The sequence below is a fragment of the Vitis riparia genome, chromosome 6 (genome assembly GCF_004353265.1).
Source record: "Vitis riparia cultivar Riparia Gloire de Montpellier isolate 1030 chromosome 6, EGFV_Vit.rip_1.0, whole genome shotgun sequence".
In the NCBI taxonomy this organism is placed as follows: domain Eukaryota; kingdom Viridiplantae; phylum Streptophyta; class Magnoliopsida; order Vitales; family Vitaceae; genus Vitis; species Vitis riparia.
The window spans coordinates 1,929,658-2,053,659 of NC_048436.1; the positions used below are offsets into that span (position 1 = coordinate 1,929,658).

At 33.3% G+C, this 124,002-nt stretch overlaps 7 protein-coding genes across 8 annotated transcripts; 6 read left to right on the forward strand and 1 right to left on the reverse strand.

Moving 5' to 3' along the window:
* The first annotated feature begins 13,404 nt into the window (after positions 1–13,404).
* On the forward strand, positions 13,405–31,579 carry LOC117916042 (protein SUPPRESSOR OF K(+) TRANSPORT GROWTH DEFECT 1). The gene is made up of 8 exons (XM_034831845.1): positions 13,405–14,104; positions 17,398–17,503; positions 19,373–19,571; positions 29,959–30,027; positions 30,096–30,170; positions 30,305–30,403; positions 30,536–30,691; positions 31,190–31,579. The coding sequence occupies exons 1-8, from the start codon at positions 13,633–13,635 to the stop codon at positions 31,313–31,315; spliced, it is 1,302 nt and encodes a 433-aa protein (XP_034687736.1). The 5' UTR covers positions 13,405–13,632; the 3' UTR covers positions 31,316–31,579.
* Positions 21,065–25,218, forward strand: LOC117916043. The gene is made up of 2 exons (XM_034831846.1): positions 21,065–22,662; positions 22,886–25,218. The coding sequence occupies exons 1-2, from the start codon at positions 22,327–22,329 to the stop codon at positions 23,132–23,134; spliced, it is 585 nt and encodes a 194-aa protein (XP_034687737.1). The 5' UTR covers positions 21,065–22,326; the 3' UTR covers positions 23,135–25,218.
* Positions 31,580–39,671: 8,092 nt separating the features above from the next.
* LOC117915526 (subtilisin-like protease SBT5.3) lies at positions 39,672–43,826 on the forward strand. The gene is made up of 11 exons (XM_034831091.1): positions 39,672–40,000; positions 40,096–40,187; positions 40,318–40,415; positions 40,503–40,655; positions 40,787–40,898; positions 41,066–41,603; positions 41,682–41,776; positions 42,065–42,304; positions 42,470–42,584; positions 42,732–42,936; positions 43,055–43,826. Exons 1-11 carry the CDS (start codon positions 39,923–39,925, stop codon positions 43,597–43,599), a joined length of 2,271 nt encoding a protein of 756 aa, XP_034686982.1. The 5' UTR covers positions 39,672–39,922; the 3' UTR covers positions 43,600–43,826.
* A 2,452-nt stretch (positions 43,827–46,278) lies between these two features.
* On the reverse strand, positions 46,279–49,189 carry LOC117916288 (pentatricopeptide repeat-containing protein At2g27610). The gene has a single exon (XM_034832242.1). It carries the CDS (start codon positions 49,187–49,189, stop codon positions 46,589–46,591), a length of 2,601 nt encoding a protein of 866 aa, XP_034688133.1. The 3' UTR covers positions 46,279–46,588.
* A 5,891-nt stretch (positions 49,190–55,080) lies between these two features.
* LOC117916092 (protein HIRA) lies at positions 55,081–72,190 on the forward strand. 2 transcript variants are annotated; one of them, XM_034831923.1, is made up of 11 exons: positions 55,081–55,204; positions 55,384–55,547; positions 56,544–56,819; positions 57,158–57,409; positions 57,499–57,896; positions 58,045–59,062; positions 60,490–60,700; positions 60,954–61,194; positions 62,326–62,448; positions 70,052–70,169; positions 71,453–72,190. In XM_034831923.1, exons 2-11 carry the CDS (start codon positions 55,440–55,442, stop codon positions 71,819–71,821), a joined length of 3,114 nt encoding a protein of 1,037 aa, XP_034687814.1. In that variant the 5' UTR covers positions 55,081–55,204; positions 55,384–55,439; the 3' UTR covers positions 71,822–72,190. The 2 variants fall into 2 exon arrangements, with proteins under 2 accessions (XP_034687814.1, XP_034687815.1); XM_034831924.1 differs by lacking the exons at positions 55,081–55,204; positions 55,384–55,547 and having other exon boundaries at positions 56,729–56,819; positions 57,155–57,409.
* A 6,412-nt stretch (positions 72,191–78,602) lies between these two features.
* LOC117915787 (fatty acyl-CoA reductase 3-like) lies at positions 78,603–83,765 on the forward strand. Its single transcript, XM_034831474.1, has 10 exons — positions 78,603–78,738; positions 78,840–78,943; positions 79,153–79,355; positions 79,460–79,560; positions 79,677–79,876; positions 82,106–82,260; positions 82,458–82,539; positions 82,622–82,888; positions 83,057–83,184; positions 83,280–83,765. Exons 1-10 carry the CDS (start codon positions 78,660–78,662, stop codon positions 83,431–83,433), a joined length of 1,473 nt encoding a protein of 490 aa, XP_034687365.1. The 5' UTR covers positions 78,603–78,659; the 3' UTR covers positions 83,434–83,765.
* An 18,097-nt stretch (positions 83,766–101,862) lies between these two features.
* Positions 101,863–110,461, forward strand: LOC117916622 (alcohol-forming fatty acyl-CoA reductase-like). The gene is made up of 10 exons (XM_034832746.1): positions 101,863–102,002; positions 102,101–102,204; positions 106,703–106,905; positions 106,984–107,084; positions 107,235–107,427; positions 107,688–107,849; positions 109,297–109,378; positions 109,544–109,810; positions 109,969–110,096; positions 110,203–110,461. The coding sequence occupies exons 1-10, from the start codon at positions 101,924–101,926 to the stop codon at positions 110,354–110,356; spliced, it is 1,473 nt and encodes a 490-aa protein (XP_034688637.1). The 5' UTR covers positions 101,863–101,923; the 3' UTR covers positions 110,357–110,461.
* Positions 110,462–124,002: the final 13,541 nt, after the last annotated feature.

A 124,002-nucleotide genomic window follows, 5' to 3' on the forward strand; every position in this document is an offset into this window, starting at 1 on the left:
TATAACAAAGCAAATATATGGCTTGTACATAACATCGCATACATAAGGCTACTCATTGCTGAAACATAAGGTACTACTTCCATCTCTCTTTTTCCTCAAGGCATAAGGTCATAGGATACTGATCTTATGAAAGAGAAACTCCATGCTTGAAGGGTAACAAACTCTTCTTGAAGTTTAGCATCACTATTGGAATCTTAGATCTAAGAAACAAAAGTAATACCAATTTTTCAAAAAATTAATCTTTAATGTTAAAGTACTAACCTTTAGGTTTGGATGTTTCCAAACTTTAAATCTAAGTGTTGAATAATCAAATCGATGTCGTCAGAAGTCTAATAGATTCAAGATTTTTCATTCGATGACTCTTTCTTGATTTTGGCACACTTCTGGTGGAATGAAAAAATAGAAGAGGGGTGGAGGGGTGGAAGTTATGTCTTTCTTTCTCTCTAGAAGTGGAAAACAACTGTAGACCTTTTATTTTTTCATTTTGGTACATTTCATCCAAGATTGCCTTCCTACATCCTCTGTTGACTTATGTGCACTTAGTATTCTTTTTTGAGCTATTTTGAGCTCTCATTGGTGATCTACTGTAACTATTTCGATCACTATTTTTTGGATTTTCTATGAGACATTTTGGAGGGATTAAGTAAATCTCAACCTTGATTTTGGTAACCCTTGATTCTTAGTTTTAGAATTAGGTGAGTTTAGATCGATTTTGATTTTTTAATTGTGTGTAGGCCATTTTTTGATATAGGATAGCTTGTAATGGATAATTTGATTTTTGTATCCACAATATGAAAATTATGATATTTAATTATGTTGGTTGATATTTTAATCATTAATCACATAATTTTGATTTATTTTATTTTTTTTGTTACGTCAATGTTTTTTTTAATTTTTTTAGAATTGCATATAAATGCATTTACATTTTATTTTGCATGTTTAATTACTAATACATGGTTTTGTTTCTTTTTTACCACAACCATTTTGGGGTTCTAGAGAGTTTGGAGAGTTTCAGGAGAATCATCGCAGTATCGCAACATCACAGACTGATAGGAGAGATCTCCATTGAGCAGTAGAGAGAAGGATCCGTTCTCCACTATCCATCTGATCACTTCCATCATACATTGGTTTTAACTAGATTATCTTCCCATCCCCGTAGGAGAATTATGATTATTTTGATCGCACATTCTTCTTTTCTACAACCAGAGATTTTGGAATTCTGGAGGTTTTCAAATCTGGAAGAGGGTGTCATCTTCATTGGCAGCTCATTTTGGAATATGACACGATTCACTTGAAGCTAGGTTGATCTTGCTGAAGGTGAGCACTCTCAGGTATGACTGTCATGGACCCCCTATTATTGTTCATTATCATATGTTTTCCCTATTCTCTTACTATATCTGGGGATTATTTGGCTAGGTATGGATGTTAGAATAAACGATTTGTCTATGTTGATTTTCGGATTGCTTGTAAGCTTATTATTTGTTGGCTCATTCATTTTCTTGTGAGATTGCTTTGAGAGCATTGTAGTTTTGTTTCAGCTTTACTGTGTCACCTAGACATCTTGCTATTGTCCTTACTTCCATGGATCATATTCTGGTGATCTCATGTGTGTCTAGCCCATCAACACACATGAATGGTAGGTTTAGTGGTTTTGATTCATTTATTTATGTTCTGTCTTTTTTTTTTTTTTTTTTTTTTTTTGCTCTTTTTCATACTCCCCTGTTTCTGATTTGTTTGAGGTGTTTCTGGGGATAGCAATTCTTATAGTGTATATTGTAAGCTTTATGCCCTAATGTTTGAGTATATGAAGATTACAACAGTCAAATATATATTTCTTGATTTTGGGTTGCATGGTTTTGCTTAAGAATGGATGTACGATATTGCAAAGCAATTTGGTGGTGCAATTAGAAAGCTTACATGATTGTGATCTTATTGTAGACCCTCATTTTTGTTTTTTGATAGGCAAATAAGATATTGTATTAGAAAAGTCTAGTAGAGGTGAAAAGAATACACACGAAGTATACAAGCAACGCCCAAGAAGCTAGGCTAAAAGAAAGAAAAACATTTCTCCTATCTAGACAAAAACCACTCTATAAAATCAATCAAGGAAATAAAGATCCTTTAAATACACTCTACCCCAATTCGCAACCTTAGATGTTTTTTTAGTACTTCATAGTAGTTTCCTGGTAGCTCATTGCTACTCATGCAACCTGCCTTCTTTGAGCCACCTTGGAGACTTGGTTGAGAGATTTATCTGGCTCCTCATTGTGACCCTTGTCAGCCCTGAATTAGACTTAGGATTTCGGTTTTTTATTCATTTTTAGGATAGCTCATTTAGGGACACTTTTAGGATACTTGGACACATCCTAGGACACTTAGGCACTTTTTTTATCACCTTAGGTCACTTAGGTACACTTGGTCCATTAAGAACCAACTTAGGCCACCTAGGTCACTTAGGCCCACTTGGCCTATTAGACATTCTTAGTGTGACTTATATGACTCACATGGTTGCATGGCTTGCATGACCCATTTTTCTTATTTACTTGTATAATATTTATTTTTATTTTTATTTTTATTATCAATCACTTTTATTTATTCATTTATTATATTTATTTATTTATTTTTATTATAAATCACTTTTATTTTTTAGTTATTTTTTATTTTTTATTTATTTAGTTATTTATTATCTTGCTGTTTATTCATTTATTGATTAATATTATTATTTTTTTCATTTTCTAATTTTTTATTCATTTATTTGATTTAATAATTCAATTTTTTTTAGGGAAATCTACCAACGGATAAGAAAAGTTGATTTTTGTAAGACTTTGAGAAGGAAGGAAACTCTTTTGGGTATTATTGAAGATCAAGAGTTAAAATAAGGGTGAAGAAGTTTTTGAAAAATGTGGGACTCTTCGGTGACATGCACAAATTTATTTATTTTTAATTCAAAAATGGATTTTTTTTTTTTTTTTTTTTTTTTTTTTTTTTTTGTGGAGGAAACAATTAATTTGGAGAAAGAATGAGTCCTCCACGCATGGGACGGCTGCCAAGGGCCAATGAAAATGGGGCTGGTGTTTTGGATAATAGGAAGGTTTCAAAAAAGAGGAAGTTCACGTCTTTGAGGAAAAAAAAAAACAGAAGGTTGAGAAGAGATGTCAGGGAGTGGTTTTAGAAATAAGGGACTTTCAACACGCATTGGGAAAGGGCAGTAGGTTTAAAACCAAATATAACAGCAACACGCATGTGTACGAGGGAGAAGTTCCAGATTCTGGGGATCAGCATGTGTATGGGGGGTTAGAGATTTTTTGTGGGAGACAACCATAACGAACACCCACAGAACGCACCAGCATCATACATTGGCATAACTTGGAATCACAATCATCAAGAAGGATCAGTTCTGAATAACCATCAGAGGGCATCAAGATCATGAGGCATTGCTTCCAATTGGACCATTCTTCCATCCTTACACCAGAATCCTCACCCTGACTCTGGTTTTCCAAATCAAATCTGTGCAGAACAGCCTATTGTGCTTACCTTTGATTTCGGATCATCTAACTTTGTTTCAAAGTGATAATTGATATTCGAAACAAATGTGAAAAGGTGAGTGGAAATATTTTGAAGTTGTTTTATGGATAGTAGCAACCATGAGTTTTGTACGTGGATCATAGAGGATGCTTCATGGAGGCAAGCATTTGCATGAAGAATCAATGGATATTAAAATTGGTGGATGAATAATAAAAAAGACTTAGAACTTTTAATGGTGGAAAATGGCTCATGCATTATTGAAAAAGGTAAGTTAGAGTTTTTTATTTAATTTTTTATGCATGAATATTAATTTTGTAGTGGTTTTAGAATTTTAGTTTTTTTAATTTAATTAATTTTATGTAGATATATTCGTGTTCTCGAGTTGTTAATTTTTTTTAAAAGAATTTTAGTTAATTTACTTTAATTGATCCATGTTATTATCTTCATATGTTAAATTTGTTAGTTTTAATCCTTGATTGGTTTTTATCTTAGTTCATGCGCTTCTTGAATTCTAGATGTTAGAATTGGTTAATGTTTTTGTTAGTTTGTTTGATTTGGAAGTCATTAGTTTGTTGCCTTAGTGATTGATGGTCAAATCCCTTTTTTGAAGGCCATTGGAAACCCCTGAAGGTTGGCCCTACTCTCACCACTTTAGTCAGCTTGGTTATCAAAAATTTTATTTTGTGATTTTATTTTCCTTTGGGCTGCTTATGTTTGATCCTTGAGTATTGTCGTTTTTAAATTATTTCTTTCCTTTTAAAATAAAACATTTTCTTAAAATGTTCCTCATTAAAATGCATTTCAAAAATTCATTTAGAGTCCTTAAAATCGAAATCTCATTTTCTTAAATAACATGCAATCATGTCTTGATCGATTTGCATCTTTCTCAGTTTTCAATAAAAATTCTGGCTTTGAGTGGAATACGAATCCAAGCTTGTAGTCCCAAATAAATGGGATAATTCTAGGTTAGATTTGTGTATCGCAATTGGGGAATTGGTGGAACCCCTACATAAAATCATTTTTTCAAAACTTTTCCTTGTTGCTAGTTTTCACTCAACCACTAACACTTTTAGTTTTAAAATTCGTTTGAGCAACTTTAGAATATTTTTTAAAAAACATTCCAAAACTTGTATGATTTTACTTACTTATTGAACTTGATTCTAGAATGTTATTTGAGTTGGAAATCTTCTCTTAAAGTCGAGTTATGATTATCTCTTTCAGTATTCTCTGTTTAGGTGTACTTCTGCACACTCAAGAGAACTTTGCAAAATTAAATTATTTTCAAATCTTTTTAATTTAAATAAATATTTTTTCCAGATTCTTGAATTCTTGAAATTAAATTTTGAAAAATAAAATACAAAAAAATATGCTTTCTTGAGGGAGATATGATTTTTCAAATTTGTACCTACTGCACATGCTGGATTCTAGACATCTGATTAGCTTGACTGTTTTGAAAATACTTTTGAGTACTACCTAACCATGGATTCATTTTTTCCTGTGATATAGACACTTTGAGAGATATGTGTGAGCTTTTTTATAATTTTATGTGATCTCTTATGATTTTTAAAAAATTCGGTTTATTCATATCACCATTTTTTACATAATCTAGACCTTCTAGAACTTTTGAGTGTCTTTGCTACAATTTGTCACTTGAATGAGTGTTTGGTTTTTTGTATGTTATTCTAGACATGTAGGAGTTGTTTCCTAAAAAAATTTGTAATTAAATTCCGCTCCAAGGTATTTTTTAGAAATTGTTTTATCATGCTTTCTTTTCTAACTACATGCTGATGATCTTGTACTTTGCTTGAATTAGTTATTTGTTTTGGAGTCATTTGACTTATCTTGGCTTGACTTTGGGTCTAGTACTATATATTAGAAATAATGAGGATGTTGTGTAATTTATATTTGTCCTAATCACTCTAGCATTTTTTTGAAGAACCTTATAAATTATGCATGCTATCCAAGTGCGTCTCTCCTCTTCTTATCTTTTAAAGTTATGTAAATAGACATGTTTTGTGTGTGAAGGACCTTCATGCTTGATTGTGTTTCGGATTGCTTTGACTAGTGTCTAGTTCTTTGAATAGATAAAACGCATGTTGTATGTTATATATCTTGTTGCTTAAACTAACCTTGATGTCTTATGATAGCGTTTAAGTTGCAGTTTAGGTACGCAAATTGTCATTTCTTTATGATGTTGTTTTGAATTCTTATTTGGCATGCTAGTGATAATAGAGTCTTTGAAATCTCATTATCCTACCTAGGTATCCTCAATCGATTGACTAATTTTCATACTTCCCTCAACCTATCTAGTAGAGACCTTTTTAGGGCTTAGAGGGGTGCTACCTCTTTGAGGTACCTTCCCAATAAGTAACCTGATCACCGGACCTAGACTTGGGTTTTCAAAGACACACTTTTCCAAAACCATGGAGTCACATCTTTAGGGTTTTCTTTCTTATTGTATTTTTCCTTTTAAAATAAAATAAAATAAGTGGCAACTCCAACTTTTCCAAAACTATTTTTTCACTAAACGAAAGCAAGTCTTGCCATTGAGTGGGGACGCACATGAAAAACATGGGTCCACACTTATTCTTAATGGTTTTCCCATATCAAGCATGTTGATACAAAGTGGTGCTAATCAATTGGTCTTCAATTATTTTGGATTAAGCTTCATGTCAACCTTTCCAGTAGATAAAGTTGATGTCTTACATGTGCTAAAGTGGTCCTTACTCTTAGTGCATTCTTCATATGAGGATGTTTGAATTTAGGTCCAAAAAGTCATTGATAAGCTAGTCATAGGAACAATTTAGTTATCCAGAAAATCATCATCAACCAATCTACTCTCAGATATCGGTATTGAAGCTAGTTGATCAACAACGATACTCCCTTTAATTGATTGTTGAGAAACATATTAAATATCCAACTCTGTCAAAAATACAAGTCATCTCATTAGTTTACCACTCAATGCAAACTTCTCAAACAAATACCTCAATGAGTTTAGATAAGAAATCAAATGCACTAAGTACTCTATCATGTAGTGTCTCAATCTCTTGGTGACCCAAACCAATGCAAAGTAGAGGCGCTCAATAATAATATATCTCATCTCATACTCCAACATCCTCTTACTCAGATAGTAAATAGCTTGCTCCTTGCCTAAGTCATCAAGCTGGGCTAACATTCATCTCAAGGTCATATTTGAAATTTACAAGTACAAAAACAATGGGCATCCTAGCGTAGGAAGCACTAAACTTGGAAAAGAAAGCAGATACTCCTTAATTCTCTTGAAAGCATTCTAACAATCATCATTCTAGTTTGTAGGTTGAATCTTCCTCAAAAGATGGAAGATAAACTCATATATGTTTGTCATTATGCTAATGAAACAATCGATATGTTGTAATCCACCTAGGAAACCCTTAATTTCTCTCTTAATCCTTGGTACAAGCAAGTCAAGTATGGCTCTAATATTATCTAGATCAACCTCTATACCTCACTCACTGACCATATATCCTAGTAATTTTCCAGAAGTCACTCCAAAGGTGCACTTTTTAGGATTCAACCTTAATATGAACTTCCTAATCCTCTTAAAGAACCTCTCTAAAGCTTCTAGGTGATCTACTCTATCTCAGGATTTTACAATCATATCGTCAACGTATACCTCAATATCCCTACGCATCATGTCATGAAACAAAGTAGTAGCAACCTCTAATAAGTGGCTCATATATTCTTCATCCCAAAAGACATAATTGTATAACAATAGGTACCTCACTCAATGATAAAAGTAGTATTCTCCATATTCTCTAGAGCCATCAAAATCCAATTATACCTAGAAAGCCCATCCATGAAAGACAACATTGAATGGCCTGCAATTATATTAACTAATATGTCAATGTGTGGAAAGGGAAAGTCATCCTTATGATTAGCTTTCTTAAGATCTTTAAAATCAACACAAACTCTAACCTTGTCATTCTTTTTGGGAATAGGGACAACATTATCTAGCCACTCAGGATACTCCACCACTAATAAAAAACCAGCATTGAGTTGTTTCTAAATCTCCTCTTTCACCTACAAACTTCAACATGGGTGCAACTATCTCAACTTCTACTTAATCAATTTAACATATGGCAAAATAGACAAGTGGTGTTGAACATGGATGGATCAAGACTTGGCATGTCCTCATAAAACCATGCAAAGACATCCAAATATGACCTGAGTAAGTGAATAAATCTATCCATCATATGTGGATAAGGGTGAATCAACTTTCAGCTCTCTAGGCTGATCCTTTGTACCAAAATCAACAGTCTCAACATCTTCTAAAGTTGGTGAAACCCTCTAATCTATAGGGACTGAATCATGGTAAAAAGAATCCTTATTGAAATCATGTTGTACAATCTCATTATCTTTATCAAATGTCAGTGATGTAAGTGAATGGGATGCAGATAAAGAGATATCATCATAAAAGACAAACGAATACTTGAAAATACTCAAATCCATAAATGAAGCAACAAAAACATCATCATGATGGAAGGCAAATCTCAATAAAATATCAAATGAAAGAGGTGGGCCACAAAGTTAGACGTTCCCTCAATTGAGCTAATAGTGCCCTTAAATATATCACTAACAACTACAATATCATTTGAAAGCTTTGGAGTAGGAACAATCTGAATCACCTTGGAAACATCAATAGCAAACAACCCAAATAGATTGAATGGCGAAACAATCTTTGGTTGAACTACATTGGTAATCTGACTGATACCCATCATCTTCATCTCATCATGGTACTTTTCATGGGAAACAACTTCATCAATCACCTCGACGAGCTCAATAACCACTCCATCATCATTAATCTCACGCAGGAAGCATAAAAACAATAAGTTGGCTCGATCTGAAGATGGGAAAGCAATCATCACAGTAACTGATGCATCAGGAATCCCTTCACCTAATTGTAATTGATTGAACAAATGCTAAAGCTCAATCTTCCTATTTGTACCAACTTCATTGCTAATCTCCTTTGAAAGAGGCTGAATCTCTAATCCTCTAACAAAATAATCAGTTAAACTCATTTTGTAAAGGCGGACAAGATAATCAAATGGGATGTGAGATGATAATCAAGTCCTCACCCCCTCTTTGCGCAAATACGCCATATCACAGTAATCAGTCTCGATAGAAGTGAATCCAAGCCCACTAGTATGAACTCACAAAGCCCATGCTAACGTCATCCTAACCTCATGCCAAGTAGAAAATGCATGTCTCTCATCATGTTAAGAACCATTATACTATTGTGTTGGTCGAATGACATAGCTACAAAGTTTCTATAGAAGTCCTCAATTTCAAGAGTCTATACCTTATCAAATGTAAACCTAGTTAGAAATAGATCATCATCACTATGATTGATCTATGAAGCACTGACTCAAAAGAGAGAATAATGTCTTTGGTGAATTGCATTGTGATAACCTGACCATCATGAATAAACTTCACCTTTGATGAAGGGAAGAATGAATTGCCCCGACCATATGAATCCAAGGTTGGCCCAATATGTTAAAGATAGTAGGAATCCTCTAAACCTGAAATAGAGTGAGGAATGTGGTCAAACCAATCAATAAATCAATCATCAGAGTGCACATAACTTCCCTCTTAGTGTTGTCATATGCTCTAACCGTCTAAGTAGAGGGGCCAAAGTCTGAAGGTGTGAATCCAAGGGCTATTGTAGTGGCTAGGGAGCAAGCACTCAAGGTTGAGCCATTGTCTAATAAAACAGATGAGACTCTATAGCTTGAACAACTAATTGAAATGTAAATAGGGCGTGTATGGTGTGAAACTCTTGAGTAGTAAATCATCCTCTAAGAACACAATACAAGTAGCTCTATTAGCCGTCATCATATGGATAAACCCCTTAAGAGTAATGGTAGTCTTAACCCCGATTTGACTCAAGGCTCGAATCAACACATCTCTGTGTGTATTGGAAAATGCTAATATGCTTCAAATGGATATATGGGCCTAAGTACTCTTTAACTATCTCAAAACCTCGTTATACTCATTCTTAACCTCTTCACGAGAGGTCTTACCCTCAAAAACTTGCAAGTCATTCTAGGGTGTTTTTGCCAAAACCACCATAATTCATTTTCTTGAAAATAGTTATCCCATTTGCTATATATGTTAAAAGTACCAAACTATCCTATGTGTGTACTCATTAACTATATTATAACCTATTTGTATATGCATGGTTTATCAATAAAATCTACCATATTACCATGTCAAAAAGAATACATCAAACCTCATCTAGCTTCTTCAACACTTAGCTATAGAAATACTAGTATATCACACTAAATTATGCAATTATCAAATAGGAGTCTAAGAAGAAGGAGAATTAGGAATGCATCAATGGAAATTCAAGTAGTCTTCTATCTAGGATGTCAAAAGAAATCTATTCAAAAAGTAGGATTGGTACATTTATGGAAAAACCAATCAATCTGATTCAAGAAATATAGAAGAACATAATAGGGCACTACAAAATAGACTAGAATTAGTTAGCAATAACACGTTTAGGAAATGAGCCAAAAGTAATATATTCACTAGTTGTGGAATATAATAAGATTTGAATGAATAAACTAGAATTAGTTAGTCACAACATTCCAGAAGGTCATCATCATCCATAATTTGATATTCAAATAAAATCAAATGTAGAAGTCATCAATTATTCCATTAAGAGGCCTACTTATAAAAGACGACAAACATAAGACAAAGGAACAGAATCAGAGTTTCCAACTATAAAAGCATATTTTTTTTTCTTTAAATATGTAAGTGTTAACCACCTTGATATATATTTATTATTTTTAGCCTAAAAAATTGATCTAAATTCAACAAAAACCAATATAAGGCACCATAATAACCCAAAGAAATATGAAAAAATACAAAAGAAAAAAAATAGTTTCAAATTATTAGTCTAGACTCCTACCATGCCAAGGGTTCTACCCATTAGAATGCCCAACCTTTTTATCCTAGAAAATGATCACATAAATGTTGATTTCTAAACACCATGCTCTAATGCCTGTAAGCCCTGTTTTTGATTTTGCAAACAAAAAAACTTAACCCTAGCTATTACAATAACCTCAATTCTAATTTAGCACGAATACATACTCTAAAAACTAGGGCTCGCCATCAAAGATCCAAAATCAAGAAGATGTCGGAAGACAACAATTAAGAATACAAAAACATTAATTTCTTAAAAGTAAACAAGAAAGAGGATTCTAATAGAGTGTAGTCATTCATGACATTCAAATTTAAATCTAATTACCTTACTTTCTGAAACTAGAAACACAACTAATAAAATAGATCCAAAATTCAATGGTTAACCTAAAGGCTAAGAGTCCAACAAGGTTGTCGAGTCAATTCTCTCCAAAGTGGTTTTCTCAACAACCAATCCCAAATTGTTGCACCTTGTATAAAAATCAAAGGAGTCAGATCTCTACAAAACAAATCAAAATGATCTGGGTAAAATTGTAAAATGAACCAACATATAGAAGCTAAAAAGGACTATAATAAGGACTCTTTCTTTAAAGATTAAAAATTTGAGGAAAAAGGTTTGGGGAAAAAGACTCAATTCCTAGTGTTATCCTCATTAGTCTTTGACATCAATAAATTGACTTAGTTCCTAGGGCTCTTCTTTCTCACTAATTTCTGACCTAGATGAGTCAACTCAATTCCTATAACTCTTCCTCAAGGACATGCAATTGTAATCTAAGTATGGCAATGAGTTTGGTGAGCAAATTGGTTGTTGATCTAGGCCTTGTTAGTGATGGCAACAATCTAGTCAGAGAAACAATTATTTTTTATGCCTTTGAAAAAATAACAATCATTAGACATATAGAAGGGTTTTATGGCCTTGAGAGTTGGATTGTTAGAGATGATGGCTCAAAAGAGTGAATGAAAGAGAGATGCTAAAAAATTAGTGAGAATAATGATGATTAAAGAAATGTCTCAATGAATGTAGAGAAGCAATATCTATGAGTGGGAGAGGCAATGCTTATATAATGGCTTTATGGTCACAAGCAAACCCATGTGCATGTGTCTATTAGGCCATATATGGTAACAACTCATTTCTTTCCCCATCTATAAGAGCTTTTTTCAACAGCAACCCATTCATTCCTCCAATTATAACAACTTCTATAACAGTGACCTATTAATCCTACAACTATAATGTTGGCGAGAATCTTTCAATAGTTGTGACTCAAATAAGTATGATGCTATATATATTTTTGTTGGCCTTGGTTGTGGATTTTATTGACCCTAACTAAAACTACGTCATTATATATAAATTTTCTTGTAGTGATTCATTAGAATTTTTTGAAGATGAATAATGTTGGAACAATTTCCATGTTAATGATTTCATTACACTCTACTTATGTGCTAAAAACTTTTTCCTTTTTATTCTCCCATGTTTTTTTTTTCAATGTATCTAACAAATACTACTCATTTTATTCAAAAATTTTATGTACATGTTCAACACAAGTTAGAATCTTCTATTGACTTTCTTATTATAAGTTTCAAATACATCTTTTCCCAATTGAATATAAATTAGGGTTGCTTATGTATATCTCATATGGTTGATATTTTTTGAAAATTTCAATTATTGTTAAATGCTCATTAGTATTAATTCACTGACCACTATTACTTAATGTTAATAATCGAATATCATTTTCATTATTTTTATCTCCAATAATTCTGCTATAGGGACTTGGGAGGATTTTTTTTTTTTCCTTTTTTTACTATCCTTTTGGAGAACTCACCAAAATAACTCACCCTTTAGCCTCTTTATCATTTCTAGTACATCCAATTTGATAATTTTCCCTCAATAAAAAGGAAAGGAAAGCTGCAAATCATTAAAAAGAGAAGAGGGGCTTGATTGGTTCTACAGAACCGGGTGGTCCAAACAGCTCATTAATTCGCTAGCTTGAGTAATCGGATTTTGAACAATTCAATATTAAAAAGGTTCAAAACAGCTAACGAACGGAGAAAAGGACCCACATCGTCACTTTTCAAAACATTAAAAGCCGTTAATAGCATGATAAAAAATAAAATTTGGAAAATACATCTTAATGTAATATATATATATAATTTACCTAAAACTTATTAAAATAGCGTAATATACACAAGCTATGATCAATTATTGGATTGATCTCTTGTTTGAATAACGCCAAAAGTTGCATTTACATCTTCCATTTCTTAATAATAATTATGGATTTGTTAAAATTTAACTAAAAATGGATATAAATTTTTATATAGTACCATTTTCAAATAGTACTTACAAAAATTAAATTTATTTATAAGTGAATAATAAAACAAAATAAATTGTCCATTTTTTTTTTCATAGATTAGGAATGAGAATAACAAAACACCAAAATGAATGTTAATTACAAATATTCCCAATTATAAGGGGACCTTTTACTCAAGAAAATTTAAATTTTAAAATTTACATGTAATAAAAATGACAACTTAATGATATTTGTAAAGAAGAAATTTATTCATACAATAACATCTCACAAACCAAGCTTTTTTTTTCTTTTTTAAAAAAAAGCCAATTACCTTTTTGATACATATCTATAAGTATATTTGTGTATTATTATTTTTTTTATAATAATAGAAAATATGATTTTTTTTTTTTAAGTAAAAAATATAGTAATAAATTCTATATAAAAATAGATTTTTTTGTGAAAAATTTATAAATTTATTTTATATCTTTAAAAATCACTTTTAAATATTTTAAAATTTGATATGGTAAATTTTTTTAATTTTTTTTAAATAAAGGGAAAAAAATTATTTGAAAGCCATTTTCACTAATAATTTTTTGCAAATGGACTTAAAAATAAGGTCGTCCAATGAGAAACAAAAACAACGTAGTCCTCACGCGTTCTTTGACGATCCACCAAGACATTCAGTTTCCTTATTTCTGACCTTTCTTCATCCTTTCCCCGAACCCTAGCTCCAAATTCCCCCAATTCTCTCTTTCATCTCCATTTCCCTCGAAATAATGAATTTCCCACATCTTTGAGGTGGGATTCTCCGTGTTTCCTTTCCCCGATTTGATTTTCGATTCCCGATTCTTGGAACCCAAACATGTATAGTAATTTCAAGGAACAGGCGATAGAGTACGTGAAACAGGCCGTTCAAGAAGACAATGCTGGGAATTACAGTAAGGCGTTTCCTCTGTACATGAACGCTTTGGAGTACTTCAAAACCCACCTCAAGTACGAGAAAAACCCTAAGATCAAGGAAGCGATTACGCAGAAATTTACCGAGTATTTGCGCCGAGCGGAGGAGATTCGCGCCGTGCTCGATGACGGTGGCGCAGGGCCAGCGTCTAACGGGGACGCGGCTGTAGCCACCAGACCGAAGACGAAGCCCAAGGATGGGGAGGGCGGGGATGGGGAGGATCCGGAGCAGGCTAAGCTGCGATCGGGGCTCAATTCGGCGATCATCCGGGAGAAGCCTAATGTGAAGTGGAGCGATGTGGCTGGGCTGGAGAGTGCGAAACAGTCTTTGCAGGAGGCAGTGATTTTGCCGGTGAAGTTTCCGCAGTTTTTTACTGGTAATTTGTTGATTATTTGGGACTTTGATTTGATGTTTTTTAATATTGATTTTGTGGTGGAATTGTGGTTAGATTGGTGAGAAAGTGTAGGAAAGAGAAGAAAATGAATTTTGAATTTATTTGTTTGAGCATAATAGAACTGTTTTGCTTTATTGAATTAAAAAAAAATGGTAGGAGTTGAGTCTTGAAATGTTCGATTGTTAATTAGATCTCTTGTTCTTTTGTTGAATTGTTTGTGTTTTTAAGTTTCTTGTTAATGAAGTTAATCCTATAAAGAACCTAAAAACACGAATATATATACACAATCTGAACAGGGGTCGGAGTTACAGATTGTCTGTTCTTTTCTTTGCTCCATTTGGTTAGCAAATAGAAGTACTTAATTTCCTGTGGGAATGAAAAGGTAATCTGTTGGGTTTCAAGGCGCTAAATTCAGAGGAAAAAGTACAATAATGCTCTTAATTAAAGCAGAAACATCTTTTTCTCAAGTATTACTACCATCGGCATCACCAATGCTCAGAATCCATGCAAAGGGAATGGGGTCCATCCCAGGGAAGTATGGGTGGGGTTTATAGGGCCCTGTTGCATTTGTGGGACAAGGAGCTGCTCAGAAAATTAGGGGATAGTTGTAGTGGTTTTGTTGTTGTGAGCAATGTTTGAAAAGGTTAAAGGTAGTCTTGAGGTTTTTTTCTCAAATGAGGTGAGGCGTAAGCCTTGAGGTGAAACGAAGTGTAAGCCTCGATGTGGAACGAAGTGTAAGCCCGAATTAAATAAATATCAAAAAATTAGAATAATACTCATAAAATCCCAAGAAAATTGAAAAGTAAGAAAAAAAAAAAGCATAAACTTCATAATGATAAAAATAATTATTTGTCATTGTTAATATTTTTTAATTTAGTTCCTTTTTTGTCTCTTCTAACATTTGATCCTCTCATAGTTTCATTAAATAATTTACAACATTACTATCACTAATAACTATCAATAATAAAACCCTTCAAGGGATATAATCATATCTAATTGTTATATTATCCTCCATATCAATGTTATTATCCACTCAGTCTTCTTCTTCATTATTTTGTTAATAGTTTCTAATCAAGTTCTTTTTTTCTCTCTTCTAACATTTGACCTTCTCTCATAGCTTCATCAAATAATTTTCAACATTATTATCACTATCACTAGTAGGATCTTCCAAGTGATATAATCATATCTAATTGCTATATTATCCTACCTATCAGTATTAATATCCATCTAGACTTCTTCTTTGTTATTTTTTCTTACTTATATATATATATATATTTTATCAGCAACAATTTCTTTATTCTTTCTTCTCAAACTCTCTTTTTCCCTTCCATTTAAAAGGTTGATTGGAAGTCAACTAAGTTATTATTTTGTAAAAGGTTTAACCGAGTCGGTACCCAATACAAAACTCAATAAATCTACACATCAAAAGCCTACAAAATCATAGCTGATAATGTAACTCATTAGAACTTATTGGATATTGAGGCTTTAGCCTATTATAAAATATAAATCAAAAGCCCATAACGACCGAAAGCTCTTTGGATATTTGAGGCTTAGGCCTCAATAGCCTCGAAGCTATGGCCCTTGAGGCTTAAGCCTCAATTATCTTAGCTGAGGCTATAGCTTCAAGGCTAATTCCTAGAGCCTTGCCTTGAGGCGAGCCTTAGGGCGTATGCCTCAATAGCCTTTTAAAACACTGATACTCCGTATGTACTTTGATGCACTGTTTTGAAGTGCTTTTAATATAACTGTTTATTTTACCTATCACAAAAAAATAAAAGCATCATCTGTGCACTGCAAACCCCTTATCAAGAAGAATCCAAATATACTACAATTTTAAACTCTTTCTTTTTTTTATAGGTAAATAAGAGATTGTATTAGAAATGCTTAAAAGCAGCGAAAAAAGTACACACGAAGTATACAAGCAACGCCCAAGAAGTTAGACTAAAAGAAAGACGAAAACCTTCTCCTAACTAGACAAAAGCCACTCTATATAAACACAAAGTATACTGCAATTTTAAACACTAACAGAGACATTATGTAGCCACCACAACTTCTCTGTTATCTCCTTGTCAGCCTTTTCTCTGAACTATGAGTTCCACCATTGATTCACACCTCTTCACCTGTACTACCCTATTGCATTTTCACCAGCACAGCCACTTCAATTACCTCTGCTGCCATTTGTGATCAGTTGACCAACTCTGTTGCCATCCTAACAAGTAACACACTCCAAAGCCATCCTAACAAATAACACCAAATTTCCTGCAATTTTGAGATCTATTGGAAAACATTTTAAGTCTTCGGCTATTTGTTAGTTATAGTTCCCGCCAAATCCTTCATACCGTAACTTGTATTAGGCAATGCTTCAGGAACCTATACCCATGTCATTATTGATTTTGTATTGATGTCTTCTTCTTAGATATTGGATCTGTGTTAGTTTCCTGGTTACATTGGCTTACTGGTTGTTTCACTTCCCTATGTGGAAAATGTTAGATGTTGAAGTCTTTGAATATCTTCTATTATTGTCCTCCACAGAAAGAAAGGAAAGAAAAGTTTTCAGTATGGAAATTTTAAATTAAAATTGATCAACTATATGATTTTTGAATTTGATGTGCACACAACCTGCAGATTGTTGTTTCAAATTTGGTTTTTTGTCATTCAAAGTTTTGGTTGTTGAGAAGATGTAAAGAAAAGGGAAGTTAAAATTTTGTGTTGTTATATCAGTTTCTTTCTAAATTTGTGTCGAGGCTTTTACTTCTCCATACCAATGGAAGTTGTATTGGATTGTTGTATTAATTCATAATGATTGGATAGACGCTTGAAGTGAATTATTTGGGTAATTCTAGAGATCATGTTAGGGGATGCCAAATTAGCTTTTTTGAAGCCTGGGAAGTACCCATTGCTATAAAGGTGGAGGCCCTTGCTTTTAGCTGGATGAGGATTCTTTTTCTATTATTATATGGGTGTCTCCTAAAATCTACCAGGAGCATCTTACTTAGGCAATGTTTTAATACATTACTCTTGTTTGCTTCTTAAAAGAATTGGAAGCTTGATTGTTTTTCCAAAAATAAGGGGTTTCTAATGTGCTATATTTTGCTTATTGATGCTAAAAGGAAACTTGATAACTTGTATACTTCTGTTTCATGTAAGTATGAATCCCAAAAAAAAGAAAAAAGAAAGAAAGAAAAAAAAGAAATGATTTTAATGTTGAGAAGTCGTGGATGCTGGATTTTAGTTTTGATTCTATCTGTTCTCATGCTCCTCCCACTCCCCTTCAGGAAAGAGACGACCATGGAGGGCTTTTCTGTTATATGGTCCACCAGGAACAGGAAAATCATACCTAGCCAAGGCTGTTGCAACCGAAGCAGATTCTACATTTTTCAGGTAATTTATGCATCCTCAGTCATTTGACCAGTTACTTCTGTTGTAGAAAATATCCTCTTTACTTTTTATATATCTAGATTGACATCTAGCTGCTTACATTTTATTTATATTTGCAGTTTGAACTCTATCAATAGTAATATTTCATGTTGTTTTATGTAATTAAAGAATCACGATAAAACTTCATTAATAGCTTATAATAAGGTAGACCTAGTCATCCATGAATTGACTATATTACAATTTGTTTACCTTTTTCTGTGTTGTATTTTTGCATGCCTGGAATTTCATGTCCCAAAGTTGTCCAAAGGGTTGATTGCCTGATTAACCTCCTTGCATGTGAGCTTGTAACAGATGCAGTCATCCCTCTCTTTGATGTTGGCCTGGAAATCAGTAATAGTCATATCCCTGACAGAATGTTGATTTTTCCCTTTAATTGATGATTGCAGGCATTTCCTTCACTCTTGTGATATTATATATTGTATGCAGTTAACTGAAGATCGTGTCATGGGGCAGTTGCCCCTGGCAGTTTTAACTGAACCAGTTCAATGAAGCTACTTTTGACTCTCTAAAAGTCAATCTGAACTGCATCTTAGATGTGAAGATAAGCTTTTAGTGATATGAGTTGATTATGGTTTGAGGTGTAGTGCAATGATCAATAATCACTGTTCTGGAAGGTTGCTCCTTTATTTTTTTTTTGGTAGTGTATCAAAGAAATCAAGCAACCTTTTTACGGCTCCAGGCCCTCCATCTTGTGTTTTGTTCTTTGGACTTTCTTTGTGGGTCTTGCATCACTGAGATTTACAGGTGGTTCCCTTTCTATTTTTTCTAGGTTCATTATCTTGTTATTCATAAAAGGCATTTTGTGACAAAATATTATAAAAGCTTCATCATTGTTCTATTTAAAATGAAAATTTTACAAATTTAAAATAGGCTGGTAGAAGATAATATCACCTTAAGTAGGAATTTTTTTTTTTTTTTTGTGCGTGAGAAGCCTCGTGGGGTAAAGTCTTAACGTTGGATCAGCTAAAGAGGAGGGGGTGGTTCCTAGCTAACATATGCTTCCTTTGTCTTGTTGAAGAAGAGTCTATTAATCACATTTTAATCCATTGCACAAAGACTAGGGTTTTGTGGGAGTTATTATTTGTTCTTTTTGGTGTGACATGGGTTCTTCCATTCTTGGTTAGAGAGACTCTCCTTGGTTGGTTCCTTCATGGGCAAGAAGCGTAAAAAGGCTTAGATGTTGGCTCCTTTATGCCTTTTTTGGACGGTGTGGAAGGAAAGAAATAGGATAGCCTTCGACAATGAGGAGCTTTCGATTCATAGGATGAAGAATTCTTTTGTTTGTAATTTTTGGTCTTGGACTAAGTTGTATATGGATGGATCTTTACCTTTAATCAACTTTTTTGATTGGGTTCTAGGTGAGGGTGGGTGAGGTTTTTTGTATCCCCTCTTCTTTTTTGTTTCTGCCATTTGGCACCTACTGTATATTTCATGTATCCTTTGGGTTGGCCTTTGGCCTTTTTTCTCCATTTATGAAATTTACTTGTGCTTTTACCAATAAAAAATAAAAAGAAGATAACATTACCATCATTGGATATACATGACAAGATAATATTGATGTCTATGCCTGCTCTATTTATTTAAAATGCTTTAACTGTGTGCTGTCATATACCAACTTTCACATAATTATATCTATAATGCTTCAACATAATTAGTGTTACATATGTTTTATTTGTTTCTGTACCTGTGTTTCTATTTGTCTGTCTGTGCAAAAGTCTGTTTCTGTTTCTGGTTATCGTATTTTTCTCCTCCTTTTATGTTCATGAGCTTAGGCCAATAAGTTGGCAAGTGCCAACCGCTGTTCTTTTGCAGTGTCTCTTCTTCAGACCTGGTTTCAAAGTGGATGGGTGAAAGTGAAAAGTTAGTTTCAAATCTTTTTCAAATGGCTCGGGAGAGTGCTCCTTCCATCATCTTCATTGATGAAATAGACTCCTTATGTGGCCAGCGAGGAGAGTCAAATGAGAGTGAAGCTTCTCGACGTATCAAAACAGAACTACTTGTGCAGATGCAGGTATTTGTTGTGTGGTGTGGACTGGTGGAGTCTTAAACTTTTTTATTATATATTATTTATTATTTTATTATATTTATTTTATCTTTATTTTTTGCCTGCATTTGAGAACTGCACTAACCTCACAAATCAACGTTTTCTATTTACTATACCTTCTTATATCTACCAAAGTTTTCTACTTACACATCAAATTGAGCACATGCATGAAGGGATTTATCACAATAGTTTGAGTTTATTGAAGGTAAAACAAGTCTAATCAGTCTTCAAGAAAGTTAGTCATTTTAAAGACGAGGCAAAACTAATGAGATTTTTTTCTTTTCCTTTTTCTTTTCTGAATGGGGAATGCATGCTATATTTCGGAAATCTCATTAAAAATTTTAGACAAAGTGAATTCATGAGAATTGCATTTTCTTCATTTATGCAATATTTATGGTGCCTTCCCTATAAAATTGGCATTTCTCGTTAGTTACTTAAATTGGTTAGGATAAGAGTGCGGGAGATTGAAGTAACAACTTTCATACAATGTGACAGTTTCCAAAGTCATGAATTATAGCAAGAAAAATATCCTTTCTAGAGGAAGCGAAGACCATATTTAAGATAGAACCTAAGGGATTTTTTCTTTTAAAAAAAAAAAAAAAATTCTTTTCTCCAAGTACAGTTTTCAAAACTGTTTCTGAGATAGTGTATAGAACAGTTGTTACTTGTTAGAGTTTTTGCTCTTGAAACACAACTAGTAAGGTAAGTTGAAAGGTCTTAAAAAGAAATATAGTGCTATTGATGTAGGACAACCCTAGGATGGTTGCCTACACTCAAGGGTAGATGGGCTAGGATTTTATTTTTAGGGTGTAAGGAGAGGAACAAAGAATAAATTTTATGATAGAGAAAATTATAAGATAAGAAATAGAGAGAAAGAAGAAACAATGAAGAAAATATGGAAAACCTTAGAGTCTCACTAAGGCCTTCTAGGAGTCTCACCTAGAAGAAAATCAATGGAGTCTCACCATTGAGGGTTACAACCTTGCAATGAAAGAAAGTATAATATTATTCATCAAATTCATCCCTTTAATTTACATTGATTAGCCTATTTATAGGCTTCTCTAAGAAATCCAAAGTCTACTAGGAATCTAATAACCCACCATGACTCAAATTCTAATTATATTATAATTCAACTAGCTAATCCTAATTGGACTCCCAACAAATACCAATCCCAATTCAATCCTAATTAATATTAATCCTACTTAAAGTTTACTTAGGTCTTCACTTTCTTCCTTGAATAAACTTTAAAAGGCTTTCCCCCATCAGCTATCCAGCTTTGTGTGGTTGTACAAATTGAAAACAGTTACAAATAAAGAAATAAAGGACCTAGGAAGTATTCTTGAAATGAATTTTCTAATTCTTTAGAAAAGAAAACGATTTTCTAATTTAAAAAACATGTTCAGCAAATCTTTGATTGAAAATAGTTTGTTGGGATTTTGTTTTGAAAACCGATTATTTTTTAGAACAAGTTTGTATTGTTTTAAGGTGTTTTTTTATAGAATATTTTGAGAAAAAATTGAAAATATGTAGAATACTTAAGAACTTTTGGATTGTATATAAGTGCACATTAAAAAGAGGAGGCCTTGTTCCAGTCGGGAGATGGGCGAGAGCTGTGGTGTGCGAATGTCATGCTAGTTCTGTTAATTGGACTGAGGTCGGCCGAGCTTTGGTGAAAAGATTAGGGCATAAAGGTGTGGTGACTATCGTCCCCTTCTCCGATGGAAAAGGATTATTTTTTGTGGAAACCATAGAGGAAGCTTTATCACTCCATGATTTAAGGTTTATCAAGATCAAGGGTGGGTTTACAGTCTTGTTAAGAAAATGGTCGCCAAAGGAAAATTCAATAATAAAGGGGAAATTCAGAGAAGGTTGGATAAAATTATGGGGTTTGCCATTTCATTTACGGTATGAGGTACATCTGAAGAAAATTATGGAGCAGTGGGGGATGGTGACAGAGATCGATTGGAGAACGATGAAACTGTTTAATCTTAGCAAGGCAAGGGTGAGAGTTGTAATGAAGGAACGATCAATTCTCCCAGCTTTAATCGAGGTATTAGATGGGGGATGGGAGTTCACAGTTTCAGTTGCAATGACTGGAGAGGAAGACGTTAGGTGAGGAAGAGAAATGGGTGAGTCAACTCGGCAGAAGCTTGGACCTCACTCGTGGACAGGTGGCAGAAAGAGGGCTGAGGAGGCTAAATCAACGGCTGTAGGTAGGGCTTCTGATGGGGCAGTTGGCAGAATGAAGGAGGGAAAAGTTTGTCAAAAGGTTGAATTTGCTCTTGTGGGGACACGTGACAAGAGAAGACCGACAGTGGGGAACAATTGGTCCCAACCATCCCAATCTTTCAGTTTGAATTCAAATATTCTGAGAACAGGGTATGTCGGGCCAAGGCAGGATGGAGATGTTTGGGCTGGAAGGGACAAAGCCCAATCAACTGTTAAGGATAGGCTTTGGGCCTCCAAACAAGGGAGAAGAGCCCAATCTTCTCTTAAGCCCAGTCCACGTTTGAAACTAACTTGGGCTGGAAGAGGGGAGTTTCTTTAATTGGCCCGCTTTCGTTGTTGGGCCAAGAATGGGGAGGCAAACAACCCATCTCTGCGAAGGGCTCTTTACGTAGAGATGACCCCTTTGCAAAGGGAAAGGGGAAGGTAGGCTATGAGGCTTCTGAAGCTCAATTGAGGGGTTCCGTGTTGAAGTGTGGTTCAAAGAAGCTGTGGAATGCCCTGTTCCCTCCAAGTTCTGGTTGCTAACAAGGGAGTCGAAGTCGAAGCGAGCCTCTTAACGCTTGAGAGACCGTCGTTAGCTAGCAATGATCTTCCAAAGGAAGATTCTTTCGAAGTGGGAACACAGTTGGAACGGAGCTTCAATGCGAGTCCAAGTCATTTGTCAGGGAGTCGAAAAAGGTGTTTCGGGGATTGGGAAGGAACGTCGCCGCCGAGTGGAGACGCGGATCGAAGGTCTATTCTTAAGGCTCCTTTTCTTTCAAAAGGGAAGGAGAAATTGCGCAACTTCTCTAAAGGTGAAGATAGAGCAGGTTTTAAGGGTTTTGCGGGTTTTCCTCATCGTGGCTCATCAGTCGCGGTTTTTCCTTCTTATCCAGTAACCAGAGAAAGGGTTCAACTCTGTGGGGTCTTGTGGAATGATGGTAGTGGAAAACCTCGAGGTATCTTCTTATCAACATTCTCAGTCATCTCTGTCTCTTCTTCCCCCTTCCTCTGGCTTGGCTCTTCCACACCTGAGTCCTTCTATTCCTGTTCTTCCCAATTCAGCCATTCAGTTTCCTCATCGTGGCTCATCAGTCGCGGTTTTTCCTTCTTATCCAGTAACCAGAGAAAAAGGGTTCAACTTTGTGGGGTCTTGTGGAATGATGGTAGTGGAAAACCTCGAGGTATCTTCTTATCAACATTCTCAGTCATCTCTGTCTCTTCTTCCCCCTCCCTCTGGCTTGGCTCTTCCACACCTGAGTCCTTCTGTTCCCGTTCTTCCCAATTCAGCCATTCAGTCTCAGTTTCCTACGAAACCTTAAGTTATATATGAAATTTTTTCCAAAAAAGATGACGATGGGGCTTTTTGTCTTGGGTCTGTTGGCAATCCTAACTGAGATGTTGTGGTGTCCCAGTTAGCTAGTCTAAACCATTTGTCCGAGAGTTTTAAATCCTTTAAGTCCAATCCCAACTCGCCTCTTGGGGCCCCCAACTTGGTTATAGTTTGCCAGGGTGATGTGGAACCCCCCCCCCGATGGGTGGGTTCCAAATTGAAGGCCTTTCCCCAGCAAAATGACCAAAGTCTGTGAGGTCTTAAGTTCTCTGGACATTAAGGTGTATTCAAGGCAGAAGAACAGATTTTACACAGATAGTTGAGATCTGTTGGCGTTGGTTTGGAGGTTTAGGGTCAGTGAGGTGTATTTATGAAAATCATCAGTTGGAATACTAGGGGTTTGAGTTCTAGGAAAAAACGAAGGGTGGTTACGGATTTTTTTAGGCTCGAGAATCCGGATGTAGTGATATTTCATGAAACAAAAAGAGAGGTGTGCGACATAAGGTTTGTAGGTAGTGTCTGGTCGGTTAGGAATAAGGAATGGGATGCTCTTCCGGCGTGCGGGGCTTCGGGAGGGATTTTGATCATTTGGGACTCAAAGAAATTGAGCAGTGAGGAGGTGGTAATTGGATCTTTTTCTGTTTTAATCAAGTTTTTGTTGGATGGATGTGGACCCTTATGGTTGTCCGCAGTTTATGGCCCAAACAATCCCTTAATTAGGAAGGATTTTTGGATGGAGCTGTTTGACATTTTTGGCCTTTCTTTTCCATTATGGTGTGTGGGCAGTGATTTTAATGTTATAAGGAGAAGTTTAGAAAAATTAGGTGGCTCTAGTTTCACTTCTAGCATGAGGGATTTTGATGGTTTTATAAGAGATTGTTAATTACTTGATCCCCTCATACGGAATGCCCCTTTCACTTGGTCAAACATGCAAGAGTCACCGATGTGCAAGAGATTGGATCGGTTTCTTTATTCAAATGAATGGGAGCTTTTCTTCCCTCAAAGCCTTCAAGAAGTTCTTCCTAGATGGACATCCGATCATTGGCTGATTGTTTTGGATACCAATCCTTTCAAATGGGGCCCAACACCTTTTAGGTTTGAGAATATGTGGTTGCAACATCCAAGTTTCAAAGAGTGCTTTAGTAGTTGGTGGAGAGAATTTGAAGGCAATGGTTGGGAAAGTCACAGGTTCATGAGGAAGTTACAATTTGTTAAGGCAAAATTGAAAGATTGGAATAAGAATACTTTTGGAATGCTAAAGGAAAGGAAAAAAAGCATCTTGGATGAAATATCTAACATTGATGCCATTGAGCAAGAAGGGGTTCTCTCTTCTGATCTTTCTGCTCAAAGAGTTTTAAGAAAAGGGGAGCTAGAGGAATTAATATTGAGGGAAGAAATTAATTGGATACAAAAAGCTAAGGTGAAATGGGTTAAAGACGGGGATTGCAATTCAAAGTTTTTTCATAAAGTGGCTAATGGCAGACGAAACAGGAATTTCATCAAGTTTTTGGAGAATGAAAGAGGTTTGGTGTTGGATAATTCCGAGAGCATCACAGAGGAGATCTTACTATATTTTAAAAAGCTCTACTCGAGTCTTCCCCGAGAGTCTTGGAGAGTCGAAGGCATAGATTGGTCCCTAATCTTAGAAGAGAGTACGTCTAGGCTGGATTCCCCTTTTTTCGAAGAAGAGATCTTTAATGTCGTTTTTTAGTTAGATAGGGATAAGGCATCAGGGCCTAATGGTTTTACCATAGTAGTGTTTTAGGATTGTTGGGAGGTGATCAAGGAAGACTTAGTGAGGGTGTTTGCAGATTTTCACAGTAACGGGATTATTAATCAAAGCACTAATGCCTCCTTCATAGTTCTTTTGCCCAAAAAAAGTCAGACAAAGAAGATTTCAAATTTTAGACCTATTAGCTTGATCACTTGCCTATATAAGGTAATAGCCAAAGTTCTATCAGGGCGATTAAGAGGAGTACTACACGAAACTATCCACTCTACTCAAGGTGCTTTTGTTCAAGGGAGACAAATTTTTGATGCGGTTCTTATAGCCAATGAGATAGTGGATGAGAAAAGGCTATCAAGGGAGGAAGGAGTTGTCTTCAAAATTGACTTTGAAAAGGCTTATGACCATGTGAATTGGGATTTTTTGGATCACGTGTTGGAGAAGAAGGGGTTTAGTCCTAAATGGAGGAATTGGATGAGAGGTTGTCTATCTTGGGTCTCTTAGGCTATTCTAGTGAATGGAAATGCTAAAGGGTGGGTCAAGGCATCTAGAGGATTAAGGCAAGGTGACCCTTTATCTCCTTTTCTGTTCACTATTGTCGTAGATGTGTTGAGCAGAATGATGTTGAGAGCTAAGGAAAGAAGTTTGTTGGAGGGTTTCAAGGTAGGTAGGAATAGAACTAAGGTGCCCCATCTGCAATTTGCAGATGACACCATCTTCTTTTCTAACTCTTGCGCGGAAGAACTGCAAACTCTTAAGAGTTTATTATTAGTGTTTAGGCAAATTTCTGGGCTTAAGGTCAATCTTGACAAGAGTAATCTTTTTGGCATCAACCTTGATCAAAATCATCTCTCCAGGCTAGCCTTGTTGCTTGATTGCAAGGCTTCTGATTGACCCATACTCTACCTGGGTCTTCCTTTGGGAGGGAACCCAATTGCTTGCGGATTTTGGGATCTAGTGATTGAGAGAATCTCAAGGAGATTAGACGGGTGGCAAAAGGCTTACTTATCTTTCGGAGGTAGGATAACTCTTATCCACTCTTGCCTTTCCCACATTCCTAGCTACTTTCTCTCTCTGTTTAAGATTCCCGCTTTAGTGGCTGCAAAAATTGAGAGATTGCAAAGGGATTTCCTTTGGTTAGGGGTTGGGGAAGGTAAAAGAAATCATCTTGTTAGTTGGGATGTAGTGTGTAAGCCTAGGGTAAAAGGGGGTTTGGGAAGATTTCTTTAAGGAATTTCGCTCTTTTAGGGAAGTAGTTGTGGAGGTATCCTAGGGAGAGTACAGCTCTGTGGCATCAGGTCATTCTAAGCATTTATGGGACACATACAAATAGTTGGAATGCCAACACTTTAGTCAGATGGTCACATATTTGTCCTTGGAAGGCTATTCCACAAGTCTTTCAGGATTTTTTCAAGTATACTCAGTTTGTGGTAGGAGATGGGGAAAGAATTCGTTTTTGGGAGGATTTGTGGTGGGGGGACCAGCCTTTGAAATCCCAATATCCAAGACTATTTAAAGTAGTCGCGGATAAAAATAGTCCTATTTCTTCAATTCTCGATTCTGCTTGCCCTTTCTCTTGGAACTTTAATTTCTGTCGTAATCTTTTCGATTCTGATATAGAAGATCTATAATGCCTCATGCGATTTCTTGATTGTATGCATTTATCCACCTCGGCTTTAGATGCGAGATCCTGGTCTTTATCTTCTTAAGGATTGTTTACAGTCAAGTCTTTCTTTATAGCCTTGTCCCAAGTGCCCGATTTATCTCCTTGTTTTCCTACTAAGTTTGTATGGAATTCTCAAATCTCTTTCAAAGTCAAGTCATTTGTCTAGTTAGTGGCACACAAGAAGGTAAACACTAATGACTTGCTACAATTGAGAATACTCTACAAAGCTCTTAGTCCTGACATTTGTAAGTTGTGCATGAAGCAAGGAGAATCAGCAGATCATCTTTTCCTACATTGTTCCTTGTCCATGGGGTTGTGCCACAGATTATTTCAGCTAGCCAAGATGAATTGGGTTCCTCCGAGAAGTATTTCAAACATGATGTCTATCAATTATAAAGGTTTTGGCACTTCCAAAAGAGGGATAGTTTTGTGGCAAAATGCGTGCATTGTTTTAATTTGGGTTGTGTGGCGGGAAAGAAATGTTAGGATATTTGAGGACAAAGTTAGGAATTCAGAGAATCCATAGGATTCCATTCACTTCCTAGCTTCTCTTTGGGCTTATTGTTCCGTGGTTTTTAAGGGCATTCCCCTTAACGTGTTACAAATAGATTGGCTAGCAATGTGTAGTTCCAATGGGATGGTCTAGCCAAGAGAGCTTGTTCGTAGTTTTCACAGTGTAGTTTCTTCTTTTATTGTGTTGTTAAGTTTTATCTTTGGTGGGAGGATTCCCCATCCTTCTTTTGTACTTCTTATTCTTTCAATATATATATTTGTTGTTTCCTATCAAAAAAAAAAAAAAAAAAGAGTTAAGAAAACAAATTTTCATGTTTGAGCAAACAAAATTTTGTTCTTGAAACAATTGAGGACTAGTTTTATGACTTATTCTTAAAACTGTTATTTTTTTTTTTATCAGAATTAAAAACTGTTATTTGATAACTGTTTTTGAAAATGCTGCCAAAAAGGCCCAAAGGTGCTTCCCACTTGTTAACCCTTGTGCTTACTACTGTTTCTAGGATATAAGGTCATGTGTGGTTGGTTGGATGTAGCCTTGAATAGGATAGGAGATAAAATAATGTATCCTATCCCATGTTTGGTTGGTGATCAGATATGGTAAATTTATGCATATCCTAAGTGCATATCCCATGAATAAATTTATTCTTCATATCAATTTTTTTTCCATTTTTTATTTTTTTATATCACTCATTTTGCAAAACAGAAAATTTTGATTAAAGAAATTAAGTTTATAGTTAAAAAAAGGAACTAAAAAATATCTATAAATATATTGTAAAATAATACTAATATATGTATTATTTAATTTATACATTTTTTTTATATATTGAATAACATAATGTAAAAATATTTTATCTATGCATTTTAAATATTTTAATCAGGAATATTGTTTATAAATAAATAAATATTCACTAAATTACAAATTGTAGAACAGTTTTAAAAAAAAATTAAATATAAGAGAAATTTCATACTTTTTTAACAAAAAATATTAAGACGCAATATGATTTTTATTTTAAACAAATGTAGAACATTAAAATGCAATGTGTTTTCCATTCCATTTTTTATAAACTAAATATACAAGTATTAGAGATATCTCATTGGATATAATATCTTAGGATATCTTTTCCATGGGATATAATATTCAAAAATATCATATCCTATTGGAAATGATTTTCTATAATATACATATCTTATCAAGTGGGATATGATATCTTAGGATTTACATATCCCATCTTATACGGCCAACCAATGTAGCTTGAACTTATTATTGTTTCTGAAATCCTTCCCTCTCTTAAACTCTCAAGTTTTTAATTGTTTCATGGATCCTTCTGTATCTGAAACTTTCACTACTAATTGGAATGCAAGATGCAGAAGAGCATAAATCCAGTTTACCTACTTTGTTGGCCTTTATACCCTGTTGCTTCAGGATTTTGTGTTGTGGAGGCGTATCTATGATAGGAATTGCCTTAACCCCACCCTTATGCAGCTTTCACGACTGTACTGTATAGGCTTTAAGTTGCCACAATGCTTCCAAAAGTTGGAATTTATAATTCTCATTCTGGATCAGCTTTTTATTGGAAGTTTGCCATGTCAATGTGTAGTTTATGACATATGCTGTAGCCTGTAGGGACTGTTTCATGATTAATGTCGTTTTATAGGCAATCAGTAGCAGTTTGACACAAAATTTCCTCCCCAGATATTATGAAGTTCATACAGAAATTTATATGCTTTTCTTGATAAATAGATGTTGATATCAAAATGATTTCATCTGCTTGTATTATCATATGTAATTTACCACTTCTTTCATGAGTTTGTGTTCCATTCTCTTGTCCACTTTGAATATCTGTTGCTGGAGCTGCGAACTTGGAACTGTTGGGTGCGAAACATGTATTTGGTGTGCCCCTGAGTTGTACATACGTTGTCATGAACCAAGCCTGAGTTATGCCATGGGTCTCATGCTTGAAGCTTAACCCCACTAGGATGCCCATGAGCCAAGTCTAAGCCTAGGTGGAAATAGTTTGGCTGGAAAAGTGTGAAAGGAGGAGAATGGAATACCGACCTAATCCAACCATCCCCAATCTGAACCTCCAGATCTAGTCTGAACTTCTAAATAGCCAAAAGATGTAAACAATTATTTATTTATTTTTTATTTTTTATTTTGTTTTATTTTTTTATAATAGAGGTGAGATACAAATTTGTCAAAAAAATGATTTCATTGGAACTTATGGAGTTGAAATAGAAAAGCTGTGACTTGAAAAACTTTGGTCGTAAGGTGAGGTTCTAAAGGCCACTACAAAATTAGTTTTACAACATTTGGTGAGTGGATTAAGAAAATCAAAGGAAATAAAAATGCTGAAAGTGAAGACAGAAAACTGTAATTACTTTAAGGCATATGATAATGTTTACAATGAACTGGATTGATATGCATGGCCCTGAATTCTTATATCTCTATGGTGTAGGTTATCAGTGCACTTAATGCATGTAAATTTTGTTTAATGAATTTTTTCTATTTATGAAAACTTAAAAACATTTAGTTCCCTAAGTTTGTAAGGAAAGATAATTGAGAGTTCTGCTGTATTTTATTAGACTTGGCAGTTTAATTAAATGGAATCACTTTGGAAACTCTGATTTTTGTAGAGGTACTTCTGTTAGAGACCTTGAGCATGATAATTTTGTTTCATATTTTATTTTAAAGAGTAAGTATTGAATGTTATCTTTAGTTTCTTTTTCATTCTTTCTTGAAGAATAAAAATAATAGTTGCTTATAAATAATATTCCGTGATACTTCATATTACACTATCATATTCTGGTTTGAGAAGGGAAAATTTTGAAACTTTTGATAGTTAGATTCTTCAGTTCTTTCCCTGTCCCAGTCTTAATGTTGAGCTGGTGGACCTTATCCTTTTTCCAGGGTGTAGGACACAATGATCAGAAGGTCCTTGTTCTTGCCGCCACAAATACTCCTTATGCCCTGGATCAGGTAAAGGGTTTGTGATTTCCAATAACAGTACAACTGTATCTCTCTGGCTAACAGATTAGTACTTTCAGGCCATTCGACGGAGATTTGACAAGCGTATATATATTCCTCTTCCAGATCTGAAGGCTCGACAGCACATGTTCAAAGTACTGGAACTTGTTCTTGATTTTTTCCTTACAAATAATTCAATAAATAAATAATAGGTGATGCAACTCTGCTTTACAGTGCCAGTGTCTCTTTTTAATGTCCAATTTTGTTGTGACTTGGTAAACTTGCAAAGGTGCATCTTGGAGATACTCCTCACAACTTGACTGAAAGTGATTTTGAAAGCTTAGCTCAGAAGACAGAAGGGTTTTCTGGTTCAGATATTGCTGTTTGTGTAAGTGCGAGTGCTATATCAGATGCTCAACTAAATTCTCCCTTTGAGCTTTCCTCAGTAGTATGGTTTAAGGTGGGACAGAATAGTAGAAAATAGCTTATCATCTTGCTGTTTTTGGTGTACCCTTTGCAGGTTAAAGATGTACTGTTTGAACCTGTTCGGAAAACCCAAGATGCAATGTTTTTCATTAATACTCCAAATGATATGTGGGTACCATGTGGACCAAAGCAACCAGGGGCAGTACAAATCTCCATGCAGGATCTTGCTGGAAAAGGACTTGCTTCAAAGGTATGGATAGATCCCCAAACACTAGTGCATGTGGAGAATATCGTATGTGCCTCCCTTGATTTTGATCTTTCTAGATGTTGCTGCTCGTTTGCTTTATCCATGTTACTTTTTTCTGGGGCAATTGGACACCTCATGAAAATGAAATAACGTTGTGTTTGATTCTATATTGGAAGTTTCATTCCTGCTTTATATACCTGATTGATGTGGAATGTAATTAAAATTTCTTTTCACCCCAATCTGCAAAGAAGCTTCCAAGATAAAGTTGTGAATTTTGAATCCCACAGAGCTTTCAAATTCCTAATTAAACACACTTTGTTGAACCACATGCAGCCCCTGATTCAGTTTTAAAACCTAGGTTATTTGGATATACAGATTGGAGTTCTTGACTGAGATGGTGATTGTAACATAATGATGAGAACTGTTTGTTTATATATATAATGTGATTAGTCCACCTGCAAGCTAATAAATATTTGTTGCTGATTTTTAACACCCATGCAGATCCTTCCACCCCCCATCACAAAGAATGATTTTGATAAGGTACTGGCAAGACAAAGGCCGACTGTGAGCAAATCTGACCTTGAGGTGCACGAGAGATTCACACAGGAGTTTGGAGAGGAAGGCTGATGGAGTCCACAAGAGAAGGAACCGCATAAACACACAGCTGGGTGTGAGTGCAGTTATTATAATTTGTATTGTGATTGTTACTGCTGGGTCCAGTGGAATTTATCCCTTCTATTTAGTTTCTTCCAGTGGGTAAGGTGACATCTGTATTGATACGAAAACACTGGTTTGTTACCTTGAAAACTGCTTGTTTTTTATTTGGGTAAAGAAGAGTTTTATCAGAATATTTTCTCAAATAATGATCTTGAATATGGTATGCTTATGTTATGCTATTGTAACCTTTCCCTACCAAACACTACACTCTGTTTTCTTGGCTTAGCCAGTAGCCAGTAGCCAGTAGCCAGTAGCAAATCTGTGTGCTTAAAGGTCTATGCCTCTTTTCCACAAATAGAACAACCATAACGCCCAATCGTCATGGCGGTTTCATCAAATAAATAACTTTGAAAATATTCTTAGAAAGGGATGGGCTATGGCGCAGGCCGACAGCTATGGTTGTGCACAACAGCTTGTTGCCATAAAAAGCCAAAAAGATTATGTGAAAAATAAAATAAAAATAAAACAAAACGAGAGGCATGGCGGCTCTAGCTAACAACAGTGCCCATGGGTTTCAATGGTTCTGCTCAGTCATGGTCCACTCATTTACGCAGCGGCCCCCACACCAACAATGATAAGAAGAGAATTCCGATTTGAAGACGATAGGGGGAAAATGCGGATTTTTGGGATGAAGTTGGTGGGTTTGAATTATGGTTTGTCTTAGAGTACCAAGGGTAAATCATTTTATAACAAACCAGTTGAGTTTCATATCGGTAAGTCAAGGTTTAGTAGTTCAGCTTATATGCACTTAGACACACTCCCCTTAATAACTGATTTTCAAGGGCAAGTTTTATCCAATGTGTACGTAATAATGATTGGTATTAAAGTAGACACCGCATAAGAAGGGCCCTCATCCCAGAGAGGGGGTAGATTAAGGGAGGGCTACTACCAAGCCATCTACCAAATTTGCAAAGTCACTTAGCCTTTCATATAAGGAAAATTCTACAATACCGACTAGGGTACTGTACTGAAACTTTTTTCATCCGTTGGATGTCCAAGATTAGATCTTGGCCATCCATTTTAATTTTTTTTTAAAAAAAACAAGATAACTTGTTAAGGGAGTAACTGGTTCTCCCATTCTCTCTTCTTCATTTGCCTTTCTTCCTTCGTTCTTTCTCCCTCATGACTTCATTTTGTCCACTTTCTTCCATTTTTTCTCATCAGATTCATCGTCATAACTGTCATGGAAGATATCAAAAACCTTCGAGCACATCTCACCATGTCGGAGTCGTTTGATCCATTCTTTGGCAAGAAAGAGTTGTTCCAATAGTTCACGCTCGCCTCGCTCTCAACCCAAATCCTTGTCGTCTTCAACCACTTTCATCATCCAACTCCAGAGTTGATCAAACAAGAAAAATAATTATTTTTTTATGTTTTGTTTTGATTTGTTTATGAATGAATTTTTTTTTCATACTTTTAAACAATTTAGAATTCGTTGTGTTCGGAGATTATTGGGCTCTATTTTTATGGTTATTGGTTTTTTCGGTCTTGATTTTATGGTTATGGTGGGGCAACAGTTTAATGCATAGAGTCTATAAAAAAAAATATAGTTCAATGTATAGAAGACCAACATGATATTCATTTTTCAAGATGAAATGATGATATGAGAAAAATGGGTTTCAAGATGGGTATTTTTGGTTGCAGAGATGATACGATGACCCAAAAAACTAGCAGTGTGTATCAGTTGATTGCATGCACTCAACCACTTCATTACCAGTTGACCTATATGAAATGAATCCTATCTTTTTGCAAACTTGCAGTGCCTAATGGTTGAGAAATTTTGTCTACCAGTTGAGGAAATTCCTCTATTGGTTGAGAAAATTCCTCTACCGGATAAGGAAATTCCTTTACCGGCAAACACTAGTGGTTCTGCACTTACATAGATAGGAAATTAAGGGAATAAAGGGAAATCATGAGTCCAAATTAAAATTTTCCTATTAAGAACTGTAATTCAAAATTCACATAATTGAATAAATTTTACGGTATCTTCCATTAATTATATCCACATGCGCAACTATAGTTTGAAATTAAATGAATCAATTAATCATTTTATATGAATTAAATAGAAAATAGGGAATATTGAACAAAATTTAGATTCCCCATTAAATAGTTATAACTAATTATTTATATTCAAATATGAGACTATAGTTTGAAATTCAGATAAATCAATCAATTTACCACTTTTAAATAATTAAATTCAAACTAGGGGATATTGAATTACATTTCAATTTCTCATTTACCATCTATACCTTTTAAATTATACTCAAATGTGTCACTATGGTTCCGAATTCAGACTAATAAATCAATTTACCACTTTTAATCCATTAAATTCAAACTAGGGGATATTGAATTACATTTCAATTTCTCATTTACCACTTATAGATTTTTAATTATATTCAAATGTGTTACTATCGTTTCGAATTCAGATTAATAAATCAATTTACCACTTTTAATCCATTAAATTCAAATTAGGGGATATTGAATTATATTTCAATTTCTCATTTACCACCTATAGATTTTTAATTATATTCAAATGTGTGACTATGGTTCCTAATTCAAACTAATAAATCAATTTACCACTTTTAATCCATTAAATTCAAACTAGGGGATATTGAATTACATTTTAATTTCTCATTTACCACTTATAGATTTTTAATTATATTCAAATGTGTTACTATCGTTTCGAATTCAGATTAATAAATCAATTTACCACTTTTAATCCATTAAATTCAAATTAGGGGATATTGAATTATATTTCAATTTCCCATTTACCACCTATAGATTTTTAATTATATTCAAATGTGTGACTATGGTTCCTAATTCAAACTAATAAATCAATTTACCACTTTTAATCCATTAAATTCAAACTACGAGATATTGAATTACATTTCAATTTCTCATTTACCACTTATAGATTTTTAATTATATTCAAATGTGTTACTATCGTTTTGAATTCAGATTAATAAATCAATTTACCACTTTTAATCCATTAAATTCAAATTAGGGGATATTGAATTATATTTCAATTTCCCATTTACCACCTATAAATTTTTAATTATATTCAAATGTGTGACTATGGTTCCTAATTCAAACTAATAAATCAATTTACCACTTTTAATCCATTAAATTCAAACTAGTGGATATTGAATTACATTTTAATTTCTCATTTACCACTTATAGATTTTTAATTATATTCAAATGTGTTACTATCGTTTCGAATTCAGATTAATAAATCAATTAACCACTTTTAATCCATTAAATTCAAATTAGGGGATATTGAATTATATTTCAATTTCCCATTTACCACCTATAGATTTTTAATTATATTCAAATGTGTGACTATGGTTCCTAATTCAAACTAATAAATCAATTTACCACTTTTAATCCATTAAATTCAAACTAGGGGATATTGAATTACATTTTAATTTCTCATTTACCACTTATAGATTTTTAATTATATTCAAATGTGTTACTATCATTCCAAATTCATACTAACTAGAGCACAAACCCAAATGACATCAAAAGGAAAATGGTGTACCGATCGACCACCATATCAAGCGGTCGTATTTTTTTGGAACCGGTAGACATTGGCCATTTTGGTGCTTACTCATAAAAAATGGCAGTGTCTGCCGGTTGAGAAAATTGGTAAACCGGTTGTAGTTACCTAGTTGACTATTTCATAAATAATCAAGTAAGATGTGAAATTGTTAGCTTAATGCTTAGATTGTTCTCCACTTGTTAGAAAGTAGCTTTTTTGGCCATGTAGAACTAAGTTTAGTAATGGATACTGGCCATGATGATGGGCGTTGCTGTAATTTTGTGGTTTTAACTTATGGATTAAAAGTAATTTTTTTTTATTGATCTTTTTTATGTTGTGAAATTGGTTCTCTCAACCTTGAATTTTGAGCCAATGTAGGTTCTCTCTACAAGATGTATTTAGGAAGAAGGACACATGGTCATGTAAGCCTTTATCTACCTTTTTTTTTTGCTTTCCTTATTTATCTATTCAATTATTTGCTTTCTATTGCTAGTTCATTGGCCAGCTATGTAGCAATCGGGTGCGTATAGGATGTTTCAGAATGGTAGAATTTTCAATACAGATACAACTAAAACAACACTCATTTAGTGTTGCATAACAAGGTTACAGTTACTTGCTCGGCTGTGGAAGCCATATATTTCCTAACCATTCATTTGTAAGCATAAATAATTTTGTGTAAGCTATATCTTCTTGCTTTTTAATATATTACTTATATACCGATCAAAAATAAAATGAAAAATTGTGTATGATGCAATTTGTAATAGGAAAGAAAGAATTTATTTTTCTCTACTCTATTGAGCATTATTTACTTTTTTTTCCCCTCATTTATGTGCTGATAAAGTTTGAAGTCATAGTCTCATCATCTCATAAGAGGTGTTCAAATGAGGCTCGAAAAAATCGAACTTAAAAAGTACATGAAAATTAGGAATCCTCACATTCTTCGTACCCTTTCCATTCTCCACTTTTTTGAACTTTTTAAAAATTTTGGGGACTTCATATGGCTTGGATATTGTTTAAATAGGTTCATTACACTTAGGAAGTGGTCAAATGATTTCTGGAAAAATCGAAATCTAAAAATACTAAAAAATTAGTAAGGGTACGAAAAATGTGAGGAACTTCGTACCCTTCCATTTCTCCACTTCTTTGATGCTTAAATTTTTTTTTTTTTTTTTGGACTTCATATGGCTTGGATATTGTTTGAATGAGCTCATTACACTCAAGGGTGTTCAAATGATGCCCGGAAAAATCATACTTCAAAAATACTAAAAAATTAACAAGGGTACGAAGGATGTGAGTCCTCAGATTCTTCGTGCCCTCCCCATTCTCCATTTTTTTGAACTTTTTAAAATTTTTTGTGACTTCATATGACTTGGATATTGTTTAAATAGGTTCATTACACTTAAGAGATGTTCAAATGATGCCCGTAAAAATCATACTTCAAAAATACTAAAAAATTAGCAAGGGTGCGAAGAATGTAAAGAATCTTCACATTCTTCATACCCTCCCCATTCTCCACTTCTTTGAACTTTTTAAAAATTTTGGGGACTTCATATGACTTGAATATTGTTTAAATAAGTTCATTACACTTAGGAGGTGATCGAATGATTTTCAAAAAAATCAAAATCCAAAAATACTAAAAAATTAACATGGATACGAAGAATATGATAAATCCTTACATTCTTCGTACCCTCTCCATTCTCCACTTCTTTGAACTTTTCAAAAATTTTTGTGACTTCATATGACTTGGATATTGTTTAAATAAGTTCATTATACTTAGGAGTTGTTTAAATTATACCCGAAAAAAATCAAAATCCAAAAATACTATAAAATTAGCAAGGGTACGAAGAATGTGAGAAATCGTCACATTCTTCGTACCCTTCCAATTCTTCACTTCTTTGAATTTAAAAAAAAAAAAAATTGGGGATTTCATATGGCTTTAATATTGTTTAAATAGATTAATTACACTTAGAGGATATTTAATGGATGAAAAAAAATAATCATAATCCAAAAATACTAAATAATTAGTATGAGGATATGAATTTGAGGATTCTCTATTCTCTACTTTTTTAAACTTTTAAAAGTTTTTGAAAAATCAAAATGATAAAAATATTAGCGATGAGTGTGAAATTCCATATTGTTACTAATTATATTTATTTTTTGTATTTTCAATATTTTGAACCAATATTTTATGTAATTAAATCTAAATTATAATAATTATTTTATTAATACAATTTCAATTGAGTACATAACTATCTTAATGTTTGAGTAATGTATACTTATTTAAATTTATTTCATTTTTTTTTTATAGAAGTCTAATTACACTTGCAATTCATTGAAATTATTCAATTATTTTATTTTTTTACTTCTTAAACCAATTATATTGTTTTTTGCATTTTCAATATTCATCCAATTTTTTCCACAAATAATTTCAATTCAAAATTAAATAAATTAACTAACTCTCAATTTATACATTTTCTTATCAATTTATTTTTTTACAATATTTAGTTTTTTTTTTTTTCCTTCACCTCCTCGGTTTATCACTTTATATTACAAAATAAAATAAATTTTAATTTCTTTTTGTAGAAAATTTGTATTTTTTAAAATTATTCAATATTTTTCGATTTTTATAAAAGAATTCATCATATTATATAATTGGATGTTGTAAAGAATTAAAATGTTTATGTTGCAATGGATTTTTTTTTTTTTTTGTATGGGAGTTGACCGGTTAATAACCCACATAGCAAGTTTTTTTTTTTTTCATTCACAAACCTAACATGTGGCAAAATGCCATTGGTGGAAGATTGGAGGTATGGTACCGAAAAGGATATATGGTTACCCAAGCATGATCCTTGGTACTCATATATCCTTTTCGGTACCATACCTCCAATCTTCCACCAATGACATTTTGCCACATGTTAGGTTTGGGAATAAAAAAATAACTTGCTTAACAAGTTATCTTGTTTTTTTAAAAAAATTAAAATGGATGGTCAAGATCTAATCTTGGACATCCAACGGATGAAAAAAGTTTCGATACAGTATCCCAATCGGTATTGTAGAATTTTCCAGGTACCAAAGCATGACCCTTCATATAAAACTGTCTAGGATGTTGGTTTCAAGAGCACGGTGGATTGTATCAACGAGTTCCACATTGCTAAGTTAAGGCTTAGTAGTTGAACTAGCACCCTCCCGTGATAGCCGGTTTTCAAGTATGAGTTCTACCTATGTAACACATTTCCACCTAACAAATCCATCTTGGGAGCTTAATCTTTGGGATATTGTGGTCCAACGTGAAAATAATGTGGCAAACTTTTTCAATCTTCTTTCCAAAAGGATACATTGAAAGAGATTTATCCTTTATTAAATTTATAACCTTTTATTAGATAATAAAAAATTATTTTAGACATATGTTAAAATGAACTTTAACAAAAAGCAAATAAGAAGGTTGTAGGAAAGAAAAATAAAATATAGTTTCAATCTTTTACAACATTATTAGCTTGTTTGATAAAAAATAAATTATTTAATATAAATTTTTATCTACTAACTGGTCTATTTATATAACTGAAAGGTCATATGAAATATTGTTTAAATTGTCATTTTGATGAGATATGTTCTTATGATTATTCAAAACGTGAGCACCATGAAATAAAAAATCTGTTATGATAATTTGTTAGGATATGAAAACTTGTAGATGATCATAAACATCTAGTTTTTTAATGTAAATGATTAACTTAAATGTCGATATAAATATCTTCTTAACTTTCTATAAAAAAAGGAGACCTACTAATGAAATAAATACAGTATTTTCCAAAATCAACTTTAATAAAAGTAGATAAAAAATTTACAAGAAAGAAAAATAAATTATAATTTTCAATCTCGTACAACACTATTAGCTTGTTAAATGAAAAATAAAGTTTAAAAAAAATATGAATTTTAAAAATATTTTATTATATTTCATTTTTTGTATCTTTTTCATTACAACCAAAAAAATAAAATAATTAATAATTTTTAAATTTTAAACTATAAAAAATGTGTCTCATGAGTTAATTTTTTTATAAAAAAAATTATAAAATATTAAATTATAGTACTTTACTCATTATATTATTTAAATAATTAGTTTTCTTATATGAAATAATATAATTTTAATCTTTTTGAGTTAAAAATGATGAATTTTCAAATATTTTCATCTTATTATTACACCTTATTTCTATTTTAACTTATTAACTTACTTATTCATTCTTATTATATTAGGCTAATTTCATTAAAACCCTGGACATTGGTTTTAAATTTCGTAAATTAGTATCCCTATAAATTTATTTTTTTTTATCAAATTTATTTTTTAGAGATACTTTAAGTGAAAATATTTTAAATATGTGTTTAACAATTATCTAAAAACTAAATTTTATTCTTTAAAAATTTAAATTTATATATAAAATACATTTATTGGGTGTTACCTAGAGAAATTTGAAATCATTGATGATTTTGTGTATTTATACTAAACTTCAAAGGTCTCAATGAAATTAACGCTATTATATATAGACCCTATTTTAATTAAGGAGTTATCTGATGGCAACATTTGAGAATGACAGCGCAACGAAGCTCCAAGTCATCATAAAAAATCATCCATGATCCAACCACAATGGTCCACCAAATAGAATAAGTATATCCAATAAGACAAACACAAAAACTCATCTTCAACACCCTCCAATCATGTCCATGGCTTAAGCATACCAATTCTGACACGCTGAAACCAACAGAAGGGCCGGCTTAGACGACTTCCAAATGACTAGAAACAGTCTGTTTTAACACTTCTAGATTTACACAGAATCTCTTCACCATATGTGCCTCTTCATGCAATTGAAACCAGGACATATATGAAGCCGGCCTTTCTTTGTAGTGACAGTTTATATAAGGCCATCACCCAACTCAAAACTCTCCAAAGTTACTCTTTCTCCTAATTGGGTAGCTTTGCTTCATTCATCATGATGGTTTCCTTAGTCTTCAATCTTCTCTTCTTGTTTAGTTTTGCTTTCTTGCAGGGAGCCATTGCTGATAGAAAGGTATAAAAAGAGTGATTGCTGTTATGTAGAGAAGTATGAGGATAATGGGGGGCTAATTTGAGTATAATCTCGTTTTTTTTTTGTGATTTTTGCAGCATTACATTGTTTATATGGGGGATCACTCGTACCCGGATTCGGAATCTGTGGTTGCAGCTAACCATGAGATGCTTGCTTCAGTTACTGGAAGGTAAGGGACCATGATCCCTAAAAAGAATAGGCTACTGGTTTTCTATGTCCTGACCTGATTTTGACAGTGTGGATTGTTACATTTGATCTGTTTTTCTACGATTCTAAATGTTGTGGTGGATTGTTTTCAGTGTTCATAGGGCACAGGCAGTGGCACTTCACCATTACAGTAAAAGCTTTAGAGGGTTCTCAGCCATGCTTACACCAGAGCAAGCTCAAAAACTTGCAGGTGTGCCTTTTTCCATATTATAAAACATTGTGCATCATTCAAAACATTCTGACTTGCTGAATTCCTTTTGATTTTCTTGTGTTGCAGAGAGCGATTCAGTAATTTCAGTGTTCAGGAGCAGGATGAACCGAGTCCATACAACTCATTCTTGGGATTTTCTGGGAATAGACTCTATTCCCCAGTATAACCAACTGCCAACGGACTCAAACTCTAACGTTATTATTGGTGTCATTGACACAGGTAACTACCACCATTACAGCATTTGGACCAGAATGAATAAAAAGAAAAGGGGGAAAACAAAAAAGCGGCAGTACCTCCATCCCCGCCACCGCACCATAATCCTATCGTTTTCTTTCATATTTATCTTACAGGAGTTTGGCCAGAGTCAGAGAGCTTCAATGATGAAGGATTAGGCCATGTGCCAAAGAAATTCAAGGGAGAATGTGCCAATGGTGAAAATTTTACATCAGCCAACTGCAACAGGTGTTTCTTTAAAGCATGTAAAAACCATTTTCTTTCCAATCATAATCAGTTATTAGGTCTTTCTTCTGTTGAACCATTCAGTAGTAATGGTGTGAATGTATGAAGCTAATCTATGGTATTGTATTGTAAAGGCAAACTTAAATTTAATTCAAGAATGGCATTTGCAGGAAAATTGTAGGTGCTCGATTCTACCTGAAAGGCTTTGAAGCTGAGAATGGCCCCCTTGAATCCATTGGCGGTGTTTTCTTCCGATCACCACGAGACAGCGATGGCCATGGCACCCACACAGCCTCAACGATTGCAGGATCAGAGGTAGCTAATGCCAGCTTATTTGGGATGGCCAGAGGCACTGCAAGAGGCGGTGCACCAGGTGCTAGACTTGCCATCTACAAGGCTTGTTGGTTTAACCTCTGCAGTGATGCTGACATTCTTTCTGCTGTGGATGATGCTATTCATGATGGTGTTGATATTCTCTCACTTTCCCTTGGCCCTGACCCTCCCCAGCCTATTTACTTCGAAGATGCAGTCTCTGTTGGATCTTTCCATGCATTCCAAAATGGAATCCTTGTTTCTGCTTCAGCAGGAAACTCTGCTTTCCCAAAAACTGCCAGCAATGTTGCTCCTTGGATCTTGACTGTTGCTGCAAGCACTATAGACAGAGATTTCAACACATACATACATCTTGGAAATTCAAAAATATTAAAGGTAATATCTGCAAATATGCTTTTGCACACACCTCTGGAGAAACCAGAGAGTAACTAAGATGGGGATTCTTATTTTCAGGGTTTCTCCTTAAACCCTCTTGAGATGAAAACCTTTTATGGTTTAATAGCTGGGAGTGCAGCCGCTGCCCCTGGAGTTCCTTCAAAGAATGCCAGGTATCTTTTACTTTTCATGGGAAAACTCCAAATGATGCATCACCAAGTAGTTTTCTTATTTCTAAATTCATTTCCAAATCCAAGCTAATGAATTACATCCAAGAGGAAAATTTCAAGAATCCCATACCAGAAATGACTTGCAATTTGGTGTCCATGATCAGACATAAGGGCATTGGCTTTGGGTATACCATCTGTTTGAGTCCATAATGAACAATTAGACCTAGCACCTGCACCTAATGCCACCAGTTCTAAAAGTTTTTGTTTCTTTCCTTTTCTCTTCTCTTCTAGTTTTTGCAAGAACAATACTCTAGATCCAACGATGATAAAAGGAAAGATTGTGGTGTGCATGATCGAGGTAATAAATGAAAACCGGAGAGGGAAAAGTGAGTTTGTGAAGCAAGGTGGTGGTGTGGGGATGATACTGATTGATCAATTTGCCAAAGGTGTTGGTTTTCAATTTGCAATCCCAGGTGCCCTCATGGTTCCAGAAGAGGCAAAAGAGCTTCAAGCATACATGGCAACAGAAAAGTAAGTTCCAAAGCTCAATTTACTCTCAAATTTGTTACTTGAGCAAATGCTCTGAGAAACATAATATGAATGAAACCAAAGATGAAGATGAAAAGAAATTCGTACTTTCATATTTAAAAAAACAATATAGTTCTAACGTAGTTGCCAATTCTTCTTTTATTACAGGAATCCTGTTGCTACAATCTCCTTAACAATAACTGTTCTAAATATTAAACCTGCACCAAGGATGGCTGTATTCTCTTCCATGGGTCCAAACATTATAACTCCAGAGATTCTTAAAGTAGGTTCGATTAGAAAATCATAAATTTGCAACTACTTCTTTCCACAAATGCATCCAAAATACTCAAAAGAAATCCTATGCTACTGGCATATTTCTACTACAATTTTGTGATAAATTGTCTACCTCACAATGCAAATATCTATGCAGCCGGATATAACAGGACCTGGAGTGAATATTCTGGCAGCATGGTCTCCGGTAGCAACTGCAAGCACTGGGGATCGGTCAGTCGACTATAATATAGTCTCTGGAACGTCCATGTCTTGCCCACACATATCAGCAGTGGCAGCAATTTTGAAATCCTACAACCCTTCTTGGAGTTCAGCTGCAATAAAATCTGCAATGATGACAACAGGTTAGCTGTTTCTTGCAGGAAGATTTGAATTCTGATCATTATATTACATTCAACCATAATTCAACAGAATATCATTATTTTTCTGATCTTTTCTAACATCTATAACTTTACTGATCAGCTACTGTCCTAGATAACATGGAAAGCACCATCAGAAAAGATCCAGATGGCACCCCGACCACGCCTTTTGACTATGGATCTGGACACATAAACCTTGTTGCTGCATTGAATCCTGGACTAATATATGATTTTGGTTTCAATGATGTTATCAATTTTCTCTGCAGTACTGGTGCAAGCCCTGCACAACTCAAAAACCTCACAGAGAAGCATGTTTACTGCAAGAACCCTCCACCCTCTTACAACTTCAATTACCCTTCAATTGGTGTTTCCAACTTGAATGGAAGTTTATCTGTGCACCGAGTGGTTACCTATTGTGGTCATGGCCCCACAGTCTACTATGCATATGTAGATTACCCAGCTGGTGTTAAAGTTATAGTAACACCTAACAAGCTAAAATTTACAAAGGCTGGAGAGAAGATGTCTTTTAGGGTGGATCTCATGCCTTTCAAGAATAGTAATGGAAGCTTTGTTTTTGGGGCTTTGACATGGAGCAATGGCATCCATAAGGTCAGAAGTCCTATCGGTCTCAATGTCCTCTCTACGTAGGAATGAGTGTTCTACAGCATATGTATTTCAGAATGAGACCCTGAGGTCACTCTGGTGATAAGGAATTGAGGTGTGGGGACCAGCAGTTAATTCCAAGTGCGATTTCATGTTCAAACGGAAAAATGAATTTCAGATTTTGAGATGAATTCAAGTTTGCTTTTAACTTCTGGTCTATCTTCCTCCATAAAAATAAAACATTGTTCATTTGAATCAGAAACTCCACATCATCAACACAATCAGACATCTCTCATATCTTCCTTACAGATGCTAAAAACATCAGGATGAAACTATGGTCTCAAAGCCTCTCATATCCAAAATTAAGTTTAATATCCTAAATTAACATGCAAATACAACAGTGTGGTCATAATACTATTTAACTACATGAATAATAATCTGCAAATCACCCTTAATCTCCTACTTTAAAATGCCATTTCACAAGGCAACTAAAAGCCTATATCCCACAGTGCTGTATATTCAGCCACCAAAATAGAAATAGTTCCAAGAAAGTTAGTAAATGCAACTTTAATAACATCATTAATATCATGAATAACCCAACCAGAAGCACTACCATATGAATCCCTGGAACCATCAAAATTAAATTTGTAAGTAAACATGGATTAAGAAGTCCAGGCTATCCAATTATCAATCAATAAACCTGGATTAGTGCCAATAACAACCTCAAAAATAGAGGGATCAATCCTTTTACAACCGACCTGCTAACTTAAGCTTTATCTAATGATACTATTGTGTATACAGAACTGCAACAGGGTTAAGAGGAAAAATTAATTCAACCAATTATACCATGATCTTTTCATTAATCTAAACCTTTCGTTTGCTTCAAACACCTTCCATATGGGTTATGACTGGGACCATATCATTTTGCCTCTATTTGCTTACAATGCCTTGAGAAATTCCCAGAAGAGTATACATGTGCTGGGGGATGAAGAGAGACAAAAATAGCCAGCAGATCATGGGCTCTCTGTTAATATTGACTTTTTTTCCTTCTTTTTTTTTTTCTCAGCTAAAGGGTCATTGCCTGTGTCGGAAAGCTAGCCTGGGATGAAGGCCTCCAGAGAAGGATAGATGAATCAGACATCCTGTCAGCTGTGGAGCATGTTAGGAAAGGTCCAAAGGAAGATGAGGCCGACTTGAGTGCTGGGGACCTCATGAATGGATCTACCAAATTGTGAGATGAAGCACATTTACTGCCAGGTGAATGAGTATGCTGAATGGCTCACCCTATTCCTGAGTTGTCTGATTCTCGGACCCATCGTCCCCTCTTCAGGCCTGAGGCAGATTCTCAGGGAGACAGTGAGGGGCCTCCTCTTCTCATAAAATTCTATGGTAAGAACAAATGATGGTAAGTAATAAAACCTAACTACAGAATTTTATGATAGTTTTGATATTGTTTCCATATTTGTTTTGAACACAGATGTAAATATATGGTTTTGACATAATATGAAGTTGTCTTTTTTAGTTATATACCAAAACTTTGCCATTGTTAAGGTGAACTTGAAGTAGGTTAAATTTATGTATAATTATTTATGGTAACATTATATTATCGTTATTATTATTATTATTTTTAGTTATACTCAACTCTGAATCATTTGCAAATTACCCATAACATTAAATGAATTACAGTGTAACCAATCTTTTAGTGAATGAATATATATTTTTTTTGTTAAAAATAGTCGAGAGTTATAATACCAGAAATTATTTAACAATACCTTTCTTATTTGATTGAAGGGGGAAAAATCTTTTCATATCCATATTGGGCACAAAAAGACACCATGTTTTCTTATTATGTAGTATATATGTGATTTCAGGTTACAAGGTAAAACAAGCCGCCATTAGCCACACATAATACACAATTTCTACAATCAAGTACAAAGGGAAAAGATATTGGTGTGGACTATGATTCAATATATGACAAGTTTAAGGGTGTTATGGATGACAAGGAGGAAGTGAACCATGTCCCTATGGATGTGGACACTAGTAGAGAAGATATAACAAATATTGTGACTATAAAAAAACACATAATAGGGAAAAAGAAAGATTATGATTGCAACCTTGATTAGATTGTTGATACTGCCAAATTATATGGGAACCCAACAACTTTTCAATTTATGTATTTTCACACCAACTATCCTAGGTGAAGACGTGACTTGAAAAGGACTATGTTTCGTAGCATCCTTTCATGGATCCTACAAAGAGAAAGAAAATGGGAAAGGAGGAAAAAAACACAATCTCAATTTGATCTTTTGCATTCCATTCTCGAGGAAACAAGGGAGGTCATTCAAAAATGGATGAGTCGTGACTACAATTATAATTCATGATATACTAATCGAAATAGAAATTGAACTATGCATACAAATGAAATCGAACATACAAATGATCACTAATATGCAACAAAAATTAAAACTAAACTACTAATTTAAATTATTTAAATTTATTCAAATAATATTATTAAATAATATCAATTGAACTACAATTGTAATTTATAAGTAATTGAAACTGAACTATGTATGCAAATGAAATTAAACATTCAATTACTATAATTTAACTAAAATTAAACTAATAATTCAATTATTTAAATTTATCGAAATTGTATTAATTAAATAATTCAAATTGAACTACAATTATAATGTATAATATTAGTAATTTAGTCTCATACATCAAGTTCATATTTATGCAGAAACTCAACTCAAAAAGAATATTCAATGCCTTTCTAGTGATTAAATTATCCTCTAAAATTTTCAAAATCTTGGTGAAGTTTTTTCTTCTATGTCAACAACCATCAGGTTCATACTCACTGCAGTAATTCAGCCAAAATTGATACATCACAAGAGCTGCTTGGTGATCTAGACATGACTCCTCCATATATAGGATTTGCAACTCTAGTGATAACCCCTGCAGTTTGTCATTCTGAATGAAAATTTAACCATGAAAATCATAGGGATCCTTGCCATTTCTCACTGATATACTGGAGTCACCAGTAGTCCCCACACGAACAAGAACCTCCCTTGAAATGGTGGAAACGATTTGAATCCCTGACAACAATATCCCGCCCTTCAATCTTTGATATTAACTTGATAACGGTATGGCAATCACCACATACTCTAAGGTTCTTCACAATCTGAATAGGAGTTCCTGGAGGTGTAGCAATCAATCCAAAAGCAATAGCCAGTCGCTCACTATGCTGGGAAAGAATAACTTCCTTGTGTTCCTCCTCAACATCATGAAGTACATACTTTGTATCTGGGTAATATCCTGCATCCTTTAACCGGATACTCAATTCTTCAAGCTTCAAATAAATGCGATCTGATTGTGGGTGTGAAAGATCACCAGCCATGAATGAGAAGGTTTTGTTCTTGACTTCAATCCAGCTATACCCAGCTTCTTTCTTTACCTTTTTCATATCCATTAACTTTCGGACTTTAGCTCTCTCTTGCCAATTTCCTGCTGTTGCATATATATTCGATAGCAGGACATATGCAGCTGAGTCTTGAGGCTGAAGTGAAATTAGCTTTTCTGCTGCAAGTTCCCCTAGCTGTACATTTAGGTGAACACGGCAAGCTGCCAAAAGTGTACGCCATATAGTTGCACCTGCAGGGAATGGCATCTTGTTTATGAGATCCATGGCTTTTTCAAGCATTCCAGCTCGGCTATACAGGTCAACCATGCAAGAATAGTGCTCCATTGTTGGAACAATGTGATAATCTTTTACCATCAGATCAAAGTATCTTTGGCCTTCATTCACTAGCCCAGCATGAGTACAGGCAGAAATCACTCCTATGAATGTTATTCCATCCAGTTCCAAGTTCTTGCTTCGCATTTCCTCAAATATCTTAAGGGACTTCTTACCGCAACCATGTTGTGCGTAGCCTGAGATCATTGAGTTCCAAGAAACTAAATCTCTATCCACTTGCCTCTTGAAAACTTCATTTGCACTCTCGATATTGCCTCTTTTTGCATACATGGTAACAAGAGCACTGCTTACACATAAAGCATTGCTAAACCCAGATTTAATTGAACATGCATGAAACTGTTTCCCCTGCTCTACCGATGCTGTAGGAGCAGCACACGCATTCAGTACACTAGAAAAGGTAAATTCATTTGGCTCAACCCCCTCTTTTGCCAACTGGAGAAAAATCTTAACAGCTCCTTCAATGTCTCCCATTTGGGCATATCCAGAAAGCATTGCTGACCATGCCACAATGTCCTTCTCATCAATTAGTTCAAAAATTTTTGCAGCTTCATCGGCATTTCCTATCTTGCTGTATGAGTCTGAAAGTGCAGTTCCTACAGAAGGTGAGTTCTCATAATTAGTCTTAACAACAAGTGCATGTATTTGTGAGGGAGAAACAGCAGCATTAGCTGTTAGGATGGTAGAATATGTGAAATGGTTAGGTCTAACACCTTCTCTCCTCATTTGGCAAAAGAGATTCATGGCTCGATCAGTTCTGCCATTCTGCACATACCCACTAATAATGGCTGTCCATGAAACCACATTTTGAACCCCATGCATCATACAGAACAACTTGAAGGCATCATCTATTTCACTGCACTTACTGTAAGCTACCATAAGTGCCGTTTTGATGTTAAGATCAAAATCAGACCCGTTCTTTATAACCTGACAATGGAGCTGTTTAGCAAAACTCATTTCTTTAATGTTTGCACATAACTTAATTACAGTAGCAAATATCGTTTGAGTCAACTTAACACCCTCAAGCCTCATCCTATAAAATAGTTCAAAAGCTTCCAGATCAAGACCATTTGTCACAAACCCGGCAATCATACTGTTCCAAGAAACTGCATTCCTATTCTCCATACTATCAAACACAGCTTTGGCGTCACTAACCATCAGGGACTTTGAATACATATTTACCATTGAATTACCCACAAAGATAGTGGAATCTAAACCACTTTTAATGACCATGGTATGAACTTGAACTCCCTTCTCAACTGCACCATCAGCGGCCAAACCTCCAAGAACAGCCGCAAATGTAAATGGGTTAGGCTTAATTCCCTCCAGTTGCATTTGGGAAAACAATTTTAATGCCTGCTCATTCAGCCCATTTTGCCTATAACCCGCAAGCAATGAAGTCCAAGACACCACATTTTTCACCCTCATTTCATCAAAAACTCTCTCCCCATCCTCAACACTCTCAGTTTTCATATACATGTCAACCAAAGAAGTCCCCACACTAACATCCTCCACAAACCCACATTTGATACATTGACAATGCACTTGTTTTCCCACAATTCGGTCAAATAAGCATCCACATACCTTCAAAACACAAGAAAGGCTCGACCCGTCAGTGGGAGAACCCGACCGCCGAAGACCCAAGAAAAGATTGAGAGCCTCCTTGTTTTGATCGTTGCGAGAGAATTCGAAAAGCAAGTGGTTGTTTCGGGACAGGCCTTGTTGGGGTGTTTCATCGAACAGTTGGTGTGAGTGGGAGAGAGTAGAGAGTTTCGAACTTGAGAGAGAAGTTTTTGGATTGAAAACGACGTCGTATGGTCCAGAAAAAGATTGGGTGAATCGCTTTTGCCGTTTGCTTCTTCTGAGTTGCCTGACGCCGAACATTGCACAGAAACAGCGGGAAGATGCAGGAAGGGGTGTTTAGTGTTTACATATGCTAACGGCTAGGAAGCGAGGATCAAAACGCACCGTTTTGGGCTCCTATTAAACGACGCCGTTCTAGATTTTACAGTTGCGCAAACTGCCGCAGTGAATATATGTTGAAAAAATAAAACCCACTTTTTAAAAATATATTTGGTTATAAGAGATAAAATAATCTTTAAATTATAATCTAAAGTTTTTTCATGTTCTTAATTCATTTTTGATATAAATATCCTTTACCATTTTAAGTATTTACACATAAATTTTTTTTAAAAAAGTTTTTTATAAAAAAAATAATAACATTTTTATCAAACTAAGACAAAAAATGATAAAAAGTTAGATTTCAAATTTTGGATTTTCATCGATCCTCTTAATCAAATAACCACTTTTTTAATTTACTTTGTGCGGCAAATAGAGGGTTCATTATAAAACTATTATTATTTTATTTTAATTATTTAATAAAAATTAATTTACTTAAGAATAAAGTAATATTTTTTAAATAGTTTACAAAATTATTATGAAAACAATGTAAGTTTAAGTAAATAAGAAAATATCAATTTGCATCTACAAAGACTTTTAAGTTTTTGTATTTAAAGAAATATTGTAGGATTGGGACCACTTTAGCATGTATGCCCTTGGAAATATTGGTTTGATACAAATAAATTGAACTTTTATAAAAAGAAAAAAAAATGTTGGTATAAATACAATTATAAAAAAACAAAAGATTATGAATCAAATTAACTATTTTTAAAAACAAAAATAAAATATTATAAATGTCAAATAATGATGAGAAAAGTTATTCAAAAAAATAAAATATAAGGTTTAATATTAACTAGGGCTACAATTTAAGTGGCTTGGTCGGGCTAATGGCCAACTTAAACTCAACCCAATTAAGAAATAATTAACCCAATCTCTAACTCGAGGTACTTAATCCAAACGTTGTACAACCTTATTTTTCTAAACCCGGGTTGAACTCGAATTGATCGGGTTAAACTTGCGTTGATCAAGTTAGACTTGTATTGATCGGGTTAAACTCAAGTTGATCAAATTAGACTTCGATTGATTTAAACTCAAGTTAGTTAGATTGTTTGAATTACATAATTCAAAATCCATTTGTAGTGGTTTTTTCTTAAAAAAAATTACCAAAATTTAAATAGTAAAAAAGATTAAATTTCAAGATAATAATAAAAAAGTAAAAAATAAATTTATATATCTTTCTTAAAAAAAAAAAAAAAAAAACATATGATATAATTATAATTTGATATTTTTCTTTAAAATTTAAAAAGAAAATGAATATTATTATATATGATATAAATATTATAAAAATATTAAATCAGGTTTAGGTTATGCTTAGATTGGATTGTTCAAACCTTGACCCAACCCCAACCCAAATTAAGTTCAGATTAAGAAAACTTAACCTCAATTCAAGTATTGAAAATATTTGTTCAAGTTTGTCCAAACATCATGTTAGATGGAGGCAACCCACCCAAGTTGCATTATTGACCATTTGCACACACTATCCACTTTTATTTCTGAAATAAAAATAATAATAAATTTTATATAATATTCATTAATCTTAAGATACTTTCATTTTAAAAAAATATCAAAAGATATCAAAAAAAAAAAAATTGACTAGCTCACGAGTTAAATGATTTTTAAACGTATAAGATAAATCTATATAAAAAATATTCTATTTTTATATATAATTTAAATATATATATATATATATATATATATATATATATATATATATATATATATATATATATATATATATATATATATATATATATCATGAAAGGTATTATATTCATATTTTTATTTTCTTCTTTGTTTTCAAGTTGGTTTTCAAATTTTCAGAAAATATTTCCCATTTTCCTAAGAAATTTTTGAAAACATGTTTTCACTTTTCCATTTTTTTAATTCATAAAAATAAAAAGTTATTATAAAAAAATATAAAAATTTGTACCATGTGAACTTGTTAATGATTTATTCATAATGATGTATATTTTTTTATGACTCTCTATAAAAATGGGAGACCTCCAATGAAAATTCATTCAGTTTTCTTCCTACATTTTTTTTTTCTTTTTCTCATTTTCTTCTTCCTTTTTCACTTTATTATTCTACAATACTATTTTATTATTTTACAACATGTTATCAGCACAATGCTTTAACTATGTAAAAAAAAAAGAAGAATGTTCAACGTAGAAAAAGAGAAGAATTATTTTCTTGAAATGAAATATGAAAAGTAGTATGCATTGTATTCTATTATTATAATTTTTATTTTATTTATCTCATAGCCAGAAGCTACATAAATCATATTTTATATAATCAAGCTAAAAGTTTGTAATTGTAGATATTTTAATTATTTAATAACCAGAAGTTACATAGAAATTTTTTTCATAACCAAGAGTTATGAAATATATGTACAATACTCATAATCAAATGTTATGGGGTAAATTATAAAATTACAAATATATAACTAGAAGTTATGCATATGATCCCTAATTACTTTTTAATTATATTATATAATTGGAAATTATACCAAACAACATTATACAATTAGAAGATATAGAATAAATAGTTTATAGTTTGAAGTTATGTGTAAATTTGTATAATGAATAGTTCATAACTTGAAATTATTTACAAATTTGCACAATGAATAATTCATAGCCCGTGACTATGTATAAATCTACACAATAAATAGTTTATAACTTGAAATCGTATACAAATTTGCACAATGAATAACGGCATGAAGTTATATACAAATTTGCATAATGAATAATAACTTAGAGTTATATACAAATTTGCATATTTTTTTATTCTAACAAAATAATCATAACCGAAAGTTATGCAAGATATTATCTTTTAATTTCTATTTCGTATTCACGTATTTTTCATAACAAGAAATTATGGAAGCAATCTTTATTAACAATTATTTAATAGTCAAAAGCTATACATACAATTTCTAATTCTCTTGTATAATATACAAAATAAAATTGTCAATTAACAACCATGTAACTAAAAGATACGGAGACAATTTTTTATTTTGTTGTATAACTAGAAGTTATATCATAACATAATTGTCAATTGTTTAATGTTATTATAACACCACTCAAATTTTAATTATTCATAGCCTAAAGCTATGAAGAAAAGTCAGCAAATTAATAATTGTTAAAACAAATGCAACTAGAAGTTATATTAAAATATTTTATAAACTTATATTATATGGTCAGAAGCTATATAATTATTATTATTCATAACTCAAAGTTATGAAAATGAAAAAAATTATATTCTTTGTACTAATAAAAGATTATAACAAAGTTGTTAATATGTATTTTCTTATAACTAGAAATTGTAGGGAAGAAAATTGTTAACTAACAAAATTTGAGATATCATGGTGCCTTTATTGAAAATACTCATTGTCACCAACCTTCATCAACAATGATCTGATCCATAGAAATATATGACCACTTTGGGGTCTCACTCACAAGTCAAAGTCTTTTGTTGATTTTGGCACAAATTCAATATCCTTTCAAAGTTGAGAGTTCATGTAGTATAGTAACTTGGTGAATCATGACAATTAATAACTTTGCGTCATGATTCACCGTAGGTCATGTCTAGTATATCTCACATATATTATTGCACTCATCATGAGAAACCTATCACGACCAAGATAAGTCAGTATTTTAATTAAAAGGTGATGTACTACAGTCTTTACTAGATTACCCAAATCCATAAATCGTCTGTGGACAACTTATCTACCTATAAGGAACCCATGACTTGTATCTTTAGTGCAATTTTTAATGCACACAAGTCATGTACAGTGTAAGAGATATGGGTTGAATGTTCAAATCAATGTCAATATACCAAAAGGATAACAAAGAGACAGTTAAGTTTAACGTTGTAACACCATGATTCAATATACCAAAAGGATAACAAATAGACAATTAAAGAAGAAAATGTTCTTTTATAAATTTTTTTTTCTACCACCTAAACCTTTCATTAATGATTCAAATAACTTCCTTTTTATCTTTATTTTTTTTTTCAAATTCATACAACTTTCTCTTTTTTTAATTTATTTATATTTTCTCTAAATTGATGATCGATGAAGAAAAATCAAATAAAAAAGTTTTATTATTTTTAGTTATTAATTTTAATAAATTTTCAAATTAAATAAGTTATAAGTTTATTTATTTTTAGAATTAGTCAATCCTTGATAAATACAAAAAATATGAATTAGCCTTTTGCATGACTTTAATATTCTGATATATATATATATATATATAATTAGGATTTGTTAGATAGCATTAAAAAAAAAAAACACTTTTTACTTAAAAAAAATGTTTTTGAAGTAAAATCAAGCATTTGATAAAATTTATGAAATATTTTTAAAATTTTGAAAAATTACTCTTATTGTTTATTGGATAAAACACTTGATAGATTATTATTTTAAATAAAATACTTATATTAAAAATACTTTAAATAGAAGTATTGTCAAACATACTCTTAGATATATTAAGAATGCGTTTGACAGTGATTTTTTAAAATATTTTTTAATTTTTTTAACACTTAAATTTTTTTATTTTTTGAAATTATAAAGATTAAAAATATTTTTTAAAATCACTGTGAAATACACTTTTAAACACTTTTTTTTTTTTCATTTGTGTGATATGGTAAATATACTTTCCAATTTAAGACCAAGAAATATCTCAATCATTTAAACTTCAAATTCAAAATTACCTCATATATATTATATTTTTTATTTTTAAGAATTAAAAATTGAGACTTCTTTCTTATCAAGATTTTTGTTTGACAGCTAGGTTCATAAATGTTAACATATGAATTTCGTGGTAACAAGAACTTTCTATTCATATCATTGTAAAGTAATTTTACAAAGATATCAATTGTTTTCAAATCCTTATTTTTTTATTTTAAAAAAATATTGATTACAATATTATTAATTATCTCTTTGTATACAATTTATAAGAATTATTTCCAAAACAATTTAGGTTGTTTTATAGGAGGAATTCCTTCAATAGCTCTTCTACTTGAGTATGTAATCAATAATGGATCATTATACATATAAAAGTGTGTTTTATACACAAAAAAGTTACAAAATAATAACCTGGTCTTATAAAATACAAATTTTAAACAACTATCTAAAAATAATTAATATTTTATATACCTATTATCTTTGATTATGATAGGTGAGTATATAAAACTTTAATTATTTTTAAAATTTTATATTTTATGATTATTTTTACACGAGTGTGGAGAAACACACTATAATTCTATTGTATTTGTTTTTTTAGAAAAAATGATCAATATATTAAATATTTGGAATAATAATTTATTAAGAAATTTATTTAATATTTTTTGGGGGAGAAAATTTTCATCTTAAAAGTGAAAATTTATATATGTAACTATCTAAAGGCATTTGCATATGCCAAATCAAACCCCAATGCCCATTAATAGAAGAAACAGAGCCGTCCTTTGATTTACCTTCTGAGTAACTCCCAAAATTAGAGTAAAATCCAAGTGAATTTGATCTCACCAAAGGAAATTTTTAAACAAATCAAACCATATCAAAACACCAAAAAACTCACATTTTTGGCAAAACCCTAATTCAAAAATGTAAACCCTAATTTCAATCCTTGAAGTTTCGTCCACCATTTTTTCCCAAGAAAAAATGGAAATAGAAAGAAATTTTTTTAAAAGAGGAAAGTTACATTTCCCATAGCGGAGTCTCCATCTGGCACTTTCTAGCTTACCCTCTCCTCGTCTCACAATTTGCATTAAACAATGATACCTTCTTTTTTTTTTTTTTGGGTTATATAAATATATATTTTTTCCCCTTTACTCTCCTTTATTTTCCTTTATTTTTCCTCTTGCAGACTTTTGTTTCTTAAGACCCAAACACCCGCGAATCTTTGGTTAGATTTGACCGTTGTAAAGAGCTTCTTTGATCTTTTCCAGGTTTTTGTCACTGACAATACTACCCCAGAGGGTTTTTGACCATTAAGCTCTTCTAGGGTTTTTGGGTTTCTATTCATCTGGGGTTTTTCTGCTTCACCCATCTAGGGTTTTCTTTTTCTTTTTTCCCTTTTTGGGTCCCAAGACCATGAATTTGTATGCCGTTTTGGTGGGTCTTGCAGGAACAAGGTGAAAAAACTAAAAAACTTTGCTGGGTTTTGAGAATCGATTTTCAGGGATGATTGCAGAGAAACCCAGTTGGATTAGGCATGAGGGCATGCAGATTTTCTCTATTGATATTCAGCCAGGAGGGCTTAGGTTTGCAACTGGTGGAGGTGACCACAAGGTACAAATCTTTCTCACTCTTTATGTTCTGGTTGGTTGCTGAGAAATGGTGGGAGAAGGAAGGAATTTGAAAATTTAAGCCTGACATCAACTTCCACTGCTCTACTGAGCCCAATGCAACTGTTTGGTAGAATTTTTTATTTAGGGAACCAGACTCCACAATGCTCGAAATTTGTTTGTTGTTTTTTCTTTTTTCATTAGTTTTTCAGTTACCAGCGGGGTTGCTTTGACATTTGAGTCTCTCTCATACTTTATATCCTTTTTGTTCACCGAGAAAACGCGGGCCAAAAAAAAAAATTATAATAGTCTTAGAGTTTTGCTTGTTTGATATTTGAGGAAAAAAAAAAATTATAATCCACTAATCCCAGTGTGAAAGTTTGGTTTATATGATTCGAAATTTGCGTCTGACAAGAACTGTTTAATTTTCCCAAGTTTACTAGCTGTTTAGGATTTTCTTATATAATTGGATTAATGAGTTGAGAAATCCAAATAATGGCACTAAAATATAGCCTGTATCAAACTAAGAAATTTGAGGGGGTTATCTAATTTATAGAACATTTATTGAATTGGTGAAAATTTGGTTTCTCTCAGTTGATCTCCAATCCAGTTCAGTCAAATAGCTATTCAACATCAAAATCAATCCACCTTTTGAACAATTTGGATTCGTGTCATTGCAGGGAACATGGATTGTGGCTTTTCGGTCTTCAATATTTATGTTTTTAGTACTTTGACATATATTTTTACTATTTAATGAGAAAATTGACCTTTAGGCTCATGCGCTATCTCTAAGGTCTCTGTTTGTGTATTAATGCGATTACATTTTGTGTAGCATGTTCAACCAATAGCTTTAGTTTGCCACCTAAAACAGAAGACTGTGTGTTTGACCATTTGGTCACAACTTGTATTTGTGATGCTTTAGTGCACTTTATATCAGGGAATTCTTGTTTTGCTTCAGCAAGAGAGATAATTGTTTATGCCTTGATGTCATTGCATACAGGTTCGGATATGGAACATGAAATCTGTTGGCAGGGACTTAGAAAATGATGAATCTGTACACAGGCTGCTTGCAACCCTCCGTGATCACTTTGGATCGGTTAACTGTGTTAGGTGGGCTAAACATGGCCGGTATGTTGCATCAGGGTCTGATGATCAAGTGATTCTGATTCATGAGTGGAAGCCTGGGTCAGGAACCACTGAATTTGGCAGTGGAGAGCCCCCTGATGTTGAAAATTGGAAAGTAGCCATGACTTTGAGAGGTCACACTGCTGATGTGGTAATTAAAACACTTCCTCTAAGACATTTGGACTCATCATGAAGACAAAATGTTTTGTTCTACATGAAATCAAAATGAGTTTGTTTTCTTAATGCATAGAATCAATATTGTCTCATGGAATCTTGATGTTTAAGATATTGCGATTATTTTACTTATCTTTGCTTCATGTATTTTCCTCATTTTCAAGTACATATTTTCCTTTATAAGCTCCGGTAAGATAAAATAGAATTATTTCAATTTCACATGTCATCATGTCTCCTTAGTTTATTATATGACTCTCTGATTGATCCAGCTAGGTTCTGTCTAACTGGGGAGTTGCTTTAATGTGCCTAAAGTAGGTGGATCTTAATTGGTCTCCTGATGACTCGATATTGGCAAGTGGAAGTTTGGACAACACAGTCCATGTCTGGAACATGAGCAATGGGATCTGCACTGCTGTTCTTAGGGGTCACTCAAGCCTGGTTAAAGGGGTCACTTGGGATCCTATTGGCTCCTTCATTGCAAGTCAATCAGATGATAAAACTGTCATCATTTGGCGAACAAGTGACTGGAGTCTGGCTCACAGGACAGATGGGCATTGGACAAAATCAGTATGTCTTTCCTTCATAAATGAAATTTATCTATTTCCTTTTGAGCCCTTCTGTTTTGTAATAGTCTAATGACAAGATATCCTTTTCAGCTGGGATCTACCTTTTTTAGACGGCTTGGGTGGTCACCTTGTGGCCATTTTATAACTACTACTCATGGTTTCCAAAAGCCAAGGCATTCTGCACCTGTTCTTGAGAGAGGGGAATGGTCTGCCACTTTTGACTTCTTAGGTCACAATGCCCCTGTTATCGTGGTCAAGTTCAATCATTCAATGTTTAGAAGAAATTTCTCCAATGCTTCAGAAGGAAAAGCTGCACCCGTTGGCTGGGCAAATGGAGCATCCAAGACTGGCGGGAAAGAATCACAGCCATACAATGTTATTGCCATTGGAAGTCAGGACAGAACTATAACTGTATGGACTACTGCAAGTGCTCGTCCTCTCTTTGTGGCCAAGCATTTCTTTTCTCAAAGTGTTGTGGATTTATCCTGGTAAGTTCACTTGTCAATGGTTAGAATATTTCTTGTAGAAAATCATTAACTTGATGTCATTGATTTGTATGTTAAATATGAATCTTTGTTTTTCATTTTCCCTGTTTCTTTCTTGCCATGATTCTTTTATTCTTCCTTTGGGAAACAGGAGTCCTGATGGGTATTCTCTCTTTGCCTGTTCCTTGGATGGGACAGTGGCTACTTTCCATTTTGAGGTGAAAGAACTCGGCAATAGGATAAGTGATGCTGAATTGGATGAGTTAAAGAGAAGCCGTTATGGTGATGTCAGAGGTAGACAGGCAAATTTAGCAGAAAGCCCCGCACAGTTGTTGCTTGAAGCAGCATCAGCTAAGCAAACCCCTGGTAAAAAGGTTGCTTCTGATGTCCATCAAAACCAAGCACCTGTAAAACCTTCTACCAATTTGGGGCTTACAACAAAGGCTTCTGAGTCTCATGATGATGATGGGAAGAAGAGTGGAGGAGCTAATGGCGATGGGTTAAATAAAGTGGCAACTTCTGCTCGGATCTCAAGTCCTGTTAAGCAAAGAGAATATAGGCGTCCAGATGGCAGAAAGAGGATTATACCAGAGGCAGTTGGGATGCCTGTTCAGCTGGAAAATATGTCTGGAGGATCCCAGACTCAAGGACTTGACTTCCCTCTCATTTCAACTGATCATCAAAATGATGGTAATGGAATGGTTCTTACCGATGGTGTCACTAAAGAGGGTTCTATCAAGAGAACTTTTATTGGAAGCCACGATTCAAAGGAGCGCTCTGGGGTCACAGCTAGGGCTACCATTACTGATAGCCTGGTTATTGAGAAGATTCCAGTTTCTGCAGGCAGGGATGGGGGTATAAATGTGGATCAATTGGGAAGTGTGAAGGCTTCTGCTTCTATCGCTGCTTGTAGTACTACCCTTTCAATTAAGGTGTTTGATAAGAAGGAAGCAGAAGATACTATACCAGTTTGCTTGGAAGCTCATCCAAGGGAACATGCTGTCAATGACCTTGTTGGGATGGGAAATACATTTATGATGAAAGAAACAGAAATTACTTGCACAAGGGGGGCTGAAACCCTTTGGTCTGATAGAATATCTGGGAAAGTCACTGTTTTGGCTGGAAATGCTAACTTCTGGGCTGTTGGGTGTGAAGATGGATGCCTACAGGTAAAACTGCAAAACCTTAAGCCTAGTCACCAAAAGGCACATTGTGTAGAAAAAGCCTTGAATTCTTGATCAATCGTGCATGGACAGAAACTGGCACAATTTGTATGTTGGGACAAGTTTAAGTAACAAGAAAAAAATGACTTTCCTTAAAACTTGTTAATATTTCCTAGAGCAAATACTAAAGACTAGGGTGTCTAGTTTCTTGTTTTGAAGGAATACCAAGAAAAGTAGATAATGAAATAAGACCATTTTTTTTAATAGAATACCAAGAGGAATTTAAGAAATACTAATTTTATTGACAAATAATAATAATAATAATCTTTAAACCCTGGCTATAGCGAAGTATTTATAGCTTTCACCTTAGCTAACTAGAATTATTCCTAGTCCTTGAAAAAATAGAAAAAAGTTCACTTCATGATTGACCTCATTGCTAAAGATAAGAAAATAAAGTACAAAAAAGGGAAAAAAATCCAAAAAATGGAAACTAAAAACAGGCCATTTTAAATTGGATGTGGATTCCCCAATGGTGCAAAAACTCATTTTCATGCACTAAGGCTACATTGAAGCAGATTCTTTATCCTTTTTTTTTTACAAAATTTTTATGCTAAAATTTTTTATGATCTTTTTAGGTTAATACCTTAAAAACCTTGTAGATTAAATATATCTGTACATTCTATATCTTATATATTCTGAAATTCCAACATACAGCTTATTGTCAATGTTGAGGAGAGATGCTGAAGACATAAATAGAACTGTTGATTATTTCTTATCACTACCAAATTTACTTCTATGCTTGGCTGTATGTGAAGCCCATGCATTTGAAATTATTTCTAATCCGATGTTGGATTCTGAGTGCTCTGCCTGACTTGGGCATGTGCATGCACTAATGCAGACAAGCACACACACATACAATGCTTGGCTGGATCAATGTAACTATTTAAGTTTCTGCAATATATTATTCACTAGCTATAAAAATTAAAGCCCTGGAATGTATGGAATGAGAAATGCAATTTTATTTTTCTTTGCCAAATTGCCAAGTTATTGGTATGCTTGTGCAGAAATTGGACAGTTTTAAACTTTTCTTTTAGAAGAAATTGACTCTCAATTGACAATAAAAAGTAACTTACACATTAGCAATGGCTAGTTTTTTAATGTGGGCATTAAAAAAAGGTAATAGCTTTTCTAGGCTGATTTTTGTAGTTTGAATGCCAATTAGACAACATGGGGTTCACAAGTTGGTTATAGTTTTGCAAAAATATTCAACTTCATTAATGTTGAAATATCTTTCACATAGCCAAATTTAAATATAAACTTCTGTTATTTCTTCAGAAGAATTGACATCTATCATGTCCACGAATTTAGATACAAACTTTCATCATTTGATTAGAAGCATTGCACCATATTCATTTATATTTGTCCTTGTGAAGGTTTATACAAAGTGTGGGAGACGGGCCTTACCAACCATGATGATGGGATCTGCAGCAGTTTTTATCGACTGTGATGAGTGTTGGAAATTGTTGGTTGTCACAAGGAAGGGATCACTGTTTGTGTGGGACCTATTCAACAGGAATTGTCTCCTTCATGACACATTGGCTTGTTTAATTACTTCAGATTTAAACTCGTCTGCCAAAGATGCAGGTAATGGAAAAAACTTGAGTTTGGATTAGATAACAGCCCTTTTTTAACTTTAATTTTAATTTTAATTTTTTTTCTGGTTCATAGTCATAGGCTGATAGCTGTCCACATGGGGTTTAGACAGCTTTTTGTTTGTTCGTGGTACTTGGCTGACAGTTATTTTCTTGACCATAGGGGGTGTGGACTTTGTTTTACGTTCTCTTACATGTGTAATGGCAAACTGGATGTTTATGATGCTTTTATTACATCTTTCCAGGAACAATCAAAGTTATATCTGCAAAGTTAGCAAAATCCGGTTCTCCACTTGTTATTCTAGCCACTCGCCATGCCTTCCTTTTTGATATGAGCCTCATGTGTTGGCTGAGGGTTGTGGATGACTGCTTTCCTGGATCAAATTTTGCGAGCTCCTGGAATTTGGGTTTAATTCAAAGTGGTGAGCTGGCTACACTGCAGGTGGATGTAAGGAAATTTTTGGCCAGAAAGCCAGGCTGGAACAGGTCTGTATTTGCTGTAGGAGATTCTTCTGGATTTTTTTTTTGTTTGAATTTATGCCTGAAATTTTCATTGACCATGTTCACTTAATTTTACAGTATAAAATATAATGTTTCCTGAAAGTGAATATCCCTTTTATTGCAAATATTTGCAGAAATTGAATAGGTTATTGGATGAATGTATATGTATGTATTTATGCATGTCTTGAAGGTTGGTGTGCTATTCCCAGGCTAATTTTTTGTCTTTTATAACTAACATTTTTTCCTTCAATTTTTTCTTTTTGTGAAAACACATGGCTTTTATCCAACGCTCTGAAAATCCCTGTTGTGTTTTCATGATTGTTCATGATATCAATTTCTGAACTCCATATTCCCACATAAAAAACTTATGATCTCTCTCTCTCTCTCTCTCACACACACACACTCACGCACGCACTGTTTTATTTATTTGTTTTAATTAGGACCAACTTCATTAAAATGAGATAAAATACATAGAAGGACAAGAAATCTTTCCAAAAAATACTTACAACTGATCAAAATAAAAAGTAGAGTGGAGCAAAAACTTCTATGTTTAAAACAAAAAAAAAAAATCCATACAGCTTAAATGTGTGATGTAAATATACAAAGACGCTCCTCATCTCAAAGAGGTAAGAAATTTCCAACAAAAAATACTAACTGACTAGCTCCTTGCTTGGCCTAGTTAATTTGCAACATGATTTGCTAAGAGAAAGAACCATCCAAGTCACTGATAATATCTACAATTTGCCAAAGCAACCTATCATACTTCAAAGGGCCTCTTTCCTTTTCAGATACCTACAAAATAATATTTTTTGAATCACCTTGCTTGTTTGTTCAGGGCCTTGGCTTGCTTCAAACCTTCTAAAAAGGCTAGAATCTCTTCCTTGATCGCCAAACCCTCTATTGTTGGGTTGGCAAAAGCCCTCAACACTGTATCACTATGATCTCTCATCGCACCTCCTGTCCCCAAAATTTTGTGCTCTCTCTAGATGTTTGTCTCATGGCAACTGACATCTATTTAAATGTCTTTTGATGCTGATTAGCTTTATAACCTTTTTCAATTTTATTAACTTGGTCCTTGCCTCTAGAGTTTGACTTATAGTTAATTTGATGTTTCAGGGTGACCGATGATGGCGTGCAGACACGTGCTCATTTGGAATCTCAGTTGGCATCCTCATTAGCTTTAAAGTCTGCTAATGAATATCGCCAGTGCCTTCTGGCCTACATACGGTTTCTAGCAAGGTCTGTTGAGTTTTTATGTTCTCTCTCTCTCTCTCTCTCAATTTATGTGTGTTGAAGTGGAACTTTCTAAGTTGAACAGTTTATGGACAAATTATGCTGTTTTAGGTTTATAATGTATTTAATGCTCATTTAAGTGACTTACTAGAGTGATAACTCTTCACATGCCATTTGGTCCACCAGGAAGTATCCCCTTTAGATTCAGTTTTTTCTTGGTATCAATCAGTTGATGGGTGCTTACAGAAATCTGGAAATTCATCCTTTGTATTAGTATATTTCAGTTCATTGTTTGGATTCTTCCTTGGTGTTTGGCAATGTACCTGGAGTTTCCTTATTTAGAATTCAGATTTCAACTTTTCACATTGGTGTTCTCCAGGAAACTGGGAGTTCCTCATATTCTATAACAATGATTTTTACTTATGTTCAACATATGGTAGTTAAAAAAAGAATTGGGCTAGGGTGTATATAGAGGAACACACTTTGTCTTTGATAGATTTTGTAGACTGGCTAGCCACCAAGTAAGGGTCATGTTTGTTTTGTCCCTTTGTTTTTTGCTTCTTTGTCTTTGGTATACTCCGTGTATGCCTTTTCTCTAGCCTTTGGCTCTTAATGAAATCTATTTACCTATCAAAAAAAAAAAAAAAGTGAGAGATTCTAGGATGTTGATAATACACTGGTGCTGAGGAGAATTGAGAATGTGCATTTTATCCTTGGTTATATGCGGGTGAAGATCCCACACTCAATGCTTCTGTCGCGAGATCTTTTTTACATGTAAACTTCATGAAGTATTATCATGTGCATACCTAATATATTTAATTTAAGTTCAAATTTTTTAAAACAATTCTCTCTTTTGCCTATATTCAGTGCGATTACCTCTCTTTTATATTTTTTGGGCCCTTTCTCTTCTTCTTTTTTTTTTTTTCACTTCATTTCTTATTGTTTGGAAATTTCCTAGGCATGCGCAAATGCATAGATGCAACTATAGTATAATGGTAAATGGATAGATGCAGCTATAGTATGATGGTATCCTAGTCTTTTGGGACTTTAGGGTGCTTGAATTGGTGGGATTGGAGGTAGATGAGCACAACCACTTCAAAAATTGAGAGGGCGGTTTCATTTGGATTCTCACGGTGGTTTATGGACCTTCCATTGGGAGTGATAGAGAAGGTTGGGGGTCACTAATGGGCTTTGGAATGATTCGTGGTGTATAAGAGGTGATTTCAACATAGGTTTCCAGGGGAACGTGATGGTGCTTGTAGGCTGTCTACAGATATGAGAAGGTTTTCTGAAGTTGAGGACTTGCAGCTCAGAGATCTTCCACTAAATGGGGAGTCATTTACTTGGAGTGGGGGCTTAAATAACCAATCTCAGTCGAGATTAGATTGCTTTTTGGTCTTTGAGAGGTGGGAAGATCATTGTAGTAGAGTAGTCCAGTGCATCCTTCTTAGATTTGTGCCAGATCATTCACCCATCTTGTTGGATGGAGGGTGGCGTACAAAGAAGACTTTTCCCTTTTAGATTAAAAAATATGTGGTTGAAGGAGGAAGGCTTTAAAGATGGAACAAAACTTTAGGGGTTCTCACAACTTCATTTTGGTTGAGAAATTGAAGAGCCTGAAGGCTAATTTGAAAAGATGGAACAATAGAGGTATTTGGTAATGTGGCCGTCAGGAAGAATTTGGCCCTTTCTCAAGTTGGGCTTTCGGGATGCAAAAGAAAGGTTGGGAATTTTAACTTAAGAAGACGTGGCTGCAAGGGTGGAGTTCCGTAAATGGGCTCTTATGGAAGAGACTAGCTGAAGGCAGAAATCTAGGGAGGTGTGGTTAAAGGAAGGGGATAGAAACGCCAATTTCTTCCAAAAATTGGAAAATGCAAATAAAAGAAGGAACGCTTTGGCTAAGCTAAAGATTAAAGGGGTTTATTTAATGGAGGGAGGTAGCCATTTATGAGGGGATTGTTTGAGCCTTTCTCAACTTCCTTTCGGAACAAGGGGAGTGGCGACCCTCCATTAGGAATATGATGTTTAACCTTTTAGATGTCCAAGATGCAGCAAAGTTGGAGGAGCCTTTTCTAAGGGAAGAGGTGCTTGCTGCCCTTTCAGATTTAAACAAGGACAAAGCTCCTAGGTTGGATGGTTTCTTAACGGCCTTTTGGCAATTTAGTTGGGACTTTGTTAAAGAAGATGTGATGGGTTTTTTAAATGATTTTCATAATCAAGGTTCATTTGTAAGAAGCCTTAATGCGACCTTTCTGGTGTAGGTTCCAAAGAGAGAAAAGAGAAGAGGGAGGGAAGGGGGAGAGAGAGGGGGGGGGGGGGGGGGGGGGGGTAGGTGTTGGGGATCTTAAAGATTTCAGGCCTATTAGCTTGGTGGGTAGCCTCTAAAAGTTATTGGCTAAAGTGTTGGCTAATAGGCTTAAAAAGTGGTGACTAAAGTGGTCCCCAAGTTTCAAAATGCCTTTGTAGAGAGTAGACAAATTCTAGATGTGGTGCTTGTAGCTATTGAAGAAGCCATTGACTCTGTTTTTTTTTTTTGATCAGAAACGAAGAAAAATATATTAATAGAAGAAAAGATACAAAAGAAAGAGAAGAAACCAAGGGAAGGATGAGAGGTCCTTCCTACACAAACTGAACAAAAGAGAAAACTCCCAACAATAGAAATCTAAAAACAAAAAGAAACCCCAACATTCTCAAACTTTTGAAGCACAAAACCGCAATCCAGTTGAGTTGTAAAACACTTAGAGGAACTCCTCTAAAAGTTGCATTACAAGAAGCCCATAGAGAGGAATAGAACAGAATCAAATCTCATAACATCTCTTCCGTTCTCCCCTTATCCTCAAAGATCCTATTGTTTCTCTCTTGCCACACCATCCAAACCAAAGTAAGGCAAATGATTTGCCAAAGTGTCTTGCCTCATAATGAGTTCCCCAAGCCTTTAAAAGCAATAACCAACATGTCCTCAAAACTCCTTGGAGGGACTCAAACCAACCTTGCTAGATTGAACAACTTGTGCCAGAGTCCAATGGTAACAGGACAATGAAGAAAAAGGTGGTCGATCGAATCTCCATTTCCTTTGCAAAGAATGCACCATTGAGGACAGAGGGATTTGTAGGGTCTTCTCAATTGCAACTTATCATTGTTGTTTACCTTCTCATGTGTTACTAACCAAGCGAGGGCCTTAACCTTTGAAGGGGCTTTTGAACTCCACAAAAACTTGGCCGGAAGGAACAAGATAGGATTTGAGACTTTTGACAAGGCCAATAAAAAAGATTTCACTGAAAACAAGCTTGACGATGACAAAGACCACGCTCTTGAATCTGACAAAGAAGGAGAGAAAAACACTGAGCTAAGGGAGGACATTAATCTCTGAAGGAGATCAATTTCTGAATCAGTAAGATTGCGACGAAAATTAAAATTCCAAGACAGTGGAAAGGAATTGCCAAAGACATTTGAGATAGTGAGGTTTTTCACAGAAATAACTTTATAAAGATCAGCAAATTGAGAGCACAAAGTTTGGTTACCCCACCAAAGATCTTCCCAAAAACGAATTCTCTCCCCATTGCCCACCACTAGGTGGACAAAAGGGGAAAAAACCTGGAAAACTTGAGCAATAGCCTTCCAAGGACATCTGTGTGACCATTTAACCACTATGTTGGCGTCCCATCCATTAGGATGTGTCCCTTATATACTCGCAATAACCTTATGCCAAAGACCACTCCTTTCTCCAGGGAACCTCTAAAGCAATTTCCCTAAGAGAGCAATATTTCTTAGAGAAGTCTTCCCAAAACCCAAACTCCCAACTCCTTTGGTCTACTAACAACATCCCATCTGATAAGATGATCTTTCTCCCCTTCCCCCGTCCCAGACCAAAGAAAATCCCTTTGCATCTTCTCAATCTTTGAAGCTGTTGATGTTGGGGTTTTAAAGAGGGAGAGGAAGTAGCTAGGGATGTGAGACAAACAAGATTGAATTAAAGTAATCCTCCCTCCCAAAGACAAAAAGGCCTTTTTCCAACCATCCAGCCTCCTCGAAATTCCCTCAACCACCCGATCCCAAAAGCCTATTGTCTTTGGGTTCCCTCCCAATGGAAGGCCTAGATAAGACAAAGGCCATTCTGACACTCTGCAATAAAAAACCGAGGCCAAACTAGACAACAACTCCTGCCTAGTGTTAATACCTGAAATGGTGCTTTTTTCGAAGTTGATTTTTAAACTAGATACTTGCCCAAAAACCAAAAGGATAATCTTGAGGTTTTGAAGATGTTCCGGAGAGGCCTTAGAGAAAAAGATGGTGTCCTGCAAACTGTAACAAAGACACTCTAGTCCTATCCCTCCCCACAAAGAAACCCTCAGTTAGCCCAGTTTCCTTTGCTCTGATCATCAACCTACTTAGAACAAAGCCATTGACTCTATGTTGAGAAGCAACAATTGCGGGGTGCTGTGTAAGCTTGATATTGAGAAGGCCTATTATCATGTAAATCGAGAGTTCTTGCTTTTGGTTTTGGACCTTGTGGGATTTGGGGAGAAATGGATCAATTGGATTAGATGGTGTATGTCAACAAGTTTTTCGGTTTTGGTTAATGGCTCTCCTTTTGGCTCTTTTCAAAGCCCTAGGGACGTGAGACATGGGGACCCACTCTCACCATATCTATTTGTGCTAGCAATGGAAGCACTAGGTTGCCTTCTTGGGAGGGCTAGAGAAGGTGGTTATTTGCCTGGTTTCAAGGTGAATAGTAGAGGTGGTGAGGGTCTAGAGATTTCCCATATGTTGTTTGTTGATGATACTTAGGTTTTTTGTGAGGCCTCTTATACTCAAACGAACTACTTAAGTTGGTTACTTGTATGGTTTGAAGCTATTTCGGGCTTGAAGATAAATATATGCAAGAGCGAGCTCATCCCAATTGGGAGGGCAGAGAAGTTTTGGCTTTTGTTCTAGGTTGTAAGGTGAGAGATCTTCCAACTTCTTATTTGGGTCTTCCCCTTGGTGCCCTTTCAAATTCTTTGGCGGTTTGGGTTGGGGTGGAACATAGGTTCCACAAAAGATTGGCTTTGTGGAAAAAATATATTTCCAAAGGGGAGAGGCTTACTCTGATTCAAAGCACTTTATCTAGTTTGCCATCTACTTTATGTCACTTTTCCAAATGCCGAGGAAAGTGAGGATGGGATTGCAACAAATTCAAAGGAATTTCCTTTGGGGTAGAGGGTATTTAGAGAGAAAGTCTCATTTAGTGAAATGGGCTTCTGTTTGCTTAGATAAGAAAAATGGGAGGTTGGGTGTTAGGCGCTTTGATTTGCTCAACAAGACTCTTCTTACCAAGTGGATTTACTGGTATGCAATGGAAAGGGAAGCTTATGGAAGCAATTTATAAAGGGTAAATATGAGGAAGTTGAAGGGGGGTGGTGTTCTAAGGAAGTGTGTGATGGGTACGGGGTTGGGCTTTGGAAAGCCATAAGGAAATTGTGGGCAATGTTTAACACTAAAGTCTCATTTTGTGTGGGCAATGGAAGAAGGGTTAAGTTTTGGAAGGGTAGGTGGTGTGGTAATGATCTATTGTGTGAGTCTTTCCCTTCTTTGTTTGCCTTAGCTACCTCAAAGGAGGTGTGGGTGGCGGAATCATGGAATCGGTTTAATGGTAGTGGTTGTTGGAATCCTAACTCTAGGAATCTAAACAATTGGGAGATTGATATTATGGAGCATTTTCTATTCAAGTTTCAAGATAAGACAGTGAATGGGGGAGTAGAAGATAAGGTGTTGATGGAGGAAAGTCTTTTAAAGTCTATTAGAGGAAATGGAAGACATAAATAAACTCTAAATAGGATTAATATTAATTGGAATTAAATTAGGATTAGTATTTATTGAAGTCAAATTAAGATTAGCTAGTTATGTTATAATATAATTAAAATTTGAGTCATAATATGTTATTAGAGTCCTAGTAGATTTTAGATAATATAATAAGAGTCATTATCGGTTATTAGAATCCTAATAGATTTTAGATTTCTAATAGAAACCTATAAATAAGGCTAATCAATATAAATCAAAGCAATGAATTGATCGATATTAATAATATTATGTTTTTTTCATTGCAAGTGTTTCAATCCTCAATGGTGAGACTTCATTGATTTTCTTTTAAGTAAGACTCTTAGAAGACCTTAGTGAAACCCTAAGATTTCTATATTTTATTTGTTGCTTCTTCTTTCTCTCTATTTTATTTTATTTTATTTTTTCTCTTCCATAAACTTTATTTTTTGTTCCTCTCCTTACACCCTAAAATAAAAACCCTAGCCCACCTACTTTTGAGTGTAGGCAACCATCCTAGGGTTATTCTACATCATGTGTTAAGGCTGGAGACACAACGGTTCTTTCTTTGTGATGTCCCTTTACTCTTGCCTAGAGCTTGGGAGTTCTACCCCCTTCCCAAAAGTTGTAGTTTGAAATTCTTGGGTTCCACCTTGGGTGAGTTTCTTTACTTGGGAGGCTTCATGGGGTAAAGTTGACTTTAGGTCAACTCCAAAGAAGAGGGTGGGGCTTGGCTAATAGATGCTTCTTTGTCATATTCAAGAGTCGTCAATTAACCACATCTTACTTCATTGTGGTGTAGCAAGGGCTTTGTGGTAGCTTTTGTTCTCTCTTTTTGGTGTTTCTTGGGTGTTATATTCCTCAATAAGAGAGACCTTGTAGGTTGGTGTGGGTCTTGTGTTGGAAGGAAACGAAAAAAGTGTGGAAGCAGCTCCTTTATGTCTATTTTGAACAATTTGGAAGATGAGAAGTAGAAGATTGTTCGAAAATGAGGAGCTCTTTGTCCTAAGACTAAAAAACTTGTTTCTCTATAACTTGTTTTCTTGGACCAAGTTGTACATAGCTATAGGCTCAATGTCCTTATGTGATTTTATTGATTGGTTGGGTTCTCACTAAGGGAGGGAGTAGTTTTTTGTTTTTCCTTCCCCTTTTTTTGGCCATTTCTTGGTGGCAGGTATACGTCCTATGTACTATGGTGTGCTCTTTTTAGCGCTTTTAATGCATTTCTTGTTTACCTATCAAAAAGAAAAAATGCTTTTACATTCTTATGAAGGTTTTGTTGTTAGCATTTTCAGGCAACATAAGGGGGTGCAATACCCCTGATACTTTGATTAATTGGAGCCTATATAAGGTTCTTTGCTGGAAGATCTGAAATTCCATTCCGTTGTGTATATTTTGGACGGTTTGGAAGGAAAAGAACAGATTAGCTTTTAGGGGTGGGGGGGGGGGTTCGTTAGCTATACAGAAAATAAAAAATTCTTTTGTATGTAATCTGTGGAGTTGGGCTAGGGTGTACATTGGAGAGGAGTCCTCTTCTCTCTTAGGCTTTTTGGAGTGGCTCGCGACCACTTAAGGGTTGGTGAGGTTGCTCACTTTTTTTTTTCTGTTTCTTGTCTTAGGCTTCTATGTATACCCCCTGTATACTTGTGGCTTTTTGGCCCTTTTTATATTTATCGTTGTTTATCTATAAAAAAAAAATAAGGTCCTTTGCTGGTGGGAGGGCCCTGAAATTTGAATGATCATGTGTCTTGATAGAGAATAACCAGTGGTTCAAATATTTTTCGACTTAAGATCTATCTTATTTGGATTGCAGAGAAGCAGATGAGTCTCGTTTACGGGAGGTCTGTGAGAGTTTTCTTGGACCTCCAACTGGTATGGTTGAGGCTATACCTTCAGATCCAAAGAATCCGGCATGGGATCCTTGTGTGCTTGTAAGTCTTTTTGACTCTTTATAAGTGCTTCGTATATTCTTTGGATAGTAGAATGTTTTTACTAGAATATACTCTTTAAGAATCTTTGTGAAGGAAGATTCTATTACAGCAAAAAACATTTGGGATGTGTTTTTTAGTTCTTGTTCCTGTTCTCATTTAGTTTGCCTTAGAAAATTTGAAACCATTTTAGTAACTAGTCAATGAGATCCTAACAGCTTACCCTGCAATTGTGCACTGTTTTCATCAATGGTGCTTTATTTGATTTGATGGCTAATCCTAATGGTTGATAATTCATTGTTGCAATGAAAACTGACCGACTATGTAATTTGAATGAACATACCTGTATCCTAGCAAGAATATTTCTGTGCATAGACCTGCACCCCAGTTCATCTTCTGTTCTGGTTAAAACCTGGTACCAAATCCTATGCAGACACTCTTTGTCATTGTTGCAGATATCCCTGGATGAAAAAATGCATTATGATAAATAGAACTCCTAAAGAAACTGTTGATCGATCCTTTTCATTATGATTTCTTTCGTTCCTGTGGGAGCCATCCATGTTTTTGGAAATGAAGTAACTTGTTGAAAAATAGGAAATTATTGTTATAATCTATCTAAAGAATTTGAAACATACTCCTTTGTCTGATCAATGGGTGGAACTTAAGTGCATTTTGGAGGAATGATCAAATCTTATAGTGATTAGTTCTTTAACTGATAATGTTTGGATATCCCACTGGAATTGATATTTTATCATCATATTTGAAGGGTACAAATCCATCATTTGAAATGGGGACTATTAAAAAAAGTCATGATTTGGAAGGAGAACAAACAGTAATGGGAGCTATTGCCACAGGTTTAGAACTTGTAGTGCCAGCTTAGTTTCAGGTTTTTATGAAATGGTACAATCATTTGCTGTGTGTGCCATTTGATTCTGGAGTGCCATTCATAATGATGGGTTGGTGCTTTCAAATGCTGTGGTAAAACTAGACTGTTTCCATTTTCCATGGATTCAAGTTTGCCTTTAGTTACAGAATTATTGCTGGGAGAGTTTATAGATGAAGATAATTTTTTTTTTTCGATGTCTAAAGCTACAATAGTTAGGTTATTCCCTTTGTTTGGACTGGACATGACTATATTTGTATTGAATTTTCGACGCTGCTTCTGTTAGCCAGCACAACACTTCTATTTTATTCTTGATAAGTTCTACCATTGCTAAGAATTCCATTTAAGGGATAGTTACCTTAATCTTTTGGGTATTTCAAGTTACCAAACTGGGTTTCTGCAGGGAATGAAAAAGCACAAACTACTTAGGGAAGACATCCTTCCAGCAATGGCATCAAACAGGAAAGTTCAGCGTTTGCTCAATGAGTTCATGGATCTCCTCTCTGAATATGAAAGTGCTGAAAGCAATCAAGATTCAAAAAATCCCAAGCAGCCAAAATCGGCCCTGCCAGCTTATGATCATCAGGTGGACTTTGCCCCATCGACAGAACAAATGGACTCCATGCCACCAGCAACTGATCAGATGGAGATCAGCCAGCCAGCATCAGTTAAAGCAGACTCTTCTCCAGCAACAACAGACAAAGTAAAGTCTGATCCCTCAGCAACAGATCAAAAAACTCAGGTGCCGCCAGCAGAAGATGCTGGGTCTTGATTCTGTATCATGTTACTGTTGTAGGTGATGTTGATAAATATAGAGCATGTCAATATATAGTGTTGCTGATGTGGGCACAAAAACTTGTCTTCCTACTGGAGAAATGATGTGTGCCCCAAGTGCTAGCGGTGAACAAAGCATTGTCACTTGGGTGAATAATCTATTTGTATTTCTCTTGAGCTCTCGCTCTCTGTTGAAGCAACAGCTGGGGATGTAACAAAATTTCATACTTCAGAGTTGGGGCCAACATTTTTGATTTCCATCTTCCCATTTATAGTTTTCTGTAAACAACTTGGTGGATCTTGTTTCTTGTACAATGGTTAGCGTACATTTCATTTTCGCAGTGTGAATTAAGATTATCTTCATCTAGAACCCCTGTCTCAGTTGGAAAATAGTCTGTAAGGTTACCCTTTTTGATACTAACCTATGAGTAAGAGTATCGTGGTGGGGGCTCGGATATTGTTGTGTCAATTGGGATTGCCTCCTGGTGCGGTGAAGTCCTAGCCCTTAACTGGAAATGGATTTTCCATCAGGCCAAACAGCGGCCCCTTGGTGTTTCATGACCCTGGATTGAACACCCCAACATTATTAGGATTCTCAGCTATGGGGCACTGGAATGCTGCAGTCACTGAGCAAAAGTCACCTAACTGGTTGAAGTGAGGAATCACTTGGTATTTGAGTTCTTCACCATTACTTTGGAATTTTTTTTTTTTTGAAATTATAAAAGGAAAAGGGTAAAAAAAAGAAATTATAAAATATTTCTCATGTTTGGAAAAAATTTAGAGAAAAAAGAAAAATTAAATTGTTGAAGAGTATACTTTCCCCAAATTATTCTTACCTTTATTTGAGGAAAATCTTTTAATATTTTCCATTCTATTTTATATGTTTGGTTTTAAGAAGGAAGACAAAAAAAAAAATGATATTTTTTATGTTTAATTTTACTATGAAAAATATAAAAAAATAAAATATAATATAATTAAAATTACTTAAAATTTCATACATGAAAATTATTTAATCTAAAAGCTAAAACCCAAATAAATGAGTGAAATAACATATAAAAATAATTTATTTTGTTTAAATCTATTTTTAACTTTTTTTTTTTCATTTTTCTTTCCATCTATTTTTCACTTTCTTTTTGAATATTTTTTTCTTATAAAAAACATCATTTTCATTAACATTTTTTTTAATTTCTTTATTTATTTTTCAATAATGAAATGCCCGCTAAAAAAATGGTTCTTGAATTAGTAATTGATAAGTCCTTTCTTTACAAATAACCTTTTTTTTTTTTTTTTTTTTTTTATAATACTAAATTATCAAAAACATTTTTTTTTTATTTACATCAAATATTAACTTGAGACTACTATTTATTTTAAAATGTACTAATAAAAAAATTATAGAATAAAAAAGCTAGTATTAAGATCAACCGGCCACAAGTTGGAATAATTTTAATATTAATTATGAGAATGTATTAAATTAAACAACCATAGAATTAAGAATATTTAAAAAAAAAAGTTTCAGGTTTTAGATAAAAAAATTATAAAAAATATTTAAAGGAAAATTTCAAAAGAAATAAAAAATAGAAAGAAAAGCCATCAGATTAATCATTTTGTAGCAAAAACCTTTAAAATTATTTTAAAGAATTTAATAATTTTTATTATAAATATTGATATTTTTCAAATGGAAAAGGTGTGCATCTTAAGGTCTCATAGTCTTATAATTTGATTTTATTTGTTTATATCTTAATCTCATTCTTTGTACCTACATTTAAATGCATAATTTTTTCTTTGTATTTTAAAAAGTGAAAATTAAGATTTTTATAGATATCAAATAAATCCCTTAATTTTTATTTTTTCAAATAATTAACTAAATATCAATGTTTTAAAAATCATACCGCTTATTAAATCGAAAAAGTTACAGATTCATGATTCATTAATCACACCGATGGTCAAACCACTACAATTGCACCGATGATATCATAAATATATAATCTATATTTTATTAAAATTAAAAATGATTTTAAGAAGTTATTTATATAAAAGTAATTTATATATATATAAATTTAAAATCAATAATATTTATTTATTTTTCATCTTTTATGTAGATGTATTAATATTTTAAATTTTATTAAATAAAATATATATAATATTTAAATATAAAAATATATATTGAAAATGGAAAAAGATTTGTATTATGTAATTTATATACAAAATAGTTGAAAATAATACCTTTAGTAAATTATCACTAAAACAATAGTATGAAAAGAAAAAGATTGAATATAAAAAAAATATAGGTTTTATTTATTTATTTATTTTTATTTTAGTTCAATCTTAATATTTTATTAATAATTAATGGTAAATATATATTTTTTGGTAATAATATTTAGTTGCCATTATTTTTTATTTTTAAAAATTTTAAAATTAAATTTATATCTTTTAGAGGGGCACATGCACCCCCCCTCCCCCTGATTAAAAAAATGTAGCTTTGCCTTGATCCCTTTGATCCTGAGTGGACCAACCAAGTTACATTTCACACCCAAGGGACCACAATATAACTTGTAAGACTTGGTGATACGTACACCCAAACATCACAACAGTTGCATGCATGCACTTGATACAATCTTGGTGACCTCTCAACAACCCACCATTTCCTCCCTCTTTTTCTTCCCAACAATACCCAAAAGCTCATCTCGTAACATATACCCCTCCTTTTTCAGAAGATAGTGACAAACAGACCCTTATAATTATGAGATTCATTCGGGATTTTGCCCATCTTTTATTTGGTTGTGTGCGCCTTTGGTAAAGCTTTTGGGCATTAACAATTGAAAATCTCTCTCATGGTGAAGTAAGTATTTTTTTAAGCATTGTGGTTGGGCATATTTTATGATAAGACCCCTACTTGTCGTGTTAACAGAAATATACCCTCTGGTGGATGTTGGTCCTGCCAGTTGTAACACAGTGCTTAATGTCACTGCAACACTCTTGTTTCATTGTTGCCAGTTATGCATGGTTGGTACAAAAATGATAGAAATATTGTCAGTTTTTAGGTTTGATAAGGTTGATGATTTAATATGATTTCAATATGAATTTCACTGATTTTTAAATTTTTTAAATTTATTAATAAATTTTGATTTGATAAAGCCAATTTGAAGTCTTTCAAAATGATTAAAAGTGTTTATATTCCAAGTGTTTTCTCAAAAATTATTTTTAAGAGGATAACCTTTTGAGTGTTTTTATTATAAAATAGTACAAATAATTTTTTAATAGTATAAGTGATTTCTAAAATTTTTAAAAGTGTTTTTAAAATTTTTCGACAAGCCTAATATTTTTTTTAAAAATATTTTTTAGATTAAAAATGTTTCTTAAAATAATTAGAAATAAATTTTAAATTTAATATATTTATTTTCATTTGCATTAAGTAATGGCCAGATAACATAGAAATAAGATAGGAAAAAATTAATGTTTATGATAAACATGGATGGTTAATGGAGAGTTTTGAGTAATGACATAAAATTATTTTGGATAAAAAAAATGTGATTTCTCATAAAAATGTGAACTAAAAAAATAGAAAGAAAAAGTTAAAAAGGAAAGAAAACCGCCCATCAACCCACCCAACTTGAAATAAGTAACAATTTCTAGCTGAGTTATTTGATTTTTCCAATAATAAATTTGACTTAGGCCATGATTTCGTGTGGTTCTTGACACATCTTAGCTTGAGCTTGAACTTTGTCTTTAACTTATGCTTAGACCTTAGTGTGTCTTACACTTGTACTTGGATCTTGATCAATATTTATAAGGTTTAAGAGAGGTATATTTGGATAGTTTTCATTATTTTTTGTAAATTTTGTTCCTTGATCAAATTTAATATTTATGGAAATTTTGAAACACGATTGGATAGGCCAAATCCTTAAAATATTATTATTTTTATTTAAAAATTAATATTTTAAGAAATTTTATAAAGCATATTTGGATAAATTTTAATTTATTTTTTTAATGAGAATTGGCGTGTATCTTTTCATTTATCAAATTCAAATTTTTATTTAATTACAAAAATTCTTTTTTTGTTTTTTTTGTTTTTATCTAGTTAGAAGATAATGTCTTCTTTTTATAAGAAGTCCAATTAACATATACAATAATTTAATTTGAAAAAGTTATTGTCAACATAAATTTTATTTTATCACAAGTATCTGACTATATAATATGCTTTATAATAACATGTGATGATTTTTAATTAGTCATGACTTAAATTAATTATGAACATTTAATTTTCTGTTGATAACTAATAAATTGTACAATATTACAATTAATGAGTCCCTAGATTATGAAGCACTTTTGAACACATTCATGGGCTTTAAACGTACGTTGTCCTTGATACATATGGAGAAGCAAAATGTTTGATTCTCTAATATATGATTATTAATCATATCTAAAATTAAAGCTATCTATATTTTATATATGCTCGCTTTGAATTGACACAACATTAAATTATTGCTGTTTCCACTAATGCATTGGATTCGAACACATCAAGAAAATTGAGGTAAGAGATTTCTATTCAACGAATTAATATCAAATATATAAATTCCACCAATTCTAGCATTTATTTTTAGTTTGTTACCAAATAAGTTTTTAGAATGTATTTAATAATGATTCTAAAAAGTGTTTATAATGTTTTTAACACTAAAAATTATTTTATTTTAAGCATTAAAAAGGTTAGAAATGCTTTCTAAAATCATTGTCAAACATACTCTTAATTTTCTAACCCAAGTTCAAATTTTGTATTTTTATATTATACTCAAACTTTGATAATGGATCCAATACGCACCTATTGGGTTCACACTTAAGCAATCTCATTTTAAACTCACATGATTTTCAAACAAAATAGTTAAAAACCCTTGACATATATGGCAAATGATATTAAAATTAAGGTTAGGTTTTAGCTAGGCACCTGATGAGCATCATATAAACCCTTATAATTTGTTAGATGTTGAGTAAGATAATTAAATCCTAATTGATGACAGAGAGCAGTCTCTTTCATATTAATCTTTTGTTTATCTCCAATACCAACTATGCTAAGCCAATGAGATAAATATCCATGTGGGTCCTCTTGTTAAATCTTTTACTCAACTTCATAGAGCTCATAAACTAGGGTTTTCATATATGATTTTTAACTAGGATGATTGAAGCCAAATTGTCCATATGTGTAAACAATTGGGAAGAAAACAAAGACTAAGATATGAAGGCAGATTTGTAGTCCATGCTTTATGTATAAAGAGAGTTTCATTTATTTTATATGTCAATTATTTGAGATTATTTGAGATCCAGGTAAATTGAGTTCCCTTTTACATTCATCTTTTACTCAACTTTCAGGGCTCAGAAGGTATAGTTTGGCCATATTATTAATATCACTTTCATAATTTCTTAAATTGAGTTCCCTTTTACATTCATCTTTTACTCAATTTTTAAGGCTCAGAAGGTATAGTTTGATCATATTATTAATATCACTTTCATGATTTCTTAACAAGAATGATCTATTTTCACTTTCATAATTTCTTAACAAGAATGGTCAAGGTCAATTTCACTTTCATAATTTTTAATAGGAATGATTTCACTTTCATAATTTTTAACAGGAGTGACTGAGGTCAATTATATTGAATTACCAATTTCATTTGGGCTCAATCCTCCCTTATGATATAGGTAAAGCATACGTAAGTTCGATTCGGTGACCTCTTATTAAATTAAGCTTTGATATGATATTGAATTAATAATTTTTTTAAAAGTTTAGTAAGATATTCAACTCAATATATTCCTTATCAAATTAGTCAACAAATTAGTCAATAATATATTTAAGCACCATGAATGAAGACAAATAAGGATATCAATAATATATAGGGTTAGGTAAACAGTTCATCTCTGACAGGGTCTCAAAATCAGACAAGGTAACAAACGTGTGGCTCCGTAGAAAAAGAAAGGAGAAAGAAGAAAGGGAAAAAGGGGAGAATGTCGGCATTTAGAATTAGCCTTGAAAAAATGCTGCTCAGCAGCCATGGTGAGGACAGCGTGGCGTACATAAAGCCAAACTCTGAGCACGGCTAGGGTAGGTTTGACCAATACAACCATGGTCATCCTCACATTTGGGTCATGATCAATTACGTGGGTGACCTCAGGCAGTGTGTGAAAGCACATGATGAGAGTCGCAGAGAGGATAAATAATAAAGTGGCCTTCCTACTATCAAATCTAATTAGTAAGATATTGAACTCAATATATTCCTTATCAAATTAGTCAATAATATATTTAAGCACCATGAATGAAGACAAATAAGGATATCAATAAATATATAGGGTTAGGTAAACAATTCATCTCTGACAGGGTCTCAAAATCAGACAAGGTAACAAACGTGTGGCTCCGTAGAAAAAGAAAGGAGAAAGAAGAAAGGGAAAAAGGGGAGAATGCCGGCATTTAGAATTAGCCTTGAAAAAATGCTGCTCAGCAGCCATGGTGAGGACAGCGTGGCGTACATAAAGCCAAACTCTGAGCACGGCTAGGGTAGGTTTGACCAATACAACCATGGCCATCCTCACATTTGGGTCATGATCAATTACGTGGGTGACCTCAGGCAGTGTGTGAAAGCACATGATGAGAGTCGCAGAGAGGATAAATAATAAAGTGGCCTTCCTACTATCAAATCTACTAAAGAAATTACCAACTTTTTGCGTGCACTTCACCTCTTAAATCCCCAGGTATATATCAAACACTTTGGGTTGCCCTCCTTTATTCCTCCCCTAATCTCTCTGGCTTTCATTTGCTCTCTCTTTCTCTCTGTTCAGTTCATTTCTTGTCTCCAATGGAGTTGGGTAGCATTGTGGAGTTTCTTGAGAACAAGAGCATTTTAGTCACCGGGGCTACTGGCTTTCTAGCAAAGAGTAATGTTTGACATTCCCTATCCTTCCTCTTCTTTTTCATCTTCTTTACTCTTTCTCATGATGTTTTCGAGGACATTAAATTTTTGCTTTTGTGGGTGCAGTTTTTGTAGAGAGGATACTCAGGACTCAGCCAAATGTGAAGAAGCTCTTTCTTCTTCTAAGAGCAGGAGATACCAAGTCGGCCACCCAACGTCTGCATAATGAGGTACACTTCTCTTTGTACGTATATCAGGCAGTTTTCCCTTTCTTTAAAATTTGTAACATTAGTATACTAAATCTGGTCGGAGAATGTGTTTAGAGAAAACATTTCAAAAGATGTATAGTATTAATTACCGGTTCTGAAGTTGATATATAATAATTAAAATGATAGTTTTCATTAATGAGATCACGTGCTTTATTAATTTGTATCCACAGGTGATAGGGAAGGAGTTGTTTAGGGTTTTAAGGGAGAAACGGGCTTCAAATTTCAACTCTTTTGTATCCAAAAAACTGACTCCGGTTCCTGGTGATATCTCTTGCGATAACTTGGGGGTGACAGACTCTAACTTGAGGGAAGAGATGTGGAGAGAAGTTGACATAGTTGTTAATTTAGCTGCAACTACCAACTTTGATGAAAGGTAAACTAATTAATTAATCAAGGCGTGTCAGCTGGCTACCAAATGTTTATATATTCTTTGGGTGGCAATCAAGTTTAAATAAAGTTCTTCTAATCTTTCTCCAGGTATGATGTTGCATTGGGAATCAATACATTGGGAGCTAGGCATGTCCTGGACTTTGCGAAGAAGTGTGTGAAAATAAAGATGCTTCTCCATGTATCAACCGGTTGGTATATGTTTGGTCATTTTCAGAATGGTCTGTGGATCCCTAATGATAGACAATGATACAAATGGACTAGAATACATGTATAATAGGGAGTGGACTCGGTGTTTTTTCTGCAGCTTATGTGGCTGGAGAACAGTCTGGGCTCATACTTGAGCAACCATTCCAAATGGGTGAGACCCTCAATGGGACCTTTGGTCTAGACATTGAAGAAGAAAAAAGGGTTATGGAGGAAAGACTAGATGAGCTCCAATCAGAGGGAGCTACTCGAGAAGCTGTCACATTGGCCATGAAGGATTTGGGCATCCAAAGGGCAAAGGTTTGTCCAATAACTGAACTGTCTATGATACCCATATATTAAACTAGATTTCGAAACTATTTTCATTGTTATCTCGATAAGTTTTTTTTAGGAGAATCACTTTTTTAAATAATTTTTTAATATTAGAAGTGATTTTTTAACACTAAAAAAGATTTTTCATATTTTTAAAAGTATTTGTAAGATTTTTCATATTCAATGACTCATCTCTTCATAGAAGTCTGTGTTTGCAGTGAAAAAATTGCTTCAGCCATTTAATGCAGGCTTAGCTCATTTCAGATGACATTGAATAATTAACAGTGGCTGCCTGCAACGTAATTAATTAAAATATAATGTATACTGTCTAGGAGATTTATAACATCTGCACCCCCACATTTATGTGAAAACATGGCGGACTGTTCTTTCATTTACCATCAAAGCTGCCTGAGTACCACCTGGTTTGGCATAGAGGTGTCCAATGGCCGGCTGCCCATTTTGGCCTGTGGCCTGGCATGCCAAAAGATTGGGCGGGGCCGGGTCAACACGATCCAATATTGTAGTGGCCCGAGCCGGCACGGTCCAAAGGAGCAGGCCGTGTTGGGCCTAAGGAAACAGCCCATCAGCCCACTGTGCCCTTTTAAATTTCGCTATGGGTATTAAAATTATGTTGAAAATTTAATAGAAGAAATTTTATTATAGATATTAAGGCAACATGGGAGTTATGTTTGGAAATTTAATAGAAGAAATTTTATTTGAATTGAAGATAATTAATTCATTTCAATTTTTGTTGAGATGAATTTCAAACTAATATAGTAAATAATTTCTTATCCAAAATTTAAATTTATTGAAAAATTGGATGAGTTATGAGATAAAAAAATAGTTCCATGCAATTGAATTTCTATTTTAAATTTAAAAATTTAAAAATTTATTTTAAATTCATTTATTACCAAAATTAAGTTATGTACTTTTTCTTTTTGGTTTGTTTCTAATCTTTTTCTTTTCGATTTCATATGCCTTTTTTTTTTTTTGTAAATATTTAATTTATGTTTAATTTTTAGAAAATATTAAGGAAAGAAAAAAATAATAAGAAAAAATATTTTTTTTTTTATATTTTAGTTGTACTATGACAAATATAAAAGAAAATCAAATATAATTAAAACTAGTAAGAAATTTATGTATTTAAAATTTTTTAATCTTTGTATCTACAAGTTAAAATAATTGAAAAAAATAGTAAATAAAAGTAAAGTTTTAACTTTAAATTTATGTTCTATTTTACTTTTCTTTTTCTTTCCTTCTATTTTTTTTCTTTATTTTATTTCTTTTGTATTTTCCCTCAAATTTTTTGAAACCAAACATAGTATTAGCTACAATTGGTTAGTATTGATAATGGATATGGGTTTGGCAAATTGCTATCCTTCATATGACAAACTATTTTTAAAGGTTTGAGTAATGCATATGATTGATAGTTGGGTGAGTGCCAACTTAGTTGGAATGTTATCAAACTATTGTGATGCAATTCTTACTTTTTTTTCTCTCCTTATTTTTTCATGTAATTTGTTGAAATATTGAATAAAAGATTTTTTATTTATTTTTATTTATATTTCATTCCCTTTTATATTCTATTACTTTATATTTATTGTTATTTTGATAAAAAATAAACAAATTCAAATATATTCTTTTTTACTATTTTTAAAAACATCTATATACATATATATATATATATATATATATATATAAAGTATAATTATTAGAGATGTTTAAAGTAACAAAAAAAAATTATTTAATAATGAAAAAACTTAAGACAAAATGACTTAAAAAAAATTAAATTAAAATTTTTAACAAAGTGAAAGGTCCATGGGCCACGACCCACCTGCACGACACGACACATAACGGTACAATTAGCCCTATGGGCTTATGGGCCGTGCTAGGCCACCTATTTAGCTTGCATGGGCTGGCCTGACTTGACACGATTTTTAAGTGGGCTGTGTTGGCCCGCCACGTTGGCCCATTATGGCCCAATAAACATCGGGCCGTGCCGGGTTGGACACCTGTAGTTTGGAAGGTATGCTTATTTACGTTGTGTAGTATTTGATTTGACTTGATTTTTATTTTATGATGTGTCACTTGACAGACTATATTTTCTTTAAAATATCTCAATGTCACAATTAAAAATCAGAGGAATTTATCTATTATAGAATTTGATCTTTGATAGTCTCCTCTTTTGGGTTTTACTATTCATACATTAGGGCAAAGATGCATGGATGGCCAAATACCTATGTATTTACAAAGGCAATGGGTGAGATGCTGTTAGGGCACTTGAAAGAAAATCTTCCCCTTGTTATTCTTCGCCCTACCATCATTAGCAGTACTTACAAAGAACCCTTCCCAGGTTGGGTTGAAGGAATCAGGTACCTCATCAAATTTCTTCCTTTCATCAAACATCTGGGAGGTGGTAACATTTTTTGTTTGGTCACTGAGAAAATGAAAGAAGAAAATCCTGAGACGTACAGCTAATTGGAGTTTCAAGATTGCTACATTTTTTGCCTAATGCACCTTTTGTACTTTTGTTATTTTTACTTATTTACTTATTTTGTGATGTGGATAGAACCATTGATAGCTTTGCGGTTGGTTATGGGAAAGGGCAATTGACATTCTTCCTCGGAGATATCGAGTCCATTATTGATGTGGTTAGCCAATTCAGTCTTCATTCACTGCATACACGCTGATCAGATATGTGTGTCTATTCTCTTACCTCACGTATTCATGCAGATACCAGCTGACATGGTGGTGAATTCCATGATTGTGGCCATGGCGGCTCATGCAAATCAGCCTTGTGAGGTCATTTATCAAGTGGGGTCGTCCGTAACGAACCCTGTGAGATACAGTAGTCTTCATGATTTCGGCCTCCGTTACTTCACCAAGAACCCATGGATTAACAAGGATGGAAAGGCTGTTAAGGTTGGCAAAGTAACAGTGTTGAGCACCATGGATAGCTTCCACAGATACATGGCCCTCCGCTACTTGTTACTGTTAAAGGTAAAGAATCACAGCTTATTGTCATAACCTGCTCAAATGATCTCACACTTGGGATAATGCTGATTTTGTCTAGGGCTTAGAAAACACCTATGACATTATGCACTAAGCATGAAACCTATACATAGAGAGAATTTAGCTTCTTTTTTCTCTTTTTTTTTTTTTTTTCAGGGATTACAGTTTGTGAACACTGCATTTTGTCAATATTTTCGCGGCACGTACACTGACCTCAACCGCAGGATCAAGTTCTTGTTGCGGTTGATAGAGCTCTACAAGCCGTACTTGTTCTTTAAGGGAGTGTAAGTATGCTCTCACCTTGGTGCTGGCCTTCTTCCAGGAAATTAACTGGTATCAGTATATCAATCGAGTATGTATAACTTGTTTTCAAATGCAGTTTCGATGACATGAACACAGAAAAGCTGAGAATGGCAGTGAGGGCGAGTGGTGCAGAGGCAGACTTGTTTTACTTCGATCCTAAGTGCATTGATTGGGAAGACTACTTCATGAACATTCACATTCCCGGGGCCGTAAAATATGTGTTCAAATGATCATAGCTCGAGAGGATTATACAATAATGCCTGTTCAGTACAAAGAGTTTGCACTTGAAGGCAGTATAAGTATGTATGGCTGCCGGCTAAACCTTCATCAAGCTTATTCATTATAATTTCTGTCCTTGTCTAGCTAATAAATTTGTATTGCTTATAATTTCATGTTCTTGTCTAGCTAATAAAGAATTGTGGGAATCAAGTCTATGAAAATAGCTCATGATGAGAGGAGGATGTTAGGGTTGTAACGTGGTCAAAGTTATTGTCATGACAAACACCCAATTCGTTATTAATACTAATAAAATTTCACAATATAGTTATTATGTTGCTTAAAATTTTCATAATAGAGGAATGGATACAATACATTTATGCTCAATGTATAAGACACTTGTATGTGGCATAAGGTTGCTCCACCACATAATATCTTCCAAGCCTTTCTTCTTTGTAGTTTGTTGGATTTGCATAGGCTAAAAAAAAGAAAAATAAAAAAAATATATGTTTTTTCTTTCTATTTGATTAAATTTTATAACCAATCAATGAAAAATATTATCCATATAGTTCAACACATGTCATCTTCATTTTCTTCACCTTTGTATATTATGTACAAGGTAGCTATATTGATATTGGATGTTGGTATATTATGTACAAGGTAGCTATATTATGTACAAGGTTTATACAAAACACCTTATTCTAAATGTCCTTTACTTCTTTCCTTTTTGATATTTGATTAGTTTTCACGATAAACTAATGAAAAATATTATTTGCATAATTGCTCATATGTCGTATTGATTTTCTTTACATTTATATTGATGCATAAGGAATCCGATGGTATAATCTATATGAAATGCATCATGTTGTAAATATTTGTCGTCCAATCTTTTCCTTCTTAGAAATTGATTAGAATGCATAATATATCGATTATAAGTTTGTTGAGGCTTTAAGGCACCATCGTCCTTTTCTTTTTTATATTTTAAAACAAAAATATTATTTTTTTATTTATATGATAATTTATTAAAAAAAAAACTTATTGAAAGAAAAATAAATTTAATTACAATTTTATTCATCTAATATATATTATATTGTTTTATCTAATATTAAATAATTTTAAAAAATAAAGTATTTTTAATATCTAAATAAATAATTTTAGATTTTCAAAACTAGAACTATTAAATGATATTATAATTGTAGGACATGATATTCCTTGATTTGGGCAGACATAATTTTTAAATTAATTTTATTTTCTTATATAGTGGATATCACTAATTCATTCAAAAGAATAAGGGAAAATTTTTCATATCATATATGCATATGGAATAAATTAAAAATTATAAGGGAAAGTAAAAAAAAAAATTAAATAATTTGAATCTAATAAAATTTGTCAAATTTGTTTATGTTTTTCTTTTGAGCACAATTTCCACACCATTTGGTCAATGGCTATAAACTATTAAATGATACTTTGGGTATTATGAAAGTGGTGCATTCGTTAGGACGAATTATAGATGATTGGTTAATCTTAAGTCTACATGATAGGTCTCTTTTTCTTATCCACATCAAACGTGGGATTCATGATTTTAAGTATGGCTTGGCTTGGTGAGTTATGAATATAAGGTTCGTTTTAGAAAAATGAAAACTTGATTTGAACTCTAGACCTTTAGCAAACAAAAGACATGAACCACCACTTGGCTGCAGGCACTTTACAATTTAGAAGACAAATAAAAAATATATATATGTTTCTTAAAAGATTTATAATATTAAATAAAAATAATATAATATTTTCTAAAATTATAAAATTAAATAATTAAATTTTATTTCGTTTTGAATTTATTTACATTTAAATATTATATATATTTCATTTAATAAAATTCAAAATATAATATATTTAGACTTATATTCGATAATTTCAAAGATAAAAAATTAAATTATTGATTTTTAATTTATATATATATATATATATATATATTTTAACTTTTTTTTATTAATATTAATTTTAATAATATATATATGATTTTATTGGTTCAATCACAGTTCGACAAGTAGTTCGATTATTAAGTCGTGAACTGGTAATTTTTTTGATTCAATAATTGGTCCGGTTATGAAAATATTTCTTGAGATATGTTATAAAAAATCACTTTATTTTTTGAACAATTTCTCAAAAACTATATATTTTGCTTCCAAAATTTATCAAATATTTGTTAAAGTTGGAAAGTTGCCTTCTATTTTAAACAACAAAAACAAATTTTAAGAATAATTTTTAAAGGGACGACAAGCTTCCATACTCTCAAAGAAAGGTACAAGGAGGGCACAGGGAACCTCATTTTTTTTTCTCTTAAATTACCGCCTATTTGCTCACTTAAAGAGACAATAAACAAAGAAGAAATTAAAGGAGAAATACATATTAAATTATATTACTTATAAATATTAAAAATAAAATTTCAATTTGAATTATTTTTAGGAATAATTCAGTTCTTTTACAAAAAAATCTTAATATTGAGTGTTCCCCAAATTAGCAGTAAAATTCATGTTTAATATTATATTATTTAATTGAAATATCTCTAAGTATGGAATTTGGTTACTTGGAAATTTTCTTGGGTCTTCTAAAATTTGTTGATACCAATTCTTTCAAGATCAGCAATTCAAAAATATAAAATAAAAGCTTCTAATAAAATTTAAAGTGAAGATAAATCTATAATTTCTATTAAAATTTAGGATAAGATTAACCTATTCTAAAAGGTCAAAGTAAAATAAAAATCACTGTCTCACTAGGACTAGTATTTTAATTTCAAAAGTTCGAAATCAAATAAATTTTAATTTGTGGCTGTACAAGTATTCTTTCATTGCTACTATATCAAAATAAAATAACTTTTAATCTGTCCCTCTACAAGAATTCTTTCAGTGCTATTATCATCAAAATAAAATAAATTCCTAAGGTTGAAGGGTCAAAAATCAAACAAGTCCCTATTTTTACTCTTGAAAAGTGTTTCAAATTCCTAATGAGTATGGATTCCTTTTGTGTAAAAAATATTATAAAAAATATTTTCTATATTCATATGCCATTGTAATAATAGATTTCTTTGTAGAATAATAAAAGTTACTAGGAGTATTTCTATAAATATTTCAGGAGGAAAATCATGAAATGAAGATGAACTTATAAAAACTATACAAGGAGATGTGAGGAAGAATGAGAGACACTTGATGGAGAGAGGGATTCATGGTTTAAGATTTAGATGTTTCAGGAACCTAATAGTTGTATATAGTTTTGTCTACTATAATATTATTCATGGTATAGTGGAATGCTTCTCTCTCATTCGTGAATGTAGATATGGTTGGCCGAACCACGTTAAAACCTTGTGTATCCTTATGTGTATTGTTTTATTTTTGTGTTCTTAAACTAATATTGTTTGCATTAAAGCTTCCGCTGACATAACAAACTGGTGTTAGAACTCGGGTGGAATATCTTTGAAAGAACCAAATTAAGAGAATAGAGTACATAAGATGAGGACAAAAGAAATTTTAGTTGAAGGTGGAGTCGATTGTTCTCTTGTTGGGATGTATACAAAAAAATACGTATCATGGAGAGATGAAAGATTGATTCAATGAAATTTGATCTAAGGTGGCGATTGTTGGAAAGTGTCTCAAATTCTTAATTAGTATAGATTCCTTTTGCGTAAAGAATATTGTATAGAATATTTTTCTATATTCATTTGTCATTGTAATATTATATTTCCTTGTAGAATAAGGAAAGTTATTAGGAATATCTTTATAAATATTCTAGTTTATGATGGGAAAAATCATGAGATGGAGATGAGCTCATAAAGACTATATGAGTTGGATAGAGATATAAGGAAGAATGAGAGACACTCGGTAGAGCAAGAGGCTTTGTTGGTTAGGGTGTAGATGTTTCAGGAACCCAATAGTTGTATTTGATTTTATCCTCTATAATATTCTCTATGGTATAGTGGCATGATTCTCTCTCATCTACGGATGTAGGCATGGTTGGCTAAACCACATTAAAACTTTGTGTACCTTTTGTAAGGAACCTTGAATCTCTTCGTTCCCAAGCCTTGGATCGTATAATTGCATGCAAACTACCCTAGGCTTTTAGAGCCTATGCAACGGAAGTTGAAAAATATCATTTTTAACATTCTAGGATCAAATCAATTCCATTTAGTGAAGATGAAGCCTAAAGAGTCCTGAGGTTTCGTACACCTAAGATCTTCTACCCGATGACTCAAACCACGATTTTGGCACACCAAAGTGTGGGATTTGGAATAGTGAATACCTTGACTCTCTCTTTTTCTTACTCTTTGGAGGTGGAAGACGATTATCTCACAAAAGTGATAAAAACCTTAACCCCTAAAAGTATTTCTAGGGTTCCCCTATTGGACTAAAGTGACTTAAGCCCACCAAAGCTTGGGTAACTTAATCTTAGGAATGACAATTTCGCGGGCAAATCAAGTTACCCGCCTCAACTTGCTCTTATTAGGACGGGTATGTAATATATTAATCAGGTATGAGATGGGTATGTGTACATTTTTTAAAACCCGATTCGGGTTTGGGGTGGGTATGGGTTTGTAGTTACTTGCCCCACCCCACCCAGATATATAATTACCAATTTACCCTTAAATATTACAAAATACCCAAAAACTCCTCCCTATATATAATTGTTTCTTCCTAGATTTTTAAGGTTTCTTTCTCTCAGGTTTCTCAGTTCTTTTGCCCTAAAAAGAAAACCTTTTGCTCTAAAAATCGAATTTGTAGTCTCGTAGGCAACAAATTATTAGAGTTCTTTTGGATCCCTTCCTTATAGGTAAGAAAACTATAACTTTTGAAGCGTTGTTAAAAATTTGGATTGTTTTTCAAATCATTTTGGTTTTAGTTTATGGGTTTGAGGTTTTTTCAGTTGTTTATATGTAGATTTGTTATTTATATGCATTTTTTATTTGTGTCTTATATGTATTTTATCCTAAATATCGGTTGAATTAATTTTAGTCTTTGACTCTTATTTTTCATGTTTCTGACATCAATTTTCACCTTATCCAAATCAATTTCATCCACATATAAACTAATTTTTTTTGGGGTTTATAAGAATAAGAATGATGATTTATGAGATTTTCATTATTTTAGGGTTCAATTTTGGTGTTCATGGTTTTGCAGAAGCAAGTTGTTGTAAGAGGACGATATAATTTTATGTTGTTTTTTTATCGATGAAAACCCTAACATTTTTTTTTCTAAACAGTTTTTGGAAACATATTATTCAGTCTGATCTCTGTGTTGTTTTCTCTTGTTTTTTTGAATATTGAAAACGGTTTTTACTCTTACTACCAAACACGTCTACACTAATCTTGATATTTTATTTTTTTTTTCTAATATTTTTCTACATACATATTCTCTATAATTTTGTCTCTATTTAAGGCCAAACATCTTATTTAAATTGTAATCATCATATAAAATTTGGGATGTTTGACTGGTGCTATAATGCTTTGTATTTATTTGCAGGCTAAGTTTTGTTAATGCTAGGAAAAATGCAGTTTGGACTTCAGAAACTTGTTGGTAGTTACATGGGTGTGGATTGCTTATGCATACATTTTTAAACACTATTATTATAGAATTTTGCCTTTTATTTCAACCTAGTAATTACATATTTTTTGTACTTCAATGATCTCATATTTTCTAGACAATTACAAATCCATCAATGTCTCTTCTCATTAAACTTCAAACAATAGAGGTTTATTTATATGGTTCTTTTATTTTATTTTTATTTTTTTTAGCATATCATAATCATAAATTTTCTTTTATGAGTTTAAGAATCAATGCAAACATAATTTTATTGTGATTAAATTTTTTTCAAACTATTTTAGAATATCATAAGGATTAAGTAAAATGACATCAAAAGGAGAAGGAAATTTTCCCATAACAAGTATCGGTTCTAGTCTAGCTACAAGTAGTACTTCAACTACCAATGGATCATTGACATATAAAAAAAGAAGAAGCTAACTTCGATTGTTTGGAATGATTTTGAGAAAGTCATAGTAGATGGACAAGATTATGCTATTTGTAAGCATTGTAAATGAAAACTCAAAGCTGATAGCAAGAATGGGACTAAAAATTTGCATGTACATCTAGATAGGTGCATCAAATGGAGAAATGTTGATATTAAACAACAATTATTAGCAGTAGAGAGAAAAGGCTATGAAAAAGTGCAAATTGGTGGTTTCACATTTGATTAAGATATCTCAAGAGAGAAGCTTGCTCATGCAATTATATTGCATGAGTACCCTCTTTCAATTGTTGAGCATGCAGGCTTTAAAGATTTTGCTAGTAGCCTCCAACCTTTGTTTAAGATGGTTTCCCGCAATATAATTAAGGATGACATAATGAAGATTTATGTGGTTGAGAAAGGGAAAATGAGTAGCTACTTGGAAAAACTTGAAATTAGAATGGTTATCACAACTAATATGTGGACATTCAATCAACAGAAAGGTTACATGGCTATCATTGTGCATTACATTGATGAGTCTTGGTTATTGAAACATCATATTGTAAGGTTAGATATGTTATTCGTTTTTATATATTGTTTAATGTGGGTTTGTTTATGTGCCTCCTCCATATGCAAAAGAAGTTCTTTCTGATGTGTTATTGGATTGGAATATGAATGGGAAAATATCTACAATCACCATGGATAATTGCTCAAGTAATGATGATATGATTGATATTCTCTTAGAGAAATTACTTTCAAGTGGTTCACTTTTATTGAATGGAAAAATCTTTCATATTTGATGTGTAGCACATGTCTTGAACTTGATTGTGAAGGAAAGTCTAGATGTCATCAGAGTAGAAATTGAAAAAAGTTGTGAGATAGTTGCAAATTGGTCAACAACACCATCAAGAGTGGAAAAGTTTGAAGATGCAGCTCGCCAATTGTGCCTTCCATGCAATACGAAGCTATGCCTTGATTGTAAAACACGATAGGATTCTACATACTCAATGCTATCAACAATTATAACTTATAAAGATGTGTTCTCGCGTTTGAAGCAATGTGAAAAGCTTTACACCGCAGTGCCATAAGAGGAAGAATGGAATTTAGCAAGAGAAATATGTGAAATGTTGAAATTGTTTTATAATATAACAAAGTTGTTCTCAAGGTGAAATTATCCCACTACAAATACATTTTTAAACAAATTGTGTGAGATCAAAGAAGCATTGTATGATTGGTTGATTTGCTCAAATGAAGTTGTAAGCACATTGACATCAAGTATGTTAGAAAAATTGACAAGTATTAGAGTAGGTGTCATATTGTAATGACAATAGTAGTTGTATTGGACCCAAGATACAAGATGAAGACTTTAAAGTTTTATTTTCAGATAATGTATGGGTCTAGAGCTTCAAGTGAGATTGGAAAAAATTGTCAACTATGTTATGGTTTTCTTTTTGAGCACCAATCAAAGTCTAAGATGGATCAACAAACTTCATCCTATAGTGCTTCATTAGTTTCAACTCTCTTGGAGTTGAACTATGATGAACAAGATCTTTTTTTAAGTTTGACTTATATGTTCATAGTACCATTGGAGAAGCTCATGCTAAGTTGGAGTTTTTGAACCATTCTTTACAAAATTGTATTTTAGGAAGTCAAATGTGAAAACTAGTTTTGGCAACTTTGTTTCTATAAATAACACTAATGCAAAAGTTTTCAAAACACACTCTATATTTTCAATTTTTGCTTAAGATATTATAAAAAATAGTCCAAAGTTTTTTCAAAAATAGTACTCAAAAAGTAGTTTTTGAAAAGATTCTAAAAACTAATTCCTTTTATCTTTTTTAGAATATAAATATGTTTAAGGCCTTGGAATGTTCTCAACTTTTTTTTCTCTTTATTTTCAAATATTTCTTAAAAATAATTGTAATAATTATTTTCTAAAATAATTAAAAAAAAATGTGAAAATTTTGAAAATAATTATAATATATTATCACAAAATACTCTATTTTTAAAACAACTCTAAAAAAACTTGTTTTGTGAATAATTGACAACTAAATTTGTTTTCATATATATATTTTTTTTAAATAAGTGTTCTTGAAAACAGTTTCACATAACCCTCGAATTTATTCTAAAACAAGACTCACTTTTGAAATATTTTTTGAAAAAATAAGTTTTTTAAATATATTTTGAACAATAGTTTTCAAACAATTTTCTAATACTAGTAAAGACTAATGTCACAGGATGCTTCAAATGAGCCTCCCCCCGGGTTTATATAGAGCCCATGAAGCTTCTGGAAACTCCTGGAGCCATCTACACTAAGTCATTGGTGGGAAGAGTGTGGAAAGTTCTAGAGATGCCTAGAGATGTCCACACATCTCTACACTATGTTGGAAGGTATGAGAGAAGTCCAAGGCTTTCTAGAGAATTCTAGGAATCTCTTGAATATTCTTGTACATAGGTTTGTACATAGAATTGTGTAGGGTATTCTAGAATCTTCTTGATTTGTAAGAACCCTCCAAGGTTCCAGAGAGTTCCATTGGTACCTATAAATAGGTAAGAGCTTCATTTGGCCAAGACACCACCTCGAGAACCTAACCAACCAACCAAGTAAGTTCTCAAAGCATTTGTAAAACTTCCTTTGAGCAATAAAACTTTCATTCTTTAAGAGTTGCCTACTACGCCTTCTAAAGCTTCCGAGTCGTAAGCATCTTAGCCTAGCAAGCTAAGCATTGAGGAGTAATGCTAACTTAACAAGATCAAGTGCCTTGACTTGTCACGAGCTTAGGAAAAGACTAAGTCTGTGACACTAAGCATTAGTGGCCATAGAAAAAACAATAGTTTGGATTTATGGAAATATTGAAAAAATAGTGTTAAAAAATTTAAACAAATGATTTGAATGGAAAATTTTGTACTATATTTGGTCCTAGAAAATTTAAGGGAAAGAAAATATAACAAAAAGTAGAAAGAAAAAAAAAGTAAAAAATAAAAATAAAAAATAGACCTAAAATTAGTAAATTATTTTTTCATACCACTTTAAACTTTTTTTACTAAGATTAAATAATTTTAATATATAATTTTTTAATTAATTTTAATTATATTTTATTTTCCATAATAAATCAAAATTTGGAAAAATTATTTTCTTTTGTATAGAATTTCATTTTTGTTTTTTGTTTTTTTCATGAGTGCATATAGTGATTAGTAGAGAAATATATACATATAGACATGACGCTCACCGTGCATGCCTTTTGAATCTTTTTGCTAAATCATTGACTCAATAGAGAAATTTTCTCCATAAATTGCTTTTTTTGTATTGATTGCCAGCCATAATGCTTTTCTCCTCCAAGTAACTATATATTCATTATAAGTGAAAAAAATGTCAATATATGATTGGATTATTTCAATACTTATCTTTCTATGGCTATCATCACATAAAATCTATAAACCTATTGATTATCTTAGCTTCCAATATTTTTCACCACATAAATAATTCAGTACAAAAGCATTAGAAGGCAAAGACTATGTTAATTAATGGCAATGATAGTATATATCATGGTATTTATTCAAAATTAGGGCATGACAATATATATAGAAAATAATTATTCACAACGACAAACCATTTTTAACAAGATGAATAAGCTAATTGGCTTTGAAATAATTTATTTTAAGTAAGAATAAATATAAAACTTTTTTTTTAAGGATAGTTACAATAAATTACTTATTTATAATTTTATTATTAAAGTAATTTCTATAATTTTTAGATTTTTAAAAATATGTTAAATCATTTTTTGTCAAATAAGAATTAATATAAAATTTATTTTTCTGAATGCATTAATATATTCATTTTTAGCATATAAAAAATAAATAACTTAACACTTAATAGAAATAAAATATAAAAAACAAGTAACTTAATACTATTAAGCATTATTTATAATTAATTAAAAACAAACAAACAAAACACCACTTAAGTGAAGTTTAAATAAATTCAATGAATGAAAATACTAGCCATGTTGAATATGAATGACATGTAAGTGACATATATGAAAGATGAAGGTTTCAATTTCCTTAAGTACACAAGTTTGAAAAAACTATAAAAGAAGGCGTTTGGAGAAGAGTTATGGAAAGAATTGAAAGTAATTGAGAAAATACACCATGACAACTTGTTCAAAGGCCAAAAGTAAATCATTGAAATGGAGTGGAAGATTGAAACAACATTCTAGTGGTTCTTTACAAAGACTCAAATCAAGATTAATTGCAAAAGGTTAGCTATTCAAAATAGGTTAGCATTGACTTTCCTGGAATTAGTACAAAATGTTGATGCTAAGTCAACTGGAATTAGGTTTGTCTAGTTTCATTGAAGTTAGGCGGACTTTCCCTACTTTGCACCTCTTGAAGAGTCCGTCCAGTTGTATTGGGGCTAGACAGGGTTTTTTTCCTACACAAAAGGATGTCCGGATAGGTGATCCGAGCACGCCCCTCTGAAGTTTAAGTCAAACAAAAATAACTCTAACTATTTTGTGGGAGAGAGTGAGCGTATGTGCTTGCGTACCTTGTTCATGCTTTTTGGGGGGTTTATATAGAGCTAATGACACCGTCACTGTAGTGTTGACTATGCACTTTGACCCTTTCTGTAATGATGATTGTCCTCAGGGCAGTTGTGCAATCATCTCGGTTAAGGGTGGTTGGTAGGTGCCATCTATTGATGTGCTAAGATCTCGAATCGTGCAATTGTCTATCCATTTAGCCTGACAACGCCTGAGATTATGTGCAACAATTAATTGACATGGACTTGTGGGCTAAATGGAGTCTCGTCAGCTGCTCAGATGTCAGACGTGATTGATCACGCATGCCATAGGTCTTAAAGACTTGACTGGATAGTTCTTTCCGTCTGGGAGTCTAGGCTGTCGATTCCATCTGACCCTGTGGGAGAAGGGAACCATTTCACTTCTGGTGCTAGACGGAACTTATCATGACCTGAACGAAATGATCTCGGATGGGTTACATACTTGTCCTAGATGGTTAAGGGGTTTGAGCTGGAAAGGGACACGTGGAGGGGAACCCCCCACACAAAAGAGTTGGTGATTATATTACGCCAAGCTAGTACTTTTGAATAAAGGTCATCCAAACAAAAGTGACGTCTAACAATATGAGGGGTTTGTAATAAATGAAGAGGAAAAACTCTATAAACTAAAGAAGACATCATTTGAACTTAAGCAAGCTCTAGCCTTAGAATTCAAAAATGGATGGCCTCTTAGCATCTTTAATAAGATGATGAAAAGTTCCAAGGCTTTGCACCAAAAGCAGGACTCTTGGTACCACAGGAAAAAGTTTGTAAAGTTTAGATTAATGGAGTCAAAGTTTCGTGCATTTATGAAATGCTTGAAAGGTGAGGGTAAATTTTGTTTGGTTTATCATTTTTGGGTGATGGGTTCATAATTGTAATTATTTTCTATATATTTTTTGGTATAAGAATCAATATTCCATATATATATATATATATATATATATATATATATATATATATATATAAATTAATATGATTGTTTTTCTGTACAAATAAATAAATAACTCTTATTATAAGGAGGTAATTAAGGAATTGATAAAATGATATGTTTTTCAATCACATGTAGTTAAATAATGGAACACCAACTAAGTAGCCAACATGGTTGCCATTTGATGCTAGGATTTCACTGACAGAAATTTCATTTGTAATGGCTTTCTCATTCAACCAATTTGTTTATACAGATTAATCTTAAGGCTTGGTATATTACCTAATTATTATTTATTAAAAAGTGAGATCAATCATAGTATGTTACATATACAATTTGATTACATTATTTTATATTTTAATCCTGTTTTTGTACTTTGATATCATTTTATCCTATATAGTTATACCATTGTCCAACAAATTAAATTTTACCATATATTTTTAGATTGAAATTTTAAACTTAGTAGGTATTAAATTTATGATCACCATATGCTACATATACAATTTGATCTCATTGTTTTAGACCTCGGTCACATTTTTTGTACTTTGTTATCATTTTATCTTATATCTTTATACCATTATCCAAAAAATTTAATTTTACCTTATATTTTCATATTGAAATTTCAGATTTGGTAGCTACTAAATCTATACTCTAGAATATTTTTGTTATTATAGATTTAATTTGTTTGGTGTGGTTGAAATATAGGGGAGACACTGGTAGTTGCAGAGTGAAGAGTGAGAAGATATTTTGCTATTGATGTTAACTTGAGAGGATTGGAATGTCCACATCATATATGCATTTAAAAGACTTAATTAGATTAGGTGAAGTCCCAAAAGCCACAACAAACTAGGAGATAACGGTTGGCAAACAGAAAACGTGCTTTTTATTCCATTGCCAACTTTTTTTTTTTTTTCTTATTTACAAAATTATCATCAATCTTCTAGAAATTTTTTTTCTCAATTTGCCAAATTTTAAGTAAATATTAGAATTATGTTTTTCATTAAGAATGAGTAATAACATTTAAAAAATTTTAATAATGAATCATAATATACTAAAAATTCACACTAAAACGAATTAATATTAAATGATTAGGAATAAATATAAAATAAATAGATAATAATTAGTTAAATAAATAATGTAATGATAAATTTCATAAATAATAATATTAATAAAAGATGATAATATTTTACTAAAAATTATAAAACATAGATATAAATATTTTTTAAATCTATAACTTGTATTATTTGTTAAAAATAAATAGTAGTATTTTGTGAAGTGATAAATATCAAGTATTAATAATATTTTATTTAAATAAATTTTAAAATAATTATAATTTATTTTTTTAAATGTAAATAAACCTTTTTATTACACATATATTTACTCCCTAATTACTGTCAAGGTGTTTTTGACTGATTTGGTCCAAATTCATATCATTTAATTTATAATTTTTTTTGTTTAGTGAAAATAATTGTGTAAGGGAGAATGGAGAAACCTTTTGGATTGGTTTTGATCTAAGAAATTTTGTTATTAATTATTTTAAATCAACTCATTTATTTGATCGATGACTCAACTTATCTTTTTAAATCAATAAATTTCTCGGAGCATTGGTCTGGGGGAGAATTTGGCATATGGTAATCCTCCATCAACTTTATTTTGAAAAATTTGGTAGAAATTGGCTAAATTTTTTCATTAGATGTATTAAAAAATCTAAATTAATTGTTTGATTGGGAGTTGGTTTGGATAATAAAATTTTTTGGAAATATGTAATCATATATTGAAGAGAAATTAGTATGTTTATTTTAGACCAATTTTGACATAAGAAAATTTAGTATTAACTTGCTTAAATTTTGAGTTCCAAATTACTTAAATTTATGAATAAATCTAATAAATTAAATCTTGTTTGATTTAGGACTTGTTTGTTTACAAAAAAAATTAAAAAAATTGGAGAAATTAGGTGTCGGCAAACCTATGAGTATGTGCTATTCTTTGTCCATATATATGTACTAATTATTGTTCGAGAATGTACTGCTTTGATCATTAAGTAAAAATGAATTTACTATTTTTTTTTTTAAATTTTCTTATTTAGGTAAATGAATTGCAAATTAGGTTAGGCTTGCATGATGGATTGAATTTGTCATACACAATAAAAAAAGTTGGTGATGCATTAAATTTCTTGTACGTAATGAATGAAGTGAGCTAACATTTGTGAATTACTTAAAAAACGAAAGTAGGAACGATTTATTTCTCTTATGAGCCACGTGCTCTACCGGTGGGACTGCGACTCCTATTGCAATTACTTGGACAACGCCACTTTACTGACATGCATTGCATCCACTTATTGTTGTCACAATCAATGTTTTCAGAGTCAAACAGATCATTAAACCGATGGCATCATAAATATTTAATTTATAAATTATTAAAATTTAAAATAATTGTAAAAATAAAAATAATAATTTATATATTATTTAAAAATTAAAATTTTATTTAAAAATCAGAAAATTAGTTTCAAATTAAAAATTTAAATTAAAATCATAACTTTAATTTAAAATTTAAAATTTAATATTTATTTTTAAATAAAAAACTTATTTTAAAATCAGAATTTTATTTAAAATTGTAATGTTTTTAATTTACCATTAAATTATATCTCATACCATCCATGTAAATCCATATAAAAGACATTTTTTACTTTATCAATTTGAGCTCCCAATCTCCCACCCTTGCACAACACCGTTGTTGTGAAGACTAATAAATAAACAAAAAAGAAAAAATTATAAAAATTGAATATTAAATATAATATCATAATAAAAAAAACACATTAAATTTTTAAATATAAAACATAAAAAATAAATTTGAAAATATCAACCTTGCAGCTATTGGGTGGAGTCGGAATGCGTACATAGTTGGGTTTTTCGGAGGGGCGCTTTGACCACCAGGGGGAGGGGGGTTTGCACTGAGGAAGGCGGACGGGCGGGCAGGCAGTGTAACGGTCGAGGAGACCGCCTATGGGAGCTGGCATGGGTGTTGCGGCGCATTGGGGGCGACAAATTTTTCACCTTCGGTTCAAATGGAGGAGGGGTTAAGATGTTTTTATATCCTCCAAAACGACGTCGTTTTGATACTGTAAAAAAATGAAATAAAATTAATTGAACTGTCCTTCCAAAACGACGTTGTTTTATATAAAAATTGAATATTAAATATAATATCATAATAAAAAAACACTTTAAAATGATTAAATATAAAACATAAAAAATAAATTTGAAAATATCAACTTTGTAGCTATTGGGCGGAGTCGGAAGACGCACATAGTCGGGTTTTCCGGAGGGGCGCTTTGACCGTTGAGAGAGGGGTTTTGCACCGGGGAGGGCAAGCGGGCTGATAGGCGGTGTAACGATCGGGGAGACTGCCTATGGGAGCTGGCATGGGTGTTGCGGTGCGTTGGGGGGCGACAGCTTTTTCACCTTCGGTTTAGATGGAGAAGGAGGGGTTGAGATGTTTTTATATCCTCTAAAACGACGTCGTTTTGATACTACAAAAAAAAACATAAAATTAATTGAACCGTTCAATTCCAAAACGACGTCGTTTTATATAAAAATTGAATATTAAATATAATATCATAATAAAAAAACACATTAAAATTATTAAATATAAAACATAAAAAATAAATTTGAAAATATCAACTTTGCAGCTATAGGGCGGAGTCGGAAGGAGCATAGAGTTGGGTTTTTCGGAGGGGCGCTTTGACCGTCGGGGGGTGTTTGCACCGGGGAGGGTGGGCGGTGGGTGGGCAGGTGGTGTAATGGTCGAAGAGACTGCCTATGGGAGCTGGCATGGGTGTCGTGACGCGTTGGGGGGCGACAGCTTTTTCACCTTTGGTTCAGATGGAGAAAGAGGGGTTAAAATGTTTTTATATCCTCCAAAACGACGTCGTTTTGATACTATAAAAAAAAATAAAAATAAAATTAATTGAACCGTCTGGTTCGTCGGTCGGACTGTCGGTTCAACCGGTCCGATTCCGATTCAACCTATTTTTGAGTTAATTGATCAGACCAGACCGGAACCGTGATTGGCCGACGGTCAGAACAACCGGTCCGGTCCGGTTTTTAAAACCATAGTTACAATTGTTGAATCACTTATTTTAAATATAATAATCTCTTACTTTAGAAATCATTTTCTATTGTTTTTTAAATGAAAAACAATGTATTTTTTAAAAACATTTTTTTTAGTTATTTCAATGGTTTTGACTTGTTTTCCAAAAATTAATTTAAAAAATAATTATATAAGTATAACAAATAACTAAAAATAAAATATTATATATAAAAATTATTTAAAACTATATTTAAAAATATTAGAAATTGGTTGGACACATCTCAAGTTTTTAAATAAATTTTTAAGAACCGCTCTCAACAACTGCACATGAATTAAGTTACTCAAACCTAATATGAGCCTTTTTATTAGTGTACTATCTGCAAGTCTAGATGAAGGCTAATTAATTATGAAGAAGTGAAAAAAAAATAAAGAAATTATTTTTGAAATATAAAGTAATAAAATCTTGGGAGAATTATCCAAAAGGGTGGGTTGGGCAGAACAATTACTAGAAAAGGTGGTATCTTTTAATAATTCTTGAGGAGGACTTTAATAGGCTTAATATACCAAAACTGCTCTTTAACTAAAACTTTTAAAATTCAAATCAATTAAAGCACTTCACTTGATTTGTCAATACATTTATGGTACATGGGTCCCACATTTATTGTAATTATTGATATTTAAATTTACTATTTAAAGCAAAAATATTTTCAAAATATCATTTATTGTTTTTTTACCTTTTTTATTTTTATTCTAATTTTCAATTTTATGAAGAAAAAAATAAGTATTATAATTATATAATAAAAATGATGATTTTTTTTTCATATATATATAAATATATATTATAATTTTAAATTGATAAATTATGTTTTTGTATTAAATTTAAGGAAGATAAAATGTTTAATTTTTCATTCAGATTCTCTAAAAAGAATAAGAAAATGATAGAGAAAGTTTAATCATTTTTTATTTTTATAATAAAATAATTTAAAATATTTTATATGATTTTTTTTCCTTTGCATAGTGTTTTTTTTTTTTTTTTTTTCATATAATTTTTTTTCTCAATGCATTAAGTAGATGATGTTAATATATTTGATATGTTGATTATTAATAAGGTATAAAAAGTGATCATCAAAATTATTACTTTTATTATAAAATACAGACACAACAAAAATATGTTATAATTACAATATAAATACACTTACGTTACAATAAAACCTAATTAAGAAATTTATGAATTTTTTTATAAAAATGGTAATTTTGTATGATCATACCATATTTCATAACATACCTATATCATAAATAATTTCTGAAACAAAATGAAATACTAATTTGAATTCACGTAGTTTATATATATATATATATATATATATATATATATATAGACACACACACACACAAATTATTAAATAATTTCAAAACACTAAATAAATGTTGTTAATATATTGATATGATGTGTTAATACTAATAAGGTATGAATAAACATTTTTAGAATTATTACTTTTGTAATAAAATATAGGTACGACATAAATGCATTATACATACAATATAAATATACTATCATTATAATATATTATAACATAATTTAATTTATTTTTATTTAATTTTTTCGCGTGCTATATTACCCAATGAATAATTGTGAGTTATTCCATTTAATAGGTGTGTGTCAATTGAATATTTATATATTTTCATCAATTGATGAGTGCTCGTAAAAAATAATTATTCATTATATTATGATAACAAAGTTTTTAATTATATGTTTTATATATAAAACAATATAATAAATTTTGGATATGATTTTTATTTATGAAATATTAAAAATTATTTTTTTTACAAAGTTCTTTAAAAAATCTCAATTTTTTTGAAAAAAAAAATAACAAATTTTTAAACAGTTATTTGATTGTTCAAAAGTGACAACAATTTTTTCAAACTGAGAAATGTACCATTGATTGCCTATCAATCTGTACTTATTATTATGTATGAGCTACACATCATTGACAATCTCAATTTATTTATAAATAATATAAAAAACATATTTAAGAGTAAAATTGTCCTCCAAAAGAGTGAGCCTTTGTAGTCTGCTAGCACGGATTGATATGACATCACAAAGACCCTTTTTTTTTCATCAATGTCATTCTGGCCCACAATAAATACCATAGCTAATAATGCTAGCAATCAATGACATCTCCATCATTTCTCACATCAAATTTGAGGGTTGTGTACGTTGAATTTAGGAATGATTTGGAGTTACTAAAATTTCTCAATTTTTTTCTAGCTTTACCAGGAAGGAACTAAGAGTCACATTGTCAAAATTATTTCTCAAAAAATAGTTTGTGAGATCGATTCTTAAAAATAATTTTAATTATTTTTAGGAATGATAAAATTTTATTTTAAAATTTAAATATGAAAAACAATTTTTTTTTTTAAACTTATTTAAGATGAAGTTGATGTGTACTTATGCATAATGCAAAAGATTTGAAAGTGCTCTCCATATTTTCAATTTTCAATTGTTCCATAATTTTTTTTTTAAACAAAAATACATAAAATTTGTTTAAAAAAACTTATGTTTGGAATGCTTAAATTTTGAAAAAATATTATATTAAATTTCTATCGACCAACGCATGTTTTATCACTTGGAAAATTATTATCCATTCTCAAGAATAGAATAAGAAATAGCCCTAAGAAACCATTAATATTGATTATTTTGTGGTGTCATGTTATTTGAAAATGTAGAATATTTAAAAAATTATCATTTCTGATTACAAAAATTGAAATTAATAAAATAATTCTTCACACTACTTGGCAAGACCCAGCAGGCAGAAGTACTCACATTATATATGAATACATGAGACTGGCCCAATAATTTTTCTCTACTTTCATTTGCTCTCTCTCTCTCTCTCTCTCTCTCTCTCTCTCTCTCTCTCTCTGCAGTTTCATTGCTTAATCATCTCCAATGGAGTTGGGTAGTATCGTGGAGTTTCTTGAGAACAAGAGCATCTTAGTCACTGGTGCAACCGGCTTTCTAGCAAAGAGTAATATTTGGATCTTCCCTCTTCTTCTTTTTCTTCTTCTATATTTCCCATTATGTTTTGAAGGAAGAATAATTTTTAATTTGGTGGTGTGGTTGTAGTTTTTGTGGAGAAGATACTCAGGATTCAACCAAACGTGAAGAAGCTTTTTCTTCTTCTAAGAGCAGCAGATACCAAGTCAGCCACCCAACGCCTGCGTAATGAGGTATACGGTATACCCTCATGCAAATTAATAGCTTCTGTATATCCAGTTTTTCAGTTGATACACTTTAATCAGATTTTTCCATTCCCTTTTGTCATTAATCAGTCCTAATGGTTATTTCAATTGAAAGTGAATCTCATCAACTACACCTAGAGGAGGTGAATAGGTGTTTTTTGAACAATAAAAGAAAATTCCGACACAACTTATCTAACCTTAGACTTGTTCACAATTTTCTTTTCTCTTCAATAGTTTTTCAACACAAAGTAGAGATCACATGCAAACATGAATGTAGCAACACTCCCCAATATGATTCAAATGCAAATGCATCAATACTCTCAACATACTTAATAAGAACGGTTTTTCAATAACTCAAATTTCCATTTCTACATAATATCTTAACCAATAATAAGCACAGGAAACTTTTAAAGTAACCTAACAAGAAAACACAAATAGCATCCCATTGTTCTTCTATTCAACTTAAAACCACAAGCATTAAATAAACAATACAGGATGAAAATAAATCAAAGAGAAGAGTGAGAGATAGCAACTGTGACACCAAAATTTACATAGAAAATCTCCGAAGAGATTAAAAACCACGGGCCTACAACCGATAAAAAATATCTACTATGAAAAATAAACACTGAATAAAAGGTTTTACCTAACTCAAACCTACCGGTCCTTCCTAGACCACTTGACTAGCACATTTTACTTTTTATTGCAAACCTTCTTCTTCTAGAGCACACTCGGTATCTACACCAAACTTCCTCTTCTTGGATCCCTATAAGAAGAAAATGGGTTTCACTCAAACCCAAATAGATTAGAAATTGAGAAATGAATGAATGAAGAATCAACCAATTTTTTTTTTCTTAAGAAAATCCATTGAAAATAGTTTGGAAAACAATAGGAAAGTTGGGTTTTCTTGGCAACCAAACACCCTAAATTAGGAAAGGAAAATAGAATCAAAAGAAGACGGTTGTTATGTCTCTGGTATTCTTTCCATAGAAAAGGAAGCAATTTTAGGTTTTCTAAATGAAAGAAACCCTTAATCCAATAGATGAGATATCGTCAAGAAAGTGCAACCTGGATCAATTCGACCTGAAGCTGGATCGATCCTTAGTAAAAAATGTTTCCCAAGCCTTCCTAACTTCTTAAAAAATATTTCAAGAAAAGTAACATTTAAATAATATGGTTGATTCAATTCCATCAAACTCTAATCTCAACTACAAATCTTGGTCTCTTGACAAATTCAACAATTTGATCTTCATTAGGCAAGTAGTTCAAAGAAGGATTGGAAAAACTAAGTTAGGAAGCACTTAGAAATTTTGTCAAGAATTGTCAACCTAGTTAAACACTCATAGAATACATAGCCAAAATAACTATAAAATTGTAAAAATAATATCTCCTTTTAATTTTGTTAAGAAATGACCCATTTTGGACACTTTTATCCCTCTTTTGTTTGTTTGCAGAGACATAGCTTGTCATTTATTTTATTCATTCTATAACACATTTATCTATTTAATTGACTTAAACTTCATCTTGATGGTTCCATTAATATGTACAAAGCTCACCTTGTTGCAAAGGGCTTTCATCAAACGTATGGTCTTGATTATTTTGAGACATTTAGCCCAATTGTTAAACCTACCACCGTGAGGATTGTTTTAATGTTGTCTCCTAGTAAAGATTAGGTATTAAAATAGTTAGATGCTCACAACGTCTTTTTAAATAGTGAACTTGATGAAGTTGTATACATGTTCTAACCTTCTAGTTTTGTGAGTTGTAAATTTCCTAAGCATGTTTGCAAGTTGAATAAAATGTTGTATGACCTTAGTCAAGCCCCTCATGCATGGTTTCATAGGCTAAGTAATGCATTATTACAATGGGGTTTTTACTCATCTAAGGTTGATTATTTGATGTTCGTATATGTTAATGGTCATGATATGATTGTTCGTTTAGTATACATGGATGATATTATAGTTATTGACAATAATTCATCTCAAATTCAATAACTTATTTCCTATCTTGATTTATGTTTTGCTTTAAAGGATTTGGGTGATTTGAGTTACTTTTTAGGCCTTGAAGTTAAATGGATTAGAGCTCGACTTCATCTTGTCAACACTGGCAAGTTGTTAAACGACTTCTTGTATATCTCAAAGTGTCTTTATTTCATGGTCTCACTCTTCATGATGCCATCTCTTTGGATTGTTTTGCCTATTCTGATGCTGATTGAGCTAGTTACCCTGATGATCGCAAAAAAACTGGTGGTTATTGTGTCTTCTTTGGTAACAACTTAGTATGTTGGTTTGCTAGTAAATAAAAGTAGTCTCATGCTCTGTCACTGAGTCTGAATGCCGAGTCATTCCACATGCTTCTTTTGAATTAGTTTGGATTTAATTATTACTTTGTGAGCTCAAGATTCCTTTATTCCCTACACCTACTATATTGTGTGATAATTTAAGCACTACCCACTTAGCTGTGAATCCTATTTTTCATTCACGCACTAAACATGTGGAGGTTGACTTCCATTTTATGTGTGATCGGGTGCTTTAGTGATTATTAGATGTCAAATTTGTACCTTCTGATCATCAGTTAGCAGATGCTATGATTAAGCCTCTTCTTACTCAACTGTTTTTAAGCCTTAGCTCCAAGCTTGCAATTCTTCCCAGCCCTTGAGTTTGTGGGGGATGTTAGAATATAGCTTCATCACTTTGTTTCACTTGGTTTATTTTGTTACAACAGTTTATGTAATTAGGTAAACTTGTTCAAATTCTATTATGCTATTATCCAGAGGTTAGTATATTGTTACCCAAATATAAAGAACCATTTTTAGAGAGGTTCTAAATAATAAAACCATTTTTTACCTTTGCAACCACTCTATTTTCTTCAACCACTTTGTTCTCTTATTCTTACATTCCTGTATGCTCACAATGATGGACAAGTATCAAAGTAATCCATGATCTAATATCCAAATTTAAACTTGGTTGGATGTGTGGATAGTAAAAAATCAACATTGGGTTACTTGTTCCCTTTAATTGGAGGACTCATGGAAGAGTGCGAGGAGCCTATCATTGCTCCATCCACCTTAGAAGTTGAGTTTATGACACAATTTAAGACCATATTTTGTTGATTAGGGTTATTTTGTGAAACTTTATTTCAAGGCTTGGGGTTGTCAAGAATATTGTTGACTCATTAAAATTTTATTGTAATATTTCCATCGTAGTCTTCTTCTCGAATAACAACAAGAATATTAAGATGCTAAAGACATGGACTTAAAATACCTTGTAAGAAGGAAAGAATTTCATAAACAAATAATATCAATTGAACAAATATATGATTGAAAATCCATTAAAGAAAGGGTTGCCAACAACACATTTAAAGAACATGTCAAAGGAATAAATCTTGGATTAAATTATTGATATTTGCATAGTGATTTGCATTAAGATTATTTATTTAACATTGTGGGATATATATAATTTTGTATATATGAATAGTTTTAGATGAACGATATATATTAGTCTTTCATAAAGATATTTTTGTTAGACCATTACTTATACTTCTTATTTATAGGTAATGTTAAGTGAAGAACTAAAGATGTCATACATGGAAGGATCTATGTTGGGATAAATGTTGAACAACTGTTATGAATCTCATTATTTTATACTTAACTATGATATATGTTGTGACTGATCATGTAAAAAAGGATTTAACATTGGATTTAACTTATGTCAAGTGGACCAAGTAAGAGAATATTGGATGTGACCCATGCAAGTAATGATAATTATTCTATTTATTAAAATTAATAGACTGTTTAACATAATTATTGAGTGGTTAGATTCAATTGATCAATTAGAAAAGTGAATGCTTAGCTTAAATAATTGCACTTTGATGGAAAGTAAAATTTTAATTTGTATAAGAAGACTAGTCCCTCTCTACCCTATAAAAGAGTGTTCTATATATACCATCAAATATTGAATGTATAGAAAAGCTTAGGATCAAGGGAGAGAGATGCAATTTCTTTTCCATTTAACTTTTTGTAAATTTGGTGTTTTCAAGTGTGCCCTCATAGTTCAAGCTATATATGTAAATCAACTCTCTTTATTAATAGGTTTGTAAGGATCATAAAGTCTTAAGATCTAGATTAATTTTTATCCTTTAGTTCCTTTCACGTAAAATTTAGAATTTATATAAACAAAGATTTTACACTTAAGTTGGGAGTTTCGTAAATTTGACGAATTATAATGAAATTTGAATTACAAATGTTTATATTTACAATTTAAAATGTGACGATTTGAATGCCAATAAGCAATGATGACAATTTAATTTGTATATATTGCATTTTGTTCACTATTAGTTTAGAAGGAAATGAAATAAAATTAGAAAATTACGTAAGCATATGACTGCTCTTCAAAGATCATTTTTTCTATATAATATCCAAATACTTAGTTAACTAAAAATTAAAGATTAATGAGTTTAACCTAGCCTGACTTTTTAACTACTTTGATAGGTGTTAGGGAAGGAGTTGTTTAGAGTTCTAAGGGACAAATGGGGTTCAAATTTAAACTCCTTTATATCAGAAAAGGTGACTCCCATCCCTGGTGATATCTCTTGTGAGAATTTGGGAGTGACAAACCTTAATTTGAGGGAAGAGATTTGGAGAGAAGTTGACGTTATCCTTAATTTAGCTGCAACAACCAAGTTTGATGAAAGGTAATAAAAAACTACCGCATTTTTTATTATTCATATGAAAAAAAAATGCTAAAATAAATTTCTTTTAATCTGTTGCAGATATGATGTTGCACTAGGTATCAATACATTGGGAGCTAGTCATGTTTTGAACTTTTCAAAGAAGTGTGTTAAATTAAAGATGCTTCTTCATGTATCCACGGGTTTGTATGAAATTAATACTACTTGTTCTTATATTCTATTTTGTTCATTTCAATTTTGAACCCATCAAGCATAGTTGGCAATAAAGAATACTACCTTTTCCTTCGAATGGTTCTTCAATTTTTAAGCTCCAGGGTTTGTGGTTCTTGTAGCTTATGTCTCAGGCGAAAGAGAGGGACTCATACTAGAGAGCCCATTGAAGATGGGCAAGGCTCTCAATGGGGCCTCAGGATTAGACGTTGATAAGGAGAAGAAACTTGTGGAGGAAGGACTCAATGAACTCAATGAACTTCAAGCTACAGAAGAAACAATATCTTTAACCATGAAAGAATTGGGCATGAAAAGGTATGTTATGATCAACATAGTCATCTTAAAAGTAACAACATAGACATTGAATATGTTAATTTCCTTCAGAAAGCTTATCATGTAAGTACTACAAGGATGTTTGAATTTGGACGGGCATTGGAGTATCCACTATTATGATATAAGATGAAATGATCTTAAAACAAACATGTTTTGTAGCGTTGTTATATTCTTGTTAGATAGGTATATATTAGATGAAATGATCTTAAAATAATCATCTTTGTCTCCTATTGAACAATTAGGGCATTGATGTATGGATGGCCAAATACTTATGTTTTCACAAAGGCAATGGGGGAGATGCTGTTAGGGCAGTTCAAGGAGAATCTGCCTCTGGTCATCCTTCGCCCCACCATCATAACCAGTACTTACATGGAACCCTTTTCGGGCTGGATTGAAGGAATCAGGTGACTCTAAAGTGTTGTTATTTTAATCATAGTAATGCAATAAAAATATTGAAACTTATGGTCTTAAAATAATCTATTTTTCTGCCCTTCTCCCAATGACACTATCATTTTTTTTTGGAAGATAAATAAAAAAGAAATTAAATAAATAAGGTGTGTTTAGATCACTCTTGTTTTCCATTGTTTTTTTTAAATGATAATAACTTCTTATAAAATGTAAAAAAAAAAATTGAAACTTATTTAAATGACTTTTAAAACTTGTTTAAAATTTTGAAAAATTAAAAGTTTTTACTGCTTAAAATTAAATTTTTTATTTAAAAGATATAAAATAAGTCCATAATTTTTATATGACTTATTGTACTTTATATAGGTTATGTTTGGTTTCTAGAAAATTTGAGGGAAAGAAAATAAAAAGGAAAAGTGGAAAGAAAGAAAAAATGAAGTAAAATAAAAAATAAATTTAAAATTATTAAATTATTTTTATATGTTTCTTCAAACTCATTTCACTTAATTTACTTCATTATATAAAGATTAAATAATTTTAAAATGGATAAATTTATAGCTAATTTTAATTATATTTAATTTTTTATAAAAAAAATTATAATGAAACCAAACATAAGAAAACCATTTTGTTTTATATTTTTTTTCTTTTTTTAGTACTTTCCAGGAACCAAACATAACCATAGAGATTATTATTATTTTCTATTTTAAAAAACAAAAAATAGAAGGTTTATCCAAGCTAGTACACTTCCTATTTTTTGTTTTTCAAAATAAAAAAAAGTAAACAACTTCTATATAAAATAAATAACTCATATTTGAAACTTAGACTTACCTTATGTAATTTTAAAATTTTGAAAATATAAATTTTTTAATACCTCAATTTTTTAAACAATTAACTATTATCTTTAGGTTATATTTATTTTCTAGAAAATATAAGGGAAAACATGAGGGAAAAAAATAGAGAAGAAAGTAGAATGAAAGAAAAAACGAAGAAAAATAAAAAATATATTTAAAATCAATAAATTATTTTTATATACTACTTCAAAATTATTTTAAATCTTTTATATAAAGATTAAATAATTTAAAGATTTATAATTTTCTAATTAATTTAAATTGTGTTTAATTTTTTTTTATATATTTTAATTTTCATAATACAATTAAATATAAGAAAATCATTTTCTTTCACTTTTTTCTTTCCTTTGTATTTTTTAGGAACTAAACACAACCTCGAAGAGTTGCTACATTTTATATGGAATTATTATTATTTTTTAAAATAGAAAATGAGAAGTGTATCGAAATAACACGAACAAATAAATTAATAAATGTGAGGAAAGATTGGAACATCTAGGTGCAGAGTTGGAATATTTCCTAGTTCTTCTCTTTTTCCTCCATACGATTAATGAACAATGAAATTATGAAATTTAATTATTATTTTTGTGTTTATATGCAGAACAATTGATAGTGTATTAGCTGGTTATTGCAAAGGAAAATTGACATGCCTCCTTGCTGATCCAGAGTGTATCCTGGATGCGGTGAGTTAAGCTCAATATTTGCTCCATATCTATGTATTTATGGATGTTACTCACATATCTTTTTATTATACCCTCCAACAACTTATAGTTAATAAACTAATACTTTGTATGTAACATTTAATATCAATTAGTATTGCAAATATAAAATGTAGAAGCTTTATGCAGATTCCAGGTGACATGGTGGTGAATTGTATGATTGTGGCAATGGTGGCTCATGCAAATCAACCTTGTGAGAAGATTTACCATGTAGGGTCCTCGTTGAAAAATCCTTTAAAAGTATTAGACATTCGTGATTTCTTCTTCAAGTATTTCCATGAGAATCCATGGATCAATAAGGATGGAAAAGCTGTCAACGTTAGCAAGCTTATACTGTTCACCACCACGTTTGTCTTCCATGGATACCTAGCTGTTCGCTACATGCTACCTTTGAAGGTTAGTTATTGAAGAATTGGAGAAGTTGCGCACATCATACCCCTAAATTGCACAAACTCATGCTTTATATCTAAACTGTATATGAAATGCCTTTTTAGTGTATTAATTGGCTTCGTTAGTTGACATATTGATACTTTCTCATTTTTTCTTTCTTGTAGGTACTACAATTTTTAAATTTTTTACTTTGTCAAATTCTCCGTGGCATGTGTACTGATCACAATCGAAAGATCAAGATGTTGATGTACTTGGTAGAGCTTTACAAACCCTACTTGTTCTTTAAGGGCATGTAAGTATACACGTTACATCTTGATGCTAGCATGTGTCTAGAAAAATTTTAAATATTTGGTAGTCTCTATTGGCGGGTGACTTATTTTCATATACGCACCCTACAGCTTTGATGACTTGAACACAGACAAGTTGCGACTGGCAGCAACAGAGAGCAGCTCAAAGGCTGATTTGTTTTACTTTGATCCCAAGTGCATTGACTGGGAAGACTACTTCGTCAACATTCACATTCCTGGCGTCCTAAAGTATGTGCTGAAATGATAAAAATCGAGGACTAGCTAGTATTAATTAATTTCAAAGCATTCGTATTGTAGACCTTCTGTTGCAAAACATGGAAAATAAAGACATTTTCTTCCGTTTGCTTCACTTGTATTCCAAAACTAAGACACAAAGCATATGTTAGATATTGTTTCTTTAATTCGTCAAGCATGCGTCGACCATTTTCAATCCATCCATATCAAATCATTCATTAAAAAACAAACAAGAGCAACATAAGTTTTTTTTCTTAGCTGGTGCAAACTTGAGTGAGTCGGTACGTTGAACAACAAAATTTCCTGAAAGTTTAAGCTTATAGGATCTTTAACACTGTCCCTTGTGTATAGTCTTATTTGTGTTTATATGTAGGTATAATAAATTATGGAAATAGAGTAAGCTCTTTTGGGTTTAATAAGTTATGTGGTGAGGTTCAAATACATGATCTTCTGCTAATTGAGGTTATCACAGTATATCGAACAAGCACTTTTTTTTTTTTTTTTTTTAAAAGTTTAAGTTTATATTTTGAACAATAGTTTTCAAACAATTTTCTAATACTAGTAAAGACAAAGCATTAGTGACCATGGAAATAACAATAGTTTGGATATATGAAAATATTGAAAAAATAGTATTAAAAAATTTAAACAAATGATTTGAATGGAAAATTTAATAGTATATTTGGTCCTAAAAAATTTAAGGGAAAGAAAATAAAACAAAAAGTAGAAAGAAAAAAAAAAGTAAAAAATAAAAATAAAAAATAGACCTAAAATTAGAAAATTATTTTTTCATACGACTTCAAACTTTTTTTTACTAAGATTAAATAATTTTAATATATAATTTTTTAATTAATTTTAATTATATTTTATTTTCCATAATAAATTAAAATATGGAAAAATCATTTTCTTTTGTATAGAATTTCATTTTAATTTTTTTTCATGAGTGCATATAGTGATTAGTAGAGAAATATACACATATAGACATGATGTTATATACTCACCGTGCATGCCTTTTGAATCTTTTTGCTAAATCGTTGACTTAATGTAGAAAATTTCTTCATGGGGATTGCTTTTCTCCTCCAAGTAACTATACATTCATTATAAGTGAAAACAAATGTTAATATATTATTAGATTATTTCAATACTTATCTTGCTATGGCTATCATCACATAAAATCTATAAACCTATTGACTATCTTAGCTTCCAATATTTTTCACCACATAAATAATTCAATACAAAAGCATTAGAATTCAAAGACTATGTTAATTGATGGTAATGATAGTATATATCATGGTATTTTTTTTTTTTTCAAAATTAGGGCATGACAATATATATAGAAAATAATTATTCACAATGACAAACCATTTTTAACAAGATGAATAAGCTAATTGGCTTTAAAATAATTTATTTTAATTAAGACTAAATATAACATTTTTTTTTATGATAGTTACAATAAATTACTTATTTATAATATTATTATTAAATTAATTTCTATAATTTTTATATTTTTAAAAATATACTAAATCTATACTCTAAAATATTTTTGTTATTGTAGATTTAATTTTTTTGGTGTGGTTGAATTATAGGGGAGACATTGGTAGTTGCAGAGTGAAGATATTTTGCTATTGATGTTAACTTGAGAGGATCTGGATGGTGCACATCATATATGCATTTAAAAGACTTAATTTTGATCGAGTTCCAAACTACTAAATTTATGAACAAATCTAATAAATCTTGTTTGATTTAGGATTTGTTTGTCTACAAAAAAATTTAAAAAATTAAGGAAATTAGGTGTCGACGAGTATGTGCTATTCTTTGTCCATATACATGTGTACTAATCATTATTTGAGCATGTACTACTTTGACAATGGTATAAATATTAAAACATTTTTTTTTCAAATAAAAATTAATATAAAAATTATTTTTCTAGATGCATTAAGATATTAATTTTTTAGCATATAAAAAATAAACAATTCAACACTTAATAGAAATAAAATATAAAAAATAAATAACTTAATACTTAATACTATTAAACATTATTTTAAAATTAATTAAAAACAAACAAACAAAACACCATGTGGACCCCGCATTTCGGCTCATGCGTTTTCCACTCGATGGCGAGCTCGATTTTTATTTTGAAAAATTGATTTTTAGTTCATTAAGAAAATGACTTGGAGTCGCCACTTATTTTTGTTTTATTTTTAAAATGGTAAACAAAATAAGAAAGAAAAACCCTAAGTGTGACTCCTTATTTTGGAAAAGGCGATCTGCGAAAAACCGGATCGGGTTCGGGGGCCAGGTTACTTATCGGGAAGGTACGGTAAGGACCGTAGCACCCTTCTAAGTCCCTAAAATCGGGTCTCTACTAATAAAATGAAGCAATCATAGCAATTGATGAGAGAATCAATGAATACTCAGAGTGATCACGCACATGTGAGAATCTAAACATGCATACAGAAAATGACCCGAGCGGGTGTGGATGCGTACCTGGGCAGTGATCCATAAAGCGCTATCAAGAAATGAGGTTAGCGCACAATTAAGGAATAATTTTGAGCATGTCACAGAGCAAAATAAAATCGATCATGCATGACAATTAAATCAAACAAACAATCAATCAATCATAAGGAAATCACATATGTTGGGCCCCCACCAAACCCAATCTATCTTGCATGAATTAATCCCATGAATTCCATTATTCGGAATTACGGAAAATTCGTTCCTGCTTATTAAAAACAAAAGGAGCAGAAGATTGTTTGAAGACCAGAATGAAATTAAGCTATTTGAGAGAAAATCGGATTTTTGAAATTCATTTGAAAAATTGGAGTTTCAGAGATCATTTGAAAATTGGATTTTTAGAAATTAAATATAAGAATGAGAATTTTAGAAATTAAATTTGAAAGGAATTGGAATTTCAGAGAACTAAATTTGGGGAATCGGAATTTTGAAGAATTATTTAAAGACGAAATTTTAATAAACAAATAAGTGAATAAATAAATGAATGAAATAATAACAATGATGAAATAATAAAGATTAGGTAAATAATTGCGAAAAATAGAATTTTAGGGATGGGATATTGAATTTGGAGATTGAGATTTTGAGAAATTATTTGGAGATGAGATTTTTAAATATATGAATAAATGAATAAATAAATGAACGAGATAATAATAATAAGGAAAATAATCATTAAACAGCTGAATGTGAATAGTGGAATTTTTGAGATTGAAAATTAAATTCGAAAAACGGAATTTTGAAAAATTGAACTTTAATTATTTGAATTTGTAAAATAAATTAATGGAATAATAATAATAATAATAATAATAATAATAATAAAGAGAATAATATTTAAACGAATCAACGTGAATAGTGGAATATTTGAGATTGAAAATTAAATTTGGAAGTTAAATTTGAAAATGAAAATTTAAAATATATATATATATATATATATATATATATATATTTAAAGACGGAATTTTATTTTTATTTTAATAAAAGAAAATTAAATTTGAAAATAATTAAATTTTGGGAAGTCAAAGTGTTGAAAACTAAATATACATATTTTTATATATATTTTATTTTATTTTTTAAAAAAGAGAGTTTTTGAAAAATTAAATTAAAATTGGAGCTTTGGGAAATTAAATTAATATTGGGGCCTTAAAAAAAAAAATTATCTTGAAATTAAAATTTTAGAAATGAAATCTTTGACATAAGAAATTGGAGAAAACTAAGGAAGTAATAACAATAATAAAAAAAAGGAAATGGCCACCAAACGTGTACAACAAGTCTATAAGGAATAAACAAATGAAAAGAAAAAAAAGCAAACCCATTCTCCAATGCACCTCTCTGCCATACCCACAGTAACCATTCGCTTAATGCCCTGAGACACTCCATTTCTTTCTTTGGTTTTCTCAAGTAAACCCATAATGCTCACAATCACGTTAGAAGCTGCCAATATTAAATCGATTGAATGTTGAGGAATGGCTGCATGACCCTTTTCTGTACACTTTAAAGTTCACCATGTCCCCAAACTTCAGGAACTCGGTTTGTGTGTCCTCATAAACTCCTCATAACAGCGTTCGAAATAATATGCTCAGAAAGTGCAGACCCATAACCCAGTGCTGCTCCAAGAACAGCCTTCAAGGTCGCTTGCTTGACGAGAACCTTTGTGTCATGGACCATGGAGCTGTAGGTTAGAGGCTGCTGAGCCACATTTCTTATTTCTCATGCCTTATATCCCTTCCTTTTTTATTATATCCTCGCTGCCACTACAGAGGCTGGATAGATTCGGGACCTTAGAGGAGGCTCAAAAAACCTAGGCAGCCATGCGTGCATGGATAACGCAGACATGGGTGCGATGGCAAGAGGATGTGGGCACGGGACTGAGCTTTCTAGCTGAAGGTGGTCCGGCTTTCCCTCATCTTCTTCAGGCTGCCTCCAACCAGCCCGAAAGCACCAGAAAAACACCTGCCTCTCTCTGGCTTTTTCTCTCATTCCCCCTCTTTTTTCTTTCCCTTATTTCCTTTCCCGATTCGGAAAACTAGTACCTGCTCTCCTGTTCCTTGCTCAGCATGTCTAGAGCCCCAACCACCACTACGGCTGTGGTCAGTTGCTCCCAACACGTTTCACGCAGCTGATGTTTCCAGAAGTTGGTCCCCTCCTGCTCCTCTACAAGAAGCTGTCGTCCATCCCGGGTGCCACATGAGGGGTCTACAAATATGCCCCTCTTCGGTAGAGTTCATGAGTGTAAGGAATATGAACACTAGAGTGAAAAGAAAGTGTGAATAGTAAGTGGAATGAAGTGAACTCTACCGAAGAACAAAGGAGACCCCCAAAAGGACACTAACGAGACAAGAACTCACTCAAACCAACAGATGAGCAAAAGGGGTCTAACCCTAAGGGAAAATGATATCTCAAAATGCCTCTGAAGCCACACTAAGGACCCAAACTCCCTCTAAAACGTCTCCAAGAGTGACTCAAAGATCGATGTCAAAGATGAGTAACGATCGAACCACCTTGAAGTATAGAAAAGTCTACGCTCAAATGAGACTGCCCTAGGCGAGCTATATGAGAATGCCGAGTGTAGGGTGCCCAATAACATGACCAAAGTATGTGTCACGAACTCAAAGAACTATGCCATGTGTAGTGAAAGGGGAAATCTAGAAGAGCTTGATGAATAAGCAATAAGCTCCAGAGTAGCCAGGTGAGGAAAGTGACTCTAAATGTCATACTGAAACAAAGACCTGGACGTCGAACTGACCTGATAAGAAGAACGAATGACCGATCTATATGGGTGCGGTCCCGACTCAAACTAAACACAAACTTATAGGAAAATGGCCGATCGATATAGGTGCGGCCCCGACTCAAATTGACACGATAATGACCGATCGATATAGGTGCGGTCCCAGAAACTGAACTGTCATGACAAGGAGATGGCTGATCGATATAGGTGCGGCCCCGACTCAGACTGATACGACGAATGACCGATTGATATAGGTGCGGTCCCAACTCGAACTGAAACTGATAGGAAGATGGCCGATCGATATAGGTGCAGCCCCGACTCGAACTGATAAGATAATGACCGATTGATATAGGTGCGGTCCCAGAAACTGAACTGTCATGACAAGGAGATGGCCGATCGATATAGGTGCGGCCCTGACTCAGACTGATACGACGAATGACCGATTGATATAGGTGCGGCCCCGACTCAAACTGACACGATAATGACCGATTGATATAGGTGCGGTCCCAAAAACTGAACTGTCATGACAAGGAGATGACCGATCGATATAGGTGCGGCCCCGACTCAGACTGATACGACGAATGACCGATTGATATAGGTGCGGTCCCAACTCGAACTGAAACTGATAGGAAGATGGCCGATCGATATAGGTGCGGCCCCGACTCAAACTGACACGATAATGACCGATCGATATAGGTGTAATCCCAGAAACTGAACTGTCATGACAAGGAGATGGCCGATCGATATAGGTGCGGTCCCGACTCGAACTGAAACGACGAATGACCGATTGATATAGGTGCGGTCCCAACTCGAACTGAAACTGATAGGAAGATAGCCGATCGATATAAGTGCGGCCCCGACTCAGATTGACACGACGAATGACCGATTGATATAGGTGCAGTCCCGACTCGAACTGAACTGATAGGAAGATGGCCGATCGATATAGGTGCGGCCCCGACTCAGATTGACACGATGAATGACCGATTGATATAGGTGCGGTCCCGACTCGAACTGAACTGATAGGAAGATGGCCGATCGATATAGGTGCGGCCTCGACTCAGACTAACACAACGAATGACCGATCGATATAGGTGCGGTCCTAGCTTAAACTAACACGACGAATGATCGATTGATATAGGTGCGGTCCCGACTCGAACTGAACTGATAAGAAGATGGCCGATCGATATAGGTGCGGCCCCGACTCAGACTATCACGACGAATGACCGATCGATATAGGTGCGGTCCCAGCTCAAACTAACACGACGAATGACCAATTGATATAGGTGCGGTCCCAGAAACACAAACTGACATGACAAGGAGATGGTCGATCGATATAGGTGCGGCCCCGACTTAGACTGATACGACGAATGACCGATTGATATAGGTGCGGTCCCAACTCGAACTGAAACTGATAGGAAGATGGCCGATCGATATAGGTGTGGCCCCGACTCAGACTAACACGACGAATGACCGATCGATATAGATGCGGTCCCAGCTCAAACTAACACGACGAATGACCGATTGATATAGGTGCGGTCCCGACTCAGACTATCACGATGAATGACCGATCGATATAGGTGCGGTCCCAGCTCAAACTAACACGACGAATGACCAATTGATATAGGTGCGGTCCCAGAAACACAAACTGACATGACAAGGAGATGGTCGATCGATATAGGTGCGGCCCCGACTTAGACTGATACGACGAATGACCGATTGATATAGGTGTGGTCCCAACTCGAACTGAAACTGATAGGAAAATGGCCAATCGATATAGGTGCGGCCCCGACTCAAACTGACACGATAATGACCGATCGATATAGGTGCGATCCCAGAAACTGAACTATCATGACAAGGAGATGGTCGATCGATATAGGTGCGGCCCCGACTCAGACTGATACGACGAATGATCGATTGATATAGGTGTGGTCCCAACTCGAACTGAAACTGATAGGAAGATGGCCGATCGATATAGGTGCGGCCCCGACTCAAACTGACACGATAATGACCGATCGATATAGGTGCGGCCCCGACTCAGACTGATACGACGAATGACCGATTGATATAGGTGCGGTCCCAACTCGAACTGAAATTGATAGGAAGATGACCGATCGATATAGGTGCGGCCCCGACTCGAAGTGAATTGACATGATGGTGATCTGATCAAATGGCCCAAAGCCAAAGGATATCCAAGATAACGATGCAAGCAAATTCAGAAGGAGGGGATATGCCCCAGTATGACAACTCATGAGGATCGACAACTAGGTCAAAAGATAGTGAAGCATGTGAAAGATCCGATGATCCTAAAGAAGGCTAGAAAATGAGGGTATGCCCCAGTATGGAACTCACAGGGGTCAACAACTAGATAAAAAAGGTGAATGAAACCTGTGAAAGGTCCGGTGCTCTGAGAGGAGGGGGGATGCCCCAGTATGTAACGGTGAGGGTCAACAACTAAACTAAAAAGTGAATGAGACTTATGGAAGGTCCAATGATTCCAGGGAAGGAAGGTATGCCCCAGTATGCAACTCGCAGGGGTTAATAACTGGATCAGAAGGTGAATGAATCCTACTGAAAGGTCTGGTGCTCTCGGAGAAAAGGGGATATGCCCTAGTATGCAATGATGAACAGACATAGAGGCACAATGTCTCAAAACTACTGTACTCTGAAATATGCTCATCCATCATGTAATAAAAATGCCCAACCTCAGATAGGTAATGCCAAACAAGACCATGTATCGTGACACCATGCTGACAAAACAAAACTAACTGGTGAATAACAACAATAGTGATCAGTGCTCAAAATGCAAAGAGTAAGCAAAACAATACTCAACATGCCAACTGTCAAAGTGAAAACATCGTCACTAATAAATCAGCAATCTGTCAGGCCCTGCCATCATGGAAGATGTTGAACCTAAAGTCCGAAAGATGTATGAAAACACAACTGAGGTGATCGAGGACTGATCTACATCTCCTCCTAATCGAGAAAAAGGTGAAGTCATGTGTCACGGTGGGATGTGTAAGATAAAAGAAGGCGATGATCAGGCTCTGGTATGATAGAAGGCATGAGAGTATCAAGGGTGAAATGTCTGAGTATGAAATGAAATGTAGGGAGATATCCGAGATCATCCAAGTATGCCAAGAAGACTAGGCCCAAGGCGTCAATAACTCTATAATCCATCGGAAACAACAATCACAAACAGAAAGTCAAATCTCGGTGTCGAAACATCCAACTAGGTGGCTATGCCCTAGTATGCAATGAGGACAATATGAAATAGTCCAATGTAAAGAACCAATCTGATCTCTCTCCAAAAGATGGATATGCCCCAGTGTACGGGATCCAATAGGGTGGCGATGCTCCAATGAAAAATGACCTCCATCCCGGCTATGCCCCAGTGTAAATCAGTGCATCCAAGTCAACAACTGCTGAAAATGACCACGCATAGTGCATATCAATAAATCAATCGATCTCCACTCCTGACGCCAAAAATGGAAACATCTCAACATAATCCATATGAATCAGAATCCCCGAGCTCTATGAGTACGAATGAACTGGCTATGCCCCGGTATAAACCATCTAAAGTGACTATGCTCCAAGATAAATCAAAGTCCATCACCGATGAGAGGGCTACGCCCCAAAATAAATCGTGATCTCAAAAATCAACCATCAATGAGTAGAGTGACTGTATCTCCAATAAAAGCGCTCTCTAAAATGGCTATGCCCCAGTGTAGGGTCATCCGACAACTGCTAATCCATCATAATCCAAGTGACATCATAATCCAAGTGAAGAAGCGAACTGACTATGCCTTAGTGCAAAGCATCATCCCGAAAGAAAACGTCATCGATGAGCGGGGTATGCCCCAGTGTAGATAACGCCGCCTCTGAAGATCCATCACTGATAAGAAAGGTATGCCCCAGTGTAAATCATCATCTCAACTCCTCATCCACCACGCTCCGAGAAATAATCACCAACCAAGCTCGAGTATTGCCCATGTGTGAGCCATCAAACACAATGTGAAGTAATGGCCTCAAGGTGGTCTTCAGACACGGGACGTAACGTAGGCCAAGGTAATAGGGTGAAAGAAATGAAAGGAAACTAGGCTCAAAGATCTTAATGATATAATCCCCATACCCCTCATGCATGAGATGCAATGCGTAGAAAACGTCATGAGTCCCGGACCTAAGGGTCCCCACACGAAAAGTGATGATAAATGAATGGACATATCGAATGAACAAGTATGATGTGTGGATGTTGAACCCAAGTCAAACATCAAACAGGATGAGAAAAGAAAGAAATCAGATGAGGTAGAGTGGAATGGAGGTGATAGAAGAAGACGAAGAGATAGAAAAGTGAGTGATGGTCAGCTCGCATCAAAGCATGGAAAATAGTCATATCTGAAATAGATGGAATGATGGATAAAGCAAGGATCCAGAGATACTAAAGAAAAGGTCGCTCGCCTCTGTCACAAAAATCAAATGGATGACTCATACTCTCACCCAAAATATACATCAAGATGAAATCTCAGAAAGAAGCTCTCATACGAACTCTCTCTAACACATGAACTCAATGAAGCAACCCGGCATGTCCATACACATGCCCAATGAAGAACGATAAAATGAACAATGCGCTATATATTTTTTTTCCCTTTTTTTTTTCATTTCATTTTTTTTTTTTTTTTGCGCATACTCTGATCAATAATGAATGAACTCCCATGAAAATACATACCCAAATGATCAAACCCTCTCCACATACGAATGTAACATGAATCCTCACCAACAAGACAACCTCTCAAAATAACATCTCTGAACCACTGCCCATGGGGTGAATGATAGGGAAGAATGTGACAATCCTCCATGCAGTGACGTGGAAAAAAAAAACCACCACTCAAGGTGAAACACGGATAATGTCGAGTAAGCAATAATGAAAGAAAAGGCAGAGAACGAATATCACAAGTGGTGATATGTGATATAAGAAAAGTAGTGATGAAATGATGTCCAAGTGGAAAATATCACAGTGAAGAGTGAAAAATGAGGCTCGAATATATATGTCAGGTCTGGAAATCATGACGTATCCAAACATAGCATGCAAGCACTACAGGGTCCCCAACCCGGTGTAATAGGTAAATGAGGTGATGAAAGAAAAGGCTATGTGCTCGTGTGAGGCTCAAAGGGCTAGCAACGGGTAACTCTATATGTGAGGGTGATAAAGTAAATAGGCTCATGAAATGATGGCCACCCATCCTTTGACCAAAACCTCGAACATCGTGCTTTCGAGATCTCACATGGCCAATACTAAAGACTGGCATCCATCCAACATAGTCATGGCGACTCCTCTGAAATCGTGCGAAAGCTCCCACTGATGCTCTATGATAACCGTCAATGTCCTCTGATAATCACCTCACTCCATCATCATAAGCCACTCACCATCGTCTCATAAAATCAGTCTCTCTGATCATACCAAAACACCTCAAGTCATAGGCAATGACTCAAATCTGGATGCTCCATGATAACCCCTCCATCTCAACAATATCGCCAAACGACCAAGTCACTCTCTCATCACGATCCATCTATCATCGTGTAAAGCTCACCTCGGGTCTAACCATCTCGGACTCTACCTAGTCAGATCAAGGAAATGATGGAAAGGAAAGGCAATGGTACTATAGCATGATAAGGCGAACGAGGGTAGTAAAGTCGTATAACAGTACCAAGGGTAGTGTCATGTCAAGCTCAAAATGGGTAAGTCAACAAGTCCATAGAGTCAGGGTATGGATATGGATATGATACTGCTCTGAACGGAAGGTGAAATGGGTTACAATCTCGAACTCCCTAGGTCGATCTCCTGATCCTAGGTCAAAAGGCTCAATATCCTCCATGATAGGTCAGGCCAAAGTGATCATGATGTATAAGTGAAAATCTCAAATCAAAAGTACAATACATCATATGAAATACGGTCCTGTGATGGCAATCCAAAATCTGGATGTATGACGAGAACTCTTGAGTCATAAAGGTGTCCACTGTGAGATGGCTACAAATGTGACCAGAGAATTCCTATCAATAATCCAAGATAAAAGAGGTGTGAAAGAAAAAAAAAAACACGCTATCACGAGATCAATACTCCATCTATAAACATATATCTTTAACTCAACTTTCAACTCGAGCTCCATAAGAGAAAAAATAATAAGGTGATCAAGGCGAATCTCTCGAAAAATGTGTGAATGTGAAAATGTGCCTTTCACCTTTCCGTAATGAAAATATGAACATCGAGTCGAAAATTGAATCAAGGATCAAACAAAGAATGAGGTACTGAGCCCGTGATAGGTGCACAGTGTAAAAAGATGATCATGATAGATGAGCATGTCCCAAAGCATCAAGTAAGTGACAACCAAGTAAAAGGATGGGTCGAGCCAAGAAATGAGAACGAAAGCCCTAGGGAGAAAGCATGATAAACTCCTCGAGTAAAAAACGTAATCCAATGCGACACAATAAAGGTGATTCGATCGATACTCAAACTCATACCAATCTCTGAGCACTCTCGACTGGAGACTAAAAAGAGGGAGTGTCAAATCCGAACTATGACCACAGAGGCTCTAAAAAGCCCTCAGATGCACCCACGTGTAGGGAGGGAGTCCTAATCGAAGGATCTACGGCTCAATCTACGAGGTCAAGGTGGCTTTACATGGATATGGGTGGACTTTAAAATATCCCTAGCAGAAGCGATCGTACCCTCCGGCGGTACGCAACCTTCTGCACGCCTCCGAAGAGACGGGATGCTTCCATGCAAGGTGGTCATCACCTCCACACATGCACTACCTCGCATCCCAGGGGGGTTTCCTATGGTGAAAACTCTCAAACTTTCAACGCTCAACGGTCAACTGTAGTGCACAGTGAACAGTGTGGGTGCATTCGAAAATCCTATAAAACTAAAAGAAAACACACTGGCCACACGAATATCCTGAAATCTAGCTCTGGGCTATACAAGTCTTCAAAGTTCGGACTCCAATCAGCATCAATATGTCGAACACCTCCAGAATGCTCCCAAACATAGATATAGCCCATCGGTAGACCCTACTCCTAATCACTAGCTCGGTCGAAGAGAAAACAAAGCAATAAGTCTCGTATAAAATACGAGACCAAGGGAAATAATGTCGACCGAGACTAAGGACTTGGAAATAAGGGGATAAGCGTGTGTCCCACGTAGATACGCAACTCATGCAATCACATCAGAATGAGAGGAGTCATGCAACAGACAGTCATGCAAAACAGGTATACATCATCCAAATCTACACACAAACTAATCGAGAAGAATATCTGGCAATGATAGCATGTTCCATGATAGTCAAGATAATATATAACCGAGAGAAACAATCATGTCAAATCAAATGATATACAATGGTGAGTCTATGCATGTGAGGTGATCAGAACAAAACATGGCAAAATCTGGGTCACAATGCTAAGCAAGGTAAGATGATCAATCGACATAATCAGCATATCAAAGTCTCAAACAAATATAACAATGAAGCACGGGAAAAATCACCACAATCGGAATCCTCAATCAAGATAAATAACCATCATAATCAACATGTCAATATCCCCAAGTAAAAACAAACACCCAAGCATGCATCCAATGATATCGGGAACTCTCAATGTGCAATCGAGAAATAGGTACCAACTGATCGACTCATCAAACGCCACATTTGCTTCATCTTAAGTTCAAGTTTGACCCTCTAAAAGATCCCCAGTAGAGTCGCCATTTTGTGGACCCCGCATTTCGGCTCATGCGTTTCCCACTCGATGGCGAGCTCGATTTTTATTTTGAAAAATTGATTTTTAGTTCATTAAGAAAATGACTTGGAGTCGCCACTTATTTTTGTTTTATTTTTAAAAGGGTAAACAAAATAAGAAAGAAAAACCCTAAGTGTGACTCCTTATTTTGGAAAAGGCGATCTGCGAAAAACCGGATCGGGTTCGGGGGCCAGGTTACTTATCGGGAAGGTACGGTAAGGACCGTAGCACCCTTCTAAGTCCCTAAAATCGGGTCTCTACTAATAAAATGAAGCAATCATAGCAATTGATGAGAGAATCAATGAATACTCAGAGTGATCACGCACATGTGAGAATCTAAACATGCATACAGAAAATAACCCGAGCGGGTGTGGATGCGTACCTGGGCAGTGATCCATAAAGCGCTATCAAGAAATGAGGTTAGCGCACAATTAAGGAATAATTTTGAGCATGTCACAGAGCAAAATAAAATCGATCATGCATGACAATTAAATCAAACAAACAATCAATCAATCATAAGGAAATCACATATGTTGGGCCCCCACCAAACCCAATCTATCTTGCATGAATTAATCCCATGAATTCCATTATTCGGAATTACGGAAAATTCGTTCCTGCTTATTAAAAACAAAAGGAGCAGAAGA

Excerpts from the sequence above, each read along its gene's own strand:
- LOC117916042 (XM_034831845.1), top strand. The coding sequence starts at position 13,633 with ATGTATAGTAATTTCAAGGAACAGGCGATAGAGTACGTGAAACAGGCC. Across the intron at positions 19,572-29,958 it reads AACTACTTGTGCAGATGCAG|GGTGTAGGACACAATGATCA; the intron begins GTATTTGTTGTG and ends TCCTTTTTCCAG. Across the intron at positions 30,692-31,189 it reads GAAAAGGACTTGCTTCAAAG|ATCCTTCCACCCCCCATCAC; the intron begins GTATGGATAGAT and ends ACACCCATGCAG.
- LOC117916043 (XM_034831846.1), top strand. The coding sequence starts at position 22,327 with ATGCCCTGTTCCCTCCAAGTTCTGGTTGCTAACAAGGGAGTCGAAGTC. Across the intron at positions 22,663-22,885 it reads GTTTTAAGGGTTTTGCGGGT|TTTCCTCATCGTGGCTCATC; the intron begins TTTCCTCATCGT and ends TCAGCCATTCAG.
- LOC117915526 (XM_034831091.1), top strand. The coding sequence starts at position 39,923 with ATGATGGTTTCCTTAGTCTTCAATCTTCTCTTCTTGTTTAGTTTTGCT. Across the intron at positions 40,001-40,095 it reads GAGCCATTGCTGATAGAAAG|CATTACATTGTTTATATGGG; the intron begins GTATAAAAAGAG and ends TGATTTTTGCAG. Across the intron at positions 41,604-41,681 it reads GAAATTCAAAAATATTAAAG|GGTTTCTCCTTAAACCCTCT; the intron begins GTAATATCTGCA and ends TCTTATTTTCAG.
- LOC117916288 (XM_034832242.1), bottom strand. The coding sequence starts at position 49,189 with ATGTTCGGCGTCAGGCAACTCAGAAGAAGCAAACGGCAAAAGCGATTC.
- LOC117916092 (XM_034831923.1), top strand. The coding sequence starts at position 55,440 with ATGATTGCAGAGAAACCCAGTTGGATTAGGCATGAGGGCATGCAGATT. Across the intron at positions 59,063-60,489 it reads GTGAAGATGGATGCCTACAG|GTTTATACAAAGTGTGGGAG; the intron begins GTAAAACTGCAA and ends GTCCTTGTGAAG. Across the intron at positions 60,701-60,953 it reads CTCGTCTGCCAAAGATGCAG|GAACAATCAAAGTTATATCT; the intron begins GTAATGGAAAAA and ends ACATCTTTCCAG.
- LOC117915787 (XM_034831474.1), top strand. The coding sequence starts at position 78,660 with ATGGAGTTGGGTAGCATTGTGGAGTTTCTTGAGAACAAGAGCATTTTA. Across the intron at positions 79,356-79,459 it reads ACTACCAACTTTGATGAAAG|GTATGATGTTGCATTGGGAA; the intron begins GTAAACTAATTA and ends ATCTTTCTCCAG. Across the intron at positions 82,889-83,056 it reads GCTACTTGTTACTGTTAAAG|GGATTACAGTTTGTGAACAC; the intron begins GTAAAGAATCAC and ends TTTTTTTTTCAG.
- LOC117916622 (XM_034832746.1), top strand. The coding sequence starts at position 101,924 with ATGGAGTTGGGTAGTATCGTGGAGTTTCTTGAGAACAAGAGCATCTTA. Across the intron at positions 102,205-106,702 it reads CCCAACGCCTGCGTAATGAG|GTGTTAGGGAAGGAGTTGTT; the intron begins GTATACGGTATA and ends CTACTTTGATAG. Across the intron at positions 107,428-107,687 it reads AAAGAATTGGGCATGAAAAG|GGCATTGATGTATGGATGGC; the intron begins GTATGTTATGAT and ends TTGAACAATTAG.